General features: G+C 37.5%; 2 protein-coding genes and 1 long non-coding RNA gene across 3 annotated transcripts; 1 reads left to right on the top strand and 2 right to left on the bottom strand.

The window, feature by feature from the left end:
- Positions 1-3466: 3466 nt before the first annotated feature.
- On the bottom strand, positions 3467-46707 carry DARS1 (aspartyl-tRNA synthetase 1). Its single transcript, XM_054829817.1, has 16 exons — positions 46532-46707; positions 45225-45282; positions 38971-39063; positions 33138-33240; positions 24637-24739; positions 23304-23384; positions 22766-22825; positions 13924-14035; positions 11826-11960; positions 10503-10650; positions 9421-9567; positions 8369-8411; positions 7602-7682; positions 6860-6971; positions 5860-5931; positions 3467-4104 (listed from the first exon to the last, which is right to left on the bottom strand). Exons 1-16 carry the CDS (start codon positions 46601-46603, stop codon positions 4013-4015), a joined length of 1512 nt encoding a protein of 503 aa, XP_054685792.1. The 5' UTR covers positions 46604-46707; the 3' UTR covers positions 3467-4012.
- A 76-nt stretch (positions 46708-46783) lies between these two features.
- LOC129208313 (uncharacterized) lies at positions 46784-116035 on the top strand. The gene is made up of 3 exons (XR_008577772.1): positions 46784-47075; positions 54892-54984; positions 115916-116035. It is a non-coding gene; the product is annotated as an uncharacterized LOC129208313 (long non-coding RNA).
- Positions 90151-93648, bottom strand: CXCR4 (C-X-C motif chemokine receptor 4). Its single transcript, XM_054830825.1, has 2 exons — positions 93526-93648; positions 90151-91755 (listed from the first exon to the last, which is right to left on the bottom strand). Exons 1-2 carry the CDS (start codon positions 93562-93564, stop codon positions 90694-90696), a joined length of 1101 nt encoding a protein of 366 aa, XP_054686800.1. The 5' UTR covers positions 93565-93648; the 3' UTR covers positions 90151-90693.
- Positions 116036-117561: the final 1526 nt, after the last annotated feature.

The raw sequence follows: 117561 nt of genomic DNA, 5'->3' as shown, positions 1-117561 counted from the left end.
GCTCAGGGAGCTGCTGAGGAAGCACGGAGCCATGGAAGCTCCTACCTGTGCTGTGTGCCGGAGGAATCTTGGCAGCTTCTTGCTGACAGGATGCACTAGGTAGGCTTGCACCTTCTAAAGGACTAGCCTCAGGTGAAAAGGCTGTAAGTTAAACCAGGTGAGGGGCAGGCTTTAGTTTGGACACTTGGCTCCGTGTTGTAAAGTTGTGTTTATAGGTAGGATGGTAGAAGGTAATGTTTGCTAAGTGCTGCCATGGCTGATGGCCTTCGCTGAATGGCAGCTGTTGGCATGCAATGCCTGCCAGCAGGAACCGTTTCAATAACCATGAAAAATTGCTTAGAATTTCTCTGCCACCTGTAAAGTCATTAATCTCTGCCTGAACTGGGAATTTTGTTGTAATTAAGGCAGCTAAGGGCTGACTTTCAGTTCTGAAACCCTTTGAAAGGTGCTAGCAGCACAAGCTTATGTACTGTTATTTCACATTATGGTGCGCTTGCCATATAGTGAAGAGAGGCTTGTCTTAATTCCAAAATGGTAAAAGGCTGCCTGGCAATTTGGGTTTTTCGGGTGTAATAAGATTCAACTCTGCATGGTTCACTCACTTTTTACTGCAGAGGCAACAGTAAGAGGTTCTGGCTGGGTTCATCTTTTTTGAAAGCTGGTATTATTTTAATGCATATTCTTATGTGCTTTGGTGTATAATTATAGCTTTTCTTTGGGTTGGTTTTTTTGGTTTTTTTCTATTTGATGATGGCCAAGGGCTAAAGAGGTGGCAAAGTAGAAGAAAAACTGCACAATTGTTTACAATTTATCCTATGCTTACCTGCTCTTTTAAATGTGAAGAAAGTAAGAAAATAGTAGAACTTGGTAACTTTTAAAAAAACTTGCAGTGAATAAATTCCATGTTTTGTGAGATCATACTAGCAAAAATGTGTACAAGTGCAAGTTGTGAGGCTTGTTTAAAAGAAATAATAAATTAACCTAGATAATTTCTGCTATTTTTCATTATTTCTTTCTACCAAAAATAAAAAAAATCCACCCCCTCCCTGCATGCAGATAATACCTAAACAAGAAATAGTAAATAATTAAAATATTTGGGTAAGTTGCGTAATTGAGAGATGGCTGTCAAGAAAACATGCTGGGTTTTGATTTTTCTTTTTTGTCCAATACACCTGGAATTGACTGGCTGGGGGTGGAAGCACAAGGTTTTTCTGCTTTTACTCTTCCTTTCCTCTTCCCCTGTCCCACTGGGCAGGGAGCAAGCACCTGTGTGGTGCTTAGCTGCCCGCTGGTGCTAACCCCCAACAGGTGTGTGCAGCCATGGGGAACAGTCCTGTGCTTTGCTTCCAAAAGAACAGCCCAAGTCCTCTCTCCTGCTGGGCAGATTTGTAGAGCTCAGTGAACACAGATGGGTTTTTACAGGAAAAATAGTTAAACTTCAGAAGCAAACTGAAGCTTTGTGCTTGTTTTGAGCAGATGACTCCCTGGCTACTCCTTACCAATGTCCTTTCCAGTTCCTTAGTTTAAAAAATTGCATGATTGCAAGTACCATCTGTGTATCATGAAAGAAAAAAAAAAATCCCAACCCTTTAACTGGTGGAGAAGCAGCAGCAATGTGGATGCCATGTAAAATGCTAAACTTACTGCAAGTTACTGGAAATAAAGGACTATACAGGTTTGATTTTTCCAGAACTACCAAACCAGAGTTGCTACTTATCAAACATACAGTTCTGAAATTACTATTTGCAAGGTTTCAAAGTAAGCTCTAATCCTGTGCAGCTCCCACTAAAGTATCCTGTTAAGATTACATTCAGGGCGAATGCATTTTGATTTATGATCATAATTATTTTCAGTTAGCTAAGAAAACCTGCGTGAAAGGAATCAAGGTCTCCATCTGAATTCTTGTTCTTGTGCAGCTACTGTGAATAAATCAAACTACAACATGAGCTCAAGTAACTAACAGAATTGGGATAGGCACAGTTGTTAGACGAATGTATGCATAAAACTTACTGCCAAATCTAGAGCAAGAAACATATTTCTCAGGATATTTGTTTTTGTTGGCATGAAATATAAGTCAGTAATTTTGCTCCTTATTAGAAGGATGAGTTTCTGATGTGGAATACATTACCAGTTTTATATGAACAAAAGTAATTAAATTCATTCCAGTTAGCTTAGTTGGATAAACAACTGTTTTGAAACTTGGATTTGTTGGTACTAAGTCTGTGATGATAAGCTGCGTGTATAATCCACTTAGCTTTGTAAAGTACAACTGGGTACACTGTTAGATTTTAAGAGTTAATAATTTTGGGAAGATTCCATGGTAAATTAATTATAACAGACTCATAAGCAAAACTGCAAAGTATGTTATTCCTTGAATTGTGTGACTTCTAAACAGTTCTACATTTCCAGGACTTTACCTAACTGACCTTTAGTATGATTGTTTTCTAATGGAGAACTCATCACAAAACATTAAAATTAAGTCTTGTTCAGTGACAGCTGCAAAAAATGATTTGCCCTTTTGTGAAATTCTACAGAATTTATACACAGCCTCACTGACCTTTTTGTAGCATAACCAATATGTGACTTCTCTGACATTTAAAAATCAAGGTAGCAACAATAACAGTCTAAACCATACCTCCTACTGAAAGCTCTTTATCATGTAAAATGTGAAGCAAAAATTAAGTCAGGAATTACAAATATGTATGAATATTAGAGTAACTCTATTGCAGTGCCCAAGGAAGGAATTTAATCCTTTACTCTTTGGCATCCACACTTAAAAAAATGTTTTAAATTTGAAAAACAACTATCAGATGCAGTCCATAAAAGGAAGATTCAAATACACTGGTTCCTCTCCAAAGGCAGGTCACATCCTTTGGGTTGGGAGGAAGAGTAGTAGTTTTGCACATCACTGCAAATTGAGGAGGTTCAAGTAGGTAATTCATTTGAGAAAAACTATGTCTAGAAATAATTTTAGAAGTACTCTGACTTACAGAAACACCCAATTTCTCTAAATGTAGAATGATTGCGCTGTTCACAGTATTTATAAATAAAAAAACTACCCTGAAATAGGTTGGCTTACATTATTTGCTTTTCTTTCACTGGCAATAGATACATGAAATCCTTGCTGATTTGTTTGTTATCCTAGAGGCTGGGTCAGGCAGGAAAACACATGACCTGCTCTCAGACTCACTGTCCATTTATCTTCTGAGAATATTATATATCCTTTGTGTACTCCATGAGTGTGTTTAACCTTCTATGCATTCTCAGATAGTAACATAAAATAAAGAACAGGCCTATGGCTTGTATACGACTTTCAAAAAAAAAAAAAGGGAAGAAGATAGAAAGAAAATAATTTTAAACTTTAGGCAGTTAATGCTTCATTAAAAAAACCCAAACACAACCCTTATCAATTCATGGTTATCTTGTGAGGGTACAAAGCAAAAACCAGAAAGACAGATACTGTATCTAATTTACTTTGAGAGATTTATTGCAATCTATTTTCATAATTTCACATGAAGACTTTTTGTTAAAAATGTTGTTCTCACCTGCTTCTCTACCTGACACTCATGTAAGTTAACAATTGGCTGGGTTCCTCCTGACTTTTAAATTGCAAGCATCCAGTTATTTGAGCTTTGAGCCAATTCTGTACTTCAGAATATTCAATCTTGCTGACATAAGTTAAAAATGCAGAATTTTTATTGCATAATTTATTAAAATGTTTAGAAATGTGATACAATTTAATGTGACACTAGAATACTAACTCAAAGTATCACATTTTCATTAAAAATGTGCACAGCTGCCAATACAAAGAGTTTTGATCTGTTAAAATATTTTCTTTTAAATAAACAGCTAAGGATAAAAAAAATTATTGTGGCACTTTAGTAAATGAGATTTTTTTTATTGCATATTATAATGCTCAAATCAATAGAGGTTTATCAGTAGCAGGGGATATGCTTGCAATCATATCATATTTGCAGGGCAAATCATCTCAAACTTTCAAAAGCAGCTCGTGTTAGGGTGTCAGTCGTTTGGGATCCCGCGGGAACATGGAGGTCTGACGAACATTATGCAGCCCAAGGTACAGCATGGTTACTCTTTCCAGCCCTACAAATGAAAAAAACCAACATCAGTAGAGTCAGTCTTCTGTTTGAAACTCTTAAGGAGCTGCCTCACGTAGTAGTGTGACCAAAGACCAAGAAGTTCACATTAGCGCGTCCAACTACAGGAAGGAGTTAGAACAAAAATTAGGGATTTTATATAGAGTGCCGTCTGCCATAATAGATACAGACTTCATTTGGAACGTGTATCACTAAGCAATGGCACTGGAGGCTCAACCCTGCTCTGAATCGCTTCGGATTTGCAAGAAAGATGGTGTAGTAAACTGAAATGGGAGGCAAGTAATTGGGAGAACTGTATCCTGAATACAGTAACAGCAGTATAGTCCTGTTCTGGTTTCAGCTGCGATAGAGTTAATCTTTCTTTCTAGTAGCTGGTACTGTGTTTTGGATTTAGTATGAGAATAATGTTGATTGATAAGACTGGTTATACTAAGAGTGTGTTAAGAGCTTCAGAGTAAGAAACAAGTGCCATAAGCAACTACAGTAAAAACCTACAGTTGGGGAAGTTTATCCCAAACCCTCTACAGTACAAGGATGCAGATTCAGCAATATATACCCATGAAACCACCTGCTGGTATCTGTATGATACTAAATATTTCACTGGTCATTGTGTTCTTTCTTCCTGAAATCTTAGAGTTTGTGTGTACTGTGGAAGAACATGGGAGGACTTCCTAATCCATGGGCTACGTATGCACCCCTGTCTGCTGATATGAAACCCAGATGTGTACTACTTTTCACACACTGCCCTCCTATGTTAAGGTTTCCATCTGAAACAGCTAGAAACCAGTGTTAATTCTCACAGCATCTCCTGTTTGGCTGGTACTTGCCCTGACCTCCAGGATGTGCAGTGAGGAGCATTTAGTTTACAAAAAAGATGTAGCTTCAGTTTCCTTGATGTCAGCTCTGACTGGCCTAAATGATTTTGAGTCATCTGCAAATGCTGTATCTCCTCTGCATGATCATTGACACTTACATCTTGTAGGTATTTCAAAACAGTTGTTGCAAGAGCTTATCACAGATCTAATGCATTTACTGAAAGCAAAGTTGTTCTGAGAACGTGCTGAGAATGTACTAAATAATACACTTTACAAAAGTAAGGCAAATGCAGAAAGACCGAATCAAAGAAATCATTGTGTTTATTGATCAGGACCTCCAAACTGTCCTATTTCCGTATGCATGAACAGATTTCATTCTGCTAATGAAAACAATGTGTATAACTGAAATTTGTTATTGAGATGCCTAAAAACTATGGGTTTTTTCATTTTAATATGTAAAATCCACCCAAGCCACAAAGCCTCAATACCTTTGCTGAAACAATTAGCATCAACCAAAATGATCAATGACATTCAGTCAAATCACTACATAAGACGGAAGCAATCACTTATTTCTCCTCACTGCAGAACAGCTTCATCAAATGCACTAAGAGACCGGTGGCTTCTGGAATTAGTAGGCTATGATAAATTCATACATAATATAATATTTTCTTGCTTCCTTAAATTTCCCTCATTGATCAAATTTGAAAGTCATGTGCGTGGCTAATAAACTGGCATTTTTTCTTGTGATCACCTACTTTTTAAACTTGCCAGACTGTGCCATTAATAATTTGCCTATTTATTTTAAGATGATCCTTACATTTTAGCTTTTCTCCTGAAGTTCTCCAGGATAAAGAGCCCTGCTTGAGACCGAGCAGTTTAAATTAAGCTCAGGCTAACAGAGAACCAAATAAAATACAGATACTTACCTATCCCACCACCCGCATGTGGAGGTGCACCAAAACGAAAGGAATCGATATAAGCCTTTATTTTCTCCAGATCTAGAGAGGAAAAAGATACATTTCTCACTTGCTTAATGAACTCCAGACCAAACATATGAGTGACTAGAGGACTGCAAACACAACAAAAAAATTTACCAATTTAACCTACAAACTAACAGCAGGGTTTTACTCATTAAACATACAAATTATCCAGTACTAGCTAGAAATTATAACAGTTTTGGTTTATAATTTTGTTAATAACTTAATCAGGGAAGAAATTCTAGAACTGAGTAAGAGCTAGACCCAGCTGTTCATTGTACCTTACAGAAAATGGTGAGTTCTTGAATAAACTGCAGTAAGAAAGCGAAGATTTAGCAACTGTTTTTCCATCTTGCTACAGTGGGAGTTACTCTTGTTTTGCTGCTGCCTACCTGCTGCTTCACATTCACAGAAAGCATAATTTTAATCTACATTTTAGTCTTGTGACCTCCACCTAATTTACTCTTTTACCCTTCTATTACTAGCTGGCCTTGTCCCTGCTCAGTCTTTTTTTTCCTTTAAATTTCAACAAAGAAACACTTCTTGCTTATTTGCTCTCCGTTCAAGATTTAAAAAGGACAGCCAACCAAAACTCTGCTAGAGTATTCTGTAAAATGTTTGAGAGAGTACAGGGAGGCACAACTGAATGAGACTTAGTTTGTCTACCCTCATTCTGTTAAAAGTATTTCCTGCATTACATTCTCTCTGAAGTCCTCAGAAACAATTCCTTTTCATCAAGGTGTTGCTGGGAAACTAACTAGTTTCTTAATGTTACCACTCTAGATTAAAATGGTTAAACAGAACCAGATAAACATTAAGAACGAAACAGTACTGTGATTTTAGCACTACTGCCATATAACAAATTCTGCCCCAAATTCTTCCTCTAAAGGAAACAAATTCAATCATGATTTATATTCTTTTAAATTGAGCTTCATGTTTGACTTGTTACCAATGCCATGATGCCGGGCTCTTTCTGTCAGCAGCTGAGGATCGTGAATTCTCTGAGCTCCAGACAAGATCTCTTCCCCTCTCATGAACATATCATAGGAGTTAGAGTTTTTCTGGAAAAACAAAGATGAGTTTATTTCCTGTCTACAGTTGCTCCATCCTTAGGTGGCAAATACGCACCTCTCAATAACTTCACTTATGAAATCCAAAGTTGTGCAGTAAGAGTGCAATGTGTTTGGAGTCTGCCAGGGAATTACAGCCCTTTGGCTCCTCTCATTAAACTGGAGTTAATTTTAAAAACTTCACCCACATGCCCTCTGAAAAAACATTAGACTTGCATGTAGTTATCCCAGCAAAAGATGCTCTAAAGATATTTACCCTGGATTTAGGAATAAACTGGGGAATTTCTAACAATGTAGAAAAGCGTATTTTCTGTTCAAGTGTTTGTTGCCCTGGAAGAATATTTTTGCCTCTTTTCAGTGCTCTGACCATGGAGATCTCTTCATAAACCCAGTTTTAGCTAGACTTCTTTCTTTCTGGTATGTTTTCACCAGTAAGAGTAACTGTAAACATTTTACAATGTACGTTATATGTAACAGTGACCTAATCGTGTTATCAGAATTTTAATTAAAGCAGCAGATCGTATAAATATACTTTTATCTATTTTGTCAAGTTATCCCTACATGGAACAATTTAAACTACAAAAAAAACGCCCACTGACAACAACGAAGAATTTTACTTACAGGGTTTACTGGGTCTGGCATTGTATAAAAAGGCCTCACAGCAAGAGGATATTTGTCAAGAATATAGAAGTCCGTGTCATACTGAAAGAAGGTAATTTAAAATAGTTAGGACAAGAGAAGATGATGTAAAGAACAAATTACAAGAGGAAGACACAACCAGTGAATCTTTGAAATAAAGTAAAAAAAGATCTCCCAATAACTTGACAGTATTATCTTAAAAAATATAATATAATATTATCTTAAAAAAATAAGAGTTATAAATATAAGTGGTATATTATTTTTCAGTTTTCCAATACTACTTCTATGTAAACTTACAAATGTTAAAATGTCTTCTTGTAGTAACAGGTACTTACTTTTTTGTTAGAAATCTCATCCTATAGATATAGTTAGAATCTGGTTTGTGGGGTTTTTTTAATTATCGTAAGAACTGGTTTTGGAAGGTACTATCCTGTTTGGTGTACTCAGTATAACATGATAGAAATAAATATAAAAGATTGAAAATGGTTTGAAAGAGCTTAATAATGATAAAGACAAAACTGTCAGTAGATTATATAAGCAGCAGCAAAATAGGAATGCAGTCAGACAATTAAAAATGCTTATGCTAATCACAACCTCTTCACAACTTCTGCATGTTCTGAGATACTGTATTCTCAATCAGTGTATAAAAAATTGTTTCACATGAGTAGGCATTTTTACCAACCCAATGACTCCATGACATCAGGTTTCAGATTCATTGACAAATTTATTTATTCTAAAATAATTATTACCTTTTCCTTTACCAGGCGTCCCAGGAGCTTTTCATTAGGTGTGCTGAAAAAAGATGATCACCATTAAAACTAAGTGATTTAAACTTGTACTGATGATATACTTCATAAAGCTAAAAGGATTTCAAACTACAGATCTGCTTCCCCCACCCTTTAGAAAATCTAGTACTTGTTTCTGAATGTTTTGGATTGTCCAGACAGAAATTTCAGAAATAAAGTATATTTCTGTTCCTAAATATTTTTATTGGTCCTAGAAATCCCTTAAATTAACTGATACCTAAAGATATTCTTGCTCTTAATATAACTACTTCCTAGTCTCCATATTCTGATTACTGAAAAATTGTGTACTCTATTTCCTACTGGCATATACCTTGTGCAGCAATTTCCTCTTAGGCGCAGTAAGTGAGAAACACCATAAGCAGTTGCTGAGGAAATTATTTTGCTCTATCAAACTCCTATGATTTAAACTTTTTTGATGCACACATCATTTAACTGTAAAATCACACATTATCCTAATGGTACTGGACATATTATGGGAAAGAACAGAAATTTATTAAGTGTCTTTAGAAAAGTTTATACATAATCAGTTAGTTAAACCCATCTTTCAGTAAATCAATGGGAATGCAATCATGATTGCTTAATGATTTTCCTGAGAAGTGGAAAGAAGAAATGGGAAGGTATACTGAAAAGAAAGACCTTAAAACTGAAGAATCTTTTTGCTTAATCCTGTTCAAAGACATGTGACAATTCACATAAAGGACTGCAACTGTTAGAAAAACAAATGCTGCTTATCCTTCCAAGGTTCAAGTTACTCCCTCTTTATGTTGTAAGTTATTTTCTTTTGGATTTCAGAGTTTGTACGTATAGTCTAAATTAAAAGGAAGGACTGTTTTCATATCCATTCATTTATTTGTCGAGAGATCTGGACACAAGTACTGTTTATTCCTCAAAAAGCTTATGGTTCCTTCTTGAGGACTGTCAGTTGCACAGCACAAAACTGACACTTTACTACCACTTTCACAGGAGCCTGACACATTTGTGTACTGCCAAAGTACCTCAGATCTTCTTCATCCCCCATCTCAACACCAGCCTCTCGAAGCATGGCCACAGCTTCACGATACTCCAGCCTCAGAGTTGGCTCCAAAAACTTAAATGGCTCACATGGGAACTGTTTGTTCACTGTCTGAATTTCAGTTTGGAATCTATATACGAGGAAACAAAACCAGAAGCAAAATACCAAACAATCAAGGAATGATGCCACAAGAGGTCCCTCTTGCAACATAGAAAACTGTTTTAAAGCCACTTTGGGAGAAATTCTGCACAATCCCAATGAAATGTTTCATGTAAGTTAATCCATCTACTTCGATGATATACATGTTAATATTTTAGTATTACTTCTCTTTTATTCCTTTTGTAAGAAATAATTGACTAGGTCAAATTTTCACAGTAAAGACACTGAGAAATCATCCTTTGATTTGTAGTATTTACCCGAGTTCTTTGATTTGAGTAATATCCTATTTCAAATATAAAAGAGAAATTTCCTTCTAGACAGATGAAAAGATTTGCATTTCTGCTGGCAAGATAGTCCAATCTGTAAGCAAATTAAAACCACTTTCTAAACTTCTGGCCTGGCTTTTTAATGACTTAGACTGTGAATAACGGAAAATTAATAGTTGCTGCTTTCATGGCAGAGATGCAGGCTGTTACAATAAATTTAATTCAAAAAAGCTTTCTTAGATAAAAAATATTAAGATTAATTTCAAAACAGAACAATCAGTCTACCTGTAGTGGCACAAAAAGAAGGACCTTTTAAATTAATGATGGATCCTTTCTGTTAGGAAGTCCTTCCAACAGTAAACAACAAGTTTTCCTAGTGCAAGCTAGCATACTCTAGAAGATGCAACTCGGGCTAAAACCAGACAGTTTGCTGGCCTATGGCTTGAGTGAACTTTAAAAGTCAGGCACAAAGAAATAGTTAAGAGTAAAGCAAAAATATCTGGTTTAAAGTTCTGTTGTAAATCAGATTACTAATGATTATCTGACAAGCTGGGGATAAAACGCTCACCCATTTCATACCACAGTGCAAGAGATCTCAAACAAACGAAATTGCTCATGAAATGGAAAATGCTCTCATTACCTTTCCTGAAGTCCCTTGAATATCTGCACCAAGGTATCTGCAATCTCATCTACGACTTCATGATAGTGATAGTTAAAAGCCATTTCAATATCCAGACCAACAAACTCAGTCAGGTGTCTGTGTGTGTTGGAGTCCTCAGCTCTAAATACTGTAAAATCAAACAACAGAAAGTCTAACTGACCTGAAATTATCATTCCATTTTGAAAAATAACACTGACAATCAATCACATCAGCATTTGGATCAGGCAGACAACGCTGTCTTTAGACATGACAATTCTCACTGAAAAACAAAAAGAAAACTAGCTGCCTGAGAGCATCATTTATAACAGCAACAGCATTATTGTAGCTGTGGTGCTCAAAGGATACAAGACAGACAAGACTTGCAGAGAGGCAGTATCTCTCATTAGACCAACAGACAGAAGTGGAAAAAACAGACAAGTTTTCAGGCACACAAGACCTTTAGATTTGAAAACTGCCTTTTTCAGAGGAAATGGACTTGTGCACGTGTGTGTTCTGTTGGGTTCTTTTTTCCAGATACATGAGTCTAATATAAACATGTCTCCTAGAAACCATGACTCATTTGTTAGTAAGTAACAAGAAATTTAAATCTTCTGAATTACTTGCATCTTTTTTTAAAATTTATTTTAGAAGCTGTTACTGACTTTTTTCCCAGCACTTCCAGCTAATGAATCTTTAAACGTGTCTTTGAGGTCTTAGAAAACAAATGCTGTATTACCACCTAAAGAGGCCATGACCTATCAGCTTTTGAGAAAGAGAGCATGACACTAGAAGTTATTAATTTTTTATTATTTACTGACAGCCCAGTTAGAAGTATGCATTTTCTAAATAAAGCTGTTTGGTACATATACAAAAGCAAGGGATAAGTACATATTAATATGCAATCTGACGTACATAAAACCTAGCTTGCCTATTTTAACTGCTTACTACTGGGCAACTAAAGGCAAATAGGCAACTACTGGCCATGGTTAATAGGGAACTATCATGTCAGTAATCACAGTTGTGTTCCATGTTTTACTACCTTCATCATGTTATTGATTTCCAACGCAACTCTATTCTTTCTCCTCACAGAACAGCAGGCACTGCAGAAGAGCACTCCACCCTTATTTCAGCATTTTAGATTTGTTTCAGCAACTTCTCTGTCAACTTTACTCTCATTAGTTGCCCCAACTGAATTTTGTGTTTGTAAGTGAAACTGTATTAAGTGAAACCATTCAAAGCTTTCAGCGTGTCTGTTATCTTATTTGTACCACAGCTGCTAAAAGCCATCACTGCACACTTGGGATAAACCAACACTTTTCTTACCTGGCCCAATGCAAAAAACCTTTTCAAAGTCAGCACATATACACATCTGCTTGTACAGCTGTGGGGACTGAGCCAGGTAGGCACTGCTTTTGAAGTATGATACAGTAAACACATTGGCTCCTCCTTCACTGGCAGCTGAAAAGCAAATACTTGCGGTAATTATTAAAATGTAAAAAAGAAATCAGAGGTAGAATGATAGTCTATTGATCTTACATTTAGATATCGGAAGGAGATTTCTCTTCAAACCATATTAGTGGAAAAAAATATATTTGCATCCTTTAATGCTAAGGGAAGTTTTGCAGCTCAGGACTGTCACACATTGACTTACAAATCTGCTGATTTAGCTGGGGTAGTTTAAAATGTTTCTATTCCCAGCTGTCCTTCACCTCAGAGCGAGAACAGCAGAGGATGCATGCTTGTACCACCACATCTACTTGCAGCCCAACATCTCTGTGGAAATCAATCTTTATCAGTGACGTAGGCTTCCAGGGGTTAACTGCAGAAGCTGAGATGAAAGTGCATATCCTGTTTTGCCAGGACCATCCTCTCTAACTGCAGGCATAAGTACCCCTCAGAGCCAAAACCAGATTTACCAGAGGACATCTGCCAAAGGTATAAAGCTTTTTCTCAGTTTGAAGCAGTTTTCATAGAAGGTTACCTTGAGAGAACAGGAACCAAGAACACATGCATTTGAATCCCTTACCTGCAAACTGCCTACCAAAACTTTCAGCTGAGTCACTTTAACTCTCCATTTCCCAGTGTGTGATACAAGAGTTGTAGTTGCCTAACTTGCTAACAAAAGCATGCCAGACTGAAAGATTAGTTAATTATCTTTGAAGGTTTTAATGTTAAGATAACTCTAGGTAAAGTACTAATTATTATTATTACCAACCACTCCACTGAGATTAATGTTTGTTTCATGATCACTACTCCCACTGAAATGGTTTCAGTGAATAGTTATTTTTGAATACAGCTAACTTAAAATCTCAAATCTTAGAACAGCTATGATATTTAAATTTGAAGTTTAGTAAGGATTGCATTGACTTAACTCAGTTATTTTTACAAAGTATGATCTCATTCAAACAATAGGATGCTTGCTTGCTTGCTTTCAATGGTACACTGCACAGTAAGACTAGCATACTTCCTCAAAGGTCGTACGTGAATAAACTACTTGGGAGTCTTTAGTACTTCATGCTGTTTCAACGGTCTCTGTAGGAAAAAAGTTATCTAATCTTAGAGTTCAACGATACTTTCCATGTTGAAAGAATAGTTGCTTACATGTATTTTCTTTAAAAACCCTTTTTTATCTCAGTCAAGACCTATCTTCAAAAATATCAATACAGAAATATAAAATTCAGTAGGCAAAACGTATGCCTATAATGCACATATAATGAGAATAATATAAATATTCTGCCCTATATTTTCCATGCCGTATGTCTTAGTGACATCCACAAAACTTCAAAGAACACCAATAAGATGGAAGAAAAACATCCATCAGTAAATCAGGTAATTTGACTTTTGAAAACAATACAGCAGATCAACAACAAATCTACATTGCCAGACTTTTAGTCGGGTTGAAGCTGTTATGCCACACTTTCAGAAAAATGATCTACCACCTTCTATTCAGCCATATGCTCAGTGCTAAAGAAATGACATATTGTATATAATGCCATCATCTTTTATATCATGCTATGTTTGTTTTAACTTCTTTATGATGGCAGCTACTTTTAATCTAAATTAGTGTTGGTTTTTTTGTACTAGGAATGGAATTGGCAGTGCTTAACATTGAGAACACTGATTTGAAGAACAATGCATATGATCAGACATCTGTATTTAACCAAATTAAAACTTAAAATGTACCGCAGAGTACATAAATCAGGTATATATAATACTTGTCCTGTCATTCTTTTAATATTCCAAGTCAGGAGAAAAGTAAACAACTCTGATACCTGCTAGAAGTAGTTTGCTATGTTGCATCTAAATTAGAAATAGAACTTTTTCTTTTTTAAATAAAAAGCTACTAAATTTTTGGCAGATAGGTTCGCTCAGAAACTGTAAAAGAAGCAGACCTGTAGCTGCTGGATCACATATACAATACCTGAAATGATTTTGGGAGTCTGAATTTCCACAAATCCCTTGCGAATAAGAGTTTCTCGGAAAAGCTGACAAATACCAGACTGAAGGCAGAAGATTGCCTGACTAGTGGAGGTCTATAAGAAGAAGATAAAATAATGAATCCTAAGTTAGTTTTTCCTGACTCTGTTACTTTTTCTGGACAGCTGGAAGGATGACTCTCTTCTCTTAGGAACACTTGATTACTGTATTTGCCTAAACAGAGAAAAGTGCAAATCCATAATTGTTTATTACACAAAAAGAAACAGCAAAGAAACAAGGGAAACTCTTCATTTCAATTTCTGGCATATTCAGTTATAAAGGAGGCGCTATGGTCAATTCTACATTTAAAGAATCATTGATTTATGAGACGTGTTTCTGCAAATAAAGGTTTTATAGTAAGAAATTGAATAAAAACACTAAACCTATTAAAAAGCTTTCAGCACACTGAACGAGAACAGCTGCAGTAATATACAGTGCATAATAAAAGCAAAACCCTTAATAACTTACATAAGGTAGAAATGTTTGTGTCTGTTAAAGGCTACCAAATACATTTTTCATGTAAAAACAGAGTCACATGTTAACCATGTACAACACTGCCACAAAAACATCCTAAAACCAAGGTCTAAACTCCCAGCATTTACAACAGTCCACGTAACACCTTATCATATGAACAGCAGTTCTTCTGTCTTTTCAAAATTTACTCCAAAAATAGATTTAGCTGAATTTATCATCTTCTTTTTGTTTATGTACGTGACACAGTTAAGCTATTTATCTGGTTAGCAAATACCTACACTAAATGTTGCTGTAACACTCCTGGGCTTTAGTGTGAAAAAAAACCCCAACCCTTCGTGAACACTGCAAACACTGCAACACGTCAACACTGAACCCGTATCTGATTTTGAGCTTGCAGCGTTTAAGACCTGACAGTTAGCAACCTAGAAACGAATACAAAACCTAACGAGTTCTTGCAAACAACTAAGAGAACAGTTCTTTACGACGATCTGCGTCATACCACTGTTTACTTCTGCTTTCTGAAAGGTACCCAACTTTTCAGTTAGGGTAAGAGCAGGGTTGTGGGCTTTTTCACATGACTCCTGCTAAACCACAAAACAAAAAACCCCCAATCAAAACACATTATATAAGTACCCAAATTTAGGCAGTCAGTCAGTACATATGTTGAAATAAAACTACAGCCATCACCTCTGCAAGATAAAGATATCGCTTCACTGAAAAAAAACAAGAGGGAAAACTGTAATAATACTGCAGATCTGTAGTAATTTGGAGTTATGTGCAATTTTAGCTGACTGATAAAATATTTCAGGAGTGTAAGTGGTTGACGTTAGTAAATAATAGCTAGCAGCTCTCACTGTCTGATAGCATTAACCACAGCCACTACTCCCACCACTTTCAAAATGAAGGAAATGAGGTTTTGAGCAACAGTTACAAAAGTACCCTTAAACTTTTTCACCTTTTTTTACATGAGTCTCCCAGAATCAGACATATGCTAAGACTTTGCCTGAGTTCTGGGCATAATTTGGCAGTGTTACATAAAAGCACTGGATTTTCATTGAAAGCAATATTTTTATTTTATTTTTATTTTAATTTTTTTATTCTTTTAATTTAATTTTTCTTAACCATTTCCTACTTAGAAGGTGAAAGACATTTTCCAAGAGATGACAACTTAAACAGTCACATTTGGGTTTACCAATACAGTGTTTGACAAACTACACAAATTTCTAAAAATGCTAAGAGACAAAACATGTAACATTTATTTAAAGCAAGATAGTAACAATGGCTCCTCTACCCTTCTGATGAACTAACACCAGTTCCATACCAGAACAGGTAGGAACGCAGTCCTAGGTCATACAGTCCTAGGAAAAATAGTTGCTAAACCCAATCTAAAAGCAATTGCTTGGTCTGACCTAAAAGTGTGCACAGAAACACAGCCAGTCAATAACCAACACAGTTCTCCACCAACAAGAGTTCGTCAGGTAGTAACTTCTCCTGGCTTTAGTAAGGATGCAGAAAAAGACTGTCTTTCTAATCCCATCTATAATGATAAATTATGCTTATAAAATAGTATTTATGAAAGCAGCCAAATTCACAGATCTGGACACTGAAGCTTTTATTTAACTACAGGTGAAGGAAAGAATGAGCAGCAATTCTCCGTACCTCAAATTAGATCTGACAAGACCACTCTTCTTTCTACCAAAGGTAGCTGAGTTTCAGTGCTCATTCATTCAGAGACTGCCAACAAGGATAACTACTGAGAATTTGTGATACTGCAGTCTCCTTGTAAGAATTAAGCAGAACAAGACATTTGAGATAAGCTCCTAAAGAACTGCAACTGTCAACGTGCAGTGGAGTCAAATGGATGACCTCAAAAGTTTTATGTGCCACTACAACTTTCCAAAGATTTTAAAGATGATTCTGTATTTACACATGGAGCAAAACTTTCCAGATTTAATTAGATCCTTTGCACTGGTATAATGTTTAGGACAAAAAGAGAGTGAATTTATCTGAACAAAATAATTCAAGCTGTTATCCTGCCTTTAACTGAGATGCTGGTATGTGTATCACTGTGTTTGGTACGGTGGTAGGTAACACAGTTACCATTTGAGCTACTACACTTAGGTACAACACAGGAAACTAAAGAGACAGTTGTCAAAATTAATTTTTACCTTGCCTTAGAAAAGATTTTGCCATGGCATTCTTTTCCTGTAGTGTTTACTCTAATATGAACTCTTCCACATACATACTGACAAACTATCTTATCTGAGACCATGGCAAAGCCGGGAAATACTCCTTCAAGAGTTAAGCAATAACAGAAACAAACTTGTGCCACTTAAATGCTGCTGCATTAACAGTGTTAATGTTGTAATTTGGTATGCAGAGTTGATTTTACAGGAAAACTCATTATTTTTAATAATCACCCGTCTTACAGACAAAAAATGTTTAGCTAACAATGTTGAAATATGAGTTTCAGTCACAACTGCACTCTAATTTCACCTGTGTATTTATTATTTAAATGCCACAAAGGAAAATATTAATAATAATAGACCAGTGCATATTTTAATACTATAAGCAAGATTATAAAAACAATTATCATGTTTTATTCAGCACAAGCTGCAGTGTCAGAAAAATTGTAGCCATGTAAGTTGTCAGAGACCAACAAATGTGTTTCAATAGAATTGAGGACAGTTAACACCTTATGTGATCATATCTCAAAGAGGTGCGACTGAGGCACAGGCGTGCAAAGTTGTGAACTTTTCTTTTTACTCTCATGTCAGTTGTAGAATTTCTTCCACTCTCACCTCAGTTTTGCTTTTCTGTTTGCCTGTTGTAACTATCTTCCACCATGAACAGTCACTAAATGCATGAAGTAGGCTAAATAAAAAGGGAAAATAATGTAATCTATATTCTTTTAAGTAATACACATTAATATAAGTTTGCAGTTCCTCTACTATATGAAGTTTTTGCTAGAAAATAAGATTTATGTTAAATAACAATTTTTTAACCCCAAAGCGAAGTCAAATTTGTTCAAATTTCAATATTACTTATAGTACAAGAAGAAGATGTGAACATGAAGTTTGTTGTCTAAACGACTGGGACTGTGTTGTCTTCACTACCAAATCACTACGCACAATGAAATAAACTGTACCTCTGCTTGTTCATTACAGCTTGAATTCAGACAGGAAAAATACAGCTTTTGCCATGAATAAATTGAATTCAACACAATGAAATCAAGCTTGAAATAATCACGTATTTTGAAATAAAACAACCCTGCATTAAGATCAGTGTACACTTGGATTATCATATAAGATAGTCTGACATCCATAAACTACTAAAGATACAGTTTAATGTTTATGCTGTACCCTGAGCAGTTTAAACTGGATAATATTGACCCTAAAAACTGCTTTGGTCTCAACGGACTGTGCATTAGCAGACACAATTATAGCATCAGGACTGCAAAATGCGTATAATTCAAGTCAAATTTGGACAGATACTGTTAAGATAAAAACCCTGCTGGACATCAAAAATAAGCCAGAGCAAGGACATCAGTCAGACCATTGTTAAAATACTTGATGAACCTGATTTTTTTCTTCAGAGGAAGACATAATAAGAAGCAAAACCCAAAAGTCAGCGTTTCACTTCATTGTTTTTCATCTACCACAGATCTTCATGAAATACAGTTTCTGTAGGTGTTTTTACAGGCATGGAAAGTCTACGTATCACTGAATACTTCAGTTAAACTTAAGAACAGCAGAAAAGTAAAGATTTAAAAACACAGTCAGTGCTCCAATTTGCCTTTTTTAATTGTTTCAATACAGGAACGATAAATCAAACATCTCTAGAATCAACTGTTTTGACTCTCATTAAGCTACCATGAAAAATACTTAGGTCCTAACAGTCACCTGTGGTTATGTGAAAGCACATCTGGCCTACATAAGGACTCTTCCTTCTTCTTACCAGCTCTCGTCTCTAAACCCACAATTTTTCTACTCCACAAGTATGTGATCTGTATTTTATGAGTTAACCCACCAGGAACAGATTCATTCTTCCTCAGTCATAGAATCGTAGAATAGTTTGGGTTGGAAGCAACCTCAAAGATCACCTAGTTCCAACCCCCTTCCCACAGGCAGGGACACCCTCCACTAGACCAGGTTGCCCAAAGCCTCATTCAACCTGGCCTTGAATACTTCCAGGGATGGGGCATCTACAGCTTCTCTGGGCAACCTGGTCCAGTGCCTCACCACCCTCACAGGGAAGAACTTCTTCCTAATATCTAATCTAAATCTACTCCCTTTTAGTTTAAAGCCATTCCCCCTTGTCCTATCGCTCCCTGCCCTTGTAAACAGTCCCTCTCCAGCTTTCCCGTAGGCCCCCTTTTAGGTACTGGAAGGCTGCTATAAGGTCTCCCTGGAGCCTTCTCTTCTCCAGGCTGAACAACTCCAACTCTCTCAGCCTGTCTCCATAGCAGAGGTGCTCCAGCCCTCTGATCAACTTTGTGGCCTCCTCTGGACTCACTCCAACAGCTCCATGTCTCTCCTGTACTGGGGCCCCCAGAGCTGGATGCAGTACTCCAGGTGGGCTCTCACAAGAGCAGAGTAGAGGGGCAGAATCCCCTCCCTCGACCTGCTGGTCACGCTGGTTTTGATGCAGCCCAGGACACGGTTGGCTTTCTGGGCTGCTAGCACACATTGCTGGCTCACGTTGAGCTTTTCATCAATCAATGCCCCCAAGTCCTTCTCCTCAGGGCTGCTCTCAATCCATTCTCTGCCCAGCCTGTAGTTGTGCTTGGGACTGCGCTGACCCATGTGCAGGACCCTGCACGTGGCCTTGTTGAACTTCAACAAGGCCAAATCCTCATTCCTTGGAAAGGATTTTTAAAACCCCTCCACCCTAAATAATCACTATTTTCCCTCCATACATCAGAATAACAACTACAGCAATAGCTTGGGATCTTGGCATTTAAATACGTCCCATCCCTAACCTCAAAAAAAATACCAGACACCTCTGGGAGATCTTTGTCAGCAACCAAATGCAAGATTGTTAAAAATACAGAGCACTACTTGTCTAACTTCACATGTACGCGTGAATGGAAGTCTTGCAATCTTTGTAGAATACTTTGCATATTGTATCTCCACTAATGTAATTGCTTTATTAATCAAACTCCCTCTACTGCATCATAATCAAACTCTCTTTGGTATATATCATAGCTGGATGGAGTGATGCCATTTTTGGAAATCCAGTCGCTTTCATTCATGCAATAACTGAGCTTCACAGCTCCACTTTAGCACAATTTGGCCCTACTCAATGACCTCATTGGTTAATCACTACTTAAAATTAGTTAAACTACTTAACTACTTTAAATATTGTATTTAAATGGACAAAACTAATTTTAATTGCATACTAAGGAATTTTTTTTAATCTGTGTCTAGCCAAGATCTATGCATTTAGTTTGTTAACTCTTTCTCCAAAAAAACAGTATCTCTCTTCTTGACGTTCGATGACCTCCTACCTTAAAAAACTGGGCCACTGAGGAAACCGAACGAGATGGTACATGTATCTATGGTTGGACTTCCTCCTACACTTGTAGGAACAGATCATCACAGCATCTCTGTTAGAACTATTCTGTTAACATTTCTTCCCTGCTGCCCACGATTTGGTTTTCCTAGAAGGAAGAGGTGTGGGACAGTAGGGGCTAACAATGGTTTCAGATATCTCCCCGAACTTTGAACACATCATGTCTTCTAATCTTCCTTACAACACACCTACTTATGCAATACATTTGAAACACAAGGGGGTCTCTGAAGTCCTCTTTGTACTACAACTCCAGTCTATGCAACCACATCACTGAAATTCAATTACTCCTTTTTGGGTGGGGTTTTTTTAGTTATTCTGAAGGACAAACTGCCTTTGTGCCCCTGCTCCTGTGATTCCAGTGCATACAGTGCTCAGGATGTGCACATATATATAACTGCATGTAATCTCACTGGGATTTCCCCTTTCTTTATTAAATACCTCTTCTGCTTTTTCAGCTCTCCTTTGAAAAAAAACAGGTCAAAGTAACACATAATTATTTAGAATCTTCTTTTGCACAAGCAAAGCTCCTACAGAACAAACAAAGCAAACTTATGAATAGGCATGAGTCCACTGTTCCACAATAATCTGATTTTGTTCTGAAACAAGTAACGAAATGTGCAACAGAAAAGATACAGAAATGCGACACAGTCAGAGACAGAAACTTTACCTGCACATAGGAGTAAGGCAAGATAGATATCTAAGCCTAATCAAGGCAAAGCTCTGGCCAGATTACATCCAGCCACAGGTATAAGCAGAGCATGAGACACAAGGCACTGAAGTACTGAGATTTGACATTTCATCCCTCCATCAATTTCTTAAACAGTTAACCTGAATTCCTGTTTAGCATTAAATTGCTGTTTAGCACCACATTGCAGCAGCTGTTGGAGCTAAGGAGAAAAATAGCTTCTGCAGAAGGCAGAGTTAAGGTTTGGACCTCAAACCAAGGTGCCAAACGTTGCTGAATAAATGCTGTGCCAACAATGGTTGGGACGTATAAGTTAGAAAAGGTTATAGAAGCATCCACTTAGGTCACCAGTTGTACCCTCCAGGCAGAATGCTGACAGCTAATGTTCTATTACTATACTGGCAGAGATATATATGAAGTACTGGGAGAGTCCTGCTGGACTACTGAACGTGTACAGGGACAGAAGAATTTTAGCCCACCCCTTTCTGTTCCATCTCATGTGTTTATTCTGGCATTAGAGTCTTCCTTCTTTTTCCATTGCTATCTACCTTCTTAGGTTTTTTTCTGCAGATGCCCTCATCTGAATTACAGCCAAGGACATCTGAATTACAGCTGATATTTTCATGCCATTATTTTCAGCTAGTATTTTTAACTGGTCTTTCCCTCTGTATTTTTTCTTCTGTTCTCTTTGGGGTTCACATGGCTCTTTCCAGTTTATTATACAGGTATTTCATTAATTTAATGGATTTTCTTAAGTTTCTCTGGAGTGCTGTTGAGTATTTTTTCTTCATCATCAGAAGTTCAAGTAAAACTTGCACTTTGAGCATCCCAGAGTTCTCCCTTCAATTTAGTACACTGCCTTACCACTACCATAAGCTGATGATCCTTTAAACGATTTTCACTTTCAACCATTAGTATAGAATTCTTTTCATCAAAGGCTTAATTTAAGACACAGATGAAGAGACCAATAGTGAGTATCCTGAAAAGTAATCACAAATTGGCTCAGTATTATACATAAGGTCAAGTGAAAAGCAATTAACTTCGGTCCAAGTAAAACAATTTGCACAAGTAGTTTTAGTTGCTGAAATAAGATCAGCTGTTCAAATGCTTTAAGCATCTCGGTGCCAGAACTCTTCCAAATTTTCCAATAAGTAACTGACTTTTTTGTTTTATTTCCCAGGCCCATAGACTGGTTTACTAAGAAACTGCCATTATCAGAACTTTGAAGGCAGTACTAGTTACACCATAAAAATGAGCTAAGCATACTCTTCAGTCAATGAAGGTTAATTAAAAATTTATTGTGGAGAGCCAAGTATGGGAAAAGACCAGAAAGCCTCATGTCAATATGAACTGTTAGTTACTTACACACTTAGTGTTAGTTGATGTTTCATTAAAAAAGAGAAGTTCTGTAAAGTGATTTAGTAGATAGTTTTTTGCTGCTGATCAGAAAGGGTAAATATTTGGGAGGTATATGAATTCACAGGAGCCTGTGTCTCTATGACCTGGATGAAGAAAGGTGTTTCAGAAAAAAAAAAGGAAAAAAAAGATATGAATGCTGTGGAAGAAACAAAGACAATGAGATGAGAATGCAGTATCATAGTGTAGTACAATTTCACTTGTGAGACATGCATTATAGCACCTCGGTTACATGTTAAATTCAAAACTTCCATCTTATACTTCAAATCTGAGCTCTTACTACAGTTTTTGGGTATCAAAACTACATTTGAGAAGAAATATTATCTCTAAATTGTCCCTATTCAGTCACCTTTGACTTTTGTAAATAGAAAACCCAGGTATACACGGCTCCATGTTAAATCCTAAATGTTCATCTTTATACTACTAATACGTGTTGAGTAATGTTAGGAAAGGTCAACATTTAGGATTAAAAACCCCTGTGTTTTCACAACACCACTGTCAAATACAAAAACACATTGTTTATTTTTTGTCTGGCCAACAATACGCTTCCATCAAATCCACAACTTATTCCTTCATAGATTAGAAATGGGAAGAATAAACAATTGCAGGTAAGCATGCATCACAGCACTTTCCTTACCCTCAGATCAATCACTCTGTTGTCCAGTCTTGTATCTTGGTTTACAGTAGCTCTTCCATCCTAAACAGTTATGCAAAAATACATAATGAATACATACACCTCCAAAAAACCAAAACCCAAAAAACCCAACAAAGCAAAATCAATGGAGAAGATAACATCCTTTGGCTAAAAGCAAAGGGCTCCTTCTAAGTTGAGTAGAATTTCTAGATCATTCGAGAAAGAACATAGAGCAAACTGGCAGCATAGCAAAGCTTAAGGTGTAGCTTTTCCCAGAGGTCACAGGCAGAACACAACTATGAGAATCCAGAAGACACACACACATGACTGAAAACTCTCTGGTTTTGACCTTCTACTGCAGTTCAACAGACATCAAAGCTATAGACAAGAGATTTCTAACACAGTTCTGGAGAGCATAAAGGAAGCAAAATGCAAGCCTAACAAAACCCCAAAATCACTGCATTAAGGAAGTTGCCTGGCTTTCATGCTTTTGTTCAATTACAAAGACAATAAAAAGTATTTGAGGATGCAAAGTTTTCACCTCCTCTCCTTCCACTTCTGGCCGAACAGCATCATCCAGCTGTAAGGGCAATCGGGGTTCAGCTAAACTGATCACGTAGATCTGAAATTGAGACAGGAACAGAAATAGCATGAGACTCAGCTCAAAAGGAGGTGTGACTTATAAAAGGATATTTCTGGCATAGACTTGAAACAGTGTTTGCATAGGCTGTTAGCTGTAAGACTGTGATTTTTTTCAAATACTTGAGATATATGGGTGCATTCTCATGACAATACTGGAAGTGCTTAGTTATTATTTTTCTTTTGAAAGATTAAAAATATCTTTTTTTTTTTCTGGGAAGCATTGAGTTAAGCAAGTACACATTGCCTGAGGGACAAGCCTATTGGCATGAACGCCAGGTCTGAAACTACTAGATTTCACAGAGTTTTAGGTTCTGGTTCCAGCAAGATTATCCCGTTCTTTTTGTTGTTAATGTATTACTTTACTTATCATCTGATTATATCTGAAAAAGCCACTTCAGTTTGTGAATTTATGAGATACCTAAAATACAATCAGAGAATGAAAAACACCTTGCCTTGCCATACAATCTAGTCATATGTGCAGTGAATGTGATATTCAGAAAAATGGAACATATGATAATCTGCACATATATTAAAACATGTTTCTTCAAAATCTGACGATTTTCCCCAACACTGTTAGCTAAAATTTACCTTACTGCTCTAACTATAATAGCCATTATACTCGAGGTGACTCTGTTTCAGCTGTATTGTAGGCTCAACAGTGGTTGAAAACCTTTAGAAGGAAAGGATATTACATGAAGGTTTAAATATGCTTTCTATTTAAACAAATTATAAAGTTGCACTTCCTCCAGCCCTACAGCACATGCTACAGGAATTTTAGATTTCAAGAGCTTCCATACTGTTAAGCCAGTGCTTTACTTTTCCTGAGAGTTATGTATTCCATCCCATCGTACTAAAGGGAAGATTGTAACTTTCTGATAAAGAAACTTCCGACTTGCACTTAAAAAGAGGCAGACTTTTTATTACAGTATCTGCTGCAGTTAAGAATCAAAACTAGAATTACAAGCATTCCTAGTAAAATTATTCTAGTGAGATACTTTATTTTACTGTAATTCAAATGGCAGATAAAAATAGGAAATTCTAAAAATCAAATCTCTTAAAATCAGAAATGTTTTATGTTCACATATGGTACACTGGAATTTGTAGTCTAAAGCAGTTTATTTCTCTGGTAAGGGATGACTTACTGACAAAGTTTATATATGTAGATAGACAGGCAACCTAGACAGATAATCTCTCAAACAATTAACCAGTACTACATTTGCTCAAAAATTTACCCTTTGAACGTGAAGCTCAACGTCTTGCTGAGTACAACCTCCAATTTTCTGATATGCTTTCCTCACAACACCTTCTACATCCACAATGCTCTCTTTGTTGATGCTGTCAATAAAAATAGGATAGGAGGCTTACTAAATTTCATCGCACACTGCACCCGACTCAGTACTGAGCACTAGGACGTTCATGTACTGTATGGACTGCTGGAACAACAAAACAGAGTTAAAGATTTAGGTAAAGTTTCTTATATATATCATAACTGAGTAATGAAGGACTTTGCTAAAATATTCCCAGTCACAATAAATTCAAACTGGGATGGAAGACTTGGGAGGGAAAGAATTAGTGCTCGCTCGTTCTTTGTGTGTGTATACATAAACTGACAAGTTGCATAGTTCTTTTTCTAAGCCACGTATACTCTTGTATGTGTCCGCTGATGCAATTATCTGAAAGATGTGTCTTCATCAGCAGAACAACAAACTGAAAGGAAGTGCTAGATCTGGAGGGGAAAATCAAAACTGACTGAGTTTGTTTAAACTACATGACTTGTTACTGAAAGATACAAAATGCTCGCAAGTCATTTCTCTACAACAGGGGACATCTTAATTGCTCTCCACTAACAGTCACTAATAGTACATTATAACACCACATAACATCTTGAAAGTCTTTCAAAAATATGATATAAATTATGTGTGCTATATGCAAACAATAACAAAAGCCTCAAGAGTCATAGGTGAGAAAATAATTTGTATGAACAGTTTTTATTTAGGTATTTAAGGTACTGGACTTTAAACTAGTAATTTTCTACAGATAATTTCACTCCCACTGGTAATATATTTTCACTGTCTCTTTGCTAGCCTGCTTACAAAAGGCCAAATATCAGAAAATATTTATTTCCTTTTTATGAAAAATAACTGTTACAATTAACTTTATCCTTCACTTCTCAGGCCTTCTTGGAAAGCACTTTATATATATCACTTGACCACAGCCCTTCGAAAGGAGGAAAGCAGCAGGCCCACAATTTAACTGCAAATAATAAGAGGTGAGGGAGGATGTTATCAGACAAACTGGCCACTACTGATCTCCGTAAAGCAAATAGCAATTAACAATCTTCAAGTTTACAAGGTTTGCTCTTTTTTTCAGTAAGACCCCTCCCTATGCCCCAAAAGACCCAAACCAACAAAACCCATACAGCTAAGTTGGAGGGTGGTGAGGTAAATATTTGTATGCACAGGAGGGGTAATTGAGGGGCAATAACCCCCAGTTAAAGGGTAAGGGAGGTAAGGACAGAGTAGAAGCTGTTACAGGCTACTGCTGATGGTAACTATAGACCTAATCACTTGCATCTGCATCAGTTTATCTAGCATCACCTGGAATAAGTCAGTCTAAGCTGTGAACAAAATCTAGATATTCTAGCCCTACAGTCTTTTCGCACAGCTACAGTAAAACCACATGAGAACCCTACTAGGATTGAGAAGCTTCCCTTTAGAAATATCTATGTTCGGAATTAGTCATTCTCTCACATTTTCAAAGTGGGATTTACCTGGCTAAACAATTAAGTTTATCTTTTGAGTTGATGAGGGAAACTTAGCTTTCTTCTCTGATAAAGCCCAAGTGGTGTGACCCAGACACAGCCAAGACAGAAATCACCCAGCGTTGCCAACTATGACTGCTTGCTTGCCCTGCTTTCTACTATTCCTGAACCATCCATATCAGCCCTAGGACAAGCTAGATGGATCTTCGGTCTAACGTGGGACAAACTTTTTAATGTTATAAAGCTGAGTTCAAACTTAAGTTATCCAATAGAATTTTTGAATTAAAATAATCAAAGTTTTGAAAAATCTGAGGATATTAAAGTAAGAGTGTAAAATTCAAGCATCAAAATTCTCAAAACCTAACAGCATCACTATAAGTAAATTACAAGTGACTAAAAAAAGCAAAATTTGAGCATTTAGTTGATTACACTATTGATGGTAACACTCTCAGGGGATGGAACTCATTGGCAGCTGCTCTACAGACCATGGTGCTTCATATGCTTGACTTATTTAACCATTAGGTAATTCCATATACTATATAAAATTTGTGAATAGTATGTTTTTCTGGTACATTTACACTTTAAAAGTGCTACAGTTGCTCAGATCAGTAAAATGAACAAACAACTAAATTTGTACAAAGAGGTCAACAGTAGGCTTTAAATCAGTATTCATTTAGTTAAGAGTGAGCCTCCATTCATCTCCATTATTTAAGCAGAGGCAACAAACTCAAGAAAGACAAGGAGAAATGAGACTAAGTACTTAGAAGTATACTCTCTTAAAAATGATTCTGTTTTAAACTCCTGAAAAAGACTGAGGCAGCAATACAACGCCTTGGATGCAAGACAATGTAATAAGAAACACACAGAGAATATATCATGCTCAAATAGTATTTTAGGCATAACTATAAATTCCCTTTGCTTTTCAAATAAGTGAATGTTTAACAGAAGTTTTACTCTTGTGCTAACTTTTATTCCCCTATACAGTTCTCCTCTATTTTTCCCGCTTTCTTTTTCATGTCAACATTTTGGCAAATGCCCAGAAAACACTACTAATGGCACTAATAGCAGTGCCTTCATTCAAAACAGAAGTTTCTAATCTGCTGAATAAAAGCCCTCTCACTAATACTTGCAAATAAAAATACTGTTTTAAACTTATCAAAGCAAATTTTCTGCACTGTGAAAAAGAAAATAATAGTTAAATGTAAATGTGTTGTATGATGGATCCGTAATCAGATTAGTGATGCCATGGCTGAGTATTAGTGAAGTCACTACAGAGCTTTGATCAGAACACGCATGGAATTCAAGACATGCAAAATGGTATCACTTTAAACACACAGGAAGAAACTGACTTTTACATCATTGTAACTGTAATATTGCTTTGCAAACTTGCATAACAGAACTTTAAAACTTTGTACTTGTGATTAAATGTGCTTTTTCTCTCTTTCTCTCTAAACTGGAGTTGCAATTAAAACAGTATGTTTCTTGGTCTGGAACACACTTTAAAACTGTAACATCCCTTAGTCATTACATTTGCTGTAATTTTAGCGTGTATTTCAACTCAATTCCTACCTATGTAGATCCCTGTATCCACATATGCATGTAATTGCCTGGGCACACAAAAGCACTACCGAGTATTCTACTGCCTATGACCATCTTTGTATTTACAAACATTCATCATCTACTCTAAACTTCCATTTGATAATTAGAAAATACACTTTTGCTTATTCAGACTACGTATCTAATCTGGTATGGAAGTAAAAGTTTGTGTTTTGAGTTTTGTTTGAACCATGCTCAGCAAAATCTAGTGCTGGAAAAATCTTAAGTCCCTAACATTGTGCATCAAATGTAAACTACAGAAACCTAGAAGGTGCTGTTTTGATCCCAACAGGTAATTTCAAGAATGTTACTGAAATGGTAATTTCAGTTTAAGTTACAACAAGAAACAAAACACTTCCATTAAATGCCAGTAACGACAGCAAAGAGTTCTCTGCAGCAGCGGCACTAAGTCATCTAGGTGATTTTTTGATAAAATTCCCCTGGGTAACAAAAAAACCCCAACAAACCAAAAAAAGTGAACAAGTAGCAGAAAAGCATGCCAAAGCTATCATAATTTCCATTAAAGACAACAATATTAGAAAGGACTAGAAACTAAATTAGGATGCATGATGCATTAAGACAGGACAGGTGACATCTTTATATTGTTTAATCCTTAAGCTATTTTAGTAATAGATTCATAAAATCCAATGCTAAAAAAATAGCAAACTGCTTCTTTATATGTAATATTCCTTCCAGAAAATCAAGACTATTATTACTAAAATGTCCACTAGATGCCTTATGTCCCTCTTAATTATCTGCATGTCTATTAGCCAAGACTTTCTCTTTTAACCACAGGATTGCATTATTTCAGTCTGTATGACAACATCTTTCATCAACAGCTTCATGTTGCAAGTTGAACCCCATGCAGGCCTCCCGAAGTGAATCACAATCAACATTTTCTTGACCAAAAGTTTGAAGAATTGGAAGAAACTTGGCTATCTATAGACTTTAAATAGAAAATGTTTTACTTAATAGAAGCATCTATCCTTGCTCAGACATTTTCTTGTTTTTTCTTCAATACTGTTTTCTGTAAGCAGACTGCATAAATTATTTTAATACATTAGTAAATCTAAAAATATTAAATAATTGTCATAAAACATAATAATCAACAATCCTTTATCTGAATGTCAGTGAAAGCTGAAAGCAATAGTTTGAAAAAATGAGTTCACTTTGTAAATAGTTGAAAGTATAAACATTTTATACTCAACATGACCAACTGTAATACTGTCTGCATAAATACAGTTAAGTATCCATTAAGCCCTCTGAAAGGGGAGTTAACTGACATTGTATACATGAAGGCCAGGTAAACATGTATTCTTATTCTCTTCATTCTAAAAATATAACAATCTGTTTCCTACATTCTAATACCTGGATGAACCTGGATATCTTCTGGGGAAAACCAAAAAAAGCCTATGTTCTTTTAAAAATTTTAAGTAACAAAATCGACTATGCATTTTTAATCATTTTCACTGAAAAAAATTCCATTTTATTTCCCTTCTGAATTTACCTAGCTTCACCATCTGTTTATTGCATCCTGTCATATCTTTGTATCTGCAAAGTAAAGAACCCTCCATTGGCAGAAAATCTTCTTGCACGGGTACCATCAGACTGGGATTTAAGTTAATTACTGATTTCTCTTGGATAGAACAGAGAGTTTTCTTTAGTCTCACAGGAAGGCAGATTTACCTGACCACATCATTTCATCTTGCAGCTTCACCATCAACCTCTTCCAATTTGACATATATTCAGACACAAAGACAACAAAACTGGACAAAATATTTCAGCAATGGTTTAATGACTGGCATATATTATGTTAATGACATTTTATTCCTCTTCTTCAAAACTCAAGAGATCTCCTAGCATAGTAGGTAAGAGAACTGCATGGACTCCTGTTAAGTCAGTTATCTGTCATGATCTCATATTTCTCATCACTTACTTTCCTACATATTAATCCTGAACATACACAAAATCTGAACTAATGACCACAAAGGTACAAATTCACACTGAGGAGCATCAAAGCAATTATTCTAAATGAACCCTGGTTACTATATACTCCTAGCCCCTGGTTTACCATTCCAATTTCTGTGTCACCAGCAAACTTAACAGCTGCAATTTGACATTTTCTTCCAGTTCACTGATATAAAAATTAAACTAGAATGGATAAAGAAAGTATTCCTGCAATGTCCAGCAGTTTTCCTGGTATTACCAATTTATCCAATTGATGAACTTATGTACATTTTTCTACATTGTGAAGTATTTTCATACAGGTTTACCCACCTTCCTCCCCCTCCCCCCCTTTATAATCTCTTTTCTGGATTTTCATTCTCTAGCCTACTATGAAGAGTCATCAAGTTACTTCCTGTTACACATCGTTTGGGCAGCTAAATTAGAATCTGCTAACCACCTCTCCCAACTGTTATATCGTGTGGCTATGGTAGTGGAGATGGGGGTGAAAGGCTCAATGCTGATATTAAAAAAAAAGAGAAAGAAAACCAAAACCAACCATACCCAATACTGTATGGAAAAAAAGGAGGTGAATAAATTACAAATTGCACCACTTGGCACCTCTGCTGGCTGAGAGAGACGATTAATTCTTTCTCTTATACAGCATCCCTTGCAGGACTAGGCTGATTTTTTTTTTTCTGATAAAAGACATAAGAACAACTCCACAGCTGCCAATCCAGCATCCTGACTGGCTCTATGTTGTTGGCTATGTATTATTTGAAAGTTCAACTAGAAACTTTTCATAGTTAAACTCACAGAAATTTCTTTGTAAAACTGAGTTAAACCAGTATTAAGTATCTTTCACTAAAAAGAACTCACATTCTTATGATAATGGAGATAATTAGTATATGAATGTTGCTAGACCACAGAAGGTTATGAAAGTTCTTGGTTTCCATGTGCCAATATCTAAAAGAGGAACTGGTTTGTTTATTATTTATGAAAAATTGTAAGAAAAAATGCTCATGATTTAATCAGTTCTCATTAAAAATTCAAGATTCAGAATTCCACAAACTATTTTAAAGAAATTTTTGGACCCAGTATTAAAATAAGAGAAAGCAGCACATGAAAAATAAAGTCTATATACTATCAGTGAAAAAGTTTAGTTTAAAAATTTAAATTAAGTATAAAGTATTTAAGTTAAATGTTTTCTTCAATTAATGTGTATTTCCTCATTTAATGCTTAGGACACAAGAGGAGATGATAAAAAAAGACACTGAGAAAGGCAGAGAAACTACAGTATAGTTATTTTTAGAGATCTAAGACCACCCTCATCTGGTAGTAATGTCATCATGCCACAGCAGGTGAAAACCAGCAGGAAAGTGAGTGCAGACAAGGCAGGTACTGCTGCTGTGCTTCAGGTGTTACTGACACAGTGACCGCAAGTGTACTCAGAAATCAGGGAAAAGCAGCAGCCTCTGGAGGACAAGAGGCAGCTGCAATGGCGGTATTAGGCAAAATTGTAGAAGATAAAACACTGGAAAAAGTGAGAGCATGGCAAGATATTAGTAAAATAATAAAATGGTGGGAATGAATCATGAGAAGACGATTGCACTAATGGTGTTAAAAAAACAAAAGCAAACCTCCAAAAGAAAACCCAGAAGGCTGTAGCAGAGAAAGTTCTATCATTCAAAGCGCAGGACGATAAGCATTTAAACATTTCAGAAGCACAAATCGTGAGTAAAACATGCATTCTATAAATTAGAGAGGCCAAAGTATCAAGATTTAGCTAGCAAACGCTATCACAAAAAGGAGCAGAATGAAAAGTCAAAACACAGTACAAACATCACGGCTACTCAGAGGAAATCAGGTCTGTCACATCAAGAAAAGTGGGGAGATGACAGGGAGTCGGAAAGAACCTAAGGATGAGGTTCCATCCAATTTAACAGCTCACTGCTGCCAGAAGAGAAAGGTGCTTTGCTCTCTTTCCAGATACCCTTTTCTACCGTTTACCACTCCTTGTTAGCTCTGGACCTCCTGACCTAGTTTAGTTTAAATCACTAACCTAACAGAAAACTAACAGACTACAAAAAGATTAGCGAATTAAAAAAAAAAAAGTCACAGAAGGCTTACAAGTGGCAGAGTCACCACATAGAAGAGAGCATCACAACTATAAAGAGTCGTTTCACTGTTCTGTAGCACAAGTTCATCGAGAGAGTACAGGCAGACTGTTGGTAGGTTAGAGGGAGATGAATTGAGGAACGAGTAGATTACACACTTAATTCTTTTCAAAGATTCAAAGTGCTGGAGAGAACAAACTATTTCATGAAGAAACAGAACACTTCACTTTGGCTCATAAACACCTGTAAACAGCATGCTTCACACTGGCACTGCCAACACTAAGCACCGCCAAACAACAAACACTGCTGGTTCTGTTTTCCCGTTGCCTTGAACCTGAGCAGCAGCAGCATTATCCAAAACCTTCTTAACTTGGCTTCTAGAAGTCCATACTGTAATGAATGCCTCCTCTCCCTGACATATTGAAGGTTGAAGGCTGTAGCACTTTTGCAGCTAATTAGTGGGGGCTCCCTTCCCAGGCACAAGAGTACTGCCAAGAACTAGACAGAAGCAACTCAAGTGCCACATGTTAAACATATTATTGCACCAAACTGATCCGCATTTCTATTTGTGAACAAGTAGATATACATGATTAAAAGCTCTACTATAAAAACACCTTTGTCATGCAAGCATATTTAGTACTGGACAACCTGAAAGCACAATCTTGAGGGAAGTAGCAGGGGAAGGTAATTTTTTATCTTTAAGAATAAAACAAACCAAAATAACTGAATTTAAATTGCTGCAATAAACACCTGTTTGAAGTGGCAAGTCTAACTATTACCCTCCCAAAAAACATTTTAAAAGTAACTTAAATCCCTCACTAAACATTCTAGTGCCAAAAATAAGGTATAAGTAAGATTAATTCAGTGCACGGAAGCTACTCTTTAATTTCTTCAACTCAGTAAGCCACTTGCAATATGGAACTTCACATCAGTTCAAGCTATAAAATGTATTACTACACTGCACATCTTGTAGAAGAAAAACCCTTAACATGTGCAGACACACACACCACACAAAATGAAGTGTCCCACTAAGCTCAGCTTGCCAGACTTTTTGTTAGCCAGCTTGAAAGTAAATGTAGGTTGTCTATGGCGAGAGAATGCTGCTTCAGCAGTTCAGAATGAATTTCAAGCCTGTTCTCTATTTTATCTTTTGTCAGTGTAATGTATTCAACGCAATAGTGAGCTGACAATTTAAATAACTACATTTTAAAACAAACGAAGCATTGATGTTAATGTGTGAAAATGGTCCCAACCCCTGGGAGTCCTGGTTCCCACCATTGTTTACTCTGACAACAGGATATAATTGCTTACTTACTTGGCAGCAAACTTTACCATCTGCTTGCTTGCATGCTGTCCCACAGCCACAAGAGCCTGGATATTAAACTGCTGCTGACGCAGGACTAAGAAACACTGCTTCCCTGAATACAAAGAAAAACAACGCAGGTGTATTAAGGACAAGTTACTCGAGGTCTTTGTGAATGAGAAAAAATGTTTTACTACTATAATATTAAGCTGAGCTTTTAAGGGTGTGTGTGTGTCTCTCTCTCCCTCGCTGTGCCCCTCCCAATAGCTACATCAAACTAGTCAGCTCTGCATGTACGCACACACCCCAAACACTGAGATAAATGAAATAATTCTGCCTTACATCTATAAACATGTGAATGGACATTTTCTAAAAATAACAAGTCTTCCAAGATAAATAATATCTACAAAACCCAAAATGTAAAAATCATAACTTTTAAAATATCTACTGTTCTTCAACTGCAAGAAGTAAATCATACTTTTCCTTGTTGCTTTGCTTACAACTACTTCAAGTCTACATTATTTTAAAAGAAGTTTTTTCTCATCTTCTCAAATTAAAGCTGTAGAGCTCTCTTTACAAAGCTGCTCTGAGAGAAATAGGCTTGATTTTGCACCACAGGGACTAAACCAACAATGTTCATTCTATAATACATCACACATTCAGAATGAAGGGGAACAAAAGGAGTATTGATTCTGGTGAATGACAAGAACCTAAAAGGCCCAAGTAAAAATTCCTGTAAGAGCAATTTATTCATGAACAGCTTAGGGAAAAAGAAGTTAATAGGAATTAGTAATAATTTACAAAGAATGTAATGCATTTTGTTGACTTTTAAAATGGGCATTTCCAAGTTAACAAAGCTCTTCCCAATCTGTTTACCTGACAGTTACAATCATTTCATATCATAGATCCATGGAATGGTTTGGGTTGGAAGGGACCTCAAAGATCACCTAGTTCCAACCCTCCTGCCATGGGCAGGGACACCCTCCACTAGACCAGGTTGCCCAAAGCCCCATCCAGCCTGGCCTTGAATACTTCCAGGGATGGGGCATCTACAGCTTCTCTGGGCAACCTGGTCCAGTGCCTCACCACCCTCACAGGGAAGAACTTCTTCCTAATATCTAATCTAAATCTACCCTCCTTCAGCTTATTCCCCCTTGTCCTATCACTCCCTGCCCTTGTAAACAGTCCTTCAGGTTCTTCAGGTACTGGAAGGCTGCTATAAGGTCTCCCTGGAGCCTTCTCTTCTCCAGGCTGAACAACTCCAACTCTCTCAGCCTGTCTCCATAGCAGAGGTGCTCCAGCCCTCTGATCAACTTTGTGGCCTCCTCTGGACTCACTCCAACAGCTCCATGTCTCTCCTGTACTGGGGCCCCCAGAGCTGGATGCAGTACTCCAGGTGGGCTCTCACAAGAGCAGAGTAGAGGGGCAGAATCCCCTCCCTCGACCTGCTGGTCACGCTGGTTTTGATGCAGCCCAGGACACGGTTGGCTTTCTGGGCTGCTAGCACACATTGCTGGCTCACGTTGAGCTTTTCATCAATCAATGCCCCCAAGTCCTTCTCCTCAGGGCTGCTCTCAATCCATTCTCTGCCCAGCCTGTAGTTGTGCTTGGGATTGCCCCGACTCATGTGCAGGACCCTGCACAACAATTTACTCCTTAATTTAGATTTAAGGAAATATGGTGATTCTTCTTCCTCCGAGAGAGAAATTAAAACCAAACACTTCATAGTTGTACCAGTATCTGATAAAATTCACCAATATCATTTTGTTTCCACGTTCTGACTCATAACATTTCCATTAATATGGTGAGAATAGGAAGAAGCCAGAAGCTTTGTCATAGATAGCTATTTCGTAGTTATTGTCGATGTAGACTATAAAACATTAAAATCAACATATATCTAGAACATTGACACTAAAAAAACAGTTGTTTTCATTTGTAATTATGTAGATTACCATTCCAGACACATAGCTGCAGATAATTTAAACAGTATCAGAAGATAAATGTAGAACATTTGACACACAATCTGATGCAAATAAAAGCAAACATAAAAAACTACTACAAAATATTATTAAAAATTAACATTGTAATTATTGGAAATAACTAACCTTGTGCTATGATTCTGATTTCAGAAATGCAAGAAAATTAATTCCGTATTTTCAGAAAACAGAGGACAACTATTTCTGTATTCCAGAGGCTGCAATATCTAAGTAAAGAAGCTAATACGGTATGGATGCACGTATTTCTTGCAGGCAAACATTAAGCCACAGATTTAAATTAGAAAAGTACAGGCTTCAGAAATTAAACAGAACCTTCAGTGGTATACACGCCTGTGTTTCAGATCCAGCAAGTCAACAAACAAAGTGCAATTTTTTCATAAGACACAATATGCTAAGTTTCTTTGGATAAGTTAGGTGTATCATCTCACATCTTTGACATCTCAGTATTTCTTGCTTACAGTGTGGTTTGATACAGTATTTGTCTCCATGATTTCAGTCACAAATACTTCAGCAAAATATGATTGAAGTTTCAGCAATGATGTATTAGGCATTCAGACAAAAAATACACAGCTGAAGACAGCTACAATGTCACTCAACTAGTAAATATTTAAGGAGAAGATTGCAAAATAAATGGAGGGACCTGCTATTAGGCTAATCAGAAGCAAAAGTTTGGCAGTTGTATTTAATCCCAAACACTAGAAGTCTGAACAGTATCTGCACTATAAAAGGACTCAAATCTTTTTGTCATGAGTAACAGTAGTTGCTTTCACAAGGAAAGAGGATGTTTTGTAGAATATAACCATTTCTAATCACACAGAAGATAAGTGATCAAACAAACCTCATTGATAGGAATAGTTAAAATATGACAGTTACAAAGCTTGTAGGAGGAAACAGAAATTTTCCCTAAAAAGTCAAAGGCATGCAAAGTATCAAAAAGACAAGCCATAATCAAATCTACTTCATGATTAGATGCCTCTCCAGATCAAGAGATGGAAAAAAGGAAGCATCAGAGTGAGAAAAAAATTGTGATGATGGGATGTTCTCCATGTGTTTCAAAATATTTACATGGTATTTAAGTGAAAAGTATTAGACCAACTTTACTCACATTTGACAGTGAACTACTCTAAGTTTCTATAAACCAAACCAATATTGTGTCCCACAAGAATGCGTAAAAAGATGAAAAGTTTCAAAAGAAATGTGGTTAAAAAGGTCTGACTCAGTCTAGCTCAAGGAACTTTTAGTCACTGAAGAAATAAGAGAAGCCACCACACACGGAATCCTGTCAAAAGTAAGCACACAAAACCAAACAGGAATCCATTTCCTTTCTTGGATGTAAGTACCAAATGACACAAGACCTCATGAGAGAAAAGGACATAAGGAAGGAATTTATATAAACAGTAAAAAACGTTTGGTCATATAAATTAATACATTCTAGTTACAGACATCTGCCAGCGAAGAGAAAACTTTATACGGTTTATCATAAAATTTGGTCCAATACTTAAATTGCTCTCAGTGGTACTCTTATTTTCAGACATACTATTTTGATGTTTTATAAAACTTTGCATTCATAAACTAAAACCAAGTTTAGGTCTAACCTACTGCCCAAGTCCCAGCTGCCTGGCAGAACCCAGACTGATTTCCCAACTGCTTTTCAATGATAAACGTGACCAGTAGCTTAGGCTGGCTTTAAAATAAGGCCAGAACTAACATTTATTCAATCTACAATAAAACCCACAGGGCCCCAAGCACTTTAATTTTAGTACAACCCACAGAAATTCCCAACACCCCATTCTTTACACATCCTTCAGTTAATTTCCATCAGAATTCATGAGTGGCTTGCTATACAAGACAGCTGGATTCTGCAGTTCACTTTTTTTTTTTTTTTTTTGGTTTATTGGTCAGAACTAGACAGGGCTAAACAAAGGATATGTTGGTTATTTAGGAGTCAAATTGGAACTTCTGAGAAAAACTAAAGCTATTTTTGTCTAAGTTTTTCCTGTTTCCTGCAAGACTTTCCTTTCCAAAACGGTAGGAATAGCACCACTATGTGTGTGGGAAAGGTTAGTATTATTTTTTACTCTTAAACATTTGCTTTTCTTGTAAGATTCTTTCTCCCAAAGCTTAAGTAAACAAGCATATGGCATTCCCTAGCAGCATTCCCTGAATGTCAGAATTGTTCTCTGTTGTCAGACCAAGACAGAACAAGAAGCATAATCAATAAATTGAGAACACTTCATGCTCATAATCAACTCCTTTTGCTTTCATTCTTCAGGTTGTGTTAAAGGGTTTGGAAAATAAGCACTGTTATTGCATGAAAAACAATAGTCTTTCCTGAGGTCAAAGGTGAAGGACAACAAATAGCTTCTTGTAAGTTAATATTACCATGTTACATATATGTTACTCTGATTGAAGTAAATGTTTATATCATGCAACGTATCATATATAAATGCAATACAGAGAAAGTAATAAACCACCATTGAACTTTACGTTGTTTTAAAGGCTGCATAGACACCTGTCTCCAATATACTAAATTCTGTTAATAGTCTGAACTCCTCCTACAATTGCAAAGAAACAGCTGTAAGGATACTCTCATTTGTATACTCATAGTGACATTTAAATTACATAGAGTGTCTCCTGTCTGAACAACTTCAAGTTGTAATGACCAAGGCTTTCACAGCTTTTGGGGTTGACCACTTCTACACATAGCAAAGAGAGACTTCAATGTGAGACTATACTACAGCACTATTGAGGAAATCACAGAGGACTCTCTAAATATAAAGATTCTAATACAAATTAAAATATGCAGTATATGTATATATTTACAGGCAGTTCTTTATTTTAACTGACTGCAATACAGACACTCATTAAGAGGGACATTTTTAAAGAAAATTAAACCTCAAAAAGAGAAATTAATCTGGTATCTGTGACAATATTCTGTACTGGATTCTTGCTCCTAATTCGCATTATTCCCAGTACTAAGACTACTGTTACGTTTCAGTCGTGGAGATAATTTCTTTACGCTCTTTTCTTTCAAGTCTTGGGAAGACAAGGTATTTACATCTCACTACGGAGCTGCCAAACATAACCAAAACCAGTACAACAGTTGTCAGCATCTGATGTCAACTGGAAAGGCCAAAGCCTATTTAAGTTTGCATATGGCAAACTGATCTCCAGAGAGAATTTCTGATTCCAGGGAAGAAATATGGCTGTCAGACAGCCAAGTATGACAGCCCACACTACTGAGAACCTACGAAAGGATTTTCCCTTTGTCTTGTTGAAGAAAGATGATGTTTCTTATTTTAAGTTGAAATTGCTATAATCGGATACCAGTAACTTAAAGTAAAAATTCTGAAATTTTAACACAGATTTTTGTTTCCTGTCAAAGAAAAGGTATAGTGAAAATATTCACATGCAGCAGAATAAATGTGGCCTGTCTGAAAACTTACACATTTATAATAAAAGTACATTTCACAGCAGAAGCTTGTAACTGGTTTATCTCACAACTGTTAACAGCCAAAGAAGAATGATGATAATATTTTTAAAATCCTATTATTTACAATTGTCCACACATTATTCAGTAAATATGATAAAACTGAAATTCACTTTTACTACAATGTAATAGTAATACCCGATTTCCACTCAGCTGAAAACAAAATTTCCTTTTCCCTGCTTGGGAAAAGAGAGGTGGAGAAAAGACAAAATAATTAGTCAAAGTGAACACTGAGTAACCAGGTGGCAAAGTTTTCTTGTATCCAAGACATAACTAATAGGTCATGAAGCCAAAGTAAACATTCAGGTTATACTAACACTATGAGGAAATAAAAATAAAAACCCTGAAGGCATCTCACCTTTAGCTCTGCTCGTATGTATTCTGCCACGAACCCAAACCACTTCATCAGCCTTCTCCACTGTCAAGTCTTTTATTCGAATCAAAACTCTATCTGAATTACAGGGGGGAAAAAAAATTATAATGGTTTTGGTATTTTTGAAGCAAAACATTTTTCACTTTAAACTCCAAATACATTTTCTATCATTCCTAATATTTATAATAAATCCAAAACATTATTTTTTGTATTTACAGTATAATAGATGCACTGAAAACACACAAGATCCCATTTCTTTTCTCAGTGAACTGTACTTGATCAAGCAGTTTGAAATTGGTTCAAGCTTATTGTTTGACTTGTATAGCAGGGTCAAACTGCAGTAAAACAAAAGCAAGACTTACTGTAGTTCACAGATGGCAGAACCCAGCATGACTACACTGTTTTTGATAGGATGTCCCTGTGCTGCACTGTACTACCTGCACTTATTAGTCTGAATTTCTGTTAGCTAAGGGATGTCTGCCCTGCTCCCCTGTGCAACATCAAAGTTAGTAGGTTGAACACAGCAAAACACAGGCTCAGAGGCGACATGACTATTCTCTGTATCTACACAAGTAGGGTGAATATCAGTGTAAAATAATTATTATTTAAAATACAGAAAGAAACCACAAATAAATGTGCATTAGAAATTAAAAGAGGATTTATTTTGATAAAAATAATGGCATTTTGGAGTAGCAAGAGTGTTACTGTATAAAACCAGTAAAATTTATTTTAAGAGAGAATCTCTTCAACAACCTGATCAAGCACTACTATCATTGTAGGAGCCAGGATGCATCAGAAAGAACCCTTCAAATTCTGTGTACACAAGAAAGCTAAATAACAACAGGAATGCATGGTTTGGACAGGCCAGATTTTGGATAGTAAAGGAAAAAAACAATTATCAAGGAAAATATTTTTAAATAAATCAGGACTTTAAAAATTGTATATAACCATTATGAACTGCCAATATGCTGGCTACATGCCACTATTACTTGAAATGTACTTGGTTAATTGTATTTTTCCACAGATTTTTGGCCAAATGTATTTTTACATAGTCTCAAACACTTTTTATAGTATCTACAAATCAGTCAGAGGATATACATAGCACTGCATAGAACCTCAACAGTTCTAACAACTACACTTACTCATTTACAGTTCATATGCAGTTAAAATAATTTCTTATTAGACACACCAAAAAAATCAAGGGACATATTGATCCTTACGCGTCTCTTCGAACTCGTGATATTCTATGATTCTGATATGTAACACAAGCAAATTCACTCTCTTTTTAATCACAGACTTCTCCCTTGTTTCAAAATAACATTAAATTTGCTAAGACACTTCCACTCTACACTTTCCCACCAGAACTTTTCCAAAGTTTGCCTACCCCAGGTTACCATCTGTCATTCTGGACTCCTTCCCTCTCTCTCTGAATACCAGTCACAGCTTGCCCTGCAATCCTATTATTCTGCACTGGGAATTTTGGGGGGTTGAAAACATTTATTTGCTTATGCTCAGGACAACGTAGTTATTTTCTTCACAGACACATCAAAACCAGAACAGAATGAAAGTGCACAGATAAATGCGATAGGAAATTGACTCAAATATATCAATAGTGTGTGTGTGTGTACATGTGCACTGGGGAAGGGAGAAAGGGAAATAAAGATGTTATCACTTGCCAGCAACTTCCGATGTTCAAACTTTATTGGTATAGTACTATAGGGAACATGCAACCAGCACAACCCATAAGCTTTAGTATTTCTAAGAGTTTGATATTCAGACAGTTAAAATTACCTCAGTCAACTTAAAATTGTATTGTTAGAAATTTAAAACATTTTCCAGGCACAAGCATAAAACCAGAATGAGGTGTTACCCTTTTTATAGATCCTTAGTGTTTCAGGAACCATCTGCATTAGATAAATATTTTTAAAAGTCTTTTGGATACATAAGGGTTCATGTTTCATCAAGACTAAACAAGACACCTTTAACACAAACATTTTTATATGGCATTAATTATTAAAAACTATTTTACCTTTCATAAAAAGGATAATAAAACAATATCCAAAAAGAAACATCATGAAGTCATTTTTTCCAATAGCACATCACAGAATCACAGCATGGCTGAGGTTGGAAGGGAGCTCTAGAGGTCATCTGGTCCAACCCCGTGCTCAAGCAGGGCCACCTAGAGCCAGCTGTCCAAGATTGTGTTCTGCTGGTTTTTTACTGTCTCCTCAGAGGGAGACTCCACAATCTCCCTCGGCAACCTGTACGAGCGCTTGGTCACCCTCCCAGTAAAAAAGTGTTTCCTGATGTTCAGAGGGAACCTCCTGTGTTTCTGCTTGTGCCCATTGCCTCTGGTCCTGTCAATGTGCTCCACTGAAAACAGCTAGATGTAGCAACTGTTATGTCACTTTGCCTCCTGCAACACTTCCCAAATACTTCTTTTCCTCTCATTTCTAAAATGCCTGTAGTTCATGATAATCCCTACATTTATCAGTGTAAGCAATCATTTGTCACTTATTTTCTGTTGTCCAACCAACATATTATAGCTCAATTCTTCCCTCTGTACTCACATATCATTTCGACTGGAATTCCTTTCACTTCATTTCTACCTCTTCCGTGATAAAAATGAAGCTTCTTGCTCTCACCTTTAAGGTCCTCCCACCATCCTCTTCAGACTTCCACCTACTTGTTCTTTCACAAATGCTATACTTACATTTTCTATCTTCTTGCCACATAAACACAGACAAATAATGCAAAAATAAAAGATGTTTTAAACCCTGCTACAGTTGCAATGAAGACAAGGGAACAAAGATTTTAAGCAAAATTCAAACAAAATACTCCCTAAGTCTGAAATTACACTTCCAGCCCCAATTCAGTATTCATGTTATCTCACCTTCATTGCCATTTTGAATCGTGTTTAAGGAGAAACTATATTTTTTGTTTCCTTCACATATAGCACAATCTCTTATTTTCAATATACTAAATATCCTTATCTTTCTCTCAGAACTCTTAACTTCTTCTAAACATGGGAGGAGAGGATAAAAACCCAAAAAGCTGTGTGGGTTATACAAGACAAAATCACTTTTCCACTCCCAGACCCCCATTCCCTGCCTGCCACATCAGCCTGTTTACTAAGTTCATTTATCTTGCATCATGGAATTTTGAACAGTATGATCGATATTTCTGCTGTGTCTGTGAAATGCCAGCATCTTTACAATGTTGGATAAATTTGAAAAAAAAGAAGACAAGTTTAATAAAAAAATCTGAAAGCCAAACATAGTATAAGATGAAAGCAGCTTCCAGGGAAGGGAGATCAAAATCATCGGACTGAAAGGAGAAAAAGGGAAAGGCAAATGGAGTTTTACTAGCAGTCATAGCCTCAAGCAGGCAGGAAAGACTTAAAGACATGATGTAACAGGAAGTGAGAACATCAGATAGCCAGGGCAGCCAGCATTAGCAGAAGAAAGACTAAAGTGGGCCAAGAATGAAGGCACAGGCATGTGTGAGATCAGTAGAGCAGGGTGGAGCACCTATGCAACAACTTTGTGAACACGTGAAAAGAGTTTGAATTTGCCTGCAGAGGAAGAAGAATCTATGAGTACAGCAAAAGGACAATAAGCCTATCCCTTGGAAAGGAAGAGTAATTTGCTCTGATCACTCTAAGCTTTTTAACTTCCCATGTCCAACCAGTGTCCTCGGGACAGTGCAGCTACTACAGAAGCCTAAAAAGAACAGTGCTGCAGATGTCCAACTGAGCTCCTACCCACATCTGTGCTGTCTCTATTGTCTGCTGGCTCCAGTTACCAGACAGTATGTGGATCTGCACATCATGCCACAATTCATTATTCTGACTCAGAAATGGCATGTACCCACACAGACTTCAGAAACAAACAAAATTAATACAGCAGAGACAGATGGGAACACTCACATTTGTGCTTCCCCACCACCCCCTGCCCCAAGCAGTAGTTCCTCCAAGGCACCCAATACAAGCAGAATACTTTGGGGAAAACCAAATATACACTACTGATGCAGGAGTGAGGACTTCACCCTCCTGTGAGTCCTTTGATAAGGGCTCTCCCTGGCAGGAACCACCGAATCTTTAAGTAAGAGGGCATTAGTCTCAAGGAAGGGTCTAGGCTGATCTTGAACTTTTTTATTATGGGCATTTTGGTTTTTATTGTTACCTAATTTTGGTGTTCTGGATAACCGTCTTTTAAAAAATGGAACAGCAGGAGTGTTGTAGATTGTATTTTAAGCCTGATGGAAAACCTACTCAATCCTGTCTATATACTGGCTGAGACTTTTTTTCCCAAAGAGGACTGAGGGTCAAAGAGACAACCGATCTAAATACAGCACTCAGATTTCTTCATATAATTTCCTGTAGCTTTCACCATTTTTCTTCTCAACATATTTTTCTCCATAGTATTTTTGAGTGTTTCTTTTGAATACGAGACAGTTGGCAGGGCAGACTTTCTCCACAAGAGTATGATTTGATCCACTATCTCAATCTGCCAGCTTGGGTCTCCCATACAGTTGTTTACTACAGGGTGTGAACTGGCAGAGGAAACACAGCTTGCAGAAACTCTAGTGACCCAAATACTATCACAGAAGAGTGCAGGGAGAGGTGATCCAACACAGCAATCTTTCAGCCTACAGTGCAGGTTAACCAGCCAGATGCCAACTTGGAGAAGTTACCTTTTTATTAATATTAAACCTTTTAGGCTGCAACTGCACACCAATTTATGGATTGTTATGTGGTTACACATAACTATGGACAGCTGTGTTCCTGCCCCTTCCAGCAGGCATCAGACCCCTGGCCAACTTCTTTCACTTTGCTAAGCTGGCTAAACAAGTTGTTATTATTAGCATGTTGAAACCGACCAGCAGAAGACCCAGCATCAGGAAGAGGCAGACCACAGCAGTTGGGCTGGCTTACAATGTGATTTCAACTCCAGTTCCCTTTCTTTGACAGTTATTACAGATTTTATTCAATAATGACTGTTAATACAGTCTCTAGTGATTTTCTTGTCCCATTACATTCTTGACATAATGTTCCCCTTCAGTTGGTTTCAACCTATGATTGCTTTTGTGGCTCCTCCTCTTCCTTACATTCTGCATTTCCCTTCCTAAGGGAGGTCAACCAAAACAACCATTCAGAGGAAAAAAAATCACCTAATCACAGGTGATGTTCCTTTTTTACATTTCACTATGAAGAAGTTACAAGAAGCCAGTCTACTACCTTCCCTCGTTCCTGTTTCATGCACTGAATAATATGAAGATTAATATTTCCTGGGATGTTGGCCTGGGAGATCGTTCTCTCGCTGACAAGTCTTTCTGAATCCCAGTTCCCCATCAGTAGAAAATGAGGATTTCCTGAATTCACAGTGGTGTGAATAATGTTAAAACCCATAAATATTAATATATAATATTAACGGATTTGGTGCTCATATGCAGGAGTAATGAAGGCTGCATACATAAGCAGACAGGTATCCTATTTGGAGAGCGATCGCTGTTGCAGCAAGCCATAGCAGAACTTATTCCAAACAAAGAACAAAACTGACATCTCAGGACTCAGTAAATTATAAATCATAATAATTTAATTTAAACAAAAAAAAAAAAGTCAAGCCTGCAGTGATGTACAGAGATGAAAACTGAGACACTGTGTATGGCGTGGTCCAGGCAAGAGCAAAGACTGAGGAGATTCCATAACCTCTCTGGACTCAGCTCCAATAGCCAACCACGCTTATGACTTTTTTTTCTTTCTATTTAATCAGAATTTACTGTGTTCTGACTTGTGCCCATGACCTCCTGTCCAATTACCACACACCTTCAAGAGTCTGGCTTTATCTTCTCTATACCCTCTCATTAAGAAGCTGTAAACAGTAGTAAGATCACCCCACAGCCTCCTCTTCTCCAAGCTGAACAAGCCCAGCTCCCTCAGCCTCTCCTCAGAGATCCTGTGCTCCAGTCCCCTAGGCAATTTGGTAGCTCTCCATTGGTCTGGCTCCAAAACGTTAATGTCTTTCTTGCACCGGAGAGCCCAAAACTGGACATGGCACTCCAAATGCAGCCTCACAAGTGCCAAACGTATTCAAGTAAAGGGAAAGAATGGCAGCAGGATTTGAATGAAAAAGCTTGGTAAATGATTTCTCAAACAAGTACTGAAGATATCAAGTATATAACTTCTTTTTTTCCTTCCTTCCCCCCTTTTAAAAAGCTTTTTTCATTTTTTAACTGACCTGGTTTCTCTTGGGATTGTATCATTGATGACACTCCATATCTTTCCTTAGCATAATCCTAAAATGGAGGTGAGAAAAATATATCAAAGAAGCATACACAAAAAGATGAACAAAATCATTACAGAGTTAACTGAGGTAATACAAAACAATTAGCTATAGTATTAAAGTCAAGAAATAGTGTTTAAGACTCTTAGAGATACACAAATGAGAGAAAATAATTGTGTCCTGTAAGAAAAAAAAAAAATCCAACAGCAAACAGGCATCAGGATCATTTTCTACACAGAAGTTAATGTGAATACCTTTATAAAGAGTCTACTCCTGAAAAAAATATTTGAGTCCTACAGAAGTAGATCCATTGCTAAGTATTTCCTTCCTACATTCAGGCACACTAAGAAATCCAGCAGATTGGATGCTGTCATGACAGCCAAAGCAAGCTTGACTGACGACTAACAAAATCTGTTAGGTAAGACACAGGGAGATGCAGCCTTTTCATCAAAAAGATCACAATTCTATTTTCCCAACTAAGCCCACTCATTTGCAAATAAAAAAGCCTTGGATTATTTGTTTTATTCTATTCAATATATGAACTTAAATTCATCCTACTTTATTTTGGGGAGTCTTCGTTTCTCTGGTTTTGATGAATCGTGGCCCGTGTATAATTTTATGGAAGCCACCTATACTCAGAATTCCTCACTGCTGATGCATTTCAACAGCAAGCGAAATCGATTTTATAACAAAATGAACTCATGCTAACTACTAATACTTTTTTTTTCCTTCTTCTTGAAGAAATGCTGGCCCCTAATTTCTCAGCACTGATCTGTGATCACCAAGTACAAGACAGAAACACCTGCCAGGCCAGCAGGAGCCACCAGTGCCCCTGCAGAAGTGGCCTGCTATGGAGCAGCAGCTCAGATGTTTCTGTAGGGGACTGCAACGGGGAAAGGACACGGGGCGGGGCAGGGCTGTTTCTCATCGCTCAAGCAGGGCCTCCTCCACCGCACACGCGGAGATCAGACTCCGGCAGGGCTCAGGAGACGCTGTGTGACCGGAGAGGGGCAGAGCTGTTCAGTGAATCACGAAATGACTACACCCGGCGAAGGGGGAGGTGGACGGGCAGGGCAAAAGGCAGCTCTGCCCTCGGGCCCGGCCAAACCCCCCTAGGGCCCGGTCTCCCCACCCCGCGGGGGACCCCTCAGCGCCGGCCCCTCGGGCGGCTCCAACCCCGCGCTAGGCCGGACCCTGCCCCTTCCCCCTCTCGGGACGGGCAGCCTCGACGCCGCGCCCGCCCCCTCCCTGCGGACACCCACATCGGCCGCCGACGACTCTTCGCTCTCCGAGCGGCGGTCCTGGCCCTGGCCGCGGCTGGCGGCGCTCGGCATCCTGCTGCGGCCGGCGCGGCCCCTCACGACCCGGCACGACACGGCACGGCACGGCTCGACCTCTCACGCCACGCCGCTTCCGCGCGCCCGCCTCTCGCGAGAGTGGCAGCTGCAGCGCGAGAGAGTCGCGCCTGCCCCGTGCCGGCCAGCCTATCGCGAGAGCTGAGCCGTCACCTCGGGGCGGGGCGGGAAGCGAGCGAGTAGCGCGCGGGTGGATTCTCTCAGCGTGGAGGTCGCCTCAGGGCTGAACGAGAAGTTGCTTCTCTCCCTGCGATAGGAGGGGGCTGTCGTTTGCCGCCCCCCTCCTCCCCTCAGCAGGCGAACAGCAGCCGAAACGGTCATTTTCATGAAACCGCCCCCGTCCTGCCGAGGCTCAGCGCGCCTCCAGCCTTGCTCTGATGCTGAGGGGAAAGCTGCCGTGCCGCAGCGGAGGTGTGGTGGTCCGGGCAGCGGCTCTGAGGCTGGGCAGCGGGTGGGTTTGGTTCTCGCTTGCCCTGCTTCGCAATCTGACATGTTATGGCCTGAGGTAACGTGTTGAACTGCGAGGTGGCTAACTGGTGTGCTCGGCTCAGCTTGGTAGCCGAACCAAAGTGCACTTTTGCCCCACCTTGCCAGCGCTTAGCCTGATAGCAGTTCAGCCGCCTGTTCCACTGCTAATCCTGCTGTTTATTATTAGTTAGCTAAAACCCAGATTAGGTCTAGTAACTTGGGGAGAATGAACATCAGTGCAAATCCAGGTGTTTCCCTCCAGCTGGGTGCTTAAATCAATGCTACGGTATTGAGGCTGAGGCTTGCTGCAGGTGCCAACTTTCAAATGACAGAAATCAAAGTTGCGAGCAGCTGTTGAATCCTATGGCTGTAGATTGTTTATTTTGTGCAGAACGAGACGATGGAGTTAACTGTCCTGATTTAAATTGCTGTTTTGAATTTTCACATTTGACTAACTAATCCCTCTTGCGGTATCGATTAGAGTTCTTCATTTCCTGTCCTACAGTTGTTTATTTTACAGCGCTTTGTACTGTATTGGTTCAACATCTCTTCTCGTGGGAATCCCCTTGCAAAGTTCCCCTTCTGCCTCTGTCTCAGAGAATTATGCAGTTCACTATAAGACCACAGCTTTCACAAAATCCTTTCTTCTCATGCAAAACAGTGTTGCAAAGAATTAAGATCCAGTAACAGAGAAGGCAAATCACATTCAGTTTTCATGCCTCCTCACCACAGGAAACAAAGTTCTGATAGTGTAGTGTACTTAAACGTTAATATAACAGTAACAAAACATGTGGTTTTCTTACAATGTGTCAGTTGTGTCTTTTCTGTTACCTGTCACTTAGAACACAAGGCTGAGCAGAACCACTGCTGAACCTTAACTAACAGCCAGATGCAAATCTTGCGCCTCACCACGGAGTAGACAGTACCATCTGTACAACAGAGTGCTCTGTAATTCTCGGCATTTCACTGACTTTGCTGTGAAACTCAATCAAAACAAACCAACCTTGTAACTCTTATTTTTATCCTGGGAGCTTTCCAATAGTGAATAGCATAATGAGTATTTCCTCTGGGTCAAATAACCTGAAGGTGGTTCTGAAGGAAAAAACCTTTTAATATAATGAGGTTGTTAACTGAAAACAAAATATGGCCATTTGAAGGGCACTGTAGCTAATTATTCCATTGCCAAACTTTCAGAAGGAGCATTTTCCAGAGTTCAAGCTCTCAGGTCATTTGTCCAGAATCACTTTGTCTTGCAGTGCTGAAAGAGTTTTTTTGAACAAAATTCTACAATACACTGAAAATAGAAAACTAAATTAATTTTAGAAAGAATTACTGACAATAATTATTTCATATTTGGTTAAATAGCCCCCTCAAAATTATCCATTTAATTTGAGTATGCAGCAAAAATTTATTTTTCCATATTTATCTCACTAAATTTATTGCAAATCTTCTGTTAAGAAAACAAAATGCTACGTGCAGATGATGTAGCTCATCTGCTGCACCTTCTGTTCCATTGCACTATTATTGAAAATCATGTAATTGGGGCAGTACCTGCAGTGAACCTTAGAGTGATAAGTGGGAGCAAAGCCGGTGCTGGGCCCGGGTGGAAGGTGGAGGGGCTGGGGGACCTGCTGGGCGGCCAGCACTGTCCCCTGGGCCTTCTCAGAGGATTACCAAATGGAAATGACATCACCCGCAGCCAATCGCGGGGCCTCGGGGGTACAGCTGGATGGAAGCCATATTCCACTTAAGTAACAAGACATGACATACCATGTGCTAATGCTAAATAATTTATCCCTCAGGCATATAGTGAATTGCAAAGCCAAGCTGAGGCCTGGTCAACAGTTTGTAGTTTAAATTAAAACTGGCTTTTCCATCTTAAAGGGAGGGAGGGGGTTGTCAAATGTTGTGATCAAAAGTGGAATGCAGAAATCTGGGGTTTTCTTTTCTCTTCTCTTCTCTTCTCTTCTCTTCTCTTCTCTTCTCTTCTCTTCTCTTCTCTTCTCTTCTCTTCTCTTCTCTCTCATTATAATTTGATGTAATCAAAACACTTTTTAGTGATTTTGGGAATGTGTTCCACATTTCTCTGTTAACATGTGGGAAAATCTTAGAGCAAGTTTTAAGTCACTGTGAATAATGATATCCAATATATCCTTGAAACTTAGGCATTAGCACCTGCAATATCCTAAACTGATGCTATTCCAAAATTTGGTCATATGTGTATTCATATTACAAATGTTATATGGGCATTTCCATAGCAGAGTTGTAAATATGTCTCGTTAGGAATCCCGAGGCATTTGCTTCTGCTTAGGCTGAAGATCACACTCAGACAGCCTCTCTACCGGATAGTTTGAGCTGGCAGTATGCAGAGGCTGAATATAGTCTTAACCACAGCATTTCATTGCCTGCTCTTGGCTACTGGAACTTGTAGCGTAGCCTTTCTTACTCAGTGGTCCAGCTAAGCTTGGCCAAACCTTTGACATGCTTTTGTTAAAATACAGTGCTTGATTTTACATAGGAGCTGGGTCCACAATATGCTAAACAGCACTTCTGCTGAAACCACGAGAAGTTGCAAGTAGCCGGGACATTCAATAATCCATCTTTATGTAGCACTTTACAAAAATGGTGTCTCAAATATTCTTTCATCTTCCAGTGTACTATTGATCAACAAATGAGCAGTAAAAATACACACTGTGTTGGTAGGAAGGAGATAGGAATTGCCTTAACTTATTTCAGGATAAGAAATCAAAAAGGCCACAGGTCTATGGAATAAGTGAGAATATATTTATCTAGTCTCTATATGTTTGGGTGGTTAAAACCTGGAGAGTATGTAGTGGTACAGAGTTAAAAGGAGCATGTAGAAAAAAAATACAAAACAAATTGGTAGTGTCTCTGAAAGGTCTTCAGGGAATTCAGCTTTATTGCCACAATAGTACACTTTCCAGTATGCAATTACTCGTTGTCATGGAAGGGGATTTTGAAGATGTCTCTTATTTTGGATGCTGCAAAGCATGCTTAATTTAAGTAAGAGGTTGCATTTGATTTTTCCTTTCCATATGCATTTACTTATCTAGGTTCTTGTATGATTGTCAGGCCAGTACCCAAGTTCCCCTTAGATAACAAAAAAGAGGAAAAAAAACCCCCACCACTGAAAAAAATGCAGCAGCAGCTTAAAAATGAATATATTATTTATTTTTTAAGTTAGGTAAGTTCGTAGTGTACATTCTGTGATAGGGAAAGCTTTTCTATTAATAATTTTCAACCTTGGCAAAAATGCATTTTTGTAATTGATCATTCTTTTTTTACTGAAACATTTGTACAATGAGTAACAAAGCCTTTGCATCTAAATCCAAGTAGGAACAGAATTTGGCATATCTAATTCCTTCCTGGATTTTCGCAGCTCTACTTCCTTTAGGAAGTTTTTAGTCAATGGGAAACAAAGGCTTATTGAAAGGATTAAAGTTACAACTATTCTCTTTGTTTTAGAGCTTCTATCAGGGTTTTCCTCTAGTAAACAACATTTGCAATTAATAAAACTTCTAAAAAAACAGGAACTTTGGGGAAGTACGTGCTTATGATAAGCGGCAGGATTTCTTTTAACAGAACTCTATACAAAGGTGTAGTCTTTTTAAGTCAAGACAATGATAACAATTGAGTTTCTCAATGTATTTTAAAAGTGTTCCTTCTGATAAACACAAGACAACATGCTCTACAGTCAGGGATGGGCAATACATTTAAATGGGATATGTCTTGTCAACAGTTTATTGTGTCCCAAAATGATTTTAAATAGCTGCAAACAACTCACATTTCATATCATGCATAAACCTAGTAATCATGTCTTACACAATGAAATATCTATGCCCATTGGACATACAGTACTGCATATATTTATGAACTGTTACCCATAAATTGTTTATTGTTTCCTTTACATGATGCTTGAAAAAGGCATTTGGATAGCAGTTATCTGTGCATGAATAAGAACACATGGAATATTTAATCTTTGTAATTTATCTTTTACTCTTTTTATGTCATGAAATATCTTATGAATATTTTCATGTTTATGTCAACTATATTTTTCTTACTCGTTTTATGTGTTTACTCCCAAGGAATTATCTCCTGTCAGAGGTAAACTGAGGGAAATGTTGTAATTTTGTTGATGGCCCTCCCTGGAGGGCAGTGTGGAGCTGCGGAATGATTGGGATTGACCGTTGCAGGAGGCATTTCGTGAACGGCTCAGCTATTTTTCTCACCCAAGTGTCCAGTTCTTTTTCTGGGGTGGCTTGTGTCCAAAGAGTGCTGAAAACAGCAATCTGGAGAATAAAGGAACTGCGGTTCTGACTGGCTCCTTAAGCGCAAGCGCATTGTTGATTCTTACATGCCATTTCTCATTTACAAAAAGCATCTTAAGCCATTGTCCTTCTGATGATGATTTTTACACTTTTATCTCACAAGTAGGCAGGTTGTTTTCTTTCACATTTTTTTAAGTAAACGTTCCTGTGAACTGAGAGTATCTTTGCTGACCTCTAACCCAGAGTCAACTTCTGGTGAAGTTTTAAAGCTTTAGAAACAGAAGGTTTTAATGGGAATCCTGACTCAGACTTTATTTCAGCGGCAGGAACAGTGCTCTGTTATCAGTAAAATGTGACTCAGGCACCAACAGTAAATTTGATCTTTGAGATCATCCATTAAGAGTAAATGTTCTTTGTTGCTGTCTGAAACAAACAAGAAACAGAGACAAGTCATCTAAATGATTAAATGTGACACAGAGGATGTTAAATACTATTTTTTCAGATATTTTCCTACAGCAATCATGAGCTATTTTGTAAACAAAGTGTGTTATTGATTAAGGGTGCTACACCAGATATTCTGCATGTATACATTGAATCAGACTGTGAAGATAGTCACATAGAAATTTGTAGGTTAGTGTAAATGGACAGACTGATTCCTAGAGGAAATAAGTGTTAGCATGAGAACAACAGCTGAACTAAAATCCCATAAGCCAGGAAAAACAGCTACACAATTACACTAACAGGTGGTTGGTTTCAAAACAAATTTCAAGGTCTGACAGCTCTGTGCACCTGCTTTGGGCTGATTTCTTTTAAGGACTTGGATTTGGCATGAACCATTGATAAAAACCATAATTCTTTGTGTCTGAGAAAAGTCATCATTACCATATAGTGATGATAAACTACTAAAGCTTGCTAAAAGTAGTACTTAGCCAAAAGGTAGTATGGGTCATTCTGCACACTCTGTCATTATAGCTCAAGCTTTTCTCTACCAGAGCGCTTCAGGCAAACACTGTTAGGATCAAACCTCTCCTTCTGTAAACTGAGATAATTCCATCTCACTAGAGTGGTGCGATTTGAATTACTTATGACTTCAGCCTTTGCCTTCACCATCATAAGAAAAATCAAATTTTATTTGATAGAGGATATCAAAGATATTCAGCAAATTCTGTTAGTTCTGTTATAAAGGTTGTACTCTTTCTTCTAAATTCCTTTTAATTGTTAACATTTCATTTGGGGAGTTTTTTTCTTTGCTTATATTTGTTCTTAGCTTATAGGCATTTTTCCTGAGTTTTGGACAAAAGGACGGTCATTCTCATTTTGGCAAAAAACCCGAAAACATGCTTTTATCATTTAAATGTCTGTACTGGTGGTCCTTTAAGGATGGCTCCCACATGTCAGTAAGAAATAATATAAATCTTAAATTTGATCAGAACAATTGATAAATGTAGCATTTTGGGTTGAAAATACTTTTTTTCTACAGAATTGAAATGAGAATGAAATGGCCTAAATGGAAATCGAAATGAATGGTCTAAATACCTAGAAATTCAAGTTCCTCTGATTTTCAGGTAGTGGGATTACATACAGCACCAAATTTATCACATCTCTGTAAGAGATGTTTATCACATCTCTTTAAGCCTTCATTTTGAACACCTCACTTTGCAAACCTAATACATCATGTTTTTATGTGATGCAATCTCAAGTTCTAGAAATGTGTTTTTGTTAGTTTCTTCTAGAGGGAGCAAGAAGAATATGATTCCAATTTTGAAGTCTCCTCAACTAGTGTGATTAAATGGTATGCATACCTACAGCCTAATACTGTTCTGGGGACACCGGTATGACCTGCACACTATGCAAACTGCAGCTACTTTTCACTGCTGTACTTCCTCTCTCCTCTTGTCTGTTGAGCAAAACTTGTAGGCATTTATAACTTTATGGTGTTCGGGACTGTGAGGAGTGCGTACAGTTCTTTATCCTACTGTGGGGGTTTCCACTCTATGTTTTGCTGCTTTTTATAAGACATAAAATGATGAGTATATGGTTCACAGCCTGTACCAGAGAAACAGATAAACAGGACGATTAACTTGGCATATCCCATCTCCTTTTTTACAAATGAAAATGCAAATCTACATGATAACAGATTTTTGTTTTAACCGTTCTTCATTCAGAATGACTAAATACATTACCTGACAGCAGGGTGAGGTTTTTTTTGCTGAAGATTTTGTTTCTCAGATCTTGATACATTACTCCTTTTTTTGGGTTGCTGAGGACATTCCTGTTAATTTTGCTTGGCTGCTGTATATGATTTAACTATGTGACTGTCAAGGTCTGTCAGTTTTTCGTATTTTTCTAGTTACATTCCAGACTCCATGATCTGTAGACTTGAACCCATCTAACTGGAAAATAAGATGTGAAAGATACTAAGTCACACCTTGTGAAATACACTTAAAATATACGTCTTTCAATTTGCTATATCAGTTATCTAGATTTGCAGTGGTTTTGCCTTTGTTGTAGTTATTCAGCTAATAATGACTGGGGTGCCCTTTTTTTTGTTTGTCAACTTAAGACAGACACTAGCACAAAGCCAAAACCTCCTTGAGGAGGAAGAGTTAGCAAAGCTGAGCATTAGGTTCACGGTTTTATCACTTGAAGGATCAAGCTAGAGAAAAAAAAAAAAGATTATGTGGATGAAGAATCTGAGGATCTGCAAATTTTCCCTAATGAATATCTAACAGCAGGCCAGGGACAACAGCCTTTCCTACCAGTGAGCTAGTAGATACTGGCTGTCCACAGTAGTATCTTAAAGGTTAGCTTCTCTGGTAACCTGCATTTACACCAAATTAAGTTCAATGTGAAGCCAGACCCTCAGGCTGAACTGCTTCTATAAATGCACCCCTGTCCATTTCAGACAAAATCATCCAGATTAGCGAAACTCTGCCATTTGTTTAATATAACCTGACTGGCTTTACTTGAAACACAAGATAAGGGTTAGCATAGATAAGGGTTAGCAATTTCCACTGAAGTGTAGCGTGATGAACAATTGAGAAAAAGCCAGTGGGCAGTAGCTTGTACAGTACAGCTGTTTGCAAAGGCATGTTTGTCTATAGTGTGAATCATTCTGAGATGTGCATCTTGGGGTTTGTGCATTTGGAGACTACCACTATGCTTATTGCACTGCTGTAACTAACAGTTTCTTTATCCAGTATGAAGGCTCCTTAGAGATGTGCTGTATTCTGATACATTGGTAGATTCAACCTGCTGTGGAGTGATCCTTTGTCACTTTCTTAGAATGTGGCTCTAAGCTTTTCAGGTCAGGACATCTCAGGACTTAGCTTTGAATGCTTTTCTCAGAGACCTGACTGTTGAAGAGTGCTCAGATTTTAAATTGAAAGATTTGACCCACTTTGGAGAAGAACAACAACAAATAGAACTGGAAGTGGGAAGGTCACCTTTAATAGCACATGAACTACTTCTTAACAAGCTTTACAATTACTTTGTTTCTTCCTCTTTTAGTGCTGTAAACATGACTAGCCAAAGGAAGACCTTAGAAAACAACTCAAGGAAGCTATGAAGGCTGTTGAGAAAGCAGAGAAGCCAGCTGGACCGGTTAGTGTTAAACACAACATTTTCTAATAGTTATAGTGGATTGATTTCTCCACATTTCTCAGTAGCTACACGTGACATATTTTGAACTGGTACAGTGAAGCAAGTGAGGGCATTCTCATACAGAAAACTCACTTTTTAATGCATAATAATAAGCTGGGTTCTATTTGTAGTCTTCCTAAATTCCTGGTAAATAGACAACTGCTTAATACAAGGTTGAACAGAAGAGGAAGATTTAATACATCCTTTTTTCACTTAGAGTTTAGCCACTGGGCTTCCTGCTAGAAGAGAGCCTCTCATTTTTCTTGGTTTAGGCACAATTGCCGGAGCAAGCACATTTGTCAATGAATTGAGAAATACATGGGGTTTTTATGTAATGTCAAAATTCTGAACCTCGTGCTTAGGAGGCTGTATTGTTTAGAGGGTATGTTGAATTGCTAGTGGTTTGTGATATTTTATATTTGAAGAATCAAGGAGATGAGATAATACTGACAAGTCATAGGTTAAACCTCTTAGTGAGAATAAGTTTGTAGATATCAAATCTAACTCTTCTTAGTTTGTGATGTCTAAAAAAGGTGTTGGGACTAGGAGGTACGGTTGATGAATGCAGGTGGTAGATCTGTGTCTGTAATTTGAAGTAACCATCATATATTTTCAGAATAGCTATTACCAAGGTCACTGTAAGGTTATGTGGCATCTATGATCCCTGTCCCTCCTTTCCTAATTGTGCATAAGTAGGAGGATGATTTGCTTAAACAACATGCAGTGCCTTTGCTGTCCAGGGTGGTCTGCACAAGCATTTGCAATATGTGCAGTGCACAGTGGGAGGACTTGATATTTCCCAGCTCCCTGATCACTTTCTTTTCCCTTTCATTCCTCCACTGGGCAGCCTGTGTCGGTCTCCACAGTGTATTAAATCTTGCTTGCAGACAAACATGGTCATTTGGTACCTGTCAAAGAACGGCAGTAGGGGCAGGTGTTCTTCTGTCGCTATATTTTACCCCTTGCCACAATATTTCATCTCTCTCCCTCAGTATTTCACTGCCTCCCATTTGAAGTCAAAGAGACATCTCTGATGTAAATCAAAGGATGTTTTCTTTTCCTGTTAGGTCTTCAAGAGCCCATTTCTCCTTGCATACACTAACTCCCATTTGTAAATAGTAACTCTGTCTCCATGGTTGGTTAGGTTATCGAACTACATTCCTCTGCACTTCATTTTTATTTTCAGAAAAGCAACCTATGGCTCTTTACATTAGGAATCAAGGGAAGGTTTTGCTGGAAAGTGTTTTGCAAGCTGAAATGTTTCTGACGGTAACACCAAAATTGTCGTCTCTGTTAAGGGCTTAGATGCATTTAGAATATAGTCTTATCCAGAATAATTTATCTCAAATTGGAGGGAAATTTGAATTCTGAGGTGACATCAGGTGAAGTTTAAGTCATATGTATGCACAGCATGAACAAAAGGAAATGGTTCTTTATGACAGACAGCAAAACTGAGCAGGTAGGAAGAAGGAGAATGCAGATTTTGCAAAGGGACACAAAAGAAAAACCTTTTGTGTAATCGGTGTAGCAAACAATAATAATAACAGAGACATAAATGCAGCAGACAAGAAAGGATTAAAAAAATGTAGTTATATTCACTGAGCTGATTGAGCTAGAATTTCCTTTGTATCATCTACTGTCTTGTACTTGGAAACTGAAGTATATTAAACACCAAAAATTAGAAAAATGCCTAATAAGCAAGTTTCGACTTTGAATGTTTGAGCTGTGAAATGCCTTTGTTTCATGTATTTATTTGTTTGTGATGTTATCTACAAATGGTGACTGATTTCTTCCTGTATAGTATCCATTCACTGCAACTAAAGAGGGATGGGACATTCAACTTTTGTCTTGGGAGTGAGAAAGTAAATTGTACGTGCAAAGAGAACAGATTATCTATGTTAGTGCTGTGTCGTTCCCAGGGTTTCTGTATGAAGCTCTCAGCCTTTATAAGTTATAAATGTCATATAACTTTTTCTAGAGTAGGTTGAATACCATTTTAAATTATGGTCTAGTGATAAAAGTTAAAGCTGTAAACTGAGGTTGACATAGAATAGCAAAGGAAAATAATCTCATTTTAACTTGCTCTGTAGGTGATACAGTGTTCTACAGAATCACTGAGCCATTACTTGCTCTCTAATTGTCCTTAATTTTCCTGTGCTGAGAAGCTATTAGTGCAAGGTATAAATTGTGTCTGTACTGTATTTCTGTAGCTAACTGGTAAGGAATTAAATTTTTAAATTGTCGCATAGAGCTCATCATACACTTCTACAACTTCAGACCATAAGACCTTCTAAAACTCAAGGGTTTTGGAATCACCCCCCTCTTCTCAGGTGCATTGTTGCTATTTTGAAGGCTTTTTGGTCGATTCCAACTCTAGGCCATGTTTTCTGTGCAATATACTGCTTCAAGATCATGGATTTGTAATTAGTAGGGAAACCAAATTCATAAGGCTGTTTGCCATTTAAAGTATCACAGTTTAAACTTAGGAGACAGTTCATTACAGCAATAATACTTCTTTGTCTTCACTACAGTTACAAAAAGTGATTTTTACATGTTGTGCGTATATGATCCAAGTGAAGCCACGGTCCCATCACAAACCTCGTAGCTTTCTTCTGTTCTACTTTGTCACAAGCCACTTTCTGCCTAGGTGGTTAATTGTAGGTTTGCTTTGAAAGAGTGTTGATTCTGGCTTATTGTCTCAAAAGCAGAGGCCTCAAACTGAACAGGATATAGCCTGGAATCATTTGAAATCCTATTGCTTCCAGTAACCTTGAGAAGGCTCATAAAAACGTGACATGAACTCTGAAGAGATAAGTGGAGAGATCTGATTATGAACAGGAAGAAAAACTTTCTGTCCAGAGCAAGTGATTAAGCTTCATGTCTCCATTTCCAAAACCACCTCCAAACAAGATCAAAATGATCCCTAGGATTTACTTTAGCTATTATACTCAGTGTTTTAGTTTGGTGTAATTTTCCATTTAATAACAAAAAATGTATATGATATATTATAAAATTATTATTCTTTTTTCCTTCATTGTGATCCTTTTCTAGTCTCAGTTGGGTTTTCGTCCCTGTCTTTTCTCCTGTGTCTCTTTCTGGAAGTTCCTCTCTTGATTTTCTGAGTTTGTTTCTCAGGAATGCTCTCAGGCAAAAGTTCTCAATGGTACAAAAAGTCAAAAAAATTATCTTTTTTTTAAAATTATTATTCAATATTTCTTCTTCCCTTCATAGTCTTTATATGTTTTAGCCAGCTTGGAGGGGTATTGCATTCAAATATATGCATCATTAGTGAAGATCTGTGTGTGTACAACTGAGAGCAGAATTGGCTTAAAGTCTGCTTCAAAAGGAAATTGAGTAGGATCCTGCAATCCCAACCTGTTTCCCTTTCCAACAGCAATGAGCTGAATCAGAAGGGAACTAATGAATTCTGGTCAATTTCCTTCAGTGCACCAAAGCTCTTTAAACACATACTGAAGAAGGGAAATGAAGTAGGATTAGTCCATTTCCCTTTGAAGCCAGCTGTGTGTTCACAGTGCGAGTACTGGAACATTATTTCACTTGCCACTTTCTGGCTGTGGGCCAGACTGTAGTGTCATCTTGAATTGATGCAAGATCCAAAAATACGTTGAAAAACACATAGCTGCCTCTGGACAGTGAGTAAGCAATTGGTATCTGTATGGTGAATTGGCTTGTGTTGCTGTTCTTCAGTTCTTTACCTGTTTGGCAAGGGATCACCTAAATTTTTTTTTTTCATTAGCTGTGCCATGGCCATGAGCAGTTCTAGGGCCTTATTTTCCCTTTTAGATTGACTTCAAATGGGAGTGTGAATTTTTAATGTAATGTTAAGACATTTTGGTATTTCTTTAGTGCTATTAAGTTGTCGTTTTGAGGGAGAAAAGTCCCACGTGTTTCATCTTTCTTACACAGAGTGTGTTTGGGTAGGAAGGATGTTTGAGGAGTTGTATAATACTGAAAGTTGTATATGTGTGACTCATGCAAGTACTAACTATTGTTCTGCCTGTATATAGCACCTTTCTTTCCAGAAGGTCTCAAAACATTTTGTAAATAATGCGGTGATTGCCTAGCACATGAAACTCTCAGGGACTGAAATATCCTTTTGCTCCAAAAAGATGAGACGTTGCCACTCCATTTGCGCTTAGTGTTGCAGAACTATGGCTGCCACACAGTTGAACAGTTCCGATCCTTTGTGTAGGAGATAAGCAAGAGATGAGAAAAAGATAGGCAGGATCTTATCCACAGCACTATACACATAATGTACACTGGAACGAAAAGTGGCTGCAATCTCAGAAGTACTGTGCCATTGGGAAGAACTGGAACATTTGGGCTGGGACCTTTCTTCTGCAGAGCTAGTGGATCTCTGTGTCTCGCAGAGTCTTCCTTGTAATATGTCCACAGACACTGGCCCTGGTCTTATCTGTTACAGGGCATCTGCAATTTACATGTTTTCCATGCCACTGTGGTTTTGTCTGTTTAATTACAGCACATTTCTGAAGGCACAAACTTAGCTAATAAATGTGCTGCCCTGACGGCATAAATGAGGCTGAACCAGGCATTTACTTGTATGGCAGTGTCAGCTAGAGGTTATACGTTTTTCACAATTTGTGTTGACATAGCTATGCTGGCAGAAATTTGTAGTGTAGGGCTGACTCTAGGGATCAGTGGATGAAGATTCTTGGCTGCCCTTAAAGTAGATGTGCACTAACGAAATTAGGGATTTGTAGATTAGGACTGGGACTTCAGACTTGGTCCAGAAGTGAGAGAAAGATCAGAGGAATACCCAGAGCACCAGAGCAATATTGGACTCTGTCAGGCTGAATACAGTGCAGCTTCTCTCTGAGGTTCACGTTTGCTTGCACGTTGAGTGAACTGCTGAGTTGGTACCAGAACTGACAAAAGGCAACTAACATAAGCAACCTTTGTATTAAAAACATGCTAACAATAAATTTTAGAAAGTTAGCAATAAATATAAGGAAACTTGCTTCTTATTCTGACTGCTGTTTTCTACCTAATGATAATACTGTCTGTAATAGACAATGAACAATTGTGATTGCAGAATTGCGTTCAAACCACAAAATCTGAATCTGTATGGGCCTGCCTTTTGAGAAGATTAGGCAGTCCAAAACTAAATCCATGGATAAAGCAGTGATCTTTCTTCAGGCTGTGGAAAAACCAAAGGAATTTCTTAGTTTGCTGTTCTTTGTTCTCAGGAAAGCACAGTGAAAGGAGAGAAAATAGGAAAGGCTATGCTTGCATTCCTAAAGAGGCCTTTAAAAAAACCCCAAACACCCAGGCAATAAAGAGTCAGGTAGGAAATGATGAATGGCCTTGAGAATTTACATGCAAAACTGCCCTTATGGGAGAGCTACAGGAAAGCTTAACAGAAAGTGCTATTAACTCAGCCAAAAGCTAACAGAAAATTGTCAGTATTCTACAAAGCCCAGTGAACAGTCCCAAACGCATGCATGCAGATTAGACATGCATGACTTCTGGGGGCCCTGAGATGGAAGGGGATGCACCCGATCAGGAAAGCCGGGAAAAAACAAACAAACTAAAAGTGCAGATAATTCAGTACTCCCTAACCCTCTACTCTGGAGATGTTCCCTTTTGTATCTAACACAACAGAGGTAGAAATTAGGCCACAGCATCACTGGAGCAGACGGGCACGCTCTGTCTATGCAGCAGCAGCATGTGCTTCTTTTCAGAGAGTTGCCTGGCAACGGAATGCTGTCCGCCTGAGTAACTGCAGGAGCCCATTGAAACCCACCGACGGGCAGAGGGAAGCAGAGAAAGGAAGAAAGAAAGGAGGAGGGGGGGAGAGTGAGCTCACCAGTTTAGAAATTTCTGGCAGCAAAGTGAGGACACTGAGAATGAAAGAGGAAAAACAAACTAGGAAAGGGGAGAAAACCTCTTGCTATTCAAGAGTCAGTCTCTCCAGAGATGTCTAATTTTGTTTCGTACATATCAGAGAAGGATCTATTTTCCCTGATTTTATAGAACACATGACTTCAGACAATCACACCCAAAGAATATATTACTTCTAATGTGTAGAATATGCATGCTTCTGAAAGGCAAAAAGTACTTGTGGAAAGCTGAATGCACATACACAACCTTACTGCAGGTAATGAGAGGCATCCTCCAATGCAGCTACTTCCCTTGTATCACACTCCGGGTGACTGGACTTTCAGGCCAGTAAATTCAGCTCCTATTAGCTCAGCAGGACAGGACATGTGAGCTCCTATAATGACGTCATTAAATGCTGTGCTGGGGACTGAATTTATTATAGGGACCAGCAATTAGATTGCATTGTTGTGCCAAATGACTAATTTCTATTAGTGTGGGAATTAGTTAAATATCACTTCATCTGAGATTTTAAAGAACCTAAGGGAGTCAAGTGTTTAACTCTCACTGAATTTCAATTGCATATCTCCCAGGGAAAATTAATGAGCTGAGTCCTAAGAAGCCTTGCTGTTGCCAAAGAAGCCCAAATTTATTGTTTGTTGTCCAAGTCTCTTTTCCCCCTCACTTATAGATATGGAGTATTCATTTTTATATGCAGAAATAGTTATCAGTAATTTCAGTTATTAACGGTTTGGAAATTTGAAGGCCTTGCTCTATGGAACAAGCTTTCAAATGATTCCAAGTAAATTCTGTTGTCAGAGTTGTGAAGTGAATAGTTGTGAAGACAAACATCTTGACCACTTGAAGAGTTAGCAGCTCACTGAACTAAATGGTTAATTCTCCTCTCAGAAGTCAAGATCTGATTCAGGAAATGAGCACTGATACAGCCTTCACTGGAGGCTGTTGCAGTATGCTTTCTTAGTGAAAACTCAAGCCCTGGAGAAAATACTGCAATTAGTTAAATATCCAAACAGGAAATACTGTATTAAATCAGACCAATATTCCATCTGATATGAAGCCAATTTTTGACAGTTACCAGAAGCACAGGAAAGTATATTATAAATAATTTTGAAAAAGATTGCCTGTAAAGGGAATCTCTTTCAAACCATAATCTATTGATGGTAGGATTATTTTTTTAAATGTAAAGGTTAAAGAAAATATACGTCAGTATGATTAGTCATTGTAGGAACTCTAGATGAGCCACATGTCCCTACAGACAAATGCATCCATTATAAGTCTGAATTATTTTTCTATGATGAACAATTTCCATGGTGCATGCTGCCAGGAGCTCTGCTCATAGTAGGTTGTTCAATCTTCTTTGGTTTTCCTCTAGGTATGTATAGGAATCCAGCTAGTAGTATGAATGTGCTTAATATATTCAAATTAATTGGACAGTCATTATTGTACATGAAACTGATGAGATGTTAAGGACTGATTATACCCTCCAAGAATAGGGATATGCTGTCATATTGTCCTGTTGTGTGAAGCTCACTGCTCTGCAGCAGCCAACCACTTTTGAATTTCAGCAATGAAACTAGCAGACTCAGGTGGAAGCAAAATGGATTGTTTCACAATTACCTAATCGGTTGATGATTTATGGTGAGGAAACTCTCTTTGCAAAAAATACCCAAAGAACTGGGAATAATATTTCCATTATATCTGAAAAAATCCATCCTGTGAGGTAACAAACCCAGCCAATTACACTTTTTTCCATCATGAGGTGTGAAAAGAAGCTATAATAAAATAAAATGTAGATAAAGGAAATAATTTTATTTCCTTTGGAAGCCAGAGTGTTAATTACTGTGTTTTTGTTGTCTTTTAATAACTGTTGTGATCTTTTTAGAAATAAGTTCAAGTGTCTGGGGAGAATTAGCTATCCGGGTAATGGGTGGTTTTGACAGTTACAGCTGTAGCTTATAGGGCACTGAAAGAAGCACATCTTTTGGGATCAAACATCCTACATGCTGTCCCTATGACATTCATACTTTAATTCAGAAGTGCAGTCTTCTGGGGTATTTTTTAGATAGTATGTTGCTGCTGTCATCCGGCATATCATTCCTATTATTCTCAGTTCACTGGGTTGTGCAAGAAACAGTTTTTCTCCCAAAGCCCAGGAAATGAGCCATGTTGATTGTTCATCAGAGAATACAACTGAAGTTTAGCTTTGTGTTTGACTGCAAGAGAATTTTCTGTAATCAAAAACTGTGTATCCATTCTATGTCTGAAAGTAGGATCAGAAATTCCCAGGTTTTCCAGGATATGTGATTATTTCAGCCATTCTGATACAATAAGACTGGGCTCAGTCTTTGCTTTTCTCTTATCAGATTTGCCATACTCTACAATACAATAAACGCCCACACAAAAAACAATGTTAAAAAAAGGTTAAGGTGAGGACATATACTCACAAAGGAAGGAAGTTCTGAAATACTGTTTTCATTAAAATCTTCATTCAACGAGCAGAATGTTATCAAAAGATGAAGGGTCTGTGGCTGAGGACTGAAAGTATCCTAAAATTTTTACTGCTGTGGTATAATCTTTATTGTACAAAATGATTCTTCACTGATCTGCTCCAGCTTGATAATCCCATCCACTATCAAAATGAATGAAAAGTTATTGCAGTAAATTAGTTGCAATACTTACTGCTGTAAATATTTATGTATCAGTGGTTTTTTCTTTGATGTCTTACTGCTCTGTGGAGAAGGACCTGGGAGTCCTGGTGGACAACAAGCTCTCCATGAGCCAGCAATGTGCCCTTGCGGCCAAGGCCAGTGGTATCCTGGGGTGCGTTGAGAAGAGTATGGCCAGCAGGTCAAGGGAAGTTATCCTCCCCCTCTACTCTGCCCTGGTGAGGCCACATCTGGAATATTGTGTCCAGTTCTGGGCTCCCTAGTTCAAGAAAGACACGGAACTACTGGAGAGAGTCCAGCGGAGGGCTACAAGGATGATTCGGGGACTGGAGCATCTCTCATATGAGGAAGGGCTGAAGGAGTGGGGTCTGTTTAGCCTGGACAAGACTGAGAGGGGATCTCATCAGTACTTATAAATATCTGTAGGGTGGATGTCAAGAAGATGGGGCCAGACTCTTTTAAGTGGTGCCCAGTGACAGGACAAGGGGCAATGGGCACAAACTATTATTCCATTACAGCATCAGAAAGTCACACCTTTTGCAAATGTTCTGTGCCTTCAAGCGAACAATGAACAAAAATAGGTAGTGTTCATTGAGCCATCTGAACAGTGTAGGAGGAGCTGTGATTTTTTTTTCAGAAGGTTCACACATATAGGAGAGAAACCATTAACCATATTAAAATAATTTCTGAGGATTTTTCTGCTGCTGTCACTCTTGGATGGTTTTATTCTGGAATAAGAATGTTCATACACAGAGGGTTTGAATTTTTGGAATTTTTTAAGTAGTTGTTCTACTTTGAACATATATTGTATGTTATTTGTATGAGCCACTTTAGGAAAGGCTTTATTTTTTATCAAGATGCCATTCCAGTACATGCAAGTTTTTATTGCAAGTTGCTATGGAAAGCTATGGTACAATTCAATTTAAAAATTCTATAGAAAAGTCTGAGGTTGCATGTATGTTTGTAATCCTGTACTCAAGATACTGCTGCTGTGAGGAGCTCTGTATTTTTTCTCATTTTACTGTTGATCTTTTTTCCTGTTTGTTTCTGTTTGTTTCTCTTTCCCCCTCTATTCTCAATTTTCTTCCTCACGTTAGACAATAAAATCAGTGAATTAACAGGAAAAAAAAACTTATAAGGTAAAAGATGAATAGATTTTCAGTCATAGTAAGCATTTTAGTTATTATGAATTGGGATATGTTTCTTTAAATGAACATAATTAACTGTCAAAATACGATGTCTATCAGATTAAGAACAAATCTGATTTAATTTATTCTGTATATAGGTACAGATCCTTTGTTGTCTAAGTTGTCATAGCTGATGACTTGTTGAACTGTGATATATTACTCCAGCTGGGGAGTGGCCAGTGCAAGAGTATCAATGGATCAACAGTTCAGTTTTGCTTTCATTCTGTAATTTTTTCACCCTAGATTTTCCTGGATTTTACTCTCCAGTGTTTTCCTCTGTCTTTTTCTGAGCTGCAGGGTTATTTAGGGAACAATCATAGTGTGTATAGGGTTGTTTAGTATAATACATGTTTTCACATTTAGTTTGGTATAAAATTTACATATGTTTGGCAGTGCAGTGTCAAATGGGAGTAAATCCTAAGGAGGCGCCCCTTACTTAACCCAGTGTCTTGTGTTATCCAAAGAATAACTTCAAAGCTGATTATTTTACCAAGAGGCACCACACAGGGCAACCCTTTGATTTTCTTTTTTACTGCTCACAAGCTCTGATACAACAAATTAAAATAAAATTTCTCAAAGACTGCTTTATATTTTTAGTTGCCCCAATAAAAGAGATCACCTTCACATTTTTGGGTGTGCTGTAAAGTGCTTTTCTGTTGAGCTAGTGTGATTACCATTTGCACATTCCTTAGTTTAAAGGAAAAAAGAAAGCTTTATAACATGGAGCCTGTATTACACAGCCCTGTCATTGTCTTTAATGTGATTCAGTACTGCAGCTGTTTATTCCCTTTTTTCTTTTCTCTGACAACAATTTAAGATGATTTTGGTTAAAGTGAAGTTATGTTCCTGTTTTTCACCTTTGTTATAAAAATCCTACCATATTTGAAAGTGTCATCAGTTCAGCAAATGTTTGAAATTGTGTTGAGAATTTAATAGATATGAGCAGATGGGTCCCTAGTTTCAATCCCTATAGTGAAAGATGTGTACTGCCGAGAACCTGCCTTTAAATAACGACTATACCATATGTTGTAAAGAAACACATTAAGGTTTGGCAAACTGTTTAAAAAAATACTTTGTATCATTCAACCTCTTATTTTAAGATTACCAAAGTTATCTCAAAACATGGAACCAGTAATTTGTAAATCAAACACTTTAGTAGTGCTGATTAGCATTTAACCTGGTATGTCCTAAACAGCTATATGGATAGTTGAGAAAGACTTAGAAAATTGCTAGTGCTATATCAAATTGTATGTTGGCAAATCATTTAACTGGGCGGTCCTGAAGTTGTGTTTGATATGTGAGAACATAGCCATCTCACACTGTTTTTATTATGAACGCAGGAAGTAATGGTTATTAGGGCCTGGGAATCCTGTTAAAACATATACTTCAATTAATGTTACCAGTGACAGTAGCTTACTTTGTTAGCAAAGGAAAGAGCTTGAAGTATTCAAGTATTAGAAGTATTAAAAAAGCAAAAGGTACAGTAAAAATAATGTATTCAAAAGTGAAATAAAAGATTAAGTCAACCACCTATCTTTTAGTGCATTAAAAGTAACCACACGCAACATGTGAACTCTTAATTTATAATTGGAAACAGCAAATAAGAGAACATGAAGTAAGTCAAGACTTGTGAGAAGAACTAATATCTTTTACTAGGCAAATGACTTAAGTGAAATAACAGCTGGACTTTCTGGGGTATAACTCTTATTTAGGCCTGAAGTAAAGCAACTAACAAATACATTGTTCTGTCTAGTAAAAATATTAAATATCCCTATACAGCTTAAATCATTTATATGGACACTGTAGCATACAGCATGTGTCATAGCTCTAGCATCATTGCTACTAGAAACATAATATGTTTGTGAAAAGAACTTTTTTTTCCTAGTTAGCCTCCATTCTTGTTCACAAAGTGATTCCTGTGCTTTGTGGGAGGGAACTCAGATACACAATGAGTGCAGAGTCAATAGTAGTGCCACATCCCATACAATCCCAGTTAGAACTGGTATGCTTTGAGATAGAGTTCCTTAGATGCACCTTGCATGGAATTACCATCAGATTCCGTTAGATATGTTCCAAATTGTGGCCACAGTGTTTTCTAGAGACTGTTCCTGAAGACTCTGCTTCTTTAGTCTACAGCTGAACATTTATCTTCCAAGGCTGAACCCTTGATAACTTGACATACTTTTAAGTCACAATTTGTAGTCTTCACACAGGGAAAACACCTATTGTAAGTAATATTTGGTATTTTTAACCCTGTTCTGAAGTCCTTACTAAGTTCTTAAATGTTATTTCCGTACATACCTAAGATATGCGGTAAGATCAATGGTGTACCCTGGCAATCTTTTCAGATAGAGAATTGACTCCCTCATTTAGGCTGAATGAGCAGTTGTGTTGAATCATGAAGTCTAGTGGGAACATGCTGTCTGTACAGTTTTTGCAGTCTGGCTAATTCTCTCGGGGTACTTTAGATTTTGTCATTGCTTACTAAGGTATTTAATGCAATGTAACTCTGCAGTATACATACACTTACTCTTTTATAATGCATAGTATGTATGACTTTCAAATTGGAGGTGAAAGATTTTCTAAGCCATAGGTAACAATTAGGTGGTGAAGGAATGCATGTTTAAGGATGTAATAATCTGATGCAACATATGGATGGTACAAGTGCATCCATAATTAGTAGTAGCACTGTAGCTATGGTGATCTGAGAGTACAGCAGTACAAGCAAGGTGAGGCTTCTAGGAAGAAGGAAAATCATTCTATATCAGTTTTCAGCTGGAGAAATTGATAAGCTTTTGAGAATGCAAGACAGAGAGAGACATGAAGTAGAAGCCGCAAATGTCAAACTGTATTCTGTTTGGGAGTAATTACTTTGATAATGTAAATACTTAATTATGTTAAACACTTTGAAGGAAAAAAGGTGGCAAGCACTGCTGCACCACAAAGAGAGATGGAAAAGTCATTAGTCACTGGGATACTGAAGGATGATGATGGAAAACTACAATAAAGGGAAGTTTAGAAGCTAAAGAAGAAAAAAAATGTAAAGAAAACTAAAAAGAAAAAAAATCTATTGAGATAAAGAGTCTAGTCTAAACAAAACCACAACTATGCTCTTCCAAAGTAACCCTGTGAATTTTAGCAATTCCTTGTGGGTGTTTGTCAGGACAAAGTTTCTCCACCAGCATCCTTGCCAGACTGTGATTTACTGTCTTAATGTAATTGTCTTCATGTTTGTATTTAAAGTAACTGGGTTCTTTCTTTGTTCTTTCATTTCCTTAAATTGAATGTTTTATCTCTTTAAGTGTGATGCACTTGTTCTTTTATTTGGTGAGAGAATCAAAGCAACTCAAACAGGTTGCATAGCATTGTCTCTAATCAAATGAAAGTAGATAACTCTGTAGTTTGAAAGTGAAACCCAGCAGCAGTTCCAATGAAAACAAATCTCATTAAGTGTAACTATTTTTTCTATTTATATTGCCTTGTTTTTCATCTCCTTGCAAATTGCTGTTTCTTCCTTCTTTTCTAGTTCTAACAAACCAAAATGAAACTAAACATGCTTTGATTGCATTTATAACATCATCCAAAAAATTCAGTGACTTTCATCTCGTATGGAAGGTATATGCTCTATTTCTTTAAAAACTCAGTTATTTGAACTTTGTAGAAAGTTTGTGGGTTTGTATTATCAGTACTTCTTCTTCCATAACAAATTTGTCTGAAATACTTTCAAAGGAAGATATCGTATAAAATTTCAAAAAAAGACATGGTTGGAGTCCTACTGAAGTGTTTCCTGCAACAATACGATTCTCAAACAAGTGTTGATTATTAAATGCCTTTGTTAGTGTATACATTTTATTTTTAGTAGATGTTTACAAAGCTTTTCTTGTTGCCTATAAAGTGTCCTACCAAAATGGAATAGAGTTCTGTGAAGCAGAGAACAAGATTTAGGATTAGCGTTGGCCACTTGTTACTGCAATAATCCCACTGAAAATCTACTTCTAAGCAATTATATCTTACATTACTAATACTGTACGTTTTTGTTATGAAATTGATAGAATGACAAATATTGGTCTGATTTGCCAATATATATCATAACAAAGAATAAAATACCTGAACTAGTTTTCAAAGTGCCACTTGTAATTGTTTGTGAATGCTAGCGTTTGCACACAGCATACTTGCATATGCAAAACCAGAAATTTATGTGTTCTAATCATAGCTGTGCCTGCAAAAGAGGTTTAATATGTAAATATGCAGGTAGATAATTTGAAAGCACAATTCCTCATGTAGCTCAGTACTTCTAATATCAGCAGGAGGTGAGGGCAGTAAGAATTTTGTAGTATTAGTTCATTAAACATTTCTGTGAAAAATGTTTCTGTGAAAATAAAAGCGTTGTATATTTAATTGACTCATAACATCGCATATTGAATGTACTTAGTTGCAGTAGACATTCAAGGATGTAAGAGCTAAGATTTTTTTGAGCATATTTAAAATAAAATTTCTTTTGAATAAACTGGCTGCTTCTGCATCAGGTGATGCATGAACTACCAGTTCCTTAACAATAGAAGTTTTATAAAAGGTATAAAATATACTGAAGTCATCACCTGTGGTTCCAAACAGTGAAACGTACACTTCTGTAATCAACTCCATTTTTTAATGGAGAACATAGAGAAGTGCTTACAATAAAATGTGTAGTAAAGTTTTACAAAAAGATTGGTGAAAAAAAAAATTGTCTTAGCCATTTGGAAGGGAAGGGATCATTCCAGATTAAACATATTATAAATTAGAATACTTCTGTGCTCTGGAAACCTAAGGAGGGAAAGGAAGAAAGAGGATGGGATGGTAAGAGTATAAGAAAATCAGATTAGAGGATAGTAAGATCAAAATTACAGCATGGCTTCATAACTAGTAAACAGAAAACTTTGGAAATCAAAACTACCATAATTTCAAACAAGATATGGAGATGACACTTAGACATTTGGTGCTGTTGGAAAAGAACTGATAATAAATGGAAATTAAAGAAAACTCCCAGACAGTGGTATTTTCCACATTCTCAGAATTCCAGAATGGTTGACACTGGAAGGGACCTCTAGAGATTGTCTAGTACAACGTCCCTGCTCCAAACAGGGTCAGCTAGAGCAGGGTGCCCAGGGCTGTGTCCAGTTGGGTTTTGAATATCTCTCAGGATGGAGCCTCCACAACGTCCCTGTGCAGCCTGTTCCATTTTTTTACCACCTTCACAGTAAAAAATGTTGGTTTTTTTCCTTATGGTTGAATGGAATTTCTTGCATGTGCATTTGTTCGCATGAAGAAACTAAACTAAACACTAAACCAATTGACAGTCCTAAACACTGCATTTTCAGTAAGGAATGATTAATTTCTTTTTCCTCCACTGTCTTATATAATGCTGGCTTTTGAGCATAAAATTACTTTCTTCTTATGTAGAAGAGTTTGACCCTTTGAGGAAAAATCTGAAAATTTCTGTGCAGAAATGTTTGTTGGTCAGCTGCCACTGAATAATAGCAACCTTTCAAGTGATTGCTGTAAAATACTTTCTACAAGAGGAAAACTACTAACCTACATAGTAGGTTTTACTTTTAAAATTCATACTAGTCCCACCTCTGTCAGTATTGCTAGGGTGCATTTGGCTAAGGGTAACCAGTGCCTTGAGATCTGGATCTTGTATCAATTAATTTTATTTTGAATAATTGCTTGCTCTGGGCATCTGGCATGACTACTTCTGTCACATTGCTTTTGTCTCTATTTCCACCAGACATCTGCCCTCCAGACGTTGTTTTCATTGCCAAAAAAGTCTAAAAAGCCTGAGTTAGTCTCAGCTACAGAACAGACTGTAGACAAAATCTTAGGGAACATAAATCAGTTTGTGGTTTCCATAACATTTTTAGCTTGTTATAGTTGACCTGCTAATTTAGCTAAAACTATAAATTGTGTCCTGTTCGCTAAGATTTCTCACAAGCTAAGAAGCACTTCTTAATTCTCCATCAGTTGTAGATTTTGCCAAATGCAACTCATCACTAGGTCGTAGTGTCCTATCAATACTGTGAAACAAGAACTGTTTCTCTAACATTGGCAAAAGGCCATTGTCACAAAGATTTTGCAAGAAGACTTCAATTCTGACTACTGATAATAAAGAATATTCCTTCATTTGCTAGATACTGACCAGCTGATGACTACTTATATAACAATTTTGTCTTTCTGTTTGGTATAATGATAGTATGCTGATAAATTTGAAAGCTGAAAGCTGTCTAAAACAAATTATAAGCTTATTGGTTCTGCTTTTATTTAAAATTATTCCTTTTACTATCTACTGCAAAAAATCAAATAACATGTTATGAATTACATGGCATTAAAAGTCCAGTTTTGGAGTTAGAGAAATGTAAGCCTCTTCATAGTTCTAAATTAGTAACTGAAATAGATGCTCAGACCTGAAATCTCTGCATATTAGCAATATGCAGTATTCCTTTCTCAATGTGGGTATTCAATTGGCTGGAAGAAGTTGCTGGAAGAGGAAGAAAATCTCATTGTATTTTCACATATCAAATTTACTTGACTATGTTTAATTACAACTTTCTTGACTGTCAGCAGAAAAACTGCTTGGGTAATCTTTTCCAAAAGCATGATTAAAAAAGTAAAGAAAAAAGCAGCAGTACTGTCTGGGTTTTTGGGGGTTTTTTTGTCCCTATTCTGTTTGCTGTGATAATGATGTTTCCCTTTTAGGCAATTCCAGTTGTTTAAAAATTTTTTAGTTGTAGCTTTGTGCTAAAATACTTCATTTTCTACCTTCTCCATTTTGCTCTACCCACTCAGAGTTTCCCATGCAAAACTGCTTTTTCTAGGGCAATTCCACGACAGTTCAAATTCTCAAAAATACCTTTATGGACTTTTGAAAGAACACATTTATAGTCTGACCCGGAAGTGTTGTGGCTTCTTCCACTGTCTCATGTAAGATACTTAAAATATAGCCTGCTTTTCCACTATATTTACTTTAATCTGTGTACTCCACAGCTGTTGCCTTCACAGCAGACCTTCCAAATAAAGTAGCTGCTCTTATAATCTGGGAGCCACAAATTGTCTTCTCTTTTATATCAAAAAAATTGAGGTTTACGGTATTTATTTTCTAGTACCAAAAGAAGAAAAGAGGCTAGGGAGCCATCTCAGACTTTAGTTGAATGCTTTTATTGTCAAATTCAAGCTCAGGATAATGATGATGGTAATAATACCATTATTTCAAAGGGTTAACTCACTTTTCTCTCTTAATCTTAATTTATTTCCACATTATAATTAATTTCATAGGAAATTTCTTCACTTTGTTGCAGGCCAGTATCACTGTTTGTATAGGATTGTGCAGTTCAATCCTTCTGTTACCTTGAGGGTCAATATCAAAGGTTCTTGCAGTGGCAGTTGCTCACACTAAGTTATTTTTTATCCTTATATTTGTAGCTGGCAGGTAAAATGTTTTACAAACTCAGTCTATTTTGCACTTCTGAACTCTTTAAGATTCAGTCAATATGTAACAGTCTTCTCTGAAGTGCAGACCATGATGTATATATGTAACAACCCATCTTGATTTTATTTCTACCAGATCTTATGTGCCTGGAATCAATTCCAAATGTTAGGATCTATCCTTCAAAAGGTGGAGGCTTGTTCTCTCATGTCACAGAAGACCTACTTAGCTTTGGGAACCATTCTCTTCCCTTGAAAGTTTTGATTCTAAGCATATAAATATGACTTTGAACTGTACCCCTCCAGTGGACGTGATGAACGCAAAGTCTCTAGCAGTCAAATTTTTCATTAGGTAGTGGAAAAACCCACACAGTGGTATCAAGGGAACGTTCTGTTATCTTCGATCCCTGTCTAGGTCATCAGTTGTGTACACTTCTCTTGTCTCTGTCATGTGGACAGTCTATGACACAAGGTCTCTCCTGAGGAAACTGGCTTGTTCAATATCAGGTTCCCTTGAGTGTTCTCTACCTCTGAAGAATCCTAGACACATTACTGTACAACTGTGCTGCTGAAGTCTGATGAATTACAAATGAGACCTGTGGAGCAGTTCTCAGAGTTCTCTGCCAGGATTTGCGAGTAGCCTGAAAGTGATCTTCCTTCAGGACCTAAAAGAAAAGCTGCTTTTTCTGTGGCAGACTCAGGCTATCTTCTGGGTTCTTGGTATGCATATTCCAGCCGCTGAGGGAGAAAGTTTCTATATCTGCAGCTCTGCCTGATGATCATTGGAAGATAAAGCACAATGCAATCAAGTTAATTACAATAAACCAGGGTTGGCCAAAGCTGTTCTTTTTCTGAATTTGTTCCATCTCTTAGAGGTGGCATGCAAAACCTTGTCTTAGTTTCCAGACTTGCTTTCACATCATCTCCACCTGCACCTGAAAGCCATATGCCAGTTGTTCTTAAGTTTAGTGCATGCTGGTTCTTCTCTGGTAGGACCTAGACTCCTTTCAGCTCTTACGAAGGATATCTGATGGACATATATATTCCCACAGGGCTATGTTCTCAGTATGGAGTTTAGCCAGGTCCTAGTCTCAGCCAAGGACTCTGGTCCAGAAAATCATAGATGATTTTCTGAATTTGAAAAATAGGAGCAATCTCCATTAGTTGGTTAGCTAGCCAGCTTTTTCTGCCATGTGTCTCCCTAAAGATGAATAGTCTGTGTTCTTCCTTCCTGTAATCCTGAAGTTCCTAATATTCCGGTTGTGAATTCCCAATGTGAAAATAAAATGGATTCACATCCTTCATTGGGAGAGCTGTTTGAGCTGTGAGCTTGTTGATGACTTCTTTTTATGAACAATAATGTTAATTATGCCTTTTTCTTCTTCCAGAAGTAATGGTAGAATTTTAAGCCATGTTTCTTCCTACTCAACCTTTTATCCTGGCAAAATCTCTCAAAATTCCTTCTGTGTTCAAGGTAAATCATAATTGCCAGTTAAATCAAAAGATTATTTTGCCTGAGTTTCTTCCAAAAGTATACTCTTGAAATGCTGAGGGACTGCTTCCTGCTGTAGACTTTGAATGCCACCTTTGTGTTTAAACAGACAAAAAGTTGTCATATTGTGGAGCCCCTTTTAAATGTGGGAGCTGAAAACAACTGAAGGATGGAGAGTACAGTTTATACTTTTGTGCCTATGTGTACGCAGAAAGCTGTCATTAGGTCAAGCATGTTCTCCTGTTATTATGGAGACAAAAAAGGCCTCCACTGTTTTGAACACCTGGTGTTTACACAAATAATTTGAAGAAGTAGTTGGGCAGTAGATGCAGAAGGAAACAAATTCCACTTACTAGTGGCAGAGGTGCTGGAGGGCACGTTCATAGACAAGTTGGCATGCTTACTTACATATAGGCAAGCTTGCTTTTCTTTTGCTTGTATAAAATCTTGCTGTATTAAAAAATGATAATAAATGGAAGGATGTCATAATGTCCTTAGTCCTTCTAAACTCATTGTTTTTGTGTGCTATCTCTAATCTTACTTGTGATAAGGTGTCACAGTTTGGGCTTTTATATGCAAAATAGCTAATTAAAGACATGCTTTCCTTTTTCCATTTGTATGCTAACATTTCCAGTTTTCAGGCTTACAAGTGTAACTGATTGTTTCTAACACTTTGATCACAAACTCCAAACAGCACCTAATCTCCATAAGTTTGTTTATAGGAAGAACTATAAGGATAATCAGAAATTTTGCATGCTGCTGAAGTAAAATATTTTTGAGGTAAGCATAATGTCATGACTTGAGTCTGCAGTACATTTTCTCATGGGGTAAAATGTCTTCTGTCTCTGTATCTCTGCTCTTGCCAGTACTCTTAAGTTATTCTTTTTTGTCCACCTTCAGAACCAAAATATTTGAATTTATCTTCTCATACCAGGTTCTTTCATACTGGGTTCCCCTTCTTGTTGAATAGTCTGCCTGTCATCATCTCTATGGTGTTAGCTATGGATACTGCGTGCTCCCACAGACTATAGCTATGTATTAGTCTCAGCTGTGATAACAATTGCAACTGAGGCTTTTGCATGTTCCTAAATCATTGAGAATATATTTTTAGAAATGGCTGGTGATTGAGGGTGCATATCCAGACATTTCTTTTAGAGGTGCTGAAATTATTGCTGCTGAAAGTGAGACACAGTTGCTGAATCTGGCCAGTCCAAATAAGTCCAAATAAAGGAAAAAACCCCTGACTCCTGTTGTCCAAAGTAGGAGGGCAGCAATCATGGCCCAGTCCCACTACAGGAATGCGGTTCTGCCATCAGTCTCAGCTTCATTAGCTTTCCATCTAGTGCCAAATCTGAAGCAGAACTGTCTTCCTGCTTTCTGTGCTTTCTCATGAAATTGCTTCAACCCCTTTCACAGAACTCACAAACCCAGTCTCTACATTGCTAACTTTTTTTTTTAAAAGCCTCTTCTGTACCATAAAGCTTTCTGTTTCTGAAGTTACAATATTGTACAATACACTTTCGATACCGTTCTATCTTCTAGTGAGTTACTTTTTTCTTGATTGTTCCTACAAAATGCTGGGTGTTCAGGCCTGTAGACTGTAAAAATTTAGACATCCTGCTGATTTCAGTAGGACTTTTCAAATTTGAAATACTGAACATAAGTACAATTTCACTGGGTCAGACCAAAGGTTTATCTGAATCAGTGACTCATCATCTTGGCACTCACCAGCATCAGAGTACAAGAAAAAGTATAGGAAGATGGTAAGTATATAGTGATATTTCCCAAAAATGCTCTCCCAGCCTCCAGTGATTTTCGGGGCAGGAACTTCTTAAACCAAATATAAGCCTCTTTGCATTTAATTGTCCATGCTAGATTTTCTTCCATCAATTTTGTGATACCACTTTTTGTAGACCTATAAACTTTAAGCATCTTTAGCAAAATAAATATGATCTATTAATTGATCAAATGGTTGAATCCTGGTAAATATTTTATATTCCTGGATTTCAAGCTAACTGTCTCTTTATTTGAATCTTGAAACTTTTGGTCATAGTTCTTGAATTTGTAAACTGTGAATTACATGCAGTTTATCACTTCAGTGTTCAATATCCAACAGATATATTGAGGTAGAAATCGGGTGGGCTTTCAAGATAATACAAATGCTGCTAATTATTAATATTTTCTTATCTCTGAACTTTCCATTCTGTCTATCTACATAACTGGGGTTACTCACCACTTACAATTCCTTTATCTCATTAATGGATGCAGCCATTACCCTCCCTTCTCTTAGCCTGAGAGTTAACTCTTTTAGCCTAACACTGGTTAGTTTCTTGACTAAGCAGTTTGTTAGTATGCCACCCTTTTGTCTTCATGAGCTGTTCTTGTGACTATATGTACATCACTGTAAAGCAACTGGTAATTTATTTATGTAAGATAGAAGCTGTCTCAAAATTATGTTTATTACACAGGAGAATTAATGCAGGGGGAGGGGAATGCAGTTTCTTTAAGGGATCTGTAGACAGGAAAATTAATTTGTCACGTAGACTGCAGCAGAGTAAGCACAGGTGCTACCCGGTGCTTGTGGGAGGATGCAAGCTGCTTGATTCATTCAGTACTCCAGACCACTCATTGTATGTGAGTATGCTACAGCAAAGCCCTTTGGAGACAAATACCTTGTCTATGTGACGGAGAATCAAATACTGCAGCAAAAAGTTCCCGGGAGGAAAACATGAAGCTAGGAGAAAGAAAAAGATAAAATTACAGAAAGGTATTAATTGGAAAGAGTTTTTCCATTGGTTTTTTTTTAAAGAACTTCACTTTTTAGAGACATGTGGCAGCATGGTTTTAGACAGTTCTAACATATTTTATTCTCCCTTCATCTCTTCACTGTTCATTCCTTTTTAATACATTTCTTTTTTCACCTTTTCCTTTCTACCTTACTCCTTACTCTTGTCATTCAGCCTTTGCTTTATATTTACCTTTCTTCGTTTGGATCAGTTACTAAAAGTAAGCAACTACATTTGATGTCTCATTAGCACTTTTGGAAGCTTTCTTCTTGCCTCCCAGTTTCTGGTTACAGAAACGTGACAGTTGTCATGAAACCAGTACAGTAAATAATGGAATCTGAATGTTTGTATATATGATGAATATATAATATTCAGTTCCTATAATTAAGGCAACTGAAAAGGCTTTAGCATATAAATAAAAATGCTGTCTGCAGTTTAAACTTACAAAGCTGCACACAGGCAGCTTCAGAACAGCCACCAGCAGAGATGCCAACAACAGAATCAGATACCACTGCTGGGGAAAAATACATTCCTGGGTTTGACATCTGGGTCCTGCAGCTGGAGTGACTAGAAGAAGAAAGGGAAACAGTACAGACTGTCATCAAAAGGAGGTACTGCTGCCAAGTGAGCATGGAAATTACATACAGATGCCACTTTTTTTTACTAAAGACAAATAGCTCAACTATATATAAAAACAACAGCAACAACATCCAAAGATGTGCTTAGAAGTGCCTGATGGGTAAACGTGTGTTCCTTTTGTAAATATAACTGGCTTATAACTGGAGATGTGAGATTTTGAAGTCCAGTTTCTAGTTGGGTACATTTTAACATTTGAACAAATATGCTCAAAAGAATTTTTATGTATAAAAAGTCAAAGAACAAACATAGTGTATTCCAACTGTTTTCTGAGTAACTCATTGTTTTAGCTTTCCATCCTGATACTTCACTTTGCAATATATCACTCTTGCTCAACACATCAGTTAACTACACAGGGCCCATTGTAATGACTCTTCTGAAAAGCCCCAACTATCTGATGCAAAAATTAATCAGAATTACTTAGGTAGCTGTGATGGCAGTAGAAAAGAATGGAGAAAGTCAATGTGCAAGAAAGCCTGTGTTAGTGTCCTGATCCAAAGCTTATCAATCCAGTGAGAGTCTCCACTGATTTTAGCGGGTGTTTGAATACAGTTCCACTCTAATGTTCTTCATTTCTGTTTAAGAGGATGAATGAGGGTATGGTAACTGGGATGACTGGATATTATAAGATTTGCTAGAGAGAAACATCATGCCTTAGTTCTGCCTTTTCTTCTTTAAGATTGCAGGAAAGTAGTACTTTCATTGGACCATTCTGTTCTGTCTCAAAAGCTTGATTATTAATGATTTTAGTGAAAAATGTTATACTGGATCGATTTTATGCATATAATCTTCACTATATCTTGCTTTTACTTCTAAATGATATATCATATCTGAATTGATAACCATATTTGCCTGTATACAAACCCCCTGAAATCAGTTATTGGATGGACTACTATTTTTCATTTCTTTGTGGCTAGAGTTAGTGTCATAAATCCTTTCATTTAAAGTTTTTGTTTGAAAATTTAATACATTTTATTTTACTTTACTTTGTCTGTTTTGTGTACATATTAGGCATGCTCTGCTTCCCGTCTTTCTTTCAGTCAAAGCACAACTTTCCTAGAACCATGTGATTTAAGCATCTCGACAGAGAAATAATGTGTTTTCACAAATAAAATGGAAAAAATAATCTAGACTTTAAGGTGTTTTAGGAGTTGTTTGGCTGATCAATATGAACTTCTGGGGAAGACAGATAATCGAGTATATCCACTAACACACGTGTAGTGCTGTGTGATGCGTAATACCTGCTGTGAATACAAAAATACTGTGTGCCCTCTTTGTTGAGTAAACTATGCAGTAAAGGCAATAAGAAAGCAAGAAAAGCAATAGCATGAAAGCTCATTAGGGATGTTCTGACTAGAAAAAGTACTAGCAACAGCTTTAACTAGACTGTGACTGGAGAAGACACTAGATAATGCTATAGAAATAAAGAAGGAGGAGGAGGAAGATTGTTTGGCTCAGAAATTTTGTAATGGGATAAAGAGCTATTTCTCTTTGAGATCCAAAAGTAATCTGTCTTGGAAATAGTTGAAAGCCATCCATCAAGTGTTAACTGTCTTGAAATAAATTAATGGTCTGAATCTATTGTACAATGGAAAGATGTCCATACACTAGAATCAGTTATGCCCTGTTGATAACCTCAGCAGGAAAGCTGGATAGTCTAGGAGTCCTAAGGATTTTCCCTTGTTTACAGAAGTACTCCCAGGAAAGTTGTGATGACCTCAGTGCTGCGATTTTTCTGTATATGTGTACAGGTTGTACACACTTCAGGATCATCAAACCAGGCATCTTCTACAGCAGTAAATCAACCTTAATTAATAAAACTGTGTCATTGCCATAGTATCTGATTTTAGAAATAGAATATCTAAGCCTTCTCTTTCTATTACCAGACCTTCAGCATCTGCAAGGAGATTCCAAGCTACTTTACTAAGAGGAGTAAATGGGAATGTTTATTTATTTGGGGAGTAAGTAATTGCATAGGTGGTTTTGAAATTCTGTCTACTGACATACTTGAGGAAAGGTAATGTAGTTTGGCAGCTAATTAGATCTTCTTCACTGAAGGACACTTTACATAATATACTACAAATTGAAAGGAAAAAAGCTTGCACCCAAATCAATCCTATACAAACAAGACCGTTTCTTGTTTAGCTTGTATTATAACTTGTTGTCTTGGTGCTATCTGAAGCAGCATCAATGGGTCTTGCTACCATTTGGGAAACCTGTGTGTATTTCAGTCACACATTGTTCTTGCAGGATTTCCTTAGGCTAAGCTGCAGAAGTGAAAGAGCTCCATTTAAGAGAGTCTGTGAATAACTAGGAAATGAGCATCAAACTAGGCATTATCTGAAGATGTTTGTTAACATGCAGGATGTTCCTTAAGGCCTCTATCTTGAATGAGAAGAGTTTTTATTCAGGATTGCTTTTTGAAAAAGCAAAGAGTTCTTTTGCATGCATGTCACTATGGGCCCTACTCAGGCAAAGAACGCTATTTGATGCTCTTGGCACATGTCTACTTCTCTACTTTCCTTGGATATACTGCTACATGCAGCCTTATTTGGAAGAAGATGATACCTTTTCAGTAGTGAGAATGGGCACAATTTATGACCTTGCATACTTGCCTATAAACTAGTCATTTTCTATTGCAAATTTGTAACTGAAATAATAAATCAAAACTGGATCTCTACTGAGGGATCTCTAGAGGAAAAAAAAAAACTGTGGAGAGAAGGCTCTGCACTTTCACTAGAAGATCAACTGTGACCCTTCCCTTATCCTGATAAAATACTACATTTCGTACCTAGCTGAGAAAAAGGAAATACCTTTTTATAGGCAGTAGACATCGCTTTCTAGGGAGTGTTAGACAAAATGATTTTTTATTATATAGTGGAATGACAAGCAGCTGGAGAAGCAAGTTTTAGAAGGGTTCCAACTCAAAAGTACAGCCATGGACATAAATGAAATTGAAGTTTTCCTATCAAAATATAGGATTATGACCCAAAGTATAATCAGTTAGATTTGTGTGTGTATGCCTGTGTGCTTGGTGTATGAACGAAGAATACAAACAATATAACTTTCCAAAAGAATGTTCTTATCTGAGGCCTTGCCTACAAAATGTACACCAATGAAAGAAAATCTTAGTAGTTACACTGGCGTAACTTTCTGTAATATTGACAGTCTCAGAAACAGCTTAAGAGACAAGAATTAACTTTCAGACTGTGAAATTCTTAAACTGTGAAAGCCATCCGCTGAAAAGTTACAAAGCCATAAAGTGTAACCTTGTTAATGCAAAGACAAAAGGGATCTGCTCATACATTGTCTTGTGTTCTTTGTATAAGCATTATCCTCATCTCTAGAGAAGTAGAAACTTAGAAGAATAGACATGCTGTATTCACGTTTATCTAATTAATTTATAGAGAGATTCCTAACTCAGCAGACAGTTTTTGTATATCTAAGTCAAAGGTCCTAACATATGTCAGCCTTCTTACGCAGCTGTTCTACATTTGATATCTAATAAATAATTAAACATTGGATTAAGCAAAGCTCCACAGAATATAGATTTGGCCAATTTAATATTTGGAAATGTACTTATTTTTGACAAAAATAATTTAGATACAATAATGATTTTAATAAGGCAAGATGAGTTTGTTGACAAGATTCACTTTGGAGGCTATGTCAATTTGTGTTGATTCAGTGCAAAACCACACTGGGATATTGAATACATTAACCATATTCTACTTTGTGCCCACTGACTTGTAAATTTGAATTATTAGCTTTTTACTTCAGATGGTTTTATCAATTGCCTATTCTGGATGGAACAAGATCTTTAAAAAATGTTAGAACAGCATAAGCTATCCAATTCCCTGGTCTTCTCAGCTACTCTAAATTAGAGGTGAAGCCACCATGTACTGTGTATGAAGATACCCACAGTTCAAAAACATTAGAAGTGTGACTGAAGTGTGGCTACGCCAGCATATGGGGACTAATTTCTCATCCTTTCCAATTTGTAAACAATTAACTATTTATTTTCCATAAACCCTGACTGTCTATTGTAATGTAATGGAACAAATACACAGCATCTGGAAAGAAAAGAATTATAATTAAATTAGGCTTTCCAATTACAGAAAATGGTGGGCTTTTCCCTTGATTTAGAGTTATAATAATCATTTGTAATCTGATTTAAAAGGGGCTTATGGTTCCATTCATAAAACTGGGAGACATTAGGATTGACATGACCTCTTAGGTATCTGAAGAAATTATAGGCCTACAGAGGTAAGAATATATCATTAAGGCCTGAGCTGGCAGCATTTTCTATTTCTACTGACCTTTGGTTGGATTAAGTCCAGTCATCGGAAAATAATTCCATTTCAAGCAGCTGAGAATTATTATCAGGTTTTGCTGATTCAGGATTAAGTGTACCTCAGTGGCTGAAGAGCTCATTAGGATGAGTCCGTTCATTTATGGAGTTTGTGAAAAGAGTAAGGAGGACAACATGTTGTAGCTGTTTATTTCTGGTGTAGAGCTTGAATTATGGGTATATAAAAATCACCTGCAGCTCTATTTTGTTAATGCGGGACAGAGTTCGGTAGTGTTCTAGACTCCACTTACTTACAGCTAGATTTACAAAACAAATTTACATTTCTACAAACGATGTGGACACTTAAATCTAAACATAAATCTTAAAAAGCTTTTGTCGATTTCTGGGAGATCTAAGTACCTAAATATCTACTGCTGATAATGTACAGAACCATTTCAGACTCGATAGTGCCAAACGACAAAGTACGATCTGCCTAACCCCCAGCAGCAGTCATAAACAAAACACTTCTCAGCTTTTTTTAAAGGGCAGTGCTTACTCCTATATGTGCTTTTTTAAACCCACACGTAATGCTATACAAAACATTGAAGAGCAGGAGGAGAGGCCCTCTTGCAAAAACAATGTCCCTTGTCAAGGGACATCGGTGCAAAAGCTCGGGTTTCCTTGCGGTGTCAGTGCACTCTCTCCTGGGAGGGTGCTTAATCGCCATGCTATTGTATTTGGTCTTGTGTGTCCTTTTGAAAATGTTTAACTTTGCATAAATAAATATTCACTGAGTCAGAAACTAATTCTCTAGCCCAGTGGTCAGGATGGATAAAGACACAGGTAATCACAGCTGCTTCTCTGGCTGCATTGATTTCTGAACTCAGTTAATATCACCAAACAGTACCATGTTCCAGTTCAGGTAGGTGTACCTTCATTTTCCTTGCAGGGCATGGCCTATAGAGGACATAATGGGCCCCAGTTTCGCCAGCAACAGAAAGAGGACATGAAGAGTAAAGGGTGTGGTACTAAGAACAGAGGATTTTAAAATGGATTACCTTTAGAAACTGAAAGTATTTGAAAGAGATACAAAAATCTTTGTTACTGAAACTGGTGAACGAATGAACAGGATTTCTTTCAAACACTTGCTAGCAGAGTGGTTCTTAAATATCACAAAGGATCTTGTATCCTTCATCTGTCACAGTTTTTTATTACAAAGTCCCCACAAAGTGCTTGATGATGAGGAGGAAAGTTTCTTAACAATCCCTCCATATTAGCTTGCCAGAAGAAGCAAGAATGAGTAAACTGAAGGATTCGTGGCTCTGTTGACTGTTTATTCTCTGGGCTGAAGTACAGTTAGACTGTTGGATTGGTGTACACTATACTGAATGTTCATGCAGTTGTCAAGCTCTCCCCTTCACTGCAGAGTATTAGAAGAGCCATATAGCTCCACACGTTCATACTGTACAATCTGAGCATATTTAGTTTGGCTTCAACATAATTGGGCTGACTACATTTCTTCAGTGGAACTACGTTTGCATTTGAGGCAGGGATCTAATGTTTTTTCCTAAGCAGATTTCATACCACGAGGCAATTTCTTCTTTCCTTAGTTGATAGGTTAATTATAAGAAGGAGAGAGTCACAGCATAGTACTTAAACTAAATGCTTTGGGTTTGGTTCTGGATTTTGGGGGTTTTTGTTTTGGTTTTGTTTTGGTTTTGTTTTGGATTTGTTTGTTTGTTTGTTTTAATAGGAAGCCCTGTTAAAATTTAGTGGTTGTTAAAAGGAGAAAACTTGCTCTCTACTTTTCAAGGATTCTGCTTTTAAAAGTCATACAAACGTCCATCACATTCAAAAAGTCCTGTGGACTATATATATGAATGTAGATTTACAGCGTGTCTTAACAAATAGCTACATTAAATATGATGAACAATATAGGTTATAATAAAGAACATGATTAATCATGCTATTACAGATCTCTTTAATTTAAAATACTGCTATTCAAGATCTCTTTCTTGAGCTGTGTTTCAGGAAAAGTCCTTTGCAGGACCATGGTCATGCAGTCAACAGGTAATCGTATTTTGTTATGGAGGAAGCAGGGCTCCCTTATCTTAGAGGGGCATCTATTTTCTCCATACCTTTTCAACCTCTTACCCTGTACATGAGAAGTGGTTTATATTTGTTTAACAGTTTGGCTGTTTACTTAAGGAAGTTTTGACAAGATACCCAAACTGGTCTAACAGCTTGCTGTTCCCAAAAGAGAGGGTCCCACTTCTTTTCTCCTCCCACAGCTCCCAGGTGCATGATTGCACCCTCATTCCCCTTGCAATTGCTCTGGCTTTTGACGACTTAGTGAGCAATTCAGTTCACTGTGCTGGCTGAAATCTATTAACTTTATTTTTTTGGTTCATTTTCCATGACTGGTGGGCTTCACAAACACAGGGAATCAAATTTGCTCAGTGCAAAAACATTTGTGTTATAACTTTTCTTTCTTTGCTGAGCCATGTGCATGACTGCTTATTTTTTTATCTTGGATGTAGTCAGCCCTCTTTTTGAGCTAACTTAATTAAAATGGTATAAAATAAATTAGAAAAAAATCTATCTGTTTAGTCAGTTAAGTCTGTTCAAAATAAAGTGTGATTGATTCAATAGATAATGCACAGCAGGAGACAGGTCCACAGGACTAAGAATCGGAGAGTACTGAATATCTCTAATGAAAGGATTAGAAGAGGAAGGGAGGGAGTGAGGCTGAAGACCTTCTCAGCAGAGGAAGTTAGATTGCTTCAAGTTCGTGTGAAACTCCAATCCTCAAGAGCTGAACTGGCTTGCCAAGGAGTCACATGAGCAGCAGAGGTTGAGGGGTATGCATAGTTAAGAGTAAAGGAGAGAAGAAAGGGGACTGTGAGGTGTGAGACTATCCTTTTTGGTCCTGCCGATTAGTAGATCAGTTCAGTTGCCTTGTGTCAGTGCATTATTAGTGCCCAGTTCCATGCAGGATAGCACTGTTGAAGAGTCACGGCAATGGGCTTGGGGAGAAAGAGAGCAAGCAAAGGGAGGTGGGGGGCATGACCTGAAAGGCCATGGAGAGGAAGGTAGTAAATACTGAGGGGTAAGGGAGGGCAGGAACTCATTAAATCTACTTTGCTGTCAAGCTAAATCTAACATGAAACCATGCCCTTGTACAATAATCCCTTCTTCCCTTTTATTCATGTTAGAGGCTCTAGCTTCTCTTACCAATGTAATCCTGTACTGAGTTCCAACGGTGCACTTAACACTTGTGTAAGATATTTAATTCCTCCCCCAAAGAGCAGGAGTAATAGATTTCAGGCTTGCAATGAACCTACTATTGACAAGATACATCTATTTTTGTCACATTCAAACATACAAAAACAAACAAAATACGAAACCAGAATTATTCTCTTACTTTCCACAGATTTTAGAGGTGGAGCTGATCTGTGCAAACTGAGGTCCCAGTTTGGTCTTCCACTATTGAGCACACCAACATTTCTCTTTGGTGAACTCATGTAGACAGACCTGGCAGAATGAGTATTTTTAAAGATATTTTAAATATTAGATATTTTCCCCAAGGAAAAGAAAGCAAATATTAGCCTAAGAGAGGGCAGTATTGAAAAGGAGTAACGATAAGAAATGTGTCAGGTGGGATGTCCGATAAAGGGCTGAGTAGTTGTGAAAGGAGAGTTAAGGAAAGATGCTCTATTTGAATTATTCAGGATTATTTTGTATTACGTCTGTTGAGGAGTGTCATGCTCACCTTTGGCAAGGTGACACATTAGGAATATTACCAGTGGTAATTGTTGCTGTCTGGTGTTACTGTAGCCTTGTGGAGTGCATCAGTAGTGAGAGCAATCTACGGACAGCCTGTGTTCTTGTAGCTGTGTTGGCATCAGTCATGACACCGACCAGCAGGTCCCCTCAGCCTTCCTTATCCAGACCTCTCTTTGGGAGATCTGCCTGATTATCAAGTGCTGAATAAGAAAGAACCAAGAAAATAAACACATGTGTGCTGTGATTGCACTATAAGAAATTTGATAATAAAACCAACCTTTGAGTTTAAACTTTTCATATGATATAGAAGTAATTTATCTTTTGGCTAAAGAAAAGCAGATGTTGGAAGGGAAATGCACATGAGAAGACACAGAAACTGTTGTGAAGACTTTTTTATTTGAACGTTCTCTCTTTACTTTTTCTTACTTGTCCAGAATATTGTGTGTAGTTGTAACAGAACAGAGCCATTAAAAATTATATAAAGGTATATTTTTAAAGGAAAAGACAAGTAGAATAGAAGCTGTGAGAAGAGAATAGTAGAATAGTAGAAACAGAAGGCAGCATCAACAGCAAAAAACCCCAACCCAAAACAAAACAGAAGCCAAAGAACTCTTCACAATGTGACCCCTCAAAAATTCCTCATAATTTCTACTTAGTTTGACATGTTTGTGTGGTGACAATCTGTTCCTGGTGTGAATTCCTAAAGATAAGGATATTTAAAATGTGGACCTATTTCTTTCAAACTATGCCATTGAAGACAAATTACTGTCAGACTGTTGATAGCTGGGTATGCAAAGCTTGCGTTTCAGTAAGAAAAAAACATTTTGCTGAAAACGTATTTCTCTTATGTTCAGCAGAACAATTCCACCTGCTCCATACTGAAAGATTTAATTTCTTGTAGATCTCTGACAGCAGCTGAAATCAGAGGAACTCGTAATCTTTGTTTTGTAATTGCTTTGGGCTATAAGGTTATACACTTTAGGAAGCATAATTCTTTAGGTACCCTGCTCTCTCTGAATTCAGTGGGGGTTTGTCACTGAAACTGCCTGTCCTTTTAAGAAAATAGTAATTTTAATCAATAGATACTACATCTGTAATGAATCCTGACTCTGAAGTCAGTAGTAGCTGTGCTGAAGCCTGAATCACTTGTATCAACAATTGAAAATAATGCTTATAATCTACATGGTTACAGATGTAGATATATTTATGTTAATATATATATAAATAAACACAAAGTATACTTATAATCAACTGCTATTAAAATATACTTTCAAAACCAGTAACTATATCATTGTTTTATTCTATGTCCTGTTAGAACTAAAATGGTGGGAAGGTAATAACAGAGTTGATATTAAAACAAATGATCGTTAAACTTAATCCTGTTAAAGATTAAAAATTTTCAAAGAAAAAAGAGTGACAGAAAATTTGTTGCATAAAGATAAAAGGTTTTAAGAAATCTGTGCCTTCTTTATAAGAAATAATCCCATTGCTCATGTGATTTCAATTGACATGTGATTTATGGCTGTGAAAAAGAGTCTGCATAGCTCTTTCAAAACATAAAGCGAGGGAGTGGCATCCTTTGAGCAAAAACTCTGGTGCCCTATCTGCTTAAGTGTTTCCTAAGTTTCAGCACTATGAGAATATGAGAATACTCCATTGTTAGGGGATTTTGGAGGCATGCCTGGATCAAGGAAGTACTTCCTCGTCATGCTGTTTCCTTTCCCAAACAATATAAAAAATGGCCTTTTCAACCAAACATCTAGAGGTGGTCACTTTGTACATTGTCCAGCTAGAGCTCAACATCACAAGATAAACCATTCATTTGTATGAATGGCTCCATGTTATTACCGCTACTTCCTTTTTATTTTCATGGTGATTTTGTTTTGATTTATGTATATGCATAGAAGTTGAGCCCCTTGTATAATGATTGTGTCATAAGACTAGCCAAGAAGACGCGAGAAACTCCACCTTACTCATTGCCCTCTATGGCCTGCATACATTAGCTCTGACACCCTCACTACCATCAGTTGTCTTTTCACATGCTCCTCTGACATGGACTCTGTACAATCTGATTAGACAGAGTAAAAATTTACCATACAAATAATGGATTATAGCGTAATTTTATCCCACTGCTTTAAGTATTCTAACTTTACTTCCAGACAGCATTTCAGAGGAAGCAAAAGTGAGTCCATGTACATGTTCTGTTCTTGGTTTAGCCTTGCATGATCCAAAGGATTTCTAACTAATCTTAAGCACTCAAAATGTGTGCATTATAGTATTAGGTGAATATCCGTGCTTTAGTCCAGCATTGCTGTTAGCACATTGTAACAACCATGGCAAAATACTTCGTGCCTGAATTCTGTGGAAAGTCTTTGTAAATTCATTATAATGTATTTAATCTCTTTGCAAATACACTATAAATCTTTTAAATTACCATGTAACAGTTTTAACTGGTTTGTAACCAATACTCACCCGTACCCACATTTGTTTTCTGTTCTGTATCCTGAGTTGCATATTTAAAATTACTTGGGCATGGCTATTATTTTATGACATCAAGAAAACACTGAGACTATGCATTGTGTATATCTTGAAGAATGTCATTATGATTATTCTGTATACTAGAGAGGAATACTTTGGAAAAAAAGACTTGGAAAGTCCCTTTGAAACTTTGGAAAGTTCTTGATGTATGTGGACTCGTCCAATGTATAAATTACAAAATTAGGTCTATTCACTTTTGTCACTGAATTTAAACTTTGAGAAATGCATTTACTGGGACTACTTTTGTTCACAAAGATGTAAAAAAGTCACAGCCTCAACAAAAATCAGCTTAAACATAATTTTCTTTTGAAGGGGAATAAATTCATATTTTTTACCAACATGGTATATTTGGAATAGCTCAGTGGCTTTGAGAGACATTTGCCTGATTTGCTCTGACTTACTCAGAGGTAAAAAGACAGAACTGGATTCATAATTTCTTACTGTTTCCTCATGACAACATTCAATTTGCAAATATTTGCTCTGTAACAGTGTAAGTACATGTTAGTACATGTTATATTCATATTTATAGATATATAAAGTTATTTAAAAATAAATACATGAAGCTTTTGACTCATTTTGCTTGCTGGAGCAAAACCTCAATGATCTTGCAACTCCTTTTAAAGGCGTTGTTTTGTCCAGTTTCACTAATTGTGCTGAAAACAATGGCAGTTTTATAAAACTAAAGTAGGTCTCATCCCTCTGGGGCATGGGCTGTTTTAATTTTGCTAAATTATTTTCTACACAAATGCTTTCTGTTGTTTGTTTAATGTCCTTTTAGTGGTCTTTGGCAGTCACATGGACTGCTGAGTTTATTCTGCCTTGCACTCTCTTTACTGCTAATTCTGAGGTAACAGTTGACTGAAGTATAATGGTAATAATCTAAGTTAATGTTAGCGGGCTCTAAACATTTCCTCAACAAATAAGCAGCAGTGTGTTGACAGCCAATAAGTATTTTATAAGTGCAATTAAATCACAGTGATTGATTGGGCTGGGGTGGAAATCAGAATCATTTAGAACAACAAATTCTTCACGGGGAAGTCCTCACTAAATTAAGAAAACACACAAAGAAACAACAAAAATAAACCATTTAAGAAGTTCTGCTCCTATACCACGTTTTTCTCATTTCTCAACTCTGTTAACAAGGAACAACTTGATGGAAGTGAGATGTTTTGTTTCTTGAGAATGCATCTTTTCTGTTGTTAATTTATGTTGAGTGAAGATATACATTAGAGTTAACTGATCTAAAAGAGAGACCTGCTTCCTCTTCCTTTTATTTCACTTTTCTCTCCCTGTGCCTGGCTCCAGGTTACAGGGTCTTGCATTTTTGTAGTGCTTGTTGGATTCCTCATTGAGCTCATTCAATTCACTAAATTGCTGGAAATTTTTTTTTTCCCTGCCAGGTTAAGTTTTGTGCTGGTTCAGCAAACTGAATCAGCTCAACATAGAATCAGATGACTACTACTGTCATTGCAAGGGAAAAAGTGTGCAGGATGCAGCCAAGATTGCAGCCTCCTGACTGGAGAGGAGGGAAGCTAAAACCAGAAATGTCTTGTATTTATGAAAATATGTAAAATAAAATGTGCAATTTAATATATAGTTTAGCACAGTGGTACATGCCCCACAAAATCACTAGGATGCTGTGCTTGTGTTCTTCCTGGGTAATATCATTGCAATATCCATGTTGCTTATTTCACTTCTGTGTGCCTTGTAGGTATTGTTGTGGGTTTTGGGGGGTTGTTTGGTTGTTTTTTTTTTTTTGACTCCCAAACTGTTAATTATTTATAGATCAGTAACAGAATGTTAAGATTATATTATTATAATATCACATTAAGAAAATTTGTATGTAGACAGGCTAGGGAAAGCTCCATAGAGAAGAAACACCTACCTTCCACAGGAGATGATACACCAATAACTTTATTTCTAGTCCAAACACAATGTCAAATAGCAAAATGGCTTTAACTACTTTTGATTGCTATTAACATGTGAAACTAAACTTAGAAGAACAGCAAAAGGCAGAAGAAATGTAGGACTGACTTTATATGCATGGCATAAAGGTTAGTCACATGCAGTTATCTTAGTTTGACTCCTAAGAGGCTGTAAACTTTAGTGATTGCTTCAATCGATTGGTTTTCATTTGTAGATATTTTGCCCTCAAAAAGTTATTTGTTTAAAGTGATACTTTAAGTCATTCCAAAGATCTTAACTGGAGTAAATGTATTCTGGTGAAAAAAACCAAATTACTTAGAACTCACAGGTGTCAACTGAATAATCAGTATGTACTGCAACTCATGTTCCTGCTTTTCATACAAGAACCAGGCAATTTTCAAAGAAATTATTGTGCATTGAGAATTGGAAATAAAAGCATTGAGAAAAACATTTAACCAGAGATAAAAATACCACTCAAAGTAACTTTTTGTCATATACTTTTATTTGCCTTGAGCAGAAAATTTTGCAAACCATCAATTACTGAGAATAGGGAAAAAAACCCTAGGATGTAACAGAGGCGGCTTTGGTTATAAGTGCCATTTCTACAGCAGAGTTAAGCTATTGTAAACCAAACATCTTGTAGTAAGGTAAAAATCTCCAGTCAAAATTTTTAAGAATTTAACAGCAACACTGAAAACATTTACATATAAACAACAGAGAAATATTTTCTAAACTTTTAACAGTCACTTGCTACAATCCAGAAGTGTTTAGTTCACGTATCTATACATACAGACAAGCACTAAAACTTTTGTGAACTAACCACTTGTCCACAGGACCTGCCTAGACAGTTTGCCATCAATACGAAAGTTTTTTTATATAAATAAGTCAATTAAACTTCACAGAGACTAAAAGAAACAATATAAAATTCCAACTGTAAATAAATCTGTACAATATGGTCAGTCTTGTTTTTCTGAAATCTTGCGCAACTTTAAAATGTCTACTTATAAAATGATGGCAAGGAGCAGCGTTAGCTGGAATGGAAACTTGAAGACTCGGACTCTGTAGAAACAGAAGAATGTCCCCCACGTTTGCTTTTTGAAAGGATCTTCAGGCTTGATCCTCTGCTAACTGATGTCAAGGCATTTTGTGCTGATGTTTTGAATTTGGCACCCAGGAAGGCATATAGAATTGGATTCAGACAACAGTGGAAGAATGCCAGGGCTTCAGTAATGGAGATCCATTTATGCACTATTGTCTCCAAGCTGCAACGATGCCTGATGACTCCTAGCAAGATGAATGTGTCGATGCTGATGCCGATATAATATGGCAGCCAGCAGGCAAAGAAGGCGAGGATGAGGATAACCGTTGTCTTCAAGGCTTTGCGCTTCTGATGGCCTTTTGAATGTGACAGCTTAGATATTATAATACAGTAGCAAGTCAGGATTATTAGACCAGGCAAGACAAGTCCTACCAAGATATGCTGAAATCTGAAAGAAATCAGCCAGTTTTCATGAGGGTACATGCGATCACACAGATACTTTCCTTCTACTTCACTAGTACTGGCAAAAATTATATCAGGCACTGTCAGAAGCACAGCTGGGAGCCACACGCCTATGTACACCACCTTCTCAGCCAACAGCTTTCGTGGTCGCTGGCTGTTGGTAGCATGGACTATTGCCAGGTAACGATCTAGACTTATAAAGGCCAAAATCAAGACACTGCTATAGAGGTTGACTGTGTAAATGACATGAACTGCCTTACACAGAATGTTCCCAAAGTACCAGCTTATGGCCGCATCCACAGACCAGAATGGCAAGGTGATGACGAAAAGGAGGTCAGCCACAGAGAGATGCAGCCTGTATTTATCAGTCATGCTTCTTTGTTTCTTCTGGTAGCCCATAACGACAATAACCAATCCGTTGCCAATTATTCCTGTTAGGAAGATGATGGAGTAGATTGTTGGCAAGAAGATCCGGTTGAAATCGGCATTCTCATGCTGAAAGCATGGCTCTCCGTAGTCTCCATAGTCACCTGAACCACTCTCATCCGTGCCATTATCAGAAAATTCAATGATTAACCCAGAGGACAGCTAGGGAAAAAAAAAATAATTAGATGTTAGCCCCTCTGCAAAAGCTGAATCTATATGGCAGTATGTTAAGAGTAGCCTGAACAGTGTCCATCATCATGAATAGGCAAACTTTTTGGAGACTAGACTGAAAACCACAATTTTAATATATATATATAAAATACACAGCGAATAAGAACAAGTTAAAGAACTTCCTTTCTCTTTCTCTAAGGACTGAGATCTTGTAACTAAGGACAGGGGATGAAAGGGAAAAGATAATGGCTACTCCCAGAAGTATCATTGGTTCTAGACACTTCAGTGCTCTAATCAGATGCATACTACAAATGGAAGAGCCCAGCACGAGGTTAGTCTGCACAGAATATTACCCAAGACTTTCAACTCTTGGAACAGAGAGCTATAAAAAAAATTACTTAGACAGAAATGCTTCTGCTCCAAAGTCCCTTCTCATTAAGGGGATAGGGTCAAGGAGAAATAGAGAAGGTACCCTTGGCTGATGTAATAAAGGATAAATAATACCAATAATTCCCTGCTGAGAAGCAACTGACAGCTACACACAGAAGAAAAAAAAAAAAACACCAAACCCAAAGCCCATAAAGAAAAGAAAGGAAGAGGGTCACCTCTTAAGCAGGGGAACTCAAACCCCGTGGCAGGTCATCACGACCAGCCACGTTCCCCTCCCTTTCTTCCCCACCCTTCGCGGCTGTGGGGGTGAAGCTGGCAGTGCTGGGCTGTAGCCAGACGGCTGTACTAAGTACAGCAGTGGAAAAAGGAAGCGAAATTCTGGTGAGGGTATGAAAGCGCACCAGGAAACCACCAACGGTTTTGGCCACGGCGCTGAAAAGCAATGCAGGCGGGCGAGTGCCACCTGGTTATGTACAATTCCTCAGGTTTTGAGATTTTAGTTTTCCTGCCCTGTATACCATTTAGCCCTGACCTCCGGGCGGGATGCGCCCCGAGGATCCCGCGGCACTTCACACACGGGTGCACCAGCTCCACGCGGGCATTAACTGCGGATTAAAGTTAGAACTTGCCAGAGATGTCCGTTTTGGACCTAACTGCTCTCAAAACCCCGTGACAGAAGAGCGGCCTCCGGAAGATCGGGACTCCGCCGCGTTTCGGCCGGAGGGGACGGCCGGGCGCTGCCGCCGCTCCCGGCCCCACCGTGCGCGGGGGCGGGGGTGGCGCGGCGGCCCCCGCGCTCCGGCGCGGCGGCAGCCCGAGGTTAGGGCAAGCACCGTGACAGAGGGATGCCATTCCCTGGAGTCAAATCACTCCCAACTTCCTCGCTTGTTTCCCCCCCTCATCATTCCTGTGGCTGTAACTGTTCTACCGGTGTTTTTCAGCCCACAAAAGGCGCCACATGTCACTGCAACTGACGGCCAAGCAGCAAAGCCCGAGGAAAGAAACGGGAGTCCAGCAGTGGCTGCAGCTGTAGCAAGGTCCGAAGCGCTGCAGCCAGACGCAGCAGCGGCAAGATGTCAGGACCGAGCCCGGCCCGTTTGCGCCCCGCGGACCCTCGCAGTTACGCGGGCTGGGAAGCAGAAGGCGGCGCCCGGCTCCGCGCCCCCCGCTGTGCCCCCGGCCCCGCTCCTCGCACGGCTCGGGGCGACCCCCGCCCACCGACGCCCCCAGTCTCCGCCGAGGGCACCTTTGCAAACACCACGCACATGGGCGAGCGCGGCGGGGACCGAGGGCTGTCGCCCCGCTGCCGAGGAGCAGCGGCGTCGAGCAGTCAGCGCCGCCCCGCCGGCAGGCTCAACTCCCGGCACTTACATCCAGGCTGTCGAGGCTGTTGTCCATGCTCTGAGCCATCTAACGGTTCTGGGCTCTCGAGTTGTTGTTCCCGCCGCGCCTCTCCGAGCGCCGTGACTCGCAGCTGTACCAAACACACGCCACGGCTCTTCTGGCGGGACGCGGCTCTTATAAGTTCCCCTGCTGTCCCCCCCCGCCCCCGGGGGCAGCCCGCGTCTGGCTCCTCCCCGCGGGTGTCACCGCGCCCCCGGGCTCCGGGCGGCCGCCTCGGACCGCTCTTTGTCTGCAGCGTCGGGCCATGGGAACTGCATTTGCCCCAAGTGCCCGCGGGGGCGTTGCTCCTTGCAGGGGCATTTGCCACCCTCTGATTGATGTGTTCATACAAGCGGGTTTTTGAATTTCCCCTCAAGAAAATTCTTTGAAGTGTGTTGCCATGGGTACCCCAGGCGAACTCCGGGTGAAGTCACTGGTCCAGGAATTGTGATAGAGGAGGAAGACGAGAGGTCCTGCAATACCCTTCAAAGTATAGTCAGCTCAGTCCTCAGAGTTGTCTGTCTTCCCTGCTGAAGAGTATTGGGAGAGGCAGAAAGTAGGGGGATGGTCCTTACTGAGGGATGAGAGGTTCTGCAGACCTTTCAGGGACTGCAAGGCGAGTGGGCTGCAGGTTACCCACTGAACTCCTCTGGTGTCTGTGGTTTTGGGTGAGAAGTCTGATGGGCAGCTGCAGGTCTGAGATACTATCATGGTTCATTGTTCCAAAAAGCTTTGGAAAGTTACAAGAAATGTAAGTGTTAAAGAAACAATAGAAATCAGGATGAAAATACAACATTGCCAAAATCATGGTGCTGCCAGCCATGGATCTGCATGCTCAATATCTTGTCATCTAAAAACAGCAAACAGTGAGTTCTTTATTTGACCACTAATGTCAGCAACATGTCTCGTCTTTCTCCTTAAGCTTGGTAAATTAGTTTTTTAAATGTGAAGGGTGAATATCTTTAGTAATGATCTGTTTACAGTAGTTGGATAATTAAAAGAAGAGAGAAAAACCTGAAATTGTAGATGTAGGATATAAATAGCAATCATAAAATAGGTTTGCAAGGGAAAAGCAACACAAGTATAAAGAAAAATAAAACAGAATCATGGATTTTCTTGACAGTTGTCTCTGGGGTCTCAGTACTGTTGATATTCATGCAGGTAAACTAATTTGTAGAAAAGATTTTGATTAGAATAGTGTGTTGCTTCCCCCCCCCCCCCAATTTCACAACTCACATCGTAGTGAGTAACTACATTGGGAATAAATTATTCCATTTTATGGATTTGCTCTTTACAGTTGGAATTTGGAGTGGAAAGAAGAAGAAAGGAGAGGGGCATTCTTTATGTAATAACAATATGCTCAAATTACCCTGGCAGCCAAAAGGGATGAATAAAATGAAAGTTTGACAAAGGTTTTATTCTTAAATGCCCCTATTACCAGTTTACATGCTCCGAGTTAGCCACCAGTTTTAGATGCAAAGATTATTTCCAGGTATTTGACAAGAGTCACTCTCTTACTCTTCTACTAAAAGCTCCAGAACTCCTTCTTATGCATTACAGTGGGTATGAGTTTGGTTATGATTAATAACAGTGATTATCTTTTTGTTAAAAACATGGTATGTAAGGTATGACCTATAATGTGACTATGTACTTTAAATACATAATGTGATAGTAATTGATATTTTGTTAGCAGGTCTGGAATATCGTGTACAAATTGCATTAAAAGCAAACTGTAATTGATTATAGCTCAGGAATTAACAGTCTTCAGAAAATTCAATATCTACTTTGAGTTTATATCCAGAAAAAATTGAGAGGGATACCATGCTAGAATTCTATAGACATAAAAAAATCTTCTACTGAATCCCCATTTTTAGATACTAATCCTAGTCTTACATTACCATAGTTCTACTCTCCTGAACTTCTTTAAAAACAAGTGTGACAAAATTATGATTCTTGCTATTTTTCCCATGTTTTCCATAGAACCTGTGATGTGTTCACTACTTTCTAGACATACAAATAGGAAAAATACATGCCTCAAGTAATCTGCAGCCTAGCTTTAGATGACTAGGCAGATAAATGAGCGGATTTTTATGTATGGATAAGTAGGATCATGTTGAAATAATAATCTTTCACTTTTTCTCTTATGGATGATGCCCAGCTCTTGGCACCAACAATTGCTGTGCAGTTTTCAGCAAGGGTATGCTGCTTGAAAGGCTCTCCAGACTACTGACCTTGCAAACATGTGAACCAGATTTTCAGAAATGTGCATATTGAACAGGTGCTAAAAAACTAATCAGGACACGGAGCTGCATATAGGGGAGATGAACTTTTAGGAAAAATTAGATCCTACCTTGCCAGAAAGTCATGTGGGTGACAGATGTATTTTTATGGAGAACATATTCTTATCTCAGAGGGGCATAGAAGATTAAACACTGTTCCTTCTCTATCTATGCAGTGCAGGACATTAAAATATGCTTGTAGTGCAGGTGGCTTGTGGCAATGGTTGCAGATGAGCAAAAAAATATATATGTGTACATGAAGTCTTGAGCTATTTGACAAGTTTGAGAGTTGTTGGGTTACTTTTTGGGGTGGATAGCATGGAGTGCATCGACATGTGGGGTATTGATGCACGGAACTGCAAGTGTAATTACAGCCCAAGTAGGCAAGCGTTATCACACCTCCGTTTTTCTGTGCGGACAGATCTGTAACAGCAAAGTGTATTACATGAAAACTGATTTTGTTAATTAATGGGATATGGGACAATGACTTAGTTATTTGTGTTCATAGATAACATAAGAAATTCGGAACTGAGGAATGATCTAGTTGCACAGATTAGCCCTGAAGCGTGGTAGTGCCAAGTGGTGGGAAATGTGGGGACTGATACCCTATCTGATGAGATGTCACTGAAAGATGTGTTTGGATGAAGGCCCTCTAAAACTATCATTCACACTGCTGTTTTATAATCTACGATCTCTTTTGTTTCTCCTATCAGAAAACCCATGTGAAAACTTCCAAACTTCCTTTGTTGCACAGAGGACCATGGAGGGCAAGTTAATGATTTCCAAAGTGATAAAAGAAGGGAGCTGTTTCTGCAGAGCATGTAAATCAGAGTTAGCGACAAATCTTCTTAAGACAGAACTAGCAAATAGCAATTTCCAAGCTTATGTTTTGCGTAACATGTTTTTCTGGTCACAGAATTATTGTGAAAATCAGACCCTTCCTAACCAATGTAGTACATTTATTACTGAAAATGTGCCCTCTGAAATTCAAAATCCTACGTTCTTACATTGTTAGGCTAAAAATACAATTCCTCAGGTTGTGAATCATTAACATATTTTTTTGTCTTCTAAAAAGAGACATCAGTGATGGTCATGCAAGAGCAAAATAGTTTCTAATAAACTTTTCTAATGGATAAAATATCCTTTTGATTCAATATCCACAGAAATAGAAAAATAAATTGCATTTTATTCAACTATTTTAAATTACTTACTTGATTTGAAGGTTTCACAACTGTCTTTAACAAAGTAAACTTCCAGCTAATAAAAGGTTGATGACACCATTGTCTGTGGGTGACACCTAACACAAAGGAGCTATGATCCCTACAGTGATAATATATGAATACCACTGTAGTGTAATAATTACAATGGTGTATTAATAAACTATTCCTTATTTTGTAGCCTTAATGGAGCTCTCCTTTCAGGGCATATAGATGATTATGTCTTAAAAATACATAACCAGCAACATGTCTAAAATTACTGTACTATATAGTAGAGAATGAATAATTTTCAAATATTCACTGATTTTCTCTGTACATGTCAATTCCTGTACTGGAAGACTTTTGAAAGTGGGGGGAATGTCTTCTGAAAAAATAACAGAAAATATGCTCAGGCTTTGTGAGACATTAGGTTTGAGTTGTGGATTGTTCTATTCTAAATAATACTCCAGGGAACTGATGTTGTGGACTTGCTGGCCACTAGATGAAAAGCGGTTTCCTTGTAAAACTCAAATGTTTATTACCATACGCTGGATTGACTTCATGACAAATGGGTCTTCAAGTGGCTTGAAGTTGTATATATAGAGAGGAAAAGGATATACACTGCTTTTTCCATCTGATCCTTCTGTTGAAGTGGGAAAGGTATCAATCTTACGCCTGTTAGAATGGTTACAAGCGGTTTGCTGGAGTTAGGTTTCAGTTAATGGCTTTCTTTGCTCTTGGTTCTCAAAGCTCCCTGTCTCCATTTCTTTCTGCCTGTGCTGCAATGGAAGAAGCCTGCCAACTGTTACCCTGGTCCTGGAAGGAGAGCGTCTGCCCACCTTATGGGCAGGGTGCCACCTAAATTTACTGATTTCAAAGCAGAAAGACAAAATAAAATCAGCAAAGGAGCAGAATATCTCTTTCAATTGGTAGTATGTTGCATTACCACAGGAATAAGTCCCTGTATGAAAGGAATGGTACTTGAATATCAGAACAAAATTAAAGGAAAAGTCTTACATCAGTATAAGGCAACAAAAACGTTATCAACACTGACATAAAAGAGAGATTTCATTATGGTTCCTTGCTTTTAATAAAGAGAATTTATTTTGTTTCCTTTAAGTATTGCCATGAGGCCAAGATGTCTAAAGTCAGCACAGAAAAGTCAGCAGGAAAAAAAAGTGCTGTCCTCTAAAAGGAGTCATAGTCACTCTTGTGTTTTAATCCCACCTCCATCTGTGGCCTGCGGCAAATCACTTAACCCTTCTGACTGTGTTCACCCAACTGTAAAATAGGGATAACAATACCTACTTACCTACCTCAGAGGAGAGTCATAGGGATTAATTGGTTGATGTTTGCAAGGCACTTTGAAGACACAAAATGCTTATTTTAGAGCCTGTTGAAATTATTGGTGACACTGATCAGCTAAAATTCAAAGGGGACCAAACTCATTAAGGTTCTGATCTTCTTCCTCCATTTGGCTATGTTTATGGGTTAGCAAATCTCACTGCATGCGGACCGTTTATTGTTTGTTTGGAAGCAGAGTAGACTAAAAAGATGCTTTGAACAACTTTGTTAATCCTTTTAACAAACAAGTCTTCATTTGCATATCACTGAAGCTGAAGGTTTTATCTTTGATGATTATATAGCAGAACACTTCTGGAGACATGTCGAAGTGGGTTTTTTCCAGAATTTTGGTCAGATCAGAATTACGAAAACAAACTAAAACCTACCTAATTATATCATGAGTAATTTCTTTACTATAGCCAGGTAGGATTTTGGCTTTCATAGCATTCAGATAGATTTCTGCTTAGCTATGAGATGGTTTTTTTATGATGTTCTTTTATGCTGTAAAATTCCATTAGAAACTTGCTTGCAGTTCAGCTTGGATTACTAAGGATAGGATTTGCTTCTCTGCACCCATATTAAAAGTATGCTATATTCCCGTCTTAAGAGCATACGGATAAAATTAGAAAATCTAGCTCAGATATTCATGTATACATGTGTGCAATTTCACAATTTCATGATTTCTTAGTACATAGCTTTAGAGTTATGGTTATATCTGGGACTGTGCATTGCTTCTCCTACCAGTGTAAACAGAACATAGCTACCTGGAGACTAATAGACTGAACAGGCCCCTGAGCGACCTGATCTAGCTTTGAATCCAGAGGTTCCTTTCAACCTGAATTATTCAAAGTAGGTCCATCAGACCATGTCCTCACTCCTCTGCCATTAGCAGTGCCCAGAGTTACCTGGATCAAAATACATCCACTTATATTTACGTACATTAAGCCCATTTGCTCTACACAATGGAAATAGCATTTTGATGTTGTGTTTCCGCCCTGACAGTTTTTGGTCAATCTTTTGTTGAAATGGTGTTTGTGGAACTGCGTACTTGGGATGTAACAAAGTATGCTAGCATGTGCCATGTTTTCTTTATCATTTTCACACATTTCTTCTAATTCCTTTCTTTGGATGTGGTAGTAGGTATTGATTTTTCATGTGTTGTGAGCTTCTGAGCTTGCTGCATTAACTTCTTCAGTTCATTTGCCGACTTGTTCTGTGTCTAAAAAGTGGCACTGAAAGCAGAGCAGGAGCAACAACTCTTCCTGTTTAGCTCAGTTAAGCAGTCTGAAGCTCACAAATGTTTTAGTTTTATTGCCAACAGCTTTGAAGTACAGTCTGTATATATGAGTGCTGAACCTCAGCTTGGATACTTGTTTTTGCATCTGCATGCCAGAGATTGCTCCTGTCTGTGCTTCCTCTCAAAATTGGTGACTGAATCTGTTGTTCAGCAAGTAGGGAGATCACCGAAATTCATCGTTTCTTTCTTACTTTGGCAATATAATTGGTAGCATTTACTCTGTAACTGTCCATCAGTTTGATGTCATTGAAAACATGACCCAACATTTCTAAAACAACCAAAAAAATCTCCATTAAATGTTACCAGATTTTCAGTGCTGCAGCCAAGCCCTCTATATACAGCACTTGCTTAAATACCATGAGTAAATACACATATACAGCCTGCTATATCCATTTATTTGTAGTCAAATATAAGGATGTAGATAGAGAGCTGTAGTAATATTTATGGCAGGTACCTTCCTTTCTCTGTTCATTAATTGCCAGTGAAATGAGTATGATATTATACACTTATTGTTTTGAGATGATTGGTTATGAATAGTGATATTTGCTCTTGCTGTTTTGAAAATTTGGTAGGTAGGATTTGGGGCCTAATCTTTGTAAATAATCACTGAGGTCACACAATATGGTTTCTTCTCAGTCATTAGGTGACCAACCTCTATGAAAGCAGGAGAACTGCTTGAAGAAATAATTTGGATGTTGAACCTCTGTTTCTGATTTAATGGGGAGGTAAATACAATTTTCAGGGTATCATCTCTTACTTCATAGAGTGCTCCAGCCACATGATATAAAGAGCTAATCTCTTACAACTGAACTTGCTAAACTTTCATCTTGCTGGTTCAAATTAGTTTTTAGAAAGTGGAACAGGGAACTTTGGGCAAACTGTATGCTGAACAAGGCATCATCCACATAATTTCCATAATGGCTGGAACAAAGACTTTACAAACATCATGGCATGGGCTTTGGCTGATTTGAACAGAAAAGCGATAGCGTGCTAATGCCTGATCCAGATCAGATCTATACAGTTGGGTGATTCAGCAACAGTCTTGTTATAAGGAACTGTGGAGCCCTCACCTCTACAAGAGAGAGTGAGGCAGAATCCTTAAGGAGCATAAAGAATAGAGGATGACCATCCTAGAAAGTAAAGGGTATTAAAAATCTCTTCCTGCCTTTTCCTTTTTCACAAGGAGGACTGCATTTGGCTTGTACATGTGGCCTTAATGTGAAATAGCTGTGTTCCGCCCGGCCGGGGAGGGAGGAACTTTCCATCCAAACTCAGTTCAGCTCTCTTTTTTTCACTGTCTCACCACATTACTGCACACATAGGAGATGCATCTAGAAAATTAGTTGTCACGAATATTTGTTCCATGTGTGCATGTTTGTTCACGCTTCAGTATGCCTAGTTATGCATCAGCATACATTTAAAAAAATCTTCCCCAAACATACATGTAAACAGAGAACAGGTGAGTAAGTGTCAGTGAAGAAGTAAGAAAAAATGCCATTGAAGCAAACTGTCATCTGTGTTCAGCTATATCATTACACTCCAAGGTATAGCCGAACAGAAGTCAAGGAGTGTAGAAGCTTCAATGCTTAGCAGTGATGGTTCCAATTTAGCTTAATTTACACTTCAAACTTTTTCCATTCAAAATTTTAGTCTAAGATCCTGTTCCTTCATTCATGAGTTCAGTGCAACTGAACATGGGAAGAAAGACTTCAGTCCTCAAACACTCATTTTATAAATGAGTTTCTTATTCTAGGTATTTGCCATTATTTTAAGTAGATAGTTCTATATTTCTGAGGTTATTTTTCAGTACCGAGTGAATATTGTGAAAAACACACAAGAGGGGAATTCTAAAAATATTTCTAGGTTACAGTCTGTGTTCAGGACAGTCTGTACTAAGTGCTATTTTATCTTTTTTTTAACTTATAAAAACAGGAAGAAGCCTTGCTACTTCTGAGGACCCTGATAAATGTTTCTACCTGTCTTTTTCTAGAAAGATCTCTTCAGGTGCCAAGTAAGGGTCACTGTAACCATGGATACTTATACTCCATTTTCCCCTTGGGTTTCTGTGAAAAACTTGGTATGATGCCCAGTTTAAACCACATTTTGTGTTAGGTAATCATAGGCTCAGTCTGTTCTTGGGTATTGTGGTTTTAAGTTTTCAACGGTTGCTCTGTGGTTTGAAAGCTGTGTTTTTTATTCCCTCTTCTTTTCTCAGCAAAGAAGTTGTTAAAGCAAAGTTGCTTGATAACAATTATTCCACCAAAATAAAGTCTTTTGGGAAGGATTGATTGTCGTGTGGTTTAAAACTGAAACCAAACCAAGAAACCACTTTACTCTAGCATCATGTTCAATGCAAAACATGTAACATTTTGCTGAATTTGTGAAGAGACTATTCAATTCCTGAAATTTGTCAAAATGCAGTTAGGAACCAGAAGAGACTTGATCTGTTTTTAACACCTATCTTACAAGGCAGTCTTAGAAAGATTTCTAAATGTATTTTAGTGAAAAGTGGAATACTTATTTTCTATGAAATAGCCTGTCAATCCTCCTCTGATGCTTTGATATAGATCTACAAAGGTTCTTACGCTAGCTGAAGGAGCAGTGTAATTCAGCTGAGGGGAGAAACTAATTATAGATTTTCCTCACTTTTCAAAAACATTGGAGGTGTTGAATAAGAGGACAATATGAATGAGCATGAATGAGTATATAGAAATGGAAACTGCTCTACTGGATCTGGAAGCGAAGCTCAACAAGTGCCATGTGATCACATCAGAAGAACCATATCAGCTCCATCAAATTCTGAAAGAACTGTGTTAAATGATAAAAGTCTTGAAACAGTTGGGTTTTAATAAATCTGTCAAACCCAGGACAAAGTCATGTGACTATTGAATGGCAAATGCAGGGCCTATGTTTAGGAAGAATAACATGGGCTACTAGTGCTTTAGTTGTCTTACTAGCATGCAAAGGTTTAGAACAGTCTTCGGTGGGAAGAATATTTAAAGGTGGGAAAGTAAATGGAAAATAGAGCAAAAAGTTGAATTTATAAAGGTATATTGTAGCAGAACTACTTAATAGCTTTCATTGATAATTTGTTTTCTAGGGAAAGGAAATAGAGTAGATACCACTTGTCTGGACTTTAGTAAAGCATTTCATATGATGCTATTTGAGTGTTTATGAGCTTAGTTTGTTAAGCTAGAGTCTGTGGGAATTAATACACTATATCTAATATGAATGAGCAAGTTTATAAAGGGAAATAACAACGATGACTCTGAAAGGGAAATAGTAGGCTGCAGGAAGGCAACCAGTAGAGCTCCTCAAGCTTCAGTGTTGGAATCAGTTACACATACTATTTTGCATTAGCTTTGGAACAAAAAGTAATAAGCTACTGAAATTCACTACTAGTGGAAAATAAGGTGTCACTGTTGAAACTGGGATATCCTCAGACATGACAGAAGGGAGAAATATATTAGCCACTTGTGGGATAAGTCTGAATCTCTCAGATACAGCTGAGAAAGGGATGTCCTGGCTTACTGAATGTATCGAGTGGGGTATACTGAAGGGAGAAAGACGTACTATTGCTGCCACACAGAGCACTGGAAAAGGTGTATTCTGAAATATTTTTTACAATTCTTAACAAGAAAAATGACTTCAAATGGAATAGGTGCAGAGAAGGATGATCAGGGTGAAGTGTGGAATAGAAAGCTGCTCTTGCGAGAGGAGACTGAAAGAGCTTCTTTTCCTTAGTTCACAAAATGAATGTTGAAAGGGACAGTGAAGCAGGATAGTAGACACCTGAAAAGGAAAAGAAATACTTGGGCCAGTATTAGCACACAAATGACTGGATATAATAACATGGTTAATACACATTGTAAAAACATGAAAAAGTTTTTAACTGACAGAGGAACAAGCTTTAGGAACAATTTCCCAATACAGAGAATTTTAAACAATTGACTGCTTTGACAGATTTGTTAGGACTTGTTGACCCTAGTTCAGTCCCATCATCCTAGGTTCTGACCTGAAATTCCTTTGATAGCTGCAAAGTCTGCGAAAGTTAAAATATCACATACGCGATGATCACAGAATGTAAGCATTTGTGTAACTTTTTTACTACACATTTTTGTTAAATTCAAAAGAGTTTATGTCCCTTTCTTTATGATTTCAGGTGCTATTAGGGTAGCAAGATCAGTTTTATGTTAGATGGAAATAACTGCTGAGAAAGTACCCTTCTGGTGCCTAAAGACAAAGTAGTATTGAGTAGTTCATAAAATCCTGATTTTACTCTAAGAGAGAAGCAATTTTCAGCCACAAATGTCAGATTTTAGTGTCCAAGCCATGAATCTATGCCAGAGCTGGTGAACAAGTCTCTGTTGACCAATATAGCAACTGTACTGCTTGTATCAGGTGTAAGTATTTGTACATTGAAAATACGGATCTTAGAGTAGCATATAAAATCAGTCATGTTCTGTACTGCTGTTTATCATGGAAATGTAATCAAAATTATCAATTCAGTAGTTCCTGGCTGACCGTGTAAGAACCACTTTTGTAGAAAAGATCCAAGAATGGCCAGTCATAACCAAAGTATTAGTCTTTGAATAATAGTCAAACACAAACAATTCAAATCTTATGAACAAAGAGACAGAAGAGCCTTTTCATCATCTATCTGTGTTATTGCCAGTGGAAGGTGGTTTCCTATAAGAAAGGTAGCAATCAAAGGCAAGAAGAGGCAAGTAACAGCAAAATGTAAACATACAGAGGCAGAATCTAGGGGTTAGGAGGAGGTCGGTGCCTGACACAGTAAAAGCAAAGTTTAATTGTATTCTTAGACTTCGATTTTTAAATTAGTACCCCACTGAGGAAAAGACTGCAGCCTAAACAGCAAATACATTTGGTGCAGGATGTTATATATTAGGGAATACAAACACAATCACAAATCCATTGGAAAGCTGGTTTATTTTTTTTAATTATTGGAAAGGTAGCTTGGATGCTACCAGAATATGTCTTTTAATATTAAATGCTCTGTAGAATTTGAATGTGCATTTGTGTCTGTTCTTCTAGATAATGTCTAGTTGATTGCAAAGGAGAACTTGTGCAACTTCTTACGCTCCAGTCAAGGACAGATGGACAAGAAATGGCAGTGAGTGTTTAACTGGCCTCATGCCCATTCTTTGTTCTAAAGTCCCTGAAAAGACTCCTAGTTCTGAGTTAGAAAACACTGGTAAATCTGCCTGTGATTCTTTGTAATATTCGTTAAATGGAAACCACTTTCTATACAGATAAATTCCTTCTCAGAGAGACAGCTTGTGAGGAGGGCTCACAGAACAAAATTTAGAAGCCATGTAACTCAGTGGTAAAGGAAAAAAGAAAAACATGTAAAATACATCTGTATATAGAATGCTTGTACATATAATAATGAAATAAAGTCCTATGTACAATCATCCCAGAATAGTTTGTCCAACAGAAAATATCATGCATGGAATAATAGAAGGATCAATATCAGCGCAATTTTTTACTTGCAAGTGCTAGTAACAGAAATGTAATCTCCCTAGGAGCCAGTCTAACTTATGCATCTGGCTTTTCAAAAAAGTTATGTGGTGAATTATGAAAGGAGCATGGAGCCTAGCACAACCTGGATGCCTGTGTTGTTCTCAAGGTGGAGAACTCACCTTGAAGTTATCAGCTTTTTATTTGTGGAATGAGGGCTGCTTTGGGAAAAGTTAGGTTAAATGGGGAAGGGAGTGAGGAGTAGCAAAGAAGGAAAGATGAGCAATACATTCAGAAGAAACAAATAGGAAGAGAGACAGTAGGGTCATTGAGGGACAAGCGCATGAAAAGATGGTGACAGATGAAGTTGATAGTCCCTCTTTTTTATTTTCAGTTGTCACAAAACCATAGAGAAGCAACCTTATCCTGGTGGATAGGAAGAGGTGAAGATTTCACAGTCAAGGAGCAGGTCTGTTTGAATTGCTGCAGGCTGAGCAGAATGACAAATGAAAATGCAGAGGGAAATGGAGGCCTTAGGGGAAATTTGTCCTAGCTCAGTGAGGACAGGGATAGTGCCATATTCACAGAGACTTATTTATCATCCAAAGAAAAAAGACAAGGGAAAACAGAGAAAATAATGGACATATTTAAAGTTTATTTCTGTGAGAAATATTTTAAATACAAATAGACACAAAGTCCTTTAATAATACATGTTGGTACATTTGTGCTTGTATCTACTCTAAAAAGAAAGGAAAGCAATGCTTGTGAAAGTGTAAGACTGAGAGCTTTCAAGACAGGAAAACCTGTTTTATTCCTAGCACAAATCGAGCACAATAAGTAGAAGTCAAATACGGATCACATTATAATTTCCATCTCTTGCTGTTAAATAGGAATTCTCTTTATCTGTTTGTCCGCCATGTTATTATTAAAACATTTTGGATACAATTTTCTCTCTATCAACTAGCAATTTTCCTTCTACTACTGTTAAACAGGAAACCTTTATGGATTATTCCTCTGGTTTCTTGCATACATACGCAAGTACACACACACATACATACACACATACATACACACATTCTCTGCCCTTTGAACAGTGAAATGGTGTGGGCGGCAACCTCTCTTTTTAACTGTAACAGTGGGCAACCTGTGGCATGTTCCCCACCCACTGAACCACACGACAAAGATTCTCTGAGGACCAAAACATTTGCTGCAACAGCTCACTAAAATAGATGGAGGGTTTTATTTTTTGTAGAGTAGTGCTATCATAGGTCCAGGGGTACCACTGGTCTCATTCCTAACCATGAGGACCTACCTACAAATAAAAGGAGTTTATTTAGTTCTTTCCCTGCAGTAGTCAACAGGATGTCATTTAGGTCAAAGTGTAAGATGGGGACACTTGTCCATTAGGAAGTGGAATGAAACCACTAATTCATTTTATGTAGACTACAAAACAGCTGCCAGACAGTAATAATTTTCAGTCAGTGCTGACCTGGGGTAGCTTTAACAAGTGACCTAGAAATGAAAAGCTCGGTAGACAACTGCAAATCCCCTGAGTTATCTGAAAAGGCATGCTTCTAAAAGATTTAGAAATGTATAATTTAGTAAGGGACAGGCAGTATGATTTAATTAATATGCTTGTATTTTTCTAGGTCAGATTTTCTTTTCCAGTTTACTTGATATTGTCATTTACATCAGTAAAGAACGACTGTGAAATACTACTTCATAACAATTGTTATGTTTTGTATCAACTTTGCATGAAGTTAAATTAACTCACAAACAGGATAGTGATACAGAATCGAACTCCTGGAGTGCTTATTTGCTTTTATGAAAATGAGTGAAAATGCTAAGGGTAAATGCAGTGCATTTTGAAATCAGCAAAAATATTTATTTGGTTGTCCCTGTCAAGGGAGGGACCCAGGACTGGGTAATGAGACTGTTTCAGGGCAAGGGCATAGGCAAAAAAGGCTGATGCTGTTTGGTTTTGAACAAACGTGAATAACAGGAGGGTAAATTATAAAACAATGAATGGCCTAGAGAAAACAGAGGAGGAGCTTATTGTCTTCTAATTTCACAAGACTAAAATAAGGGGACAGTCAATGAACTTAAAATAGTGGTGACCTATTGCTCCCTTGGCTGAGGAAGTCACACAGCTGGTGTGCCTCAGTACCAATAGCAGAGGGAGGTCACTGGCCAGACGTGTTGTGTGTGCTGCTACAAGTTTCAGATCAGCGAAGCTAAAAATGTACAGGGATTCCAGAAAGAAGATGCTTGTATGCATATCGTATATACCCAGAGTTGTTACAATCAGTAATATCTGCTTCCACAGTAATAAATTTCAGGCAGAAAAGGGATGGATGACTATTCTTTTTTTCTTTTTTCTTTTTTTCCTTCCCCCCCCCCCCCTCCCCGGTAGGGTTAATTTTCTGGTGTTTTAGTTCTCTAAATTCGTTCATTGTGGAATTGGATCCCATAGAAGGGAAGTGGTGGGATTATATTGCTAGGATCAAGACTGACATTAGTGGGACAAGCCATTAGTTCTTCTTACCAGTAATGTGAAAATGCATTTTTAGAGATCCATGGAAAATATAATGGCTGGCATGGGGGCAAAAGCAAAACATTTGTCAACCGGGGAGCAGGGGCAAAGTTGCTTTTTTACTGCTGGTGACTGTCAAATGAAGGATAGTGCGTAATATGCGTTAGGGTCTAATGCACTGTGGAAATTCCCATATTTCTATTGACATAAACCACAACATTTTAATTTACCTAGAGAGGAACTACACTCCAATCCTTGCTACATAGAACTTGTCAGTTGGGACTCCAGGGTTTTATTAATGGCTCTACCCTTCGTGTGCTGGATGACTCCAGGCAAACCATTTAACCACCACTGCATCAGCTTAATGCTTTTTAAAAAGAAGATAACAGTGTGTGTACTTGAATCCAAGAAACCTTGAATATTAGATGATCTCATATCATATGGGCTCGGATAGGAAATATGCATGAAAAGCTAATGTAGCTAATGTTTCTTAAGTTAGGTTGTTGTTGTAAAAAACAACTTCGGTTTGGTTTTGATCTGTTGATAAAGATGACCTCAAATTACCTTCCATTGACTGTGACAATACTGTGCCTAAGAACAAAGGAGAAACTATTAGTGTGGCCTGCTTGGCCTTCTGTCAAAGGTGCAAAGTTGCCTTATATTACCTCATGTTTACTACAAGGCATTACTCCCCAAAGGCTGACCATGCACACCTTTTACTTCTACTAAATCAAGGTGATCCATTGTCTTATTCCATGTCTGTCATGGTACTATCCACTAATTTTCTGAAACTGTAATGTGTACAAAATATTTTTCTTTTACTTCCAGCTAGCAAGAAACTTTTAGCCACATTATTTTGGGCTGTTTGATGGAAATATTGAGTTTTGCAGTTTTCCCCATAGATGCTGAGGTTGTTGACCTCTATTGAAAGAGTTTGTGGGATAGCTGCTGAGCCATTTCTGTCTTCTGCACACCTAAATTTTGCTCTTGATGTTGACAGTTTCATAGTTCCAGTAGGATAGAGCTGTCGTCAAGGGAAGTTGAGATCACACAGCATGAAATGGTCCCTCATTTAAAAGACACTAAAGGAGAGGTTTGGACATGGAGAACAAATATTTTAACCTAACTGAATGCCACCGATGAGAGGAATGAAGGGGACTGAACATGCAGATGATGATGGTCTTCTAGTAGTTTTCATTGGTTTGAAGATTTAATGAAATGTGCTTCTGAACATTGATTACACATGTAGGCACAGAAAATTGGACTCCTCAGATTGTTAGTTTATGAATGTCTATAGTAAAGTTCTAATGAATTGGTGAAGAACGATTCTTTTACCAATCAAGGTAGAAAAGGTTTTACTAGCCATGAATTCATAGATAGGACATACTACACCTTTTACTTAGGTTCGTATTTTGGTTTTAGTATAGAATGTCTGCAATCCAAATAGAAATGTCTTTATATGGGGTATAGAAGGCATGTTTGCCTGGACTAAGTTAACAAGCTAGGGGGGAATAAATTTGTAGCTTAGGCAGAAACTCCCTTTTTTGCAACATACATCCAAACTGAATGACTGCAGTATTAATAGTGCCCACCTACAGTTGTCTGTGAAGAGAGTTACCTATCAGTTGGTTAGGGAAAAATTCTGAGGCTCCTCGTTAAAAAGAAACATGGGATATTCCTTCCAAAATATAAATGAATTAAAAAATATTGAGGACCAATAAACAGAGCAGGGCTTTGCAGAGTGAGGATTTTCAACTGGCATAAGTTGACACAGAAATTTAGACATGTATGTCAGTCATCTAGGATAACTGCTATGCATAAATTTAACATTTATTTCCCAGAAGCAGTAAGCAATCAGGGAAAGCAGTAAGAAATCTTGACTTCTAATTCACTGACCTGAAAATTGTAACTAGTTCTCATATATTGTGATTAGCTAAGTACAGGGTAAGAAAATACTTTAAATAAATATTGAATATCAAATAATATTCAGATCTTTGGGTATGTATGGTGATATTTAGAATGCTTAATGAGTACTAGATACAGAAGAGCTTATATTTAAACAGAGGGTACATGAGCTTGGGAAACTTTCAGTGCATGAATTAATGTACTCCATAAAACTCCATTTTACAGTTTATGGTAAATTATCTTGACATGAGTAGCAATTAATTCAGAATATAGTTTAATGAACTGGACCACGGGTTAGCATCTCTTCTCTTAAACCTTGAAAATTAAGAAACATCAAAACAATGACTTCTGATAATCCCCTCAAATAAGGCTTAAATTCCTGAAGTGATTCCTTTGCTGAAGTAGCTGCTTTGTGTAACAATGAGCCTTATACAAAGGCTCCCTACGGCAGGAAGATCGGCAGGATGCGGGCTTGAAAGTTTGCTGGACCAGTCAAGATTTTTTATAGCCTTGGGCTACACAGCCCCAGTTAATCTGGGGAACTGTTTAACTGACTTTTATTTGTACAATGTTCCTCTCTCTGTGTTTAACTGAAAGCTCTTGGCTGTACCAGTTGGCATCACTGTAGTGCTTCTAAATAACTAGAAAGCTGAAATCAGTGAATCAGTGTTGCAGGTACAAGTATGGGCAAATAGAATGAAAACAAAGTAAAATCGAGTTTTTGAGTAAGTTTCCTTTTCCTCTTGCAATAGTTGGCATGATTTCTCTGCAAAGCAGCATCCACCTACCACTGACTACTCAACACAGCAGCTCCACAATAAACCCCCCTGTTCCTCCCCTTGTTCCTCCCCCTCAGTCCTCCATCCTGAAAAATCCCCTCCAACGTAGCATTTCATTCTGAAAGCAGAAGGAACTACATGTTATACCAAAATGTTTTCTAAACATCCAGTAGTTAGTAAACACATCTATATTGTTAAATGGATTTTTATATAGAACTGGGACCCACTAAAGTTTTTTGTTTGTGATGGTCCCATGTTTGTATGTCTCTCAGGACTGTAAGAACCCACTGGAGTGTGATGTTTATAAGAATCTTCTGCAATGGAGAGTTACTTTATTTGAAAGCTCACACCACATGTGACCAGTGACCATTTTATGAACACCCTACAACTTGAATACAGCAAATGACCAGTCAGGAGGGATGGTTCATATCTTACATTTTTAACTTAAGAGATTGTAACTCAAATTGGAAATGAGAGCAAAATTAAAATGAAGAAAAAACCCAAACCAAAACAGAGTAACATCTTGAAAAACATAGATAATATATTGGATTTTATAAACATACAAACTAATAATTCTGATCTTTAACATAACTTTAATCTATTGTCTTGCTAAAAGGAGATCTGTTGCATTTTTGAGAGCAGAGATTTGAAAGGGAGAGAAAGCTGCAGTGAGCAGGTTCTACTTTCCTACCCTTAACAATTGCAGACCCACAGATCTTGCTCATTTCTAAAAATAAAGCCTTCACATAGTATCACAGGTGAGGAGAAAATGCCATCAACCTGCCACAGAGGGCACCCCAGTTTCTGTGGTTCATGGTGAGTATCTTCTGTTCATTAACGTAATCAGAAGGTGGCTGGTGACATCACTTGATCCCAAACCTCCTGCACACTACTCTGGTACTTTTTCTGGTTCTTACCTCAAGGCTTTCCTGTGTTTGGTTTTGACTTTATATGCAAACTGATTTGGACTTACCCCTTGAGCTGAGTATTTCTTTGTGTAATTTATATCAGAAATATTCTTTTTTTTTTCTCTGAACAATAGTAGAAAAAAATTTCATACAATCAGTTGTCTGTCAGAGAGATCTTGTTAAAATAACATTTCCTCTTTCCAAAAAGCTGCTTTTTTTGCCTCTGTTTTTCAAAGGCATAAGAAGCAGCTAGTCAAAACCAATCTGCTTCCTTGTGGGAACACATCCAGCTCAGCCTTCTCACTGTATAATGCCTTCCTGCCACACTCTTACCTAGGAATGCTATGAACCACATTACGTGTCTGTATGCTCATAGCAGGTATTTTGAGCTCTAGCCTCTTCTTTACTTTCATGCAGACTACAGAAGAGGTGAATGGTTTAATTGATCCATTTGCTTGAGTTCCTGCAGAATTTCAGTGATGAATATATATTGCAAAGCTAACTAGAATAATAACTAGTGCTTTCATTAACTTTGCTTGCAGCCTGAATGGATTGGTACTTTAGTTAGAGTTCCTTCAGTGTGATTGTAAGCAGCGTACGCGATCTCACACAAACCACCTGATTTCATATCTGTGAGATATGTACACAAAAATCTTAGCATCAGACATAAGTGGGATGCAATGTGAATAAAAGCACAGCAGTTCAAGTAGTTTTTATGGAGTGGATGCTCTCCTTTAAGCCACTGGATTGATTAGAAGGAAGTAACTCAAGTCCACAGAACTTGAAATACATGATATTGCACTCACAAACAGATTTGGTGAGAGTACTTGCACAGCAAAGTATACAACTAATGCAAGCTCCACAAGCAAATCTTTCTCATTTGTCTCTCATTTAAAAAAGAAGAAATTAAATTCAAGAGGTGACACTGATCCTTACATAACTGAAAACTTTTGTAAAATTTTGAGTTTTACAAAAACATCTGTGTACCTACCAAAGCCTTCTGTTTGCAGCAAATGCTTTAGGACCAATGGTACGGTTTTCTATTCTGTTTTTTTTCTTGTGAAGTCGTTACCATATAGTTTTTAAATGCTTAAGATAACTCAGCTTGTCTATGTGGTGGATACAGTATACCATACTTTTTGAACCATAAGTTTTGATTTTTCTTACTTGGTAACGTTGACTTTACAACCTTAATTTTTAACCTTTTTTACATTTAACATGACATTTAACATACAGTCTAGGAAGTATGGTCTTCGTGTGTATAGTGTTTTAAGCTACGTTTTCTTTTTAAGGCATTTATTCTATGAACATGTAGTATTCATGATTGCATCAATTATTTCATGCTTTATAGCAATTACTGCATTAACAATCAGAATGGCTAGTAGCTCCAGTGGAACAACAAGAATAATGATGCATTAATAGAGAATAAAATCTATATTTTTTGGATCAAGAAAATTTTAAAGACTTCACTGTATAGCTGTTTCAGCTACAGGCAGCAAATGGGACGGTGTACAATAATTACTGAAGCAGGTAAGAGATTTCAGATATTGCAGGCCTAACGTGTAAGAACTCTGAATAAGAACCTGCATTGCATTCCAGCAACATTTCCTATTGCAAGTTTTCCAAGATTTTGATGAGAGCTCAAAACAAAAGCTGCTCTGTTCCTCCTGGGGTTTACGTCAACTAGTTGTCTTATTATTCCTGATACTTTGCCAATCATATTGTACGCTTTGAGAAAGGGATAAAAAGCAGCTTTTCTCCTTTCAAGAGATTTAAACTTCAAAATCTTATTACTGTGACTATTAATTGCAGCAGGGACAGGCTGAAATGCCAGCTATGGAGTACAGTAGAGGTACTGCTGACAACATTTTTACAAGGTTCCACATAATGGCATTTCTGTATGATGACCTTAAAGTTATAGATGTTCCCATAAATTTTAGATTATTTATTTATTTATTTATTTATTTATTTATTTATTTTTAATGGATAGGAGTGGAGTACAATGGATGGGAAGATGTGATTAGAAACAAATCCACTATGATGAGTGATCTTTATTTTCTAGATTTCTTCCATTTTCTGGCATTTTGTAAATTTTGAGTGCTTGGCTTTACAAACTTAGAATTATTTTTAACACATTTTTGACGCAAACACATTTAATTTGGTTGTTTGCAACAGCTGTAAACATCAAAGCAATGCAAAGAGGTACAGTCTTCTATGCATTAACTGTGCTCAAAGAGAGTATGCCTAGGGGACTGAAGTCCAGGGAACTGCAGCTTGTTTTTTTAGGGGATGTGCTTTTATACTTGTATCTGTGGAATAACTTTGTCTTAACTGAAATGCATTATTTGTATTTGCATTGTATTGTGCTTATAAATATCCTTTAACACAAGTTTCACAGTGCTACGGAATAATTTAGTTTGGAAACCTTTTTCCAGCTCTTTTAACTTTCATTTCTAAACTAGTCTTGCAGTCTTTTTGCCAGGAGGTTTCCCCAGAACATTTTCCCAAAGAGCAACTGGGATTGTGTCCACAGATGCACAATTACAAATAGCTCTTAAATTGCTAATGCGTCGAGCCAATTAGGCTACCAAGAAAAGCAGCAGGATTCCCTGATAGCCAAATGGCCTGTACACTGTACACCGAACACATTTATTTCTTTCTTGTCTTAGAAGTCATGGGTAAAACACATGTTTTGAAATGTTTGTCAAACAAAACAATAAACCTCTAGTTCAGTGGTAAAGAAAAGGTGCAAGTGCCTTTCAAATCTCTCCTTCACTAGTAGTTTTGCTTCCATTTTCTGTGCTACTGGAGTGATTGAGAAATCTTATTCCATCCATAGGCCTTGTTTGCATTTTCCACAGGTTACATTTCTCAGGATCTTGCCAGGTTATTTAATTATGGACTCAGTATTTTCTGGAATGATTTTTTTTTTTGCAGTCATCAACTAACTTTCACTTAATCAAGCCTTCTATTTAAAGAGTCTTTTGGGGAATGAAGCTCCACTGATTTCTTCCATTTTAAAAATCATCTTTTTAAGCCACTTTTGATAGCTTTACTAAAGCAAAATTGCCACTGAACATGTTCAACACAAAGTGAGTAATTCTGGATTCAACTATATTTTCTTAACTAAAGGCTTCAGAATTGCATTTATTATTATCATTAATACTACCAGTCTTGATTGTCTTATAAGGTCACAATTTGTAACAAAAAAATATATTTCCAAAGCTCAAATCCATTCATATCATAGTCTGAACCAGCACCAACTGAAGTGGAGAAGCTTTCAGTGATTTTCATCTGATGTGAGAAACTTGTTCTCAAATTTTCTGGATATGGGCATTTAGAATTGTTAATATGAGTATTATACTACCTGAGACCTTGACATTTTAGTGGTTTTCAGTGAGAAAACTATCAAATACCACAAATGAAATTTCACTCAGTTTATGTCAATTTTTTACATTTGGTTACCAGTACTGTCCAGAGTCGGAAATGAAACCAAAAGCTGGCTCATGGGAGAAACAGTCATGTGGAGTCAAATCTCTTTTTCCCAGGACCTAAACCAAAACCACGCTAAATGCTGAACTATGAAGATAGATTTCCCCAACAAAAGTTCTATGGCTAGCAGGAGGTGAGACAGATCCACAGACCACTGACAGAGCTGCAAATATAGCCTTGGCCAAAGATACCATTGCATCTACTTGCTAATTTATGATAGTGTTTTCAATAGCAATTGCTTATTTAACACATATTCTCTCTTTACATATATACTTACAGCTTCTTTTTTTCTGTAGAGACTAATTAAGGAGGAGAGATTCTGGTAACTATACAAAAGATTGTTTTACTATCTGATATACTGAATTCCCATGAGGATCAACAAAAATTAAAGAAAACTCAGTGGGGTGACCCACCAGTAGTCATGTCCTGGTTTCAGCTAAGAGGGTTAATTTTCTTCATGGTAGTTAGTATGGGGCTACAGTCACAAGGCTGACATTTTCATAGCTGATGGCAAAATCACATAGGTAAGACCATGGAAGTATTAACAGAATTTTAAGGATAACTGAGGTCTTGATACTATGCTTTTCAAATATTTATACTGTTATATAAAGTAGTAGAAGCAAGCAAAGAAATTGGTTTATTACTGCAATAAATTAACCTAAAAGAAAGACTTAGAAGTCATGGGTCTGAATCGTAATGTTGGTATTAATGATACAGGAAGGCGATGTTCCTGGTGTAATACTGCAAGTTTCTAAAATATGAAATGTCATGCTTGCTCTATATTTCATAGATGAGAGATAAATGGAACTACATAGCATGAAATATGAGGGACTAACAGATTCTGGTATGAGCACTTTGTAAAATTATAAAGGTTAAAAAATGTTATCACAGTAGAGAAGATTCATCATAATTAAATCTAGGGAAAATGAGGTATTTGCAGAGTTTATTTCATTACATTGACCTTTTTATCATACACTACTGAAAATGTGCTGTTGAGGACTGACAGAGGGCATGTTGCAGTAAACAAGATCAAAGGGAAAGGTTTTGTTTTGAGACCTTATTCAGTGGAGAAAAAGTGTATTAATGGTATCGAACTCTTATGTAGCATTTTATTTGTATATATCCAAATGCTTTGAGATGTAAACCATTATCTCTGTTTTACAGATTATGAGATGGAGGCACAGAGATTTACCTAACAGTGGCATATTGAAGATTATGAAGTCAGGAGTTGAACTTAGAGGAAACTCTAGATCTCTTCAACTCCATCATAGGACAACACAAAAGGTATGTTAACTATCATATATGACTCCAAAAATGAGTTCAGTTATCTCTTGATTACATAGCAATGCATCCTTTTTGTTATAAATTTTGATAGCATTAATTATATTGGCTAACTATGGGTAATTTTACTTAAGCAATAAGCCAGGTTACAATTCCATTGAGTTTGATAGGAGTCTTTAGGGGACTGCTCGTATGGGGTCAAGTAAACCTCCTCCTCCTATTTTTGTTATTATTATAGTTACTCTTTGTTTGGGTAGTGTCTGCAATGTTCTGGGCAATTTCCCAACATAAAAGAAGGCAATATTTCCTTCCCTAAGAGGTTACATGATAAAAAAAACAGACAAAAAGATAAAGAGTAGAAAAGGTCAGAGCAGAAACCATTAGTGTTTTAGCATCTAGTCACAGTTAGTGAGTTTACTGAGTAATCGCCAAGAACCCCAGTCTGGCTATAATAAACCTAAAAGAAGGTTCATCCCATTTCTCATCATTTAACCTGTTTGAGTGCAGAAGACTGTTGGTCATTCTTAAGAAAGTAATCTTTTTTGTCCCAGTTGTTGATTTGGGAAGGTACCATGCAAAACCTAATGTTTAAACAGGCTTTAGGCATACAACGCTTACTGATGGTGAACCACTCTTATCTGCTGCTCCGTGCATAGAACGCTTCTATAATCTATGCGCTCTGGGTGATTTTTTAATGTGTGAATGGGAGCTAATGTATTAAAAATACCAGGCAGTGCACAGAGGTAAAGCTACACATACAAGCAATTGTTAATAATCCAGTTAATAATAACACTACAAAAGAATAACACATTAAAAAGTCAAATATTACAGAGATTAGTAATGGGACAGATTGTCTAAGGCTTTTAAGACCCCAATTCCAATTGAGTTTAGGTCTGTATCAACCAAATGTTACTGTTTGATTGTTTTTCACAAGTCCTATAAAAAAGACATTTACTTGTCTTAATTTGTATGCCTACATCATGAAAATTATGATTGCAATAAAAATCTTATTTTAGCAGACTTCATAGATGTCCTTAATTTACTGTTGACAGCATGTGGAGACTTGGAAACTCTTAATAACTCTTTTGGGGGGATTCCACCTGCATATAGACCTCATCAGATGGGTTACTATGCTTACAAGCACTATTTAGATTAAAAAAATGTGTGTTTAGAAAATGCAAGCATCAGAGCAGGGCCAAACCCAGTGATTACACTTCTGAGCGTAATGGTTTTTGGCAATTCAGAACTCAACCAAGTATTTTGATATTATTAATTAATATATTTTTATCTAGGATGATGATAGTTATCCATATTACCTGTCTGTTCTCTAATGTAAACATGAAACCTCTTGATAATGGTATAAGTTAAGCAACCTATCTTTTCCACATTATTCTATTGCTGTATCTTTAGCTGCTGTAAAAGATACACTTTCTTTTGTTACAACACTCATTAGATGATAGATAAAACCAGAAGCAGCAAGAAATAAACATCAGAAAGGAACAGTATGCTTATTGTCACAATACCGCACA

This window comes from Grus americana, chromosome 6, assembly GCF_028858705.1.
Source record: "Grus americana isolate bGruAme1 chromosome 6, bGruAme1.mat, whole genome shotgun sequence".
Classification (NCBI taxonomy): domain Eukaryota; kingdom Metazoa; phylum Chordata; class Aves; order Gruiformes; family Gruidae; genus Grus; species Grus americana.
The sequence above is the reverse complement of the archived record's forward strand: the minus strand, read 5'-3'. Positions and strand labels throughout refer to the sequence as shown.

Coding starts and splice junctions, on each gene's coding strand:
- DARS1 (XM_054829817.1), bottom strand. CDS start 46,603: ATGCCGAGCGCCGCCAGCCGCGGCCAGGGCCAGGACCGCCGCTCGGAG. Junction 45,283..46,531: donor AAGAGTCGTCGGCGGCCGAT/GTGGGTGTCCGC, acceptor CCTCCATTTTAG/GATTATGCTAAGGAAAGATA. Junction 9,568..10,502: donor TTCAAGGGACTTCAGGAAAG/GTAATGAGAGCA, acceptor CCTCGTATATAG/ATTCCAAACTGAAATTCAGA.
- CXCR4 (XM_054830825.1), bottom strand. CDS start 93,564: ATGGCTCAGAGCATGGACAACAGCCTCGACAGCCTGGAT. Junction 91,756..93,525: donor ACAGCCTCGACAGCCTGGAT/GTAAGTGCCGGG, acceptor TTTTTTCCCTAG/CTGTCCTCTGGGTTAATCAT.